Below are 144,179 nucleotides of genomic sequence, written 5' to 3'. Positions count from 1 at the left end.
GGCTTGATGCCTCTTCCCTAGAGCCGCGCCCTCCCGCACACGCCCGGCGATGAAGCGCCGCCTGCCCCAGCAGCAGCCTCAGCCCCTGCCCCGCTCCCCGCAGCTCCTCGGGCCGCCTCCACCCTCCCTATAGCCAATGCCCCGGGCCGGGCCGGGCCGGGCCAGCCGCTGTGCCACGGCGGGCAGGCCGGTGCGGACGGCAGGGAGCGGCGGTGAGCGCGGCGGCTGCAGGACCTGGGGCCAGGCGGGGGGGGGGGCGGCGGTGCCGGCCCGCGGAGGCAGGGACAGGGGCGGTGGGGCAGTGGGGCGGTGGGGAGGGGGCCGCGGGCAGGCGGGGGGCACTTCCCCGGGCTGCAGCCCGGCTGCCTGAGGCCGGCGGGTCGGTGATGGGCGCTCTTTCTTATCCCTGCCGTTCTCCTCTGAAGTGCTGTACAGGAAGTGGTGTGGTCTAAATGCGGGGTGAAAATCAAGGCTCATAACTCACGGCCGTGCTTTGCTCTGTGGTTGTCAATTTGCTTTCAAACTGATACGGTTTGTGTAGTTTTGGCCGCACAGCACTGGAGCATACACACGGTGTGGATTTCTTATTTGCCTTCTGAAACGGCAGATCATACCTTCTGCTAAGGAAGACACCCTCCTTCCTAAGGTTGATACCATGCCACTGTTTTCAGTCCTTTTTCGGGTCAGGTTAATACCACCTTGCTATGAAAACAAAGCACTTTAGAGCCATTGCTGCAACATACCTGTATTGTGCGTTACTAAACCCTAAAAGCAGAGATAGAAGCTGAGTGCTCTGGGACAAAGCAGCAGGTGTGTAGGGTCTAACAGGAGGTATTTGCTTTAATCCTACTTAGTAAGTAAGAGCTGGCAGCTTTCACAGAACCGGTCTTTAGTAATGTATTTTGTACTCGCACAAAAGAACAGAGTGAAAGAAGTTGCTGATCCAAAGTCAGTCTTCCTTTAGTCAGTGTGTCAGTGTTTTGGAGGGCCAGTAACATACTGTATTTCTGGATTTCTATGACAGAAGAGCGGTGTTTGTGCCTGAGAAATCATGTTCAACTTCAGAAGCATCCTGAAGATACTGCAGTTCCTGACATTACTGATTTTTTCCTCTCTTGAGAACTTAATCTTCCTCATCTTTCCTCCACGCCAAAAAAGTTTTGCTGGGGAAATAGTGCTCATTACGGGCTCCGCAAACGGGGTTGGAAGACAGATTGCCTTAAATTTTGCTCCTTTAGGAGCAACCTTGGTCCTTTGGGACATTGATGATGAAGGTAACAAAGAAACATGCAGATTAGCTCAGAAAAATGGAGCTAAACGAGTGTTTGCCTACCACTGTGACTGCAGCAACAGGGAGGAGGTCTATGAACAGGCAGACAAGGTAAGATACAGCTTCTTGCGTCTAATTTTTTGCTTCTTTTTAATAGTATATAGAATCTTGATATTTTTGTCTCTAGAATCTGTGCTATTCACTAAAGGTCAGTAATCACACAGGGCAGTGACTTTCGGTTTTTTGACAAGTAGCTTCTAGATGGAACTTAAACTATGTTCACCAGAAAGTGACTGTCTTTTAATTTGTTCTGTCTAGATGTATCTGTTTCCAGTCTTTCTTGCGAGATTAGATTAAGGGTATAGTAAAAACATGCAGGAGAGGTTAGCTCCATGTAAAGCTTGTTTAAGCTTTAAAATTTCTTTAAGATACCAATTTTTTAAACCCCAAAGAGTGGCAATTTTAAGGGGGATGTCCTTTTCTTTGTCCACTTGTTTAGAAAACTGTAGTTCTGTCAGGGTGATGTGGGGTGTCATGGCTTCAGAAATACCATCAGTACATGGCTAGTCTCCAGTCAAACTGATGAGTCAGCTTCAGTTTAATTTTTGGTCAGTCCAGCTGGAAGGTAAGGTGGAGAGAGAACCCATTTTAAATGAGACGCTTCTCCTGTGCTGACATAAGGCTTTGTAAACTATTATTTTCATTATCAGAGTCCAGAAATCAGACATTAAATTAACATTATTAATTTTTACTGGTCTTTAAACTACATACTGCCTGAAAACATTTCCCAGTATAACCTCACCTGTAATCCAGTTAGCTACTCTGCCATTTTAGCCAAGGATAAATTCTTCTTACGTTAAATTCTCAGTGTATGTATTTAATGTACATGACTGTCAGGCCACATCTTCGACATTTTGTGTCCAAAGGCATACATCAGAGAAATTAGCTAAAATATTTCACAAGACATGAATCTTGATAGATTGGTTTGGAATAGCCTTGAAATGTAACATTCATTTCCCATGAGTTGTCAGGGGCCTCTTTGTTTTGTGGTTGTTGCTTTTAGTTTTAACCAGAACAGATTACTTTTTTTCTGAACATGGCTATGAAAATTTGAAATAAAAGTTTTTGCTCAAGAAATGTTCCCGATGAAAAGTAATTCTAAAGGGTAAGTTGGATTCGGGATCTAAGTTGTCTGGAACCACAGTTCTCATGTTTGCAGTCAGCAAAGGGTTATTTTACCTGTTCTTTACAGGCACAGCCAGCTAACAGTGCACAGAAAAAAACTTTCATTTGGGGCCATTGGTACTAGATGTTAAGAACTACAAGTGGTATTACAGCATTACCTGGGCAAGGATATATTGTACCATAATAGTATTTCTGCAGAGATGAGCAAGTTGTTGAGTGTTCTGGCCTGTTCTGACCCAACACACAGTGTTCAAGGAGCCTGATCTTTGCCCATTACTTGGGCAGTACAGAAGACTGTGTAAGACTGTGAATATGACTCCTGCAGTTTTGTGGTCAATACTTCAAATGTGACACTTGATCTTTACTTGGAGTGATACTATAAATCAAACAGCAATTCTTTTATAATCCCCTTTTTGGAAGGAAAAAACTCACTTTCTAATTTACCAAGGTCAAATCTCTTAAAAAAAAAAAACAAAAAACCAAAAAAACATTTTCAGTTGGCATCAAATCCCTGTTCCCATAAAAGCTTTCTGCTTCTTGCAAAGAAGTGCTCCAAAATTATTAGTTTAGCTAAGTAATTTTTCTGTTGGACTTACCTGTCAATGATGAACATTTTGAAATTATTTGTTTTTTCTTCATGTAACACTCTCAAAATGTGTGTTTTGTGCACTCAAGTTACTCTTGATCTCCAAACACATTAATTGAATCAGCCACAGAGCTCCAGCCTACAGAATTTGCTGTACACGTATCAGCAAAGAGCGGGACCTTTGATCTGATGCCATACAACAGTTCTTACATACTTAACATTTCCGTTAGAGATAAAAACAATTGCAAATATCACTAAACATTTTGATAAGTGAAACACAAGAGGCAAGGATACCTTCTAAAGCTTTCTGCTCATCATTTTTGTTCAGGTTAGAAGAGAAGTTGGGGATGTTACTGTTCTAATCAATAATGGTGGTGTACTGCTTGGGAAAAAGTTCTGTGACATTCCAGATGCAGATTTTGAAAAGACCTTAAGAGTCAACTTCCTCTCTCAAGTCTGGGTAATGTATTTTTTTTCCTCTCCTGTGTGACTGAAAGGTACAGGCAAGTGTTTTAGTGCAAACATCACCATGGTGGTACCTACCTGGGGATGCAGTTTGGAACAGGGATGGGAAGGACCTTGAATGGGGGGAGACACGTATTTTTAATCATCCTGTAACTGGAGACACACCAAATTGGCAGTCTCCCCCCTGTGCCTCAGTGATGTTAACACATGCCTGCCTGGGCACTTAGGTAGATTAAAAAATTATGGCACTGTGTTGTGAAACATGCTCTGTCTGTAAGAGCTGTGGCTAAAGTTGGTGCTGACATGGCAGCTCCTGGTGTTTGCTGGCATCAGAAGGCTTGCTCTAATAGACTTGTAGCATCCGGGGAGGCACACTCGTGGTTTAGCCGTGGACTTGGCAATGTTAAGTTTACAGTTTAACTCGGTGATCTTAAAGGTCTTTTCCAACCTAGATGTTTCTATCTAGGTTGCATGTGTCAGTCTTCAGGTTGTATTTTCATTCCTAGTCACCGTCTGCTTAATCTACAGAGAAGACTAATCTGGGCAGTATGTATTAGCTTTGCTTTGTTTCCATAACTCTGAAGGAATTTGTTATTTGGGGTCTCAGTAGATCTTTAGGACGGTTTTTGTGAGGGAGTGTTACTCTTGCCCCCTCTTGCATTTGTTGTTTATTTGCCTGAGTGAGCAGCCTGCATCAGGGAAAAATGTAGCATTGCACTCCCTCCCTAAATGGCATTTCTCAAAGGAAAATCACTGCAGATAGAAGCTCTCTAATCATTTCCCAGCCCACAGTGCATCATTTATCCAAATACTCAAGGCAGAGAGACTGGGAGAGATGTTCCTCCTGACAGGTCTGAAGAGGTATAGGGCAGGAGGACAGTGACCATGAGACCTCCACTGAAAAAACATTTACTAGGCACACATATTTGGAGTCAAATAGACATTGCAGGACATCTCAGCTATTGAAAAAAATTTCTTACTGCTCGTCTTCTGCCTTTTCTTCCCCTTCATAAAACATTAGCGTCCTCCTTATATAGTTAGCATCACCCACAGCAGTGATCTGAGGTTCCAGTGTTGCCCGGTAGTTTGGTTTGTAGTAGGGCCTACAGACCACTGAACTCCTCTTGATGTGTTGACTTCTAGCTCCCTCTTGTGTACCAAACCTTTGGTAATAGTCTCAAATAGACAAACCATGAGGAAACAGGAAGCAGAGAAAATACACACCTTGATGCTTTTAACACTATGATTTTAATGCCAGAAGATCTTCAGATAGAGATCAGTCAGTCAAGGAAATGCTGTTTCATTTATAATTCTGTAAATATTCTACATATGTTTATATTATACCTACATTTATATCTGTATGTATTTATATTCTATTTGATGCATTCTGTAAATAAAGAGATAGAAGGTCATTTGGGCTTCTTGTATATTGAAGCCCCAGAAAGCAAATCAGGTTGTAAACCCTAATTTGTAATGCAACGTTTTTGGCATGTCCAGTTATAAAGGGGTTTTTTATATGTCTCCTAGACTTGCAAGGCCTTTCTTCCAGCCATGATGACTTGTAACCGTGGACACCTGGTTAGCACAGCCAGTGCAGCAGGACTGTTGGGAGTCTATAGAATGTCAGGTTAGTATCATCAAGTGCTGCTATAAATTAGATGTACATAACAGTTACTTTTATGGAGATCCCAACTGCTTAAGTAGTTTGTACTGACATACAAACACTCGGGAAGAGCCTGCAGATAAGAATGCTGGTGCTGTATTGAAGAGGATGATGGTGGCATGTTGCCTGGGTGGTGCAGGGAGCTCACTACAGGTGTTACTGTCTGACTGCAGCCTACTTCCTCCATAGAGGAAGGACAATACTTGTACGTGTGCCTGGAATGGAACCTTGCATATAGGTTGTCTAGTACTTCCTCACACCAGGTTTTCTGCAGATTGGGAAAACCTGAATTTTTCAGAGTCCTGAGACATACGTGGTTTATACCTGGAACTATAGTTGGAAACCAGTTTTCAGTTCCAGAAGGATTTTGGGGAGAAGTTTCATTAAAATTATTTTTTAAATCAACAGTGGTTTGAGCTATTTAACAGCTCCATAGTTTTAGCTGTTTCACTCAGGAGAGCTGTCTGCTACCGTCCTGAGTACTTTATCAGATGGGTCTGCTGCCCAGTGTATCCCCCAGCTTCTGTGCCATTCTGAACTCATTATCTCATTAGGTCACCTACCCTATAAGAATGTGAACTTAAGTGTAATATGTATCTCACTGTGATTCATGGTGTTACTGTACTGTTTATTTGCCTGTTATCATTCGGTCAGATTCAGTTTTGAAAATAGGTCGTGTCCAGTTTTCATTTTAATTGTAAGGCTCATGAGAGTGGGCCTGCCTATCCATGCATTACAGCTTTTTACACCTTAGCTATGCATTTTCAAACTGTATGAAATTACTCTCTTAGCAAAATTGGATTTTGTTGTGTCTACATTTGAAAAAGCTTTAGGAAACCACATGTACATTCCTGTATTAAAATAAGGTTCTTAATGGCTGCAAAACAGTGGAATAATTTGGGTTGAAAGGAATCTCTGGAGGTCATTTGGTCTATATCTCCAAATAAAAGCAGACCCAACTTAGATCAAATTGCACAGGGCCTTGTGAGGGCAAATTTTCATTATCTTCAAGGATGTTCCATATGTTCATCAAACAATAAGTCAGACAAGATTCAGTCTTCATGGGAAACAATGTCATTGTAGTTGCAGGGCAAATCAGAAGAAGTAATAGGTTGGAGCAGCATTTATAAGGAGGGTATTTAGATTTTACCATCAGAATTAGTTCTTACTGAAATGTGACCTCTGATATTAAAGGGTGAGGATGTTGTGAACTGAAACAATATCTGAGTATCTGGAGATAACATGTTGAATAAGCTCATCTTCTATATCTCTCTATAGTGCACTGAAAAAAGTCCTCTGGAAAGGATTAATCTTACCTTTACACAACTGTAGAACAGTCATGGGAAGAGCCATTAATATTCAGAGCATCACCAAGGTGCACAACATTCATTAGCATCACCAAGATGCACAGCATCCTTAAAATACCAGTTACAAGCTATATAAATAAGTAATACCAGGGCTTAAATAATATTAGAATACATTAAATCGTATATATGACACTTACAGTTTTGCTTTTGACATATTTTGGGTAATTCCTCTTCACATTTCAGATTACGCTGGAAGTAAGCATGCAGTCATTGGAATGATGGAAGCCTTAGCTTCAGAACTGTATCATGCAGGAAAACAAGGCATTAAAATCACAATCATTTGCGCTTCTTTTATCAATACTGAATTAGCTGAAGATTTTCAAAGCCAGTAAGTAAAATTTAGATGTGTACTATTTCATTGTGAAAAATAATCAGTATCCATATTCAGTCCCTAACTATTATAAGCTTGATTTGCTTTTCAGTTCAGTATTTTTGCCCTACTGGCACATACGTCTTTTGACGTAAGAAATCCAAAACTTGCATACAGTTAATAACTGATGTGCTATGATCTCGTAGTTAAGGAATGGTTAGGGATGCACAGCAGTATTTAAGGCAACGTTGTCAGTAGAATGAGAAATGTTGCGGTTCTCTGCCCCCAGGTAATTTTGGCACAGTGATTACAGTTATGGCTGTCAGGAAACCATGATCTGTCATTAACAACTATGCCTTCTATCTATATTAGCAGGTACTATACTGCTTTGAGTGAGAATAGCTGTTGTGGTAGTATCTGGTAGGTGGCTCTATGGTTATAGCAATGGGAGGCACCGAATTTGCCATTGCAGTAGCAATCTTGTTTTTTCAGCTCTCTGCTCCTCCTTTCAACACTCATCATCCTGTAGTAGCAATATTATGTAGAGCACAGCCTTCCTCCTCACTGGAAGCAAGCCTGGTTCTGGCCTATTTAGCTGTCACCTCAGTAGCTCCAGTAGAGTCAGAGAAGGTGTGTGGAGGGCAGAATTATTATGCATAGAACAGCACATAGTATGGCTAGGCTTGGAAGTTTACAACACTACAGTCACTGTGGGCATCAGCTACATTGGGCTCAGAGCAGGGCTTGCACAAAAGTCATTAAAATTCACACAATTCAAAGTGTTTTCCATTTATTTTAGTGATAGCAGGTACAAAGAGATTGGAGACTCCTTTTCAAGACTACTTATAGGGAAGAGGGAATAGTCTTAAATGATTTAGTTAAATTATTTCTGTGTCAGAATGCATTTCAAAAGTGAAGTTTTAGAATTTCATAATGCTTTCTTTCTTTTTTCACCAGAAACCACCCTTTTCTTCCTATTTATGATGCAGAGTATGTAGCCAGCAAGATCATAGATGCAATTCAAAAGGAGAAGTTTTATCTAATCATGCCTCTGAGTTTACGCTTTCTTGCTTTTAAAATGTAAGAATGTGACTTGACTTCTAGCATTGCCTTCCTTCCCTTGCCATGTGCTAGCATATATGCCAGGAAAGTTTAGATTAAACAGTCCTTTAGTTAGTATTCCTGCAGTCAATCCAGTTATATATATCCAGTCAACACAATTATGAAGAAAGAGAGGGTTTAACTTTTAATAATCTAGGTGAATACCATTCCTATGGCCACTTCTATCTGTAATATACGTCTTAAGCTATAGTTGGGTATAGAAATTTTGCTGGGATGGTGCACTGGAAGCAATGCCTAGGCTAGAGCTGTCTGCTTCCAGCAACTACTTCCACTGCTGGTTGGGCTTCCACAAAATGGCTTGGTTTGTCATTCATTTCTCCCATTTATAAGACTGAAGCACCAAATGTGTTATTGCCAGACTTAGAAGGATTGAGCATGTAGAATAAATTTATCACTTCTTTATTAATACATTTTTCTAAAAACCATAAAGCTAACTTGTTATTTGTCTCAACAGTCTCATTCCTAGAAAAATGGTACTACTCATTCAGTCTTTCCTTAAGATTGCCAACAGCTTGGATAAAGCCTTCAGTTGGAAGAAAAAGGATTGAAACTAAAACACTCTGAAGACCTCAAGTGCCATCTAATTGAAAAAAAAAAAAATCAGTAAAAATTCATTTTAATCATGTTTATTCTTTGACAGAAAATGTGCTGCTTGTATGGTTTTTGGCATTGGTCAGCGTCCAATTTAATTCTTCATAACTGTCTTTTAGTCACAAATATTTCACTACAATCCGGTCTCCCATTTCATGACAGCACACTGCTTTTACCTGAGCTCTCAATAAAGGTCAGTAAGACCAGGCAGGGATGTTTGACTTCATTTCATACTCTGAATTCTCAATTTCTGTGCAAAATCTCAAAGCACAGGAAAAACACACCACTCTTCATGCAGAAAGAAGACAAAGCATTTAATATATTTCCCTTTCAGGGTCAGAATAGCGCTGCAGTTCACACAAAACCAACCTGAAGAAGAGTGCTGTGTGTAGGATGATGTGCTCTGGTAGCGTGTGTCCTGAAGAGGAGTGAACTGCACTGAGCACTGATAGAGTGTTTGCAGTGCTGGCATTTACCATGCTCTTCATTAGTCACAGCACACTTTTCTAAACACAGCTCTATGGGATATGTGTGCCTCCATTTTAATCCACGGGTAAAGGCTGATGAAGGATCATTTATCAAAGGCTGTGGCTTAGAAAGAGCGTTTATAAAACTAACAGTGGCAAAAAATTGTGTGCCTACTTGGGAAGGAAAGGTGATGAAGCTCCACAACCAGAGGGAGCAGACAGGAAAAAATCCATTACAGAAATTACTTATGTGATAATTAATTGCCTCTGTAAATTTCATAAACCAGTCCTGAATCAGAAGAGTCAGTTTGTAAACACAGGCTCTGTAGTGAGCATCTGCTGTATGCAGCTGCATGTTGAACATTGATGAAGCCCCGAGGCACCTGACTCCCTTCTCTAACTCTATAGGCTCCTATTTAACTTTGAAGCACCCTGCGGAGGCCAGATAACTGGGTTCAAGCTGTTGTGTCCCAGTGTGGGTCCCTAAGTCAGCAGCTGAATCTGGACCTGCAAGCTGGTCCACACAGTTCTTTTTAGTTTCAGTAACCTTAAATTAGTAAAACTACTTAGAAGATTATTTTCTTAAAAGCATTGGGAGGAATCTGTGCAAGAAATCTTTGGCAATTTTCTGAGTAATTTCTGAAAAACCATTGAAATTTAAAATCACATAATTAGTGTGTAAAGTGACTTATCAACTTTGCAGGGACTCTGTTACTTTCAGACACTGAAACTTCAACCAGGCAGCCTGTTAGCATGAAACAGCTCTGCAGTAAACCATGGAAAAGGCATACAGACAAGAGGAATACCTCATGTATTCTTGTACAATTATGGCCTGGTTTATAGGCAAAATACCTTCTTACATTTGAAGAGAAGTCACACACGTGTCCTTCAGCTGTCTGTAAATGTAATTACAATCTAAAGGGCCTAAAGGAAAAAACTCCCCAAGGACAGGAGATCAAAGATCAGTTAATCAGAAGTATGTGCTTGTTCTTAATCTATAAAAATCAATCTTCATGCAAATTTCCAGAAAATCCTAACACAAAACATTCATAATTTCCTTAATTTAAAAATAAATACATTTCAGACCAGTATAGGGAATCTACAAAGCATAGTTTATAAAACTCCACTGTAAGGGATTAGAGAACCTTGAACAGGCTTCTGTTGCCCCCATTTGTCACCGTATTTTTATTGTACTTAACTAACCCCATACTTACAAGCTCCCTTCCACCTATAAATGCCCATAAGAGTGCATGTTCCAATTCAAAACTTATTTTTTTTAATCCCAGTGTTTTCAAAGTACACATACACTCAGTAAATTCTTTCATGTGCACTGTAGATACTACAGGGGGAAATGTTGGTTGAGAGGAGAAAACTATCTGAAGTTTGGCTCTTTGGAAAGCAAGGTTTATTGATCTATATGTTGAAAAACGGCATAGATGATCTGTAATTGAAATCTGCTTTTCTTCTCTAAACTGAGACAGGAACAAAGTCTAAGTTTACCATCAATATATACAGGGGATGAGAAAATTAAAAGTAACATAAAGGAAATAATGTTTTGTTTTCTAAGCCACATTTCTCCTGCTCCGCAGTAGTAGGTGAATGTGTGCTTTCCTTTTTTGAGGCTTTCAGCTATTTGTGAATTCCTCCACACAAAACCAGTGTTGCAGGAGGAATTCTGTTACCACTGAAGTTGCAGATGGGACTGGAAGGCAGTCTTATTTTCATTTTTCCTCCTGATTCTGTTTGGCTATGCAGTGTCATAGCCAAAGCAGGATAACCATCTGAAGTACACAGCTCGAGTGAAGACAGCCACTGCATGGGAATGGAGGTGTCACATATGTTCTCCTATGGTTTTTGGTTCTTCTTTTACTTGAGAGAGAAATTTTTCCCAACCCAGTCAAATTCATTTTATAGTCCTGTAAGTCATCATTGCAGTTATATTCATATATGCATGAATATATACTCATAATCATGCATATATGCATGTAATAACAACTTAAGAGACACTGAGATGTAACTTGTAGCAGATCATAGAAACAACTGGATTTTCCCATACATTCTGACAGCTTGTTTAATCACCTGAATTGTCATTATCCCATTAAATTATAAAACATTTCCAAAACAATCTCAGGCTTTCTAAAAACACAATCACCCCCCATAAATGTCACCCCGGAAAACTCGGTAGTTTAATGGGCTTGTTTGGATCCCAGTTTTGAAAACAATCTGAGAGAGTAAACGATTAGTACAGTCAAAGGGAAGACCAATGGAAACAGATGGGGAAAGACAGCCTTACACTGAAGACCTCTGTGTACAAGGTTCAAGATGCCAGTGTTTGCAGAAAACCCAGACAAAAGTATCAGGATACCAGGTAAGGACAGTTCATTTCCATCAGATGTTCCCAGCCTGCACAAAGGTTGCAGATGCCTTTGCACACTAACCTCTGAGTAGCATACATAAGTAAGTATTGGAACACGTTACTCACTGTGAGGAAGATCCCTATTAAATTTCACTTAGTGTTAAAGCATGTGCTACAGGCATGTTGCTTATTAGATACTAGGAGTTCTCAGTGTCACCTTCTCCTATTTATTGAATGGTAATAGTGAAACTGGGAAATCTGCAAGATTGCCTAGAGTGCGAGGAACAAAAGAAACTATTTTAGTAGGACACCTTTTATGAAAAGAGACTTCCAAGGTGATAACTCTGAGCTAATTTGAGGCTAGTTTTGTATACTAACAATGAAAAACATATTTTTAAGTAATGCAATATCTGAAGTCTTGTTCATGAGTAACTTGTATTTTTGCCTTAGCCTCTGTGTGGGAAGATGTGTTATTCGCAGTTCCCATGGGTAATGGGACAGTTGTGGAGAAGCAAAATTGGAGATGGAAATCAGGAAATTCTCTGTTCTTCTGTCACTACCTTTGTCATTGACCCAAAGGTTTCATCCCACTCTTCTAATATCCCTATTTGTACCCTGGGAAACACAAAAAATTGTGAAAGTGACATAAAGTATGTATAATTTTTCACTATTTATCACTATTACAAACTAGGGAAAAAGAGGCTTCATGCTTATGCAATTTTTCAAGCTAACTCGAAATAGAATCCTAATCTCTACTTTTACACCTAGAAAAATGTTATTACTTTCTGTATTATCTCATGTTTTTCAATATATAATTACCTAATTTCATGAGGTAGAAAGGCCTGAATCAGTACAAAGATCTCAGTATTGATTAATATTATGGATCTTTTGAGTGCGTTTCTTCAATCAATACAATGCCTCTGTTCAATATTTCAGGATGCCACAGACTGGTAATAAAGAATGACTAGTTTAATTTAAAAAATAATTAATACAGATCTAATTGCCATTTACCACTGCACAGAACCATTGCTGAAGCTAAATAAATGACCAGGTGGCCATCCATTTCATTAACTAATGTCAGCTGACAGCACTGCCTGAGGCAACAGTGTTTTAAATAGTCATGAGGCATTGCTCAATGCTTTCATAAACTCCATGCTTAATGGTGTGCATTGATCAAATGTATTCTGTTGGTGGAAGTGGCGTTCTTGCTTCTTTCTCACAAATGTTATTAACAAATTAACACATTAATATTTCTAATATGCATTTTGGGGTGCTGTTTAAGTCACCAGTCACCTGATTTCTTATTGCTCTCTGGTTTATATGAATCATACCCAGGAGTGCTTTATCTGTTGCACTGTCTAAGGTTGTCTAAGTGGCTTGTGTCTACAGATGGGCACAATGTAGATGTTTACTTCGGGTCAACTTAGTTCCCCAATAGTAGGGCAGCCCTCCTGTCTAATGGAGAGAAGACTCAGAAATCTCAAATTGCATTTTTTTTCACTGCACCACTGAAGCAGTATTTCACTTGAAGCTTTGCGTGGCATCCCACCAAGCCATGGGCTTCATGAGAGACAGAAAGATGTTGTAAGAATGGAAACTGTTGTTTTATTACTCCGTTTCTCAATTGCTTAGTCAAAAATCCCACAAACTTTGAAAATTCATTATTGACAGTTATCTTTTCACTGTTAGCATTTTTAATTACGTATTTATGGCCTCACAAATCTTTGATCTACAGGCAAATCATCAGTTCCATATGAAGAAATTACTAGTAAATGTCTTACATTGTTAAATGATTTACCTTTTATCAAACTCAGCTCCTTCAAGAAGAAACACTTGTAAAGTAGCTGCAATGGTGACCCCAGTTACAAGCAACAGAGACGTTGATACACAAAAGACAAAGCATCCAGGAATAAAATTCAAATATTTTCCTTTATGTAACCCATCATACCTGGTAGTTAAGAACTGTTGTGAAATACTTAGATGTTCTAAGACCCTAAGAGCTCTGGGGCTCTTCAGATGCTGTCAGTTTTACCCATGGCTTAATTCTAGGCATCTCCATATATTGCAATTTATTTTTTGGTTTAATTTTACTCTTCCTTTTCACTGAGCAGTCAGACAAGTTGCATGTGCCTTGCTAAGTACCTAAAACAAATGTTATGAGCATGGTTTTAAATCCCTATGTTTTTCATTTTAGCAGGAAAGACCTAATATAATTTTCAGCAGAATCATAACACACTCTAATGTGCTTCTTGAGTTTTAGACATTACATAATGTACACAGGATTCAACTGTCCTATAAAGAATGATACAAGGGATTTCAGTAGTATTGAAGGAGAGTGCATGTATAATTAAAGCAAATCACTGTCGACAAAAGAGGGGGATAAATATGAATTATATGGTTGTAGCTGCTAGGCTGTGTATATCGGAAAAAGAGTTTCCCCAAACAACTTAAATTCCTTGAAATTTCTCTAGCTAAGTCACACATACTAACCTTTAAGAAGTCAATAATTATTTTCTCACTTTTTTCCCCTATAGTTAGATGAAATACAGATTTCATGCAGATAGAAGCATATATATTCTTCTCTTATGCTTGTACACATAATTCCTTTTCTGCAATAGAATGGGCTGAGTAGAACTGGGTCAAGTGTCAGGAGCCTGTCTGACTGGGGTGATATGCTAGGAGGTTAAAGGAAATCAGGAATTAGATACTGCTTCAGAACAGGAAAGAGTTTGAAAGAAGCCAGGGAGTGTGATAGTCCTGAGAAAAGTCTTTGAAAGCTACTTAAAGCCTGACAGCAAGAAATCAGGCTAGACCTGATGTCTGCTCTGTTATCTGAAGTCTTTCCTTATCTATAGCTTACATTTCCCTGGAAGCTGTAGGAATAGCAGTGCCTTCACTGCTAAAGTGGTAAATCTAAGAGTCCCATATAAATTAAGAGAAAAGCCATGATTTTAACCATGCCTTTGAAATACAGATATGTTTACCACCTGATAAACTGGTGGTGTTTCTCCTATATATATAATTCTTTTATATATATAGTTTCATGACAGCTGATTGCTTCCTATGCCGACTTTACAGTGACTGTCGACTAATTATTTCCTTCAATGTGCATTTTTTAGAATCTCCTTTCCAAAGAAGGCAAATACGTTTACATGAGAGTCAGAAGCCACTGCAATAACTAAAGCAAGAATCAGGAAAATATATGTAATTTATATAAGAAGCAAGTTTGCTATATATCAGCAGAAGCAAGAGACCGAATTCCTATATAAGGGATAACCTCCATAATTAAGGAAGCGTGGTACACTTCTCACAGTGTAAATCTTAGGTGACTTCAGCCATACATAACAGCAACTGATGCATTGCTGGGTTAAATTCTTGTCACACGCACTTTGTAAATGAAAGGCTTGTCTCCATCTTGGAGATAGCATCATATCTAATGATGTTAACTCATTAGTCTTAGTGGTTTGTACTCCACCAAATGCAAAATACCTTTAAAATAGCCCCTTATTATTGCAACATAGATGCATTAAGATGCTTATTAACATAACCTGTTAAAATATCTAAAAGGAAAGTGCAGGAGATTAATATTAGAGGAATCTGATAACTACACTTGCAGCATGGTGTTTCTTTTTACATGCCATCTTTTGGGGAAATACAAGAAGGAAGCATCCAGCATTAACTAGCATTGCATGCAAAACAGAGGGGTGGTACCTATTTAGCTTGTTAGTGCACGAGCCCTCTTTTTGTCCTGGTATTTTTTACATTTCAATGAAACATTTTTTGCTTCTGGTTTGTTTGCTTTCTTATTAGAGAATTACCCTCTGTGTTTTTCATGTGCAACTTGCAAACTATTTCTGAGACTCTTCAACCCCTGGGAATCTTCTCTAAGGCTTTTATATCATCTATGTTTCCTCCAGACAGAAAAAGTGCTGCTGAAGAAGCAGAACTTCAGATGGGATTGAAAGGCAGCTTGCCTTCAACTGTGATACAGATGGAGATACCCTAGTGCTCTACATCACTGACAAAGAGAATAAAAAGAGGGATTTAGGTTAGCTGGAGAAAATGCGGCTTAAGGAATGTTTGCCTACCAGCATGGCTGCAGGAGTAGGGAGGCAGGCCACACAGAAGGGTAGGATTTCTTGCTTAAGTGTTGTTATTCCTTAGAAGAGTAAAATCTTCCAAGTTATGTGTCATTAAAAATTGTGACATTTGGAAAAGGGGATTAAGCAAACAGGAGTGTGACTTTCTAATTCAACAAAGAAGTTGTAAACACTTAAACTGTGTCTGTAATAAATAGTTTACATGTCTTGGAAACTGCTTCACTTTAAACTTTCACATAAACCAGATTAGCTGCTTTAGAAAAAGATCAGAAAATTGAAGATTTCCCCTATGTCTGTCTGAGATGCAAAGTTTTCAAAGAGTACCAAGAAAGAGTAAAAAGCAGGAAAGTTACTTCTGTTTTGTCCTTTATGCTTAGTCAGACGGGTATCAGCAGCAGTGCCTGGTAATACTGTGGTTTGAGGTGGGAGGAAAGAGGTATCAACTCTTGGGTGTGTTTTTGTAGCTTGTCATGCCTTTCCTTCTTTAGATACCTATCTGTAATCCAGAGATAATAATTTATTCTGCCAACATCCACTGACGATGCTCATTTAAATTCAAGTATATTACATAGAATTGCAGCACACTTTGACTGAAGATCTCTGAAACACTTCCTTAGTTATACTAAAATCTATTTGCCCACCTGAATGATCGCACAGCAGTAAGTATGTGATCTGTCTCAGTTAATTTTGGTTACTTGGAAGCAAGGTGGCAGACCCATTTCATTGCCTGACTGGTTTCTGATAGGATGAATCACTTCACAGCAATTTATTTCTACCAGCAAATGAAGAACTCTGAACGGATTTCCTATCCTGAGATGTCCATTTAAATGTTTAAAAATGGGGTAAAGGAATTCCACCCTATATTCTTAGAAATATTAGTCTAAATATTTGGACTTTCACAAAACAGACAAAAAGGATATAGCTTATTTATATCCAAGTTTAAACTGTTATTAAAACCCCACATATATATTATAACTAAAAACCATGCCAAAACATCACAATGATGTTGATATGTTGGATTATTCCTTCTTTCTTCACTTCATAGATTAACAATCATTTTTAACTAATAAATTCAAACTAACTAGGCAAGCTGGAAACAATAGAAGCTGAGAACGCATCAGGCTATTAAAACACCAGATGTCTTTCCTATGATGACTGAATTAGCTACAGGTGTTCAAATTAGTATTTTAGGTAAATGGCCTTTCTCTGGTAAAATATGCTTCACATCATTCATTCTTTGTGGAGATCAATGTCATATGAAAGATTTTTACGCTTTACAGGATATTATCCTCAGAAATGCTATTGAAGATTAGAAATGAGCAGTTCCTGCTTCTAAAATAGCCTTAGTAAGTGTGGTCTTGGCTAAAACAATTGCTTCCCTTTCCTTATTCACATCTTCAGAAAGCCAAACGTAATGAAAAATACTGATGAAGTGGTGAAGTTTGGGTTCAAATTCTGTATTTTTTTATCTTTTTTTTTTTATCATGCAGATTGCTAGGGTACCTTACCCCATTCTATGTTAGTTAAAAATGCTGCTTTTCACTTATGAAAACTAAGCTGCTATGGAACAGAAAATGAAGGTCCTTGTATAGATAAACAACTACCTAAAAGGTAGGGACAGCAAGTAAGAGTGAAGAGTTGATCTCGAGAGTAGAGGGGGGCTGCTTGGGGTACCCCAGCAGATCTCTCCTGAGGGCCATCCTCACTTCATGCATTTGTTACTCATCTGGAATAAAGGGTGAAGTAACAAAATCATCTGACGATATTATGGGCACTTTAATAATTGATTTCACTCCCTCCTCCACTTGGTACCTTTGTGCCTCAGGCATCCACAGTGCAGTTAGCTATAAGCTAAACTAAGGCAAACCAACTGTTCTGGGGGCTTTTCCCCAGATGAAAACTGGTCAACATTTCCAGGTTAGTTCACTGAAGGCATGGCTCCCCAGGTGTGGGGTAGACAGTGCCAGAATACAGGAGAAGTATAGAAGAATGTAGGAGAAACGAGGAACTCAGTGACTCACTGAAAGTCTGAAAGTAATTTAAAAGTGATTAATCTGGCAGGGAAAGCTTCAGAGACCCTGGCTATGGCCTGCCTCCATTTACAGTGCAATGCCACAGCGCTGAACAGCAGAGGGCTCAGATTTGGTGGTGGATGATTGCTATCCCTGCATTGCTCAGACTTCATTGCTGCAGCGATGGCCAAGCTGTACCCATTCTGAGTTTTTTACCTGAAGCACAAAGATCCTAAACTCTGTACTCACTATTTCCACCTACCTACACACTGGAGAGGTTCAAATTAGAAATGTGCAGTTTATTGCCAGTGATCCGTATGTCATAGTGCATTTCGATGACCAAAATTCTTTACTGTTAGGGTGGTGAGGCACTGGAATGGGTTGCCCAGGGAAGCTGTGAATGCTCCATCCCTGGCAGTGTTCAAGGCCAGGTTGGACAGAGCCTTCAGTGGCATGGTTTAATGTGAGGTGTCCCTGCCCATAGCAGGGGGGTTGGAACTCTATCATCTTAAGGTCCTTTCCAACCCTAACTATTCTCTGATTATGTGATTCTAAGTACATGGGCAAAAAGGAGGAACCATATTATTTCCCCTTTGAACCTAGTACCTGGACTTAGACCTAACTTGCTCAGCTTTACACAGGCATAGGTAGGTGCCTGTATACCCAACTGCAGAGCATGCTCTGATACAAAGGTATTGGCTGTAACCCCGCATCACACACACATCTGTACACTAAGGGCATCCTCTCACCTGCTTGCAGCCTGGTACCCTGGTTTTTGTCCCACACACTGTCCCATCTGCCAACACTATCTGCTCCTGAAATCACAGAGGGCAGGAGAAGCCACAGCCCTAGCCTAAACCTAAACCTGCACTAGTTCCCCTGGCAGCTGGAGTAACTGCTGGCCCTCACCCTGAGCCGTGCATCCCAACACCAGCCCAGCAAGGGGTCTCACCTGTGCCAAACACCCACTGTGACATGTGGCCACTGTTTTCTGCCAGGCCAGCAGTGCCATGTGGGCAGCAGAAGGCATGGCCAACCCTCCCTCATCCCCTGCCACCACTGCTGCAGTGTTCACCTCAGCTGCCATGTTAGCCTGGCATTCATCAATAGTGGCCGCTTTGTATTCCTTACAAACACACTGTATATTCATAAATATTTAATTCTATTAAATCAGCATCTTCTACTCAACGAATTTCATCTACTAATGTAACACCATAAAAATGCTTGTATTTCTGTTTTTTCCCTCGTCCTGGGTTCAGCAGTAGCAGTCATTTTTCTCCTTCCTAGTAGCTGGTGCAGTGCTGTGTTTTGACTTCAGTCTGAGAACAACGCTGATAACACCAATGTTAATAGTTGTTGCTGAGTAAGGTTTACCCCAATCAAGGACTTTTTCAGTCTCATGCTCTGCCTGTGAGGAAAGGTACAAGAAGCTGGGTGGAAGCAGAGAGAGGACACCTGACCCAAACTAGCCAAAAGGATATTCCATACCACAGCACGTCATGGCTAGTATTGAAACTGGGGGGAGCTGGCCAGGACAGGCTGATCAGTGCTCAGGTCATATTGGGTATCAATCGGTGGGTGGTGAGCAATTGTATTGTGCATCACTTGCGATTATTGGTTGTATTTTTTCCTTTTCCCCTTTTAATTTCATATTCTCTCCTTGTTATTTCCCTTATCATTATTATTATTGGTTGTAGCAGTAGTGGTTTTATGTTATACCTTAGTTACTGGACTGTTCTTATCTCAATCCATGGTGTTTACATTCTTTCCATTCTCCTCCCCATCCTGCCAGAAGGGGAGAGGGAAGGGAGGAGTGAGTGAACAACTGTGTGGTTCTGAGTTACCGGCTGGGTTTACACCACAACAACCCCTAGCATATAATTCCTAGGACACATCAATTACTTGGAAAGAAGAAAATCCTTAGCGACTGGCCAAAACAAACATACATAGTCCTCAGTTGCAGTACTCATTCCCCGAAAGAAAAAGAAGGATTATCCCAGGAAGGCACTGTAAACGAGGGAGTGCCTTCTAGTGAATAACAACATTTGTATACTGAAAGCAATACCTTTCATCACTATTTCAAAGTCTACATGAAGTTTTCATGATTTAGAGCTGAAAATATTTTTTTGTGCGTGTATCAGAAAAATCAGGTGCACCTTATAAAGCATCTTGGAGTCATTCATATGCTTGGGACACTTTTTGTATTCCTTCTTTAAGGTTTTTGACAACAGCCTTAATCATACCTTAATTAACTGCAAGCCTGGCAATAAGAAATGACTGTGCACACGAGTGAAATTGAGAGGGCAAATTGTTACAAAAGCACAGCACGATATTTAAAAAGAGATGTCCAGAAGACTGCTGGATCCGGAAGATTAGACCTGGGACAGAGTCAAATTTGGAAACCCTTGGTAAAACAAGATAACAGAAGTCAGTGAGCTTGCCCAATGTTTACAGGGGTAAAGAAGGATGAACATAGAAAAATGCAAAAGTTAGGGATCAAGTTCCCTGCACACCAGCAATACTAGCAGTGATGAAGATAGTTAAAAGTACCTAATAGAAACAGTGTTCTCCAGGGCATGAGAAAGAGGCAAATAAATCAGTGGTCTAATTTACATTGAAAAGTCATGTATTTAGGGTCTACTGCAGGAGACCATTACTATTCTGCTCATTCCAACACAGGTTTCCTTTGGCATTACATACAGAGCTGGAGGTTTTTACCTGCTGTAAACATGATGATATCCAGGATGTACAGCAGTGTCAAAAAATAGTGATGCCCCTGTAGTCCACGTCCAACGCTCAGGAAGGCTTAGCTCTTCCTCCTCATGAAGCAAAGCTCCCTGTGGAGAACAGCTACTTAGCAAATATCCTGAGAAACAAAGGGAAAAAGTATGTCCTTGTGCAAACATGCAGTGTAAAAAACATAGGTGCTTTCATGTGCTCACTTGAGGGAGGCAGATATTGTGAGGCAGATGCAGACATCCACAGGCCCTGTCACTCACTGGCTCTGCAAAGCCTGCACAGCATATGGGTGTGTTTTACTGGCATATCCAAACCCGAGTGAACATGTGAATAACCTGGAACTAATGTGTAGCACTCTGGGGCTGAGACACCCACTGCATGGCTGCATATGTTTGTGATAAAATCTTTTTACACTCCCTATAGGCTTCAGTCCTGAAGAATAAATGCTTCTTCCTAATCATGTTTAGATTCAGTTTGAACACCGCATCAAATGACACTGAAATTCTTCAAGCTTTTACTTCAGATTCCGTTGGAAGGCATAAGTATTTCACAGCATGTTACAGTTCCTGATGTGTAACACAGAAGAAGAAAGAAAAAGGGCTTTCCCAAGAACTCCAGCATCCTTTTTAGTTACAGACAGGCAGTATCCCAGGTAATGTTGATACGGTCATGTCAGGCTGTTCCAGCAGAACTGCTCATCAGCCACAAGCTTCAGCTTTAACACATTGTATTTAATGAATGTGCTGAGAACTGTCGATCATAATTGCCAGCATGTATTCCCCACGCAGCTAGGGAAAAGACCAAAGAAAAGGAAACTGAAGGCAGATTAATCTGAAGTACTGCTGAGATCTTGAGCCCTCTTTGTGTATATGAGCGTGCGAATTAAGTCTGCCTTCCCAGAAAAGTGTCCATATCACTGCCGGAAAAACTGAGCACAGAGAGTTGCCTTCAGCTGGCCCAGATTAGGCATGCATTTACAGAAGGAGAACCCTGAATATTTATACATAGCACGAGTTAGTAAACATTTGAACAAGTCAGTTACTGTGGGAAAACGTCCTATAAATTTCACCAGGCTCTGGAATAAGTGCTATTTATTCATTGTTAAAACCTCACACTGTCTGCAGCTGTTCTGACAGATTTTATTGGGGGACAACTCTGTGAGACTGGAGAATCAATACTGAAATCATTTGCTCTAAAATAAGGAAACTTGAATGTGAAACTTCACACTTTTTTTAATGTCCGTTCCTTATTTTATCAGGTGCACTTTTTCATTTTCTACTCAGAAAGATCACGCTTGAAGTTCAAGTGGAAAAACACAAGCATGCTCTTACTTAAGCACTTAAAAATGTGTCTTTCCTCTTCACGGTTTCTTTCCTGTCTCTGCCAAATATCGATTAGCAAATACTGATTGATAAAAACCTGGTAAAAGTGTGCAACCTGTTCGACTATCAAGCTTATGGTCATTTCCAATCTGAGTTACCAAGAAAAACTGTTTGCAAATCTTGTTATGCTTTAGGTGAATAGGATTCCTATAGAAACACATGCTTCGTATATATTTTTCCAGTCCCATGCATGCATATATTTAGTTCAAGAATTTCCATGCGTCTCAAGCAGAATTCTCTGGCAAAATGCCCTCCGAGGGAGGAATCAACAATTCCCGGTTTCCAAAGCCTCTGTTACTGACTGTTCTCTTAACTACAGGGTTCAGCTGAAGTGAGGATTCTTCTTCATCTGCAACCTGAGAAGGTCAGATAGATCATGGAGAACGGTGTCAGAAATGTAAATGCAAGATTGCCAAATTTATCACTAAAGAAGATAGTATCACAGTAATAGCTAAATAGCATATTGCAATAACTATATTAATATGGGGGAATTGAGATATAATTAAGGGCTAATCAGATACTTCTAGTGACAGGAACATATAATATTTTTAGGGCTAGCTAAAAATGTCTCCTGTTTGGCATCTTCAAAAGTGATGCTAATATCTTTCATTCACCCTACAATCTTTCATTGAGTGAAATTACTCAGTTTGTTAAAGATTCACTCAATGAAAGAGAAATGACTGAAAACAAATGGCTCTGAAGATCTTAAATGCCAGTAATTTAGCAATCTCTATAATTGCATCTAACCTCATTTTCTTGGTCATCTACTATTGGTGTCTCCTGTGTAACATTACAAACATAAAATGGAAATGAAAGCTGGAGACCTAAAGAAATACCGTGAAGTGTGACTTAACCACTCTGAGTTTAGATTGGCTTACTGAGGATGAGGAAGGAGAAGGTGATTTCTACAATTCCACGGACTGACAGAAATTCTGTACTTGACATCTCAGTTTTGCACCAAGGAAAGAAACAATGCTCATTTTTAATTACTTTGGGATTTTCAACCACCTAGATAACAGCATTGTTCAGAAAAGGAAGGACTAAGACTAGACAGCTTTAAAATACTGGTACTAGCAACTTAAACTTCTTCTCTTATTATGAGCAGAATTAATGACTTATTTAGGTTTAGTCCTTGTTTAGGTAACATTTTCTGTATGATGCTGAAGATTTTTCAGCATGTTATTCTTAAGGTCTGCTAAAAAAAAAAAAGGTGTGAATATTGTTCTTTATTCTTTTGCAATTACACATTATTTGTGAAACAATATATATAATATATAAATAATATTTATACAAATATGTAGAAAATTGATTTATTTTTTAAATAAAGCAAATAACTCATGCTAACTTGCAGCTCTTCCTTATTAAATGCTAAAAGGAAGTTATTTTAGTATATATTTACTCACTGCATGTAAAACAGTAAAATAAGTACTTTCAAACAAGGTTATTTTTAACTAATCTGTCTGTAAACTCTGGAAACTGTGTACTGTATTTGTCAGTAAATAGTTGAGAATCTCTCCTGTCTGTAATTTCTTGCCTTCTGTTTTGATGATGCATGGGGCTGTGGAGAGTGTATATGCCATGAAAATATTTGAATGCAAAAAAGCAAAAAGCATATAATCAAATAAAGAATCAAATAAGAAAGAGGAAATATGCTATTGTGGAGCAGGCATGATTTCCCTCTTCTCTAAAAACTAGTATTCTCAACTGATATAAACAACTATTTAACGAGTAAACCCCCCTTTTCTCAAAAATAAACTACTGAAGTTTCTCGTCTTAAATCATATTTACATATTTTTTATGAGTATTCTAAAAAACTTCCTTGTTTTTCTGACTACTTGTGATTTCTCAAATTAGAGTGTGATAGAAAAACTGCAAAATGAATTCCTCATGCTATGGCATTCAGCTGCAAATTCCACACCAGTGTGTGCAGATATGCCCGCAGTTACGCACAAGGTCAAATAACACACACAGTAATTTCACATTGAAATACAGAGAATGTTAGTTCCTGTCACAGGGTATTCTAGATGCATAAAAGTAACTGAAGACAATACCAACACAATTCAGTGTCTTAGTCTTTTACTGATCTCTAAAAACTGTAGCAGAGGGTACCTGGAGAAAATTCTCATTGCCAAAGCAAGCTCTTGCCTCTGTGAAGGGCAATGGACATCTGATCAGCTGTACCTGTCTTCTGCTAACATACCTTTCAGCTCCACCATCCCAAATGCAGTCCTCCACCTGAAGAAGCTGGAAAGCCAAGATGGCACACAAACAGAGTGGATTTTTGTAGTATGGGATAGTGGCTCCTTGCCACACCAGGCAACTCCAGGCTTCGTACTGGGACTCGCTGGGAATGGGTAAGAACATACAAGGAATAAGAAAAGTGCCAGGGAAAGATTCTGTGGTGACTCTGGAATTTGCTTGGACTCTAAAAGAAAATAAGCTTCAATCAACAGTGGCTAGCCTTGATACTTTATTATCTAAGATTCCAGAAATGTAATCTCCAGCCTGGCCTTTAGTATTTTGAGTTAGGTTATTTGAATTAAGCTGTGGACTTACCAGTGAAACTGCAGATGTTTCCGCACAAGAGTGCTACAAAATTGTATGTACATTTTTTTCTTAGAGAAAATGTGATAAGTATCAATTAGAACTTGTGTTTCCATGGCACTGTCTGCAATGGTCAAAATGACATATGACCAGTAGAAAAAGTGTCCCTCTACAGAGACAGAGTCCATATTTATTTACATCTGATGGAAAATGAGACATGGAAATGACTGTCCCAGGTCCTTCATGAAACTTTGACAGGAATCACTGTCACAAGACGGACTGCACATACTTCTGTTAAGTGCACACAACTCTATTTATCACTAAAATGCCTTGAAACTTGCGTGTTAAGTATGTTTAGGTTTCTGTTGAATTGTCAAGACGTAGAAGATGGAGGAAGATGAACTCTTTTGAAAAGCAGAAGATGAAAATAAAGGCACTGCCTTCATTTAATGTTATTCCTTTATTAATATTTGTCTTTGTACTTTCCTATCCATATTACAATCACTTTCATTTGTGTTCATTCATGTTTTGGTTAAGTCTGCCTGAGAGCTCTTGTCATGGATAAAGGAAGCTGTAAGCTTTACAAAAAATTTGGCATCTGGTAGAGGGAGTGGAGACTGGAATTCAGTGGTTATGGAGTTTGGGGCTAAGCACAGAGGATAACTAGGGGTTGGTTTGTGGTTTTGTGGGGTTTTGGCCTCAATCATAAAAACTTCAACAAGAGAAAAATGTTGAGTATTCACCCTCATGTGAATGAGTGAATGCAAATGACCTAAGACAGTGTTGCCAACTTCAAATGGAAGAACCAAGTGTGTTTGAAGGAAAGGATTCATTTACTTTCTCAACCCCATTTACATGTTGCTTAATGGAGCCGGTATCAAAGTTGCATCAGGACCAGCTTATAGCATGGGAACTAGGCTCTGAGCAGTTTTCTGCTCAGCTTTGCAGGAGTTCACTATACCTCACTCACTAGCGTGGCATCAGAGAGTCATTCCAAAATACATTAAGCAGCATGACTACTTCTTGACTGTTGCATGCTGCTTGTTCTTTCATCTTCTTCCCAAGGGAACATGATAGGGCAGTGAAGTGTCATCTTTTGATAGAGTTGGTTTGATTATAAAGATTTATGTTGCCTCAGTGTTTTTGATAGAGAAGATCAAATAAATGTCTCACACTTTGAATGAAAGGTCAGGTTTGTAACTGTCCTTATATCCCAGGAAATTAATTTCACAGTCTCAAAGTGGTCTCCGAGAACATTCTGTCTCCTGAACAGACTTTTATGACAGCATTTACCCCTACTGAGGTGAGGATAGAGAGCAAAGCGAATGGTCTGCAGGAACAGATGAGTACAGCTGTCAACACTAAGCTCTGGATGCTTTTTGGCCATCATGGAAAACCCTGCTGCAATGAGAAGGACCAAATCTTGCTTTTGACTTTTCTTGTGGGAAGAGATTGTAGACTGCTGAGGACAGGTCTGATGATACACTCAAAATAAACAGCATGGCTGAGGGCTTTTATTCTAGGTGAATTGTTCTAAGTGGTGAAAAGCCTGGTGATCAAATACAACAGACTCTTGTAGACCAGCCAGGAAGCAAGTGAAGCATGAACAACTGACTAACGTGTCACTGTCTGCCAGCATGGGATGGGGTCTTCTAGCCAATCAAAGCTCATAGAAAGCATTACTCATGGGTAATGCTATGTCCAAACTTAGCACAATCAAGGAATGTAAAAGGACTTCTAAATTATAGATTCAGTTGATCAATTACAGATGTGACCCAACTAGCTCCAAAGTAGACTGCATTTTGCGTTCCTCAGAAAGCCTTTCCTCACATCATGTTTCTTTGCATGGGTTCTGTCTCACACAGCTGTTTTTCATCCTTGGGCTAACTTTGTCCAAGTACAGAGCCAACAAGACAGAAACAGCGGCACAGTTGTATGGAGTAAGTAAGACAGAACAGTGTATCATCTACCTCTTTCTAGTACTTGAGTTTATGCCACCTGATCAGTTTAGCTTGATGATAAAAAAGATCCCAGAGATATTGCTCTTGAACTTCACACGTGAACAGTCCAGTAGTATCTAGCAAGTACTCATCACTGCAAGCCTGCAAGAGAAGTCTCCAAGCAACTTAGTACATTCTCCAGCATCCTTCCCTTTCAGAGGAAACAACTTGTTTTCACAGCTGACCATCTCAAGTGTTGTGGGAGGATATGGGAGAATGTGAACATACTAGTAAGGAGTCTTTCTATTTACGTAAGTGACATTTAGCCACACAAGCTAAACTTCTCTGTAGGTCAATGGCCAGGCCTGAGATCAAGTAATCCCATTTCTTCTATAGAGTAAGTTCTTGCCTGTTGGAACCCAGAGGGGGCTAACATGTCATCCGCACCTGAGCTCTGCAATGTCTGCCATTTCATTTTCTTAAGTTACTTGATCATAATGAAGACTGAAGATTTAGTGACAGAAACAGTTAAATATAATGAGCCTATCAGGATATTTTTTCCAATTCTTTTTCATTCTTTACTTTCTTATTCACAGCACAGAACAAACTACTGTTTGGTTAAAACACAGATTCTGTAGGCTTGCTTTATATTTTGCACATCTTCATTGCAGTGGAATAGCAAAAAGTAATTGTATCTGTTTACTAGTGTGTAGTTGCCTCTGCATAACTACTCAGGAATTTTTTTCATGGGAAAACAACTTGCATCAGTAATAAATTATATATTCCAGAAATACTTTTTTCTGCACTGTTTCAGGTGTCCATCTCCATTCATGTCATTCAATATATCTCTACCTATACTAAACAGAGGCAATACCTGTTTCCTGCAGATGCCTGACACCAGCAATATAGAATAAGAACAGAATTTTCATACACTTCAGAAAAGTTAATACATTGCCTCACAGATTTATAGTTCTTCTTTGAAGAATCAAGAAGCCTACAGACTATGGAGAAAACACCTCCAAGAAAACATCTGACAAGATTAAAAAAATACACTGACAAGAGCTAGCAGGAAAAGCCCTTGTGTCATAACCATTGTACAAAAAAAACCCAGGAGACACAGGAGTAAATGCGAACTGTCACAGACTACGTGGAGCATCTCTAGGAACTGTGCTGAGATCCAAAGTGTTCACCATATCCAAAATGACCACAAAAAGAGGCGTGACTGAGAAAGAGACACAGTGTGCTGCTGATGCAGCTATAATGCATCATAAGGGCTGAAAATGAACTACAGAAGAGCCTCAGGAGATTGAGTGACTAAGTACAAAAATATTTCACAAAGGAAATTACATTTATGTAAACAAATGTAAAATAATAAGTGAAAATACAATCCTAACTTTGCATACAAATCTAATGATGGCACCAAATTAGCTATTACTAGTAGGGAGTAAGATTTTAAAGATATAATAGGGCAACCATCAAATATCTGTGTTGAATAACAATAAAAAAATAAGGAAAAAGCTATGAATTATTAGGAAATAAATACTGAACACGACAAAAAATGTTATGCCACTGAACAAAATCAATCGTGTTCATTACGAATACCAACAGCATGACTGAAAGTGCATAGCAGAAATGAAAAAGGTAGAGAGAAACCTGGCATGGATAATTTTGAACCAGAAAGTGGTATTCCTATAAAGAGGTAGAATAAATAAGGATTAATAAACCCAGTGTGGAGAGAGATGGAAATATCAAGGGTAGGATGAAGAAGGTGAATAAAGAATCTGTTCTAAAACATCTGGGAGACATCAAGTGACACTCGCAACAAAATGCACTGTAGATACAAATGTGTATATCATTACAGATTCTTGTCCATCAGAAGGACAGCTGCAAACTCTTAAAAAATCTTAGAGACCAGATGAGCAGTCTTTATGGTACTTGAACCTACTAGCAATACTTTGATGTTTACAACTGACTGAATATTCTTTATGTCTAATGAGACACCTGAGAAACCACACTGTGTTTCTTGGCTCTTTGTAGATACATACAACTTTGGACAATTTTGTGTTGCAAAAAGCATGTGAATGATAAATAGGATGCCATGTTGTTGAGGTCTGCAAACTTAAAATTCTCTTCCTCAGAAAAACGGAGTGGCCTCAGGGAACCACCCCTGGCCTGGACTGTCCTCAAAACCATGGCCATGCATTGTTTGGGAGAGTGCTGTCTGGTAAAGAACAAGCCCCACTAATAATGCCACAGTATAGATGACCCTTGAAGAGTTGTCAGGCTCTGATGCTGTTTTCTTTCCTCGTACAGATGCAGACACTGACAGATGAAGAGGAAAACCAAGGGTATGATGCATCTTTGCACAGTCCTGGGGGAGCCAGGGAAGGCTGTGGTGACTGATCACTTCCTTCTTGTGATTCATGGGCCACTTGCTGTTGAACTATTTTAAAAACTCACAGTGCAGAGGTGTTTTCTATTCTTGTTTACTCAGCATGTATCTGCAAGTAACCTGGGACAACAACTGCAGGGGCTCCGTAGATATTTCTGCTTTAAATTAGCGCCATATAGACATCTATCAACAGCCAAAGAATGACAGCAGTGATTCTTTGTAAGCACTGTACAGTCCTGAGCTGTGTGAATGATGTCACTGGGTTTGGAATAATTCCTAAATCACATGAAAAATACTCATGGGCTGTAGTAAGTGCAGCTGAACTTTGCCCGCTTTCATTTCAAGCAGGAGAATCATCCTTGTTTTTCACAGGACTTTTCACAGAATCATAGACACACTGACTGGAAGGTATCTCTGGAGGTTTCTAACCCTACTTCCCACTCAACACAACATGGTCAGCCAGGGCTTTGGCTATCTGAGCCTTGAAAATTGGAATGAAATTCTTTTATCTCCCTGGACTCACTCTCCTGTGCTGCACTATCAGTCTAATAAAGAAGTTTTTCCTCATGTCCGTCCTGAATATCCCAGGATATTGGATATTGGGTATTTCACTAATATCCAATCTAAACCTCCCCTGGCACCATTGAAGGCCATTTTGTCTTGTCCTATCACTTGCTACCTGGGAGAAGAGACCAACATCCACCTCCTTGCTCCATCCTCCTTTAAGATAGTTGTAGAGAGTGATAGGGTCCCCCCAAGCCTCCTTTTCTCATGGCTAAATCACCCCTGTTCCCTCAGCTGCTCCCCATGAGACTTTTCTCTGGACTTTTCAGAAGCTTCTCTGGACCGCTCCAGCACCTCTCCTTCCTTGCCCATGCCATACAGGCTTATAAACAGAAACTAAACAGCACACAGATGCACACAAATAAATTTGGAAATTAAGTTAACAGAAGATGAGAGAAACAGGACTAGCAAAGCTCTACCAAAAACGTGACGTAACCATACGTTGTATATCTTATGGTCTTCCACAGTGTCATCAAAATCAGCATCTATGAATTTTCTTGGGAAGGTATGATCAGTCACACACTATTTTAGGCCACATACATACATACCCAGAATGTATGGCAAGAGAAAGTAACATCATACATATTTAACAGTATTATTTCTACTCTAGTATTCCAGTAAGTATTTTATGATGGCTAATACAAAGATGCACACCTATTATAACTGAATAAGAATTTAGTTTTGCATAGAATTCTTCTTTTAACAACAAAGATACTTCAATATCAAAACTCGTATTTTAAATACATAACCTGTTTTTGAAGAAGTTTCAGTGGTTTATGTATAAAAGTTGGCCTAATACCAGTTTATGAAATAATGTTCATTATGGCATGAGGAATAATGGTGATTGTAATTAAGTAAAAGTTTACTTGATTAAGTACATTCAGGAAAGTTCACATAAGGGAAAGGCTTTTGATTCCATCAACGTTTTACTTTTTTGTAAAGCTTAACTGTATAGCAGAGCCAACACATTACAGTGAGATCAAAATCTATTAGACAAAAGATTTTTTGTCCCCAAAATATTTTAGATTTGACATGCAAATACTACTTTTCAGTACTGAAAACTACCTCTCAGTTAACTAAAACATCAATAATTTTTATATCCATTGAATCAAATAAAAACACTGAAAATAGAATAAAGTTGCCATTACTATAATTGTTCTTATAATAGTAAATTTAAATATTTTAGATGGTAGAGACCTCTGCATAACTGTCTGCATTACTTTAATTCAATACTACTTGCAGTTTCAAGGTATAGCTCCTAAGTTTCTTAATATTTTCCATCAAATATATTCATACCATCATTCTAAACAAAGAATGTGTGAAGTGGGGTATTCTCCCAGCATTGTACAAATTGCCAGTCTCTTGATAAGGTATCTGATAGCTCTTCACTGCTAGTACAGTCTGTTCTTACCTGATTCAGAATGACAAAAGCCTCTTATTGAGCTTGTGAGTATATTTGGTTATACTGTATGAGGCTGTGACTACATAATCACTTTGATAGCTTCAGTATATACCAAGTAGCACATGTGTTGAAAGCTAGATTTGCTCTTGCAAACCAGTCAAAGACCAGCATATTGCTTTCAGCAGGGAAAAAAATAGGACTTAAATCTACAATCCGTTCACTAGGAACTGGAAACTTTCCTGAAGAAAAAAAATTGTACACAGAAAATAAGCAACATACTGAAGCCAGAAAAAAAATTGAATACATCCCTGTAATTCAGAAGCCAAGTTTACCGACTATAAATCTGCAGTGAAATGCCTGGAAAACCACATAGCAGTCTTTCAGCCTTGACAGTGCTTTTGCCCCCTTCTAATGCTTCAGCATCAGCAAGCACGGGGCACTGCACAGCTGCTTTGAGTAAAAAATGATATAATTTGCTCACACACAATGTGTTTCACTCAGATTTCTCCCCATCACTGTTGCCATGTCTATCATGCCTGTGTTGGTTTTTTTTTTTTTTTTTTAATAGTTCTTCAGCTCTATATTCTCCACTTCTGTTTAGCTACAAAATGGCCAGAAGCAGAAATTGTGACAATTTAGGCCAAAACTGTCCAAGTTTTTGCTGGATAATCCAGCAGACTCTTGCCCTGCCCTACTGGATGGAAAGGTCTTCTGGTTAATTGAGTTTTCCAAAGTCTGACTGAGCTGTGCATATAGGCTAAAACATTGTGCTCCCTCCAATGCCATTACCTGGGACAATTACACCAGTAGGCCTCGGCCACCCCTCTGACACAACAAAGCCCATCTCTCCTGCATTTACAGCAGAGCACCACATTTTTCCTATACCATGATCTCCCCGGACATGCAAAGGTCTTGTCCTGCCAAGAAGCTGCACTGGAGTTCAAGGGGCAGGACTGGGGCCACAGCACTGCTCTTGGCACCAGTGGGGGATCATCAGCAGGACCTTGTGTGGAGCTTATTACAATATCTGCAACACATTAGTGTGTAAATTAACCTAATGCCACCTTCCACACTGAAATGGAGAATCTTCCTCTGCCAAATCCTTCATATTTTGCTCCTGATTCTTTTAAAATCTAGTGTAATCATAAGACGTTTCTGCTAATTCATTGCTACAGATTGTATTGATACAGGTGGTAGAATAAGAGTTTCCTGTGTAGATTATGTTTTGCTGTGAATTTTGCACTGAAATCAGTGGCCAAATTTCTATACACTCTTTAGTTAGTCATACTTATCTACAGCAACAGAGGGAAGGGCTGTGGAAAGGAAAAGGAATGGAGAAGTGCCTAAAAGGCAGGCATCTTCTGGTGATGGAATTCCACCTTCCCCAAATACTCTGCTTCTTAGACAGGATTTTGCTAGTCAAGTGGCAGAAAAGATCAGACATCAAAAATCTTCAGCTCTTGTAAATCTTGCAGTTTTACCATCAGGCTACACCCCTACAAAGTTCTCATAAAGATAGTGCTGAATGTGTGTTACAGTTACTCATATTCCCCTGACTCTGCTCAGACATTTATATGATTCAAAAGACCTTCCTGGACTGATGAAGTTGCCCAGGAAAACCTGTCTCTTAAAGCTGAAGAATAAGCACTAAATTTAAAAAAGCAATCTAAATTTTAACAGAACTAGGTAAGACCAATGCCTTTTTCTAAAGCATAAGAAGCGCTAGCACACCGATTTTACTGCTATGTTCTTCTTGAGCAAATTTGCCTTACCTTGACATTAGCAAATCTAGATACTGACTTCATTTTAATGATTAAGTTAAAAGGAATCATTCAGGGATATGATAATCAGTCATTTCTACTCTCTTGACCACACTTCAAGAGATAAAAATGCACTTTTCCTACCATATCATAGAACCATAGAATAGTTAGGGTTGGAAAGGACCTGAAGATCATCCAGTTCCAACCCCCCTGACAGAGGCAGGGACATCTCACACACTAAACCATACCACCCAAGGCTCCATCCAACCTGGCCTTGAACACTGCCAGGGATGGAGCATTCACAACCTCCCTGGGCAACCCATTCCAGTGCCTCACCACCCTCAAAGAACTTCCTCCTTATATCCAGTCTAAACTTCCCCTGTTTAAGTTTTAACCCATTACCCCTTGTCCTATCACTACAGTCCCTAGTGAAGAGTCCCTCCCCAGCATCCCTATAGGGCCCCTCCAGATACTGGAAGGCTGCTATGAGGTCTCCACGCAGCCTTCTCTTCTCCAGGCTGAACAGCCCCAACTCTCTCAGCCTACCTTCATACAGGAGGTGCTCCAATCCCCTGATCATCCTCGTGGCCCTCCTCTGGACTTGTTCCAACAGTTCCATGTCCTTTTTGTGTTGAGGACATCATCATAGAACTGTACTGTTGGGTTTGAATGGGACTAGTTTAAAGCGCTGAGATTAACTGTTTTATAAGTTTTCTTTGAGATTCATTTAGATTAACCTACTGTGGTTTTACAAAGGAGAAAGTTGAAGACATGCTTTCCAGCCTGGATAGCTGAACCCAGATCCAAGGGGTTGCATTACTCTGAGCACCACCAGCTTGGCCATGACACTTTCATTAGAGCAAAAGGGACAATATTATCATCGGAAAAATTAAACATCCCTTTGGAGGACTGATAGCTGCAATAAAAATAAAGCCCCATTGCAAGTTCAGTTTCTTTTTCTGAAACTTCTTAGAGAGAAAAAAAAAAAGAAAAAAAAAAAAAAAAAGATAATCTGAGTTTCCAGAACATAAATTTGCTATCTCTTTTTTCCCAGGTTTGTGGGTTGGGTTTTTTTGTTTGTTTGTTTGTGACTGGGGGGGGAGTACTTTTTTCTCTTTTAAGAGCAAGATAATTCTCTTACTTGCTTTGGACTCTTGCCATCTGACTCTCCTCAATTTGCTCTGCTAATTCAACAATACCCAGTAGGTGGCCTCAGTGTATAACGTATTTCTTTTTTTTCAGTGTGCCTCATTTTTTTCATTGCAACAATTTTATTTTAGCTGGAATATCCTGGGTTTTATCACTTTTTCAATGTTTCAGCAAAATGTGCATTTTTAATACCAATTCTTTTAAATATTACTCTTTTTCTGTTGGTGAAAAAAAAAGAAAATTACATTCTAGAGTGCAACTAACGATTTGGAAAAAGAGCATTCAAAATTCACGCAGTTCTGCTCTGGTTTAGAGATACCACCCATATACTTCTGGATTCTCTCTTTACCTGCCATTTTACATTCCTCAGGGCTTAAAGAAACACTGTTTTAGAGAATGTGACATTATTCAGGTCCACAAAAACATACTCGCATGGGCTGACAAACACAGCAGATTGTGAGTCTTCAGCTCTGAATCTTCCAAAGAGCTATTGCTTAGTCTTGTGGTTCTCTCACATCTCCATCTTCATAATTCACCTAACTTTTGAGATACCGTCAGCACCCCCTATGAACAAGGTTGTTTCCTACATTTGTCAACCTGTGGGAATGCACTTTCAGATAAAAATTCAAAGTGACAGCAAAAGTGTGAAAAGCATTCTTAACTGATTGAAGATCTTAATCATCCTATTTCTTGTTGTCAGAAATGCTTTTTAGTTTCTGGGTAAGCAAGACTACCTGTAGCTAGGATCATTGATACAATGTTATGGCAGCTTTTTATATTTTCAAAGACCAGAATAAATTAAATGCAAGTGTTCAAGACATTCAAAGTCACGTGTCTGTCCATTATCACAAAACAGAAAATTCTGAGCTCTGCCAGTTAGTGGAGTCACTTCTGTGACATTTTGTCTTGATTAGCCTCCGTATTCACTGTACCTTGTCAAACATCATGCAATAAATCCTGTAACACAAGATCAGTTGTAATTTTCACTGTGACCTTCTACACTGAAAGAAGTGCCTGTGTATTTGTGACATGTATTTGCCAATGAAGTATATCTACCTATCACAGATCTCCCCAAACTTCTGATGCTATTTTTTTAGATAACTGATATGTAATAGTCTTTGGCAATTGTCAGTAAGCTAGTAAGACAGACAGTCTTACAGTTTCCTTACCATAATGAGGCCTGAAACCAATCTGGCTGGGATCTAGGAAATACGAAGCCTCCAAATATTTCTAGAATTGCCTCACTCACTATAAACTTTTTCAAAAAGGCAGATTGAAATGTCCTATAATAGATGTGACTGTTTGAATCAAGAAGCAGATATTTTTAGATTTGTGTTAACAAGGGCTTCCTAAGGAGAAGTTGGTGCCTAGTCCTATCATACCCTAATACAACTCTCAGCTAAGCTTGGGAATCTTCACTGCCAACAATGTGGCCCCGGTCCTGTCTTCACTTAAGGTTTCATTTACATGGGGCACTAAGAAAAATCTCTAGACAAGACAAATTAACTAGTCAATGTACACAAGTGAGGCTTTATTGCATTTTCATTCAGAAGAAAGGCAGTTCTGTTTTACAGTAGGCTAAGATATGGTGACCTACGTTACAATGACTGAGAGCATCAACGTAGAGGTTTAGTGCAACTTAGCATATGTGCATCAGCTTATTTCAAGACTCCTGAGTGTCCCAGTGCAGGCAAGTCCTAAGAAAACAGCATTACCCAAAATGAAAACTTGGGTTTGCATTTGTCCCCCCCATAACCTGCTCTGCTACCATGGAGACAGACAGCTCTGTCAGAATCCAGTAATCTCATCTTCAAAGAAACAAAAACATTCCTGGTGAAAGAGCCTGCAAAGCTATACTGGCCCTTAATGTGATCTTGTGCCCTTCATTGAAAACCCACTTCATCACAAAAAGAAACAGAACTATTCCATGCCACCCTTGTTTTCCTCACATCCCTTTCTCTAAATGGTAATCAGAGCTTCTAAATTATAAACTGTTCCAGGGGCAGCACAATTAATCGTTCCTGGACAACGCCCTGCATCTCCTCAGCAGTACCGTCACAGCACTCTGCTCTCTTGCATCCCTTCTGCTCCACAGTACAACTCTTTCAACTCTTCTCCACCAAGGCAAGACCCAAAAATACCTTCAGTTCACCCTTGCTCAGGGTACTTAGTTCACACCCTTCTTGTCTCCTCTCCGTACCTCCTGCCAGTTTGGCTGGGGACTGACAGCACCCTCTCCAGATAGCACTGGAGGACTGGCCAAGCGTTGGCTGCCTCTCAGAGCATGCAGTGACTCAATTCTTCCTGCATTCTGCGTTTCCCTCAGTTCAACTTTCTTCACTCTTACAACTCTTCTCAAAAAAGTAAGGAAATGTAACTTCTATGTCCTTCTGCCAAATATTCCTGGTGGGATTACAATCAGGGCAGCTAGAAGACATCCTGGTTACTATGTCTTCTTGTGGCCAGAAATCAGGCTTCTGAGATGTGAATCCTGGGATCTCAACCCATGCTAAAACACAGCTTTCCCTGTGCTTCCCATGAGAATATTTCACCTCACTTGTTTCTTTACCTGTGTAACACAAACATGAAAACACTTATCAAAACTAATGTTCAGAAAGGTGTTGAGAGTTTTAAGATGCTGGTTCTATATTTGGAGACTGCTGTTCTTCATCACTGAAGAAGAAAGAAGAGAGTAGATCTTCTAACTCAGGAACACACTGAAATGAAGAAATTAAAACTGTATTCAAGGGATATTTGTATTTTGGGGATATATACTGAATACTGAACATAATTTAGACGGAACTCCAACTATCTTTAAAGAGAGAAAAAGTGACACATGGAAGTTTTTTTCATCTTAGCTGCAGAGACATTGAAGGCAATGCAAATTTAACCCTCAGACTGGGAAGGACATTCCACTTTCATGAGATTTAAATGCAGTACATTCCACTTTCATGAGATTTAAATAAGTCTCCTCAACACCACAGATGAGCAGACAAAGCTCTAACAAGCAATCTCAGATCTCAGCTCTGTTCCTTCCAGAAGCTGCTGCCAGAAAATCTCTTATTTCTTACATCCCTGGAGCATTTTATACCTATATGGTTACACATGATTTGGACAGCAATCATGATCACAAGCTCCTTGTTAACATACCTGTGCTGTGATAAATTACTGAGCAGTCACTGGTCTGAGCTCATTTTCCACCCAACGCACTGATTTATTCCCATCAATACAGTGATTTAGCTACTGCAATGCATTCTCTGTTTCTGTCAGATCTTGCTACAAATTCACTAGGCTGAACTCTAGAAGAGTCTCACTCTTTCATTCTCAAAGAAAAATAATCAAGCTAATCCCCTCACTACAAAGAGGCATCTCCACATGGAGCATATCAGGTACATCAATTAACCCAGAACTACTGAATCCCAAACTAAACTGGTGTCTATGGTGCATTCAGCAACAGAAAACATAAGAGGGAAAGTGCCAGCTTCTTATACACAACTTTGCCACTTGCAACAGTTCAACAGCAATTAAAGAGGGTGAGCTGGGAAAGTTGCCCTGGGCAAGGACAAGATATCTGGGGGTAAGGTGAGCAGGGAAGTGGAAAGGAGAGGGATGTCCCCAGTACGCTGTCAGGATCTGGCAAAGTTAGACCGAATTTTTGTTTCCCTCACTGGCCCTAACATATTTTAGCTATTTCAAAGTATGACCAACATCCATGTTCTACTATAGAGAGCTGTACTATAGGGAGGAGGGATTAGACTAGAATCACACAGGAACCATGCACTGCATTCAGTGTCACTCTTCTGAAGGCAGGCAATAGTGACTTAAGTTACTCACCGAAGACACCTAAGCTCTGCTTTCTTTGAGGAACTGTAATTTAATTCACATAAATATATTTTGCATGCAATAAATTTTTCTGGAACTGGGGCTCTGACACTGAATCCATCTCATTGCTAAATCTAAGCACATGTTTGCATGAGACAAATTAAACCAAACCCTCCCACACAGTTGTGCACTCAAATTTTAGTCTGGTACTCAGAATTAACCCTGTTAAATTTTACAACCATTTCTTTTATTCTCAGCCACATAACTATTACACAAGGTTGTACTTTCACAGGCCTACCAATGGATACCCACAACCCCCTCTTCCCTCCTACATCAGCAGCCCTGCCAATACTATGAGAGTCCACCACTTAAACATGGTATAAAACTTTGGTGTTGGCCATTCTGTATCCCTTAGAGAATCTCTCTTGATTTCGATTATATAATTGGGGTGGCTCATCTCATCCCTCAGTAACAGCTCTCTCAAGCTCCTCCAGCTAATCTCCTAAACCCTTAATTCAGCATCAGCTAAAGATGGGGACACGGACAGATACCAGCAAACAACTCGTTACTGCCCATGCCAGGTGGCAAAGTTAAGGTCGCAAAGTTAAGGTTGCATTAGCGTGTACCTTGATTCTTCACTCTGGTTTTCATAGATGAGAAAGTTACAGAACTGCAGATCCTGAAAGAGCATGAGAGACATTACTGAGCAAGTCTGAGAATGTGTTAACAGATTCTTCTACAGTGGAACTGGAAAGATTACTGAGCTAATGGCCAAGCTTTTCAAATCGTAAGCTCACCCACTTCCCTCTCACTCTTCCACATGGAACCCTCTCTCTCGTTTGACTACCTCATTCAAAAAAATTAGGACAGTTTATCTCTCATGAGCCTTTAATGCACTGTTGGCCCTGTTTTATTGGTTAAAGAGCTTATGCATGGTGTTCTTGTTTGCTGCAAACTTAGTCATAAGCCTAACAAGCTTGGGTTTTACCTATGCAAACTATTGTGTAGAGTACAAAATGTGTACATTTTTTTCCCATATGAAGAAATATGTTTGCATTTGAAACTGATGTGGAATCTGGGAAAAATTTTGCATCCTGCAAATACTGTAGCCACTTTCAGTTTTGACCTCCAGCTTGTGTTTCTGTGTGGTAAAACTGACAATATAAAACCTGAACAGACACAGAGAAATGGGATAAGTTTTAATGGATACCTTTAACATTCAGCTTGTGAAACTAATGTGCTTGTGCTCAGGACTTGTAAAAGGGTGTCTAATTTTCACATGGAACACCTAGTACTGTGATCTTGTCTTTATAGGAGAAAGCCCTCGAAAGCTGCATTTACACAATCAGTAAGCAAAGAACAATGCTGTGCAGAAAAGACATAAGTTCAAATATTACAGTAATATGGAGCATAGGACATGTCTGGCTATGTTGATAACAAAAAAGGAAAATAAATGTAAAAGAAAAGGAACACGTTTAAATTTAAAATTAACATCTTACTACAAGAACCAACAGAAAGATAACCCCATAAGGGAAGAAAATCTTACCTTTCTAGCACACGTAAGTCTCGGAGACAGTGTGCAACTCCGGTAGATGTGAACACAAACTTAGGACTAGAGGAACACTGGCTTGGAAAAGAGCCCTTCTTTTCTCTTGGAACCCTTATGATTCTATGTTCCTGTGATCCTCCTTTTAACAACAGTATAAAGTTATTTTACAGGTGATTGGATATATGTTTTATTACTAAACTACACTGATCTGTATGAGGTAGATACACATACTACTGATACACAGTTATCTTAGCCTGTATGAGGCAACAAATACATACTGCTTCAAATCTAAGGTGCCCTTTTGACTTCTGCTCATAGCAGCAGGGAGCCCAGAGGAAAGATGGAGAGGAACTTTTTACCGGGAGATGTAGTGACAGAACAAGGGGAAAGGGCTTTAAACCAAAAAAGGGTAGATTAGATACAGAATCATAGAATGGTTAGGGTTGGAAAAGACCTTAAGATCATCTAATTCCAACCCCCCTGCCATGGGCAGGGATGCCTCACCCTAGACCATGTTGCCCAAGGCTCTGTCCAACTTGGACAGGAAGAATAATATAAGGAAGAAGTTCTTTACTATGAGGGTGGTGAGGCACTGGCACGGGATGCCCAGAGAAGTTGTGGCTGCTCTATCCCTGGTAGTGTTCAGGGCCAGGTTGGATGGGCTTTGAGAAACCTGGTTTGGTGGAAGATGTCCCTGCTCGTGGCAGGGAGGGTTGGAACTAGATGATCTGTAAGGTCCCTTCCAACCCAAACCATTCTCTGATTTTATGATACTTTACTCCTGAGCCTTCTCATCTCTGATGTTTTGCATTCATACCCAGTTCTGTCAGGCCTTAAGAGATGGTCTCCAGCAACTGGAACTGTAGTGAGGTTAAGTAAGGCTGAAAACATGATGACAATCTTGCCTGCTGTATTTTACATGCGTTTAATTGCACAAATATGAAAGCGCATGACTTCCTTATTACATTTGTCCCATTTTTCTTGGAAACAAATTAAGGTGTCATTTCATTAGGCGGTAAATATGTTGGTGTGTACTTCTCACTGTGGTTGCTGCAAGTCCTAAACAAATGAAGGAATGCATTATTACACCTATGGAGGAGGTGGAAGAGCACGCTAGATGAAGTTCAAAGGCTACACCGATAAAGAAGAAACAGAAGAAACCAAATGAAAGTGGAAATTCGGTGCAGGGACTTTCTACAAAGGGCACCAGAGATAAGACGCTGAGAACAGACAGACCAGTAATGGCTCTGCTGGAAGGACTGATTAGCATGGGCATTACATCTGAAAACCAGACAACACTGGCTCAGCTGTTCAGGACAGACAACTGCTGGCTCAAGTACTCAAGGAGCCACATGTCCTTCACTTAAGATTTTACACTCATAGGAGGTTTAGCCATAATATTAAAATTACAAACAGAGTAAATTCCTCTATGCTAGTACAAACACATCTTCTTTAAAATCAGATTCTCTTGTGAATCGTATTAACCTATCGAATCTGAAATCTGTGTGCTGCCCTGATCTTCATGCATTCAGTGGTCCCCAGGTGTAGGTATTTTACAGGCAGTTAATGTGACCAGTATGTAAGTCCAAATACAAGGAGATGAGATGAAAACTACACTTTCCAGCATATTTTTTTGGTCTCCAACTTTCAACATGAGAGAAGAATAAAAATTAAAAAAATAGGAATAAGGATAATGATGATAGGATAGGATAGGATGTATCAGTTGGAGGAGCCTACAGTGACCACGTAGTCTAACTGCTCGACCTCTTCAGGGCTGATGAAAAGTTAAAACATGTTATTAAGGGCACTGTGCAAATGCCTGCTAAACGCTGACAGGCTTGGGCTGCCTCTCTATGAAGCCTGTTCCAGTGTTTGACCACCTTCTCAGTCATGAAACACCGAAATGTTGTTCTCTTGCATGTTTTTTGTGTGGCTTTCTGTGGCTCCACTCAGTGTATCTTGTTACAAGATAGGCATGTGTAATTTCCAGCAACACCTAATGACTATCACCTCTTGAGTCACTATATCCAAGCTACAGCACTCAGAAAACTTTTAAATTTTTATTCTGTTTTATTATAGGGCCATCAGAAAATCATGTTCTAGGGAATAATTTGCTAGGGAACATGATAAATGCTTCAGAGGAAAAGTTAAAAAGACACGCTAGTTTCAAAGTGTTTATAGTTGTTTTCCTCGTGGCAAAGTAAGTTTGCCAAACATGAAGGAAGTTGACAAGGAAGTACATGAAATAAACCCCAGTGGGTTTTCTTTCCTATCATACCTGAACAATTGAATGTCGTATAAATATTTGGCAGATGAAGAAACATCTCTTCATTTCTTTGTTTCTCTAAAACAGAGAAAGAAAAAATAAACCAACAACAAACAAAGCCAGTAAGCCCCTGGGTGAATTGTTCTTGAGCACTTTGCCTCTCAGCTGAATTTCGTTCATGCTTATTCCACATGATTTAAGCCTTAAACATCACAGATGTGGAAAACGAGATACAAGCCCCGGCAAAATGGAGCAGCAGGTCTGTTTGTAACACAGCCTGTAACATCGAGCCCTCCCGGCACCATGGATGTGAGGGGTGGAAACCTGCTCACACGGAAGTGCACAGGTGCTTTCCCCACTCATGGAGATGTCATCACAGGGGCACACCTAAGCCCTATCCTCAGAGAAAACATTCTGTGACCCACGTTACTATGTTAGATGCCTGTCACGTTATCAGCTGTCATTGCTCAATCGCCATCCTTCGTGCATTGACGTTCACCTGCCCTCAGGTACGTGAGGGAACTTTGCACCCGAATCCGACGGCCGCCGCCGATGTGCAATCCGCAGGTGCCATTTTGTGGCACACGGGGCCCGACCACCTCACGCAGCCTCCGCTCACCCGAGGGGGCTGCGAGCGGGCGGCGGCGGAGGCCGCCATCCTCATGCCCATAACCATGCCCATAACCAGGCCCAAACCCCTCTGCCCGCAGGCTCCGGCTGCGCTGCCCTGCCGCCCCGCCGTGGCAGCACTACGTTTCCCAGCAGCCCCGGGAGGGGGAACGGCGCCGTGGCGGCCGCGGGGGCTGCTGGGAGAGCCGTTAGCGGGGCCCATGAGGGGGATGGGGCTGGGTTCGCGTTCAGCGGGGCCGCTCGGCACCTGCGGCGGCCGGTAGCGCGCTTTGCCGCAGGACACGGCGGTCGCTCAGTCCCGTTCCTCATTCCCCCCGTGGTTTTCCGGAGCATCAACGGCTGGATGCACCATGGAAGGAAGACGGAAGGAAAGGGAGGGGGGGCTGGTGTAGGTGCAAACCTAAAGGGGGAAAGCCCAACAGCCTAAAAAAAAGCAAGACCGCTTACTGAGCCCCCATTCCTGCTGGGGCCGGTGGCGGTAGTGCCAGTCAGCACGGAGCTTTTCAACTGGCTCCAGGTTTTCGTGGGGGAAGCAGCCTCTTCCTTTTCAGGGCTGCGGCATTTGAGAGGTTGATTTTTAAGAATCATTTGTTTAATTTATGATCTCTGTAATCACTTCACAGACATCCTGGAGAGTAACAGCTGCTAGAGGACTGCAGTGCCTGTGGGCTGTGACTATGTTTATGGGCACTGTTCCTCATACAAAGTTGAGACTGGTGGAGGCACACATCATCGCTGTGTACCACTCCACAGGGACTCTTGCCCAGTTCTTCCTACCCTGAGATGAGCAGATACATCATGCATCTTTTCGTTTCTCTTGGCTCTTTGGTCATCTAGGAAAGACCAAGAACATGAGGTTGGTAGCTGGGCCATCTCTTTGGCAATACCTTCCCAGCCACTGTTTTCTCACCCAGTATTTTGCCAAACATGAAAAGGCAGTCTATCAAATCACAATAAACAAGCAAAACAGAACTGTACCCACAAGTATTTGGGAGTATAAATAAGCAGATAACAGACTATATAAAAATAAGAGCTGAATCTTCAAAGCTTAGTTTTGGTTTTGGTTGCTTCTAACTGAAAACCTGTGGGCAATAGTGCAGAAGTTGGCCTTTGCTCAGGAAGTTAGTACAAACACCGTTTTTCTTCAAGAAGTTTGAGTGGTCTGTTGATGAAAGAGAAAAGGGATGGAGTTCTTTGTTGAGCATGATGGGAAGATCTTTCCCAGCTTCCTTACAGAGCTTCCCTTCTTAATGTATTTTTCCAGCTCCTCCTGGACAGGTTTCCTTTCTTCACAAACTTCACTGAGATTTTTTTATCATACCACTTCGTGTTGCTGTGGTATCACGTGCGTCAGCCCTTTGCCACCTAACAGCGTGATGCTCAGTTTCAGGCCTCAAAAGCCTGATACAGGCATTAAAATCAGACCTGAAGGGTGACAACAGTGACCTTTAAGAATATGAATCTAATATGTAACACGCAAAGATACAACAGTTTATTGTAGGAAAAAACGTATTAACAAATGCAAATCAAATAAAAATGAGCATATTGATGCAACAAAGCCATCAAATTGTAAACATAGTAATTAATGTACATGAAAATGTAGCAGAACTTACATAAAGGTTGGGAAATATGTCTAAAAAAGCTGGACACGATTTTTTTCTTTGCTTTTATATCTGAAATGTCATTTTCCTTATACTCTCTAACTTTCTAACCCACAGAGAACTACACAGGCAAATAGCCATGTTAGTACTCAAGACCTCAAAGTCCTGCATACAAATCATCTCCCTGGTCTGGATCAGAATTTTACATCATTGGCTTGCACTGTATGTAATACTATGTGTACCATGCCACATAAGCGTGTATCATTGAGGCATATCTAGAACCACCTGGTAGAAATCAGGCCTGTACACGCTTACCTGCTTTTGAGGAGTGGTTTAGCTTATTCCTGTATTAGAACACACTTTCCCACCCACTGCTATCATACACACTCAATTAATTAAAACGCTAATTCTTCTTTCTGTTAGCTGTCAGCCTTGTTGCCTCATTTCCCAAACATCACTATGGACCTCAGATCTCTTTTGCTAGTTTTGCTCCCCTGCTGTGTCTCTATTTTTTCCATGTCAGAAACCCTGCAATACTCTTTTCTTAGGAAGATTTTCCAAGTCCTAAATGGCAGGAAGCTGCCTTACTGTTTACTATTCAGTGAGGATTATGAATTACCTTTTTTATTTCCCCCCCCTTCTCCCTTTAAATCCATCCTGACAGCCTGTAGACATCTGTATTGTGAATGATGTTTTAGCCCAAACTCCCCAAGTAACCACTCACGAATGTATTTTCTTCACAGAGAAAGGAGATAAATTTAGTGGGCCACTTCCTCATGCAGTACAGGCAGGTTCTCTTACAAGTAAAACTACTATGAGAAATACATACCATGGGCACATAGGGCAGCATGCAAAAAACAGTGAGCAAAAAGACTAGCAGCAGTCTTTGCGGCTTACTGTGGGAAGGTACTGACTGTGTTCCTTGTGCATCAAAGTTAAAGCTTGTGCATTTGCGCATAAAATCCCAGTGACAGATCAGAGCACCCAGTGCTGCCAGACAAGGCCCTGATTTATAACACCACTTAGACACATACTTCATACGTGAGCATATGCTTTAACACTTCTGTATCACACTAGAATTACTTGCACCCTTTCTTTCATCTCGCTGTTCTGAGTAAAGTGGCTCAGCTCTGGAAACAGATGAAAGCTCAGCCAATGCTGCCTGCCTACCTGAGCGAGCACTCAGCTGCCACTCCCAGCTACTTCGTGCCAAAGCGTATTTGGGATCAACAGACTGAACACTTCTGCACCCAGAGGTGAGCAGAGCGTGCCAATTCCATTCCTACCTCCGGGAGTTCAATAACGTTCCACACTTTGTGACTTCAAAAAGGTGATGTTGCTGCTGCCATCCACTTCTGTACTGCTGCGTGAGGGTAGGTATCAACAAGGCCACATATCTGTGCTGTACCCACATACCCAGTGTGACTCAAAGCTCTGCAGCTCTGAAAGAAATTATAACCAGGCATTTGACATGTCCTCCTGGAGGCGGAAAATGTGTGTTTAGGTCCTTCACCTCGTAACCCTGCTGTGACAGAAACTGGCACATTTTCGTGACTGAAGGGCATACACCCCTTTTACCATTAGCAAACACCAGTTAGTCACAAGAGGTGATGTAGTCACTTACATACACAAGGAACAATTGGACTTCGGCATTAGAGGACTAACATTAACAGGCATTCCTGTCTGAGGAAAGAAGATGATTTCAGACACACCCCTGTCTATAATGCTCCGTGCTGCCAGGGTTAGTAACTTCTGCCCTTGCAGAAGCTCTGATTAAGTTAGCCTCACTTTGCAGGCTTTCACTCCTCTTCCCACACAATCCTCTGTACTGTGTAGGCATACGGTAAATCTGATCACAGAGCTGGCCCAGATAGAAAAATGAACCCCAATTATTTTCTTGCAGGGTTTTACTTATCAGTTCTAAAGAGAATCACCACACTGCAGTGAAATGCTCAGCAAATGAAAGACAGTGTCACGACCTGACACTGACCATCATACTGTAAACACAGCTAAACAGGCTGTGAACTGTGGGGTCTGAGCATTTAATGACTAACTCATGATGATACTTAGTGTTGGCGTGTTCCTCTTCTGTTGAGGATTTGTCCCTTTCTGAATTTGATTTGCAAGGGATAGAAGCACGCTGTTCAGTACACCACTGGTTATATTTGCTGTGTTGTTAGTAAATACCTTGGACAGATGTTAGCACAGCACATCTCACCCCCTCACCCTCACTGAACAGGACTTGACACCAGCGGGTAGTAGTTTGTCACTTGTAGAATTCCTGTGTTTTCAATCTGCTGATAGGGGGAACTAGAATTCAATCAACTCCTGTTAGAGGGTAAATATGAATCAAACAAAATGTGTATGAAATGAAAGTTCAGAATGCAACTCAAGTTTTCTGTGTTCAGGATGCTGATCTGGCATCGTTTGACTGGAATCTCCTTTGCCCCAGTTGTTTTTTCTTCTGCTAGAATAAGCAGAAAAAGTAGATTTTGGAGAATTCTGGCTAAGTGGTGGTTGCCCTACTTCCTTCATAGGCAACATGGAAGACATCTGACTTGTATTAGCAAAGCAGTAGTTTTCAAACTAAGACCCACTTCTCCCTGGGCAGTTGCAACATGACTAAAGACAAATTTGGGTAGGCTGCAACTGAAATGATGTACCTGCAATTGCTAAAGCTGCTGACATTGCCACTGGAAATTTCTAGGAATTCTACAGGTTTCACAGTAGATGCCTAGAATAAAACAGTATATAGGCACCAGTGGTATCACCTGTACTTCCTTTTGTACTTCTTGCCAGTTAAAAGAAAGCAGAAAGATCAGACTACTTACAAGCATGTTACACTATTTTCCTTCCACAGCTAGCGTATGTGGGAGATAAATAATGCTTTGGTATCAAAATATTTATCACATTTTGAGTGCTCCAATAATAAAGAAAAAAAAACAAAAGCTTTTAAGATAATATGGCTCCAACAGTGGTTGTTTATTATTATAAAGTGAGGATGAGTATCCTAGTCACCATGCATTTGCATTTATCCAGCTTAGAGCAACCATTACTCTCTATTTGCTTTATCTTCATTTGTTGACACATTAATAATCAGGCCAAAGGTACTGAAGTCAGGTCAATGTAATAAAGAATCTGTCACAGATCTACATGAAGCATAAATAGCACTTCAGTGTGCTACTGGTTGAGTTGTTCTACTACAGGTGCCAATATCTACCCAATAACAAATGTCAAAGGCTTTCTGGAAATTAAAGTAGACCAAAATACAGTACAGCTTTAGGTAAAAAAAAGCTACAGACTAGCAGTACACTTGGACAGCACAAGTACTGCAGGCAAACAAAAGTGAGAGCACTTACAAAGTTGTTCTTATGACTGAACGACCTTGGCTTCCATTGAAAATATCCGGCTTTATGTCACTTAAAGTGCACAAACAACACTAGTCCCAATTCTGCACTCCTGGGATTTTGCCAGCACTCACAAATCGGCCCAAAATAATGTGTGGCAAAATGGAGACATCCTCTTCTCATATGAATTAGGGTAGTTCCATTTCTGGACTCGAATCAAGAGTAACGATTCCACCTGGGTCTTCTCTGACACAGAACTGTGGAAGACACTAATGTGACTCTTTAAAAAGGGTTTCTTTGCCTTAAGGCTAATTTTAGCCTTTCATCATACAGACGAGAAAACTGAACATATCGGCAAGTTTCATTTTGTCAAGTTTTATTCTGTGAGTTTATTACTTGCAGCAAACTTGTACAAGCTAGAGAAAGAAGCCAGGTCTCCTACCTTCCAAGCTTCAACTCTGATCATAAGGTCAGCTTCAGTGTTAAATGTTATTAATTTCCATGTATTACTACAAAGTACATTCTGTTTACACCTTTTTGCAAATTACACGAATGGCTTGTTCGTTTGTTCAGGTTTGTTTTGTTTTTTTTTACACTTCCTTGTTTTAAGCAAGTCACTGTAAACAATACAACCCACAAAAAGAAAGCAGCAGCCAACACCATATTTCATCACTGTCACTGGGTATCATTAGGCTCCTGAATTTACTGCTTTACTACAGTAATGTAGTAACTCCCACTATTCTAATCCAGCAGTTAATTTTTCTTCTCTGAAGAGCTCTTGTGGGTGCAGCAGTCTTTAGTCAAGCACCTAGACTCTGACCCAAAACTGTGTACCTGAAAGAAAAGACCTTTTGACCTCTTTCAACAATAGAATGTGCAGGGGAAGCAAGAAAAGTATTTAAACAGCACTGCACCTCTCAAAAGCCCCTGTTCTTCTTGACTGTACGGAGCTATTTGTTCCAAGACAAGCAAGTGAGTAAAGCAACCTGCTCCTTTGCCGGTATGTATCACCCAGGATTCTCTCCATCCTTTCTCCTTGGAAGTGTTGTGCACATGGAAGTCTTAAAATTTCTTTGGAATTACTGGATCAAGCATCAGATTTTTGAAGCAACCTAAGGAAGCTTACATTACAAATTGGTGTTTCATATGCATTAATTTATTATGCAGTATACTAAATCTGGTGTTTCATAAGCAAGTCTTTGCTTAATTCATCAGATGACAATAACACTCAAAAAGCTGTGTTCCCATACTTCTACAGACGTACACCAGCCACACAAACATGCCAATCTTCAAAGGAGGCATATTAATCCATGCCAAGAAAACACTTGCAGTCATTATTTTTTTGGTGGTATGTTTTGAGGTTGTTGGAGGTTGAAGAACATGCTCCATCCTTGGCAGTGTTCAAGGCCAGGGTTGGACAGCCTTGGGCGACATGAAAACCATGTGAAGCACCGCTGCCTGTGGCAGTGGGGTTGGAACTAGATGATCTTCTTTCCAACCCTAACTATTCTATGATTCTATGTGCTGATCACTATCAGTGGTGCACCAGCGGCAATATCGCATCAACCAAGACTCCCTGATTCCCATCCATAAGCTGATCCATAGACTGGAGAGTCAAGGAGTGATCAGTAGGACTCACTCACCCTTTAACAGCCCCATATGGTCAGCGTAAGTCTAACAGAGAGCGGAGACTAACAGTTGACTATCGTGGCCTGAATGAAGTCACACCACCCTTGAGTGCTGCCGTACAGGACATGCTAGAACTTCAGTATGAATTAGAGTCAAAGGCAGCCAAGTGGTATGGAACAACTGATATTGCCAATGCATTTTTCTCAATTCCTTTGGCAGCAGAGTGCAGGCCACAGTTAGCTTTTACTTGGAGGGGTGTCCAGTTCACTTGGAACAGACTGCTCCAGGGGTGGAAACACAGGCCTACCATCTGCCATGGACTGATCCAGACTGCACTGGCACAGGGGCAAGCTCCAGAACACCTGGAATACACTGATGCAGTACCGCTGGAGCTGAACTGAAGACCCTTGACTATACTAGTACTCGACTATAGCTACAATGCATTTCACAAGCCCAAGTTTCCTTCACACCCTGGAAAGGGTACCACCCTGGGAGGGCCACGTTCACCCCAGTGAAACCCTTTCCGTGCAGCATGGCTTCACATGGCCAGGTTATCTCATCATACCCAAAGCATACCCTCGGGTGCAGATCTTACACAGAACGCCAAGCACACAAAGCATAGCGGCTTGTTTACACGGGCTTCCCTAAATCCTGTACTTCCTAAAGCTCAGTACTGCCAAACAGGTTCCTCCAGATTTCCTCCGAGGCCGCCGCTTGCCCTATCCTCACTCACTGGCACCGTTCCAGCCGCCACACACGTCTTTCTGAGCCCCTCGCTGCACAGTAAGGATCGTTCCTGCACCAGCCGCGCAATACGCATCTAACCCAGCCACACGAAACCCGCCTGCCCCCAGCGATCATCTCTCCAACAGAGATTCTTCCTCTTCAAAATCAAAAGCACGTTATAAATGCTGCTATCTTTAAAGAGAAAGCGGAGAGAGCTGCCCGAGAACCCCCACCCAACAAGCCGCTCCGTCCTTGAGCCCTTCGCCCTTCCCCCGGCCTTAGCCTCAGCGAGGAGCCAAGGGGGCCGAGCGCCCCGACCGCCGCCCCAGATAGCAGCTCGCCTTCCCACCGCCGGCCACAGCAACGGCAGCAGAACTGCGACTCCCAGCTCGGCTTCCCGGTGCCGGGAGCGCATCGCCCTTTCTCTCCGCCCCGTCCCCGGGCTTCCGGTCAGCCCCACGCCGGGGCGGGCAGGCAACTTAAAGGCTGGCCCGTCCTCCCCACCCGGAACCGCGGTGGTGCCTGTTTCCTACTGCTGCAGCCTCTCACCCGCCGCGGGGCTGCCAGCGCCGCGCCGGTCAGGTGGGGTGCCCTCTGTGTCCTTCAGCTCCACAGGCAGAGGTACACGCGGCCGTCCCGGTGCTGGGGAGGTAGGGAGCGTGGGTCCTGGGCGTGACGGAAGGTGGTGAGTGGGTCACGGCTGCTCAGAGCTGCCCGTGCGGTCTGGGGGTTGTGGTGTCAGTGCAGCTAGCAGAGGAGAGTAGGGCTGCCCAGCGGCTTGCGGGTGGTGAGGAGGGTATCGTGGCACAGGACCAGTATGGTTCTGGGGAGACCCAACCCTGCAGATGCAATGAGTAAATTCATGCTTGCCAAACTCCACTCAGATGATTGCGTGAGCAACCTTTAATCCCTTTGGGTAGCAGAAGTGTTTTGTGGTTCAGGTGCCAGCCTTAATGCTGCCCTTGTGTTTCCTGAGCACTTGAGAGTCTGCAAGAGCCTCTCGGCTGTAAACATTAGCACACCTACCAGCAAGTCTGTGCTGGCAAAGGTACTTGTGCTTGGAAAGAAATCCGTGTGATAAGCTATTGTAAATCCTCTGATGCTTCACTACATATAAAAGCTCTCCATACTTTTGTCTGTTTGGGTGTAGCATATTAAAAAACAATACATGGTATCAGAAGGGATCTGAGATCTTACTTGTGCTGACAGTACCCTTGGTTAATTCACCTGTAAACAGATCCCTGCTTGCTCTAGTTGAGGAGCTAAAATCAGCCTTGGCTAATGTAATTGTCTATGGATACGCTTGGTTACAGTAACTGTATAATTAGCAGTGCTAATGCAGTGAGAATGGAGGGCTCTTGGCCCAGTCAAAGCTGGGCTGGCAAGAGATGTGTCAGTGGGAATTAAGCATCTCATTGAAGGGTGCGGAGTTGGTGATCTAACAGAAAGTCTCCTGTGGTCTGTATGCCTAAACCAATTCTATTTCTCTAAAAGAAAGTCGGTACTTCCCTAAGATTTAATTAGCCTCTGCCCTATGCAAGCCGAATTCATTATTATTTTGCTCAATAAATTGCTAGCCCAAGTTCTAAACTGGGTTTAGGTCAAATTGTGTATTATACTTTGAAGGTAATTGCTGCCCTTAGTTTTCCACAGGGATTAACTACAACATTCTTACCTATTTCAGAGATACCAGTCTGCTTTCAGAGTGTGTTGAGTCAGTGTAATCAAGTTAAATTCAGCAACTACTTATTTATTGCTTCTGTTCTAGGTCCAGCGAAGAACTCTGTTTCCAAAAACTTGCAGGTTTCTTGATGCACATGAAATTTAGTAACACTTCCTGTACAACTCTGGTTTTGTTTATTTCTGTAGCAGCTCTATGTGAGCTTACTGCAGGAAATGTCAGTTGGCTCTAGAAAAATACTCCTTTGCTGATTTCATGTTTCTTCCATTTCTTACTGGTGTTAACTGCCTCTGCACACATTTTGTCCCTTTTAAAAAGGGAACAAATAAAAGAAACCCTTATCCTGTGGCTTCTCTTCAGAAAGAACTTGTTTCCCTACCTACTAAGGTTTGATTAATGTTTTTCTGTTATTGGAATATTTTTGTTATGTCCTAATGTTTCTGAAACAGAAAACTCTGAAATAACTTGCTGTGTTCCAGCAGAGGCCTGTTCCTTTTCAGGTCTTGCCTTGCTTCCTATGTATAAAGCCAGAGACTCATGATAACACCTGTATGTCCACATGCTGAATTTCATGAACTTTGCTCAGAATAGCAGAGATCTAAGTAACTTATCACTTTGGTACTTGTCAAACATGATTACCTATACACATAGATAGCAGTGTTAACTGAGAGATGTGTTCAAACTGGGAATGCAGTGCTAAAGGTTGAAGTGTAAGTCCCAGTGTGCTCTACCTTTAGCTGAGAAGGAAGATATTAATCCATAGTTAAACCACAGTTAGTCAGTAATTAAAACATGCTTTAACCATAGCATTCATACACTGGGAAATAAATAGCATTCTTTCAAGGACTTAAATTCCTGCTTTTTGTAAGCATTACTGTGACGAGTACAGATTGTGAAGTTAATGCATACCTGAGATTCAAGGCCATGACATTTGCTTAATGCAGGGAGGTGAAGAGAAGAAACTCAATAGCTTTGCAGTGTGTCCCTAAACAAAACACTGTTCAGTTTTAAAAGTAGGCTCTCCTTCATAATAGTGGTACTGGTAGTTTGTAAGCAAATAGTGACAGCCAGGTGTGGTTTGGAAGTTTTTAAGCATGTTGTATTCTGAAGCTTCCTATGCTGGCAGTTTGTCAGCAGGGTTGAGACTGTGACTTGGTCTGCATATGATTTCTTAATTACAAAGAGTGCCTACAAAGCAAAAATGTCGTAGTCCTAAAGGAGAATTTTTCCTGACCGGAAGGACTAGCCTGTGAGCTCTAGAGTTGTTTGATCAAGCCGTAAGGTTTGATTTGTAATTGCCATGAATTTCTGCTTAAGATGTTCAGGGTGCAGCTATCACTTTTTTGAGTTCACATCCTGACAGGGCAGAGATAGAAACCCATGACATGAGGAGCAGGGTATTGCTGAAGCAGATGAGGACAGGTATCTCCTGCCTCTGCCAAATGTTAAATGAATTGTGTGCTGTGTTCTGGGGGGCAGTTGAAGCAACCTGGAGATGATACAGGAAGAACAAATGTGTCTGATGTGCCGATGTAAACCTATATAGCTTTTTGAAGCAACACTCAGAAGCAGGCTACAGAAAATATGTAGAACGGATCTGAAAATGCATTTTGAAATACTGATGTTGGCATTTTTTTCTTGTTAAGGCTTAACTTATCTGAAAAACATTTTCTTTTACCAGGTATCTGAAGAAATATTCTCGAGATGAACTTCTTCCTGGAAACACTCAAAGTCATTGGGCTACTTGTCTATTACTTGCTGGAGTCACTAGTGTTCTCAATTGTGCCTAAACGGAAGAAGAGTGTTAGTGGTGAAATAGTACTAATAACAGGAGCAGGAAGTGGCATTGGGAGACTCTTATCCTTAAAGTTTGCCAACCTTGGAGCCACAGTGGTTCTCTGGGACATTAATCAAGAGGGGCTTAAGGAGACAAGTAAACTGGTCAAAGACAATGGAGTGGTGAGAGTGCACTGCTATGTCTGTGATTGTAGCAACAGGCAGGATGTCTACAGAGTAGCTGATCAGGTAAAGTACCATATTTGTGGCTTTGACGCTATTGTAAGATGAGTGCATGCACATATGTATGGTAAGTTTTGGTGACTTCAAAGCAAGAGATTAAAGTGGATTGATTCAGAATGTACTTTACATGCTACCTTTTTCAGTAATACTGTTTTTTTTTAGAATTGACTTGTGTACCTCTGCTTCGTTAAAAATAAAAAGAGCTGGTTCTCTTTTTCAGTAGCTCATTTCAACTGAGCAGCTTCTCATGCATTCAATTACTGAGCAAGATCTTACTGGTGAAGTGCAGAAAATCAGTTTATTGAAGCTAAAGCAGTCTTTCAAGTGCTGGCAGGCTTTTACCAAAAGTAAACCCTGAAGACCATACATTGTAAAAAAGATTAACTGCTTTGGCAATTTTCAGATAGTTCCATGGCTGTGAATAGGTGTTTGCAGGCTCACTTTATCAGAATTAATAAATGTATCCAGAAGACTTACATATTTTGTACTTTCCTTTCTGAAGAGCTTTGTAAATACAGCACGTGGTTAGAAATTTTGGGCAGACAAGTAGAACTGCCAGAAGCTAAAATTGCTAAACAGTTTCCGTGATAACAACCTGTCTTCATTTGCTTAAGATGTTGCTAAACTTAACTGCTGGACTGGGAGACTTCCACAGTGAGTGTTTGCCGGAGGATGAATTCTTAAAAAACCAATAAAGATTCAGCTGTCTTCAGGAACACCTGTTGGCTGCAGTGATGTTCCTCTTTTGGTGCTGCTTAAGAAGCTTTAGCCTTCTGCATTTTTATATCTGCAAAAATGACTAGAACAAACTTCCTGATAAGAGGAGCTTGTGCATGACTTAAAGCTTGCTTGAGGATGATGATGCTGTTGGTTTTGTAATGCTGGTCACCCTTGGTTCCCTGTGCAGCTTCATTATGCTGCCTGAGTTGCACAGCTGCTGTCCCTGCAGAGCAGTTACACGTCTCACCACAGCCCTGCAACTGTGCTCCCTGCTCTGCTGGGAGCAGTGGAGGAGGAGGGAGTATTCCAGTGTGAAGGACACTGGAATGAAGAAGGTAGAAACCTTCAGTTTTCAGGACTCAAGGGCTAGCCCTTCTGTCCCATGGAGGAAAGTAATAGCAGAGCCATTCTAGCCAAACAGAAGAGGGTGTAGCAAAGTATGTAACACAGATTAGGGATGATAAAACCAGAGGTAGACAGGAGCCTAGCACAAGAAATGGTAAGAGGGTCTTGGTGCACGATTCCTCACTTACAATCTTCTGTCAGCAGTTCATTAACAGTTAATCCTCTAATAATCCTCCTGCTGAGCCACGTAGAATAAAAGACCCTACTACTGTTATTTCAGAAATATCAAGCCCTACTGACAACTCATGTAGAATCATACTGACAACTTTCCTATCTTAGTTGACAACAAGACTCTAGTATTAGTGCTTGGTGCCACTGTTCACTTAATGCAGTGCAGTAGACTTTGGATCATAGTGTTCAGTGTTGGACTTTGCAAGATGAGGCAGCATGGTTCCAGGTTTTGTTCCCCCAGCCCTGTGATTCAGCTTCACACAATGGTTTGGAATTTTGCAAGACTATAGTGAACTAAATGCATGCACACGAGGTAGGATATGGTTGAAAACTTTATGCCTAGTAAAACAATCTCAAAACCAATACAAAATGTGTGTGTACCTTAAATATCTGCTTCTGGTACTTCATCAGCCACACAGAGACCTGGAAATAGCTACCCCACTAGGAAGAAAACAAAAAAGCTCTGCACATGGTGGTGTCCTTGTTCCTTTCCTGTACCACCAGGATGAACAACAGCTTTTGGCTGTCAGGAAACTTAATTATAATATCCTTGTTCCAGAAGTACCCCACCCCAAAAGGAATGTGGCCTTCTTTGACCTACTCCTCCCTCCCTTGACTTCAGCTGAACTTTTAAGAATCTAGAGCTTTGAAAGAGGGAGTAACTCTATGGGTATTTTGATCCTGCTACTTTTGAAGAACCAGAAGTCATATGTTGCAAAATGACATCTAGGTTCACATTTACTTCCAGGATCTCCTGCATAGTATCTCTTTTGCTTATCCATTGTCTTTCCTGCTTAGTCAAGATGACAGCTTGCAGCCAGTTTTCCTCTTTTCTCAGAATGCTTTCCTTTGCAGAGGAGCAACAGTAGAAGAATGCTTCCTGGTGGTATTTTGCGCTGCCTATAGAACCCAGTGCTTTCTTCCACCTCTTGTAGGCAGTTTGGAGGGGTTTGTGGTTCTTAGAAAGCTGTTTTGGGATGGTCTTTCGGAACTGTGGTAATTGCTCACTACTAAACTTCAATATAAAAGCATAAACATAAATGAAGAAACAAACAAGAAATAGTGTTTTGTACCTCAAAAAGATGTTTAATAAGATCAGCTGGAACATACTTTCCTGCACTGGACAAATGGGGAGGTTTAGAGGTTTGGCAAGCTCACCTCTCCCAGCAGTTAGGGGAAAGGCTCAGTAAAGGTCTCCTAGACTTTGCCTCAAAGCAGAGTGGGGAAGCCTGGGCTGAGTGTCTTGACACTAAAAGACTAAAGTACTGTGCAAGCTGCCTTCAGCCTTCAAGTTTTATGGCAGCACTTTTTCTGTGCTCAAGTTGCTCTGTGGAAAACATAAGAGGATTCGAATATAATGCAAGGAGCCTCACACGTGAAGGTTTAGATACTGGAGCCCTCATGTATATTTGATGTACCTCATCCTAGTGAATTTGTATGAAGATCTATGTACTGTGCCTCACCGTGTGGCATAAAAATGGCCTTGTGAACAGGATTGCCCGTTGGTTTTAAGATGGTTCAGTATAGCAAAATACTTGTTGTGTTAAACTCTCCGCAGTAGAAACTTGTCTGGAACAGTCACAGCAAGAACCAGAGCTGCTGAAAGCAAAAACCTATGTGGAGCTGTTGGGCTTCATACGTCCAAACTAATTCCAGTTGTGAGCTCAGCTCTAGAAAGACATCGGGTGGGAACATGCAAGAACCTGAGGCATTTGGATCTGTAACAAGCATAAGAAGTTCAAGTTGATACATGCTATATTTCTATTTGTTATGTTTTCATTTGTAAAACTTGAAGGCATATTTTGTATTTATTGCATTATATCTTGAGGCTTCTTGTTTTAGGTTAAAAAAGAAGTTGGCGATGTTAGCATTGTAGTCAACAATGCTGGTGTTGTAACTGGGAAGAGATTTATTGATTCTCCAGATTCACTTGTGGAAAAAACGATGGAAGTGAACATAATGGCACACTTCTGGGTAATACCTGTACTTTGCATATTCATGCTAAGACATTGGTTAAATATGTTTTCAGTGTTAATTTTGCCTTTCAGAATTGAGAGAAATATGCAAGGATAGATCCTTGTAATTTCATTCAGAAATGGTATGAGAAATTACTTTCTATGGAAGTCTGTAAAATAAGAGTGGAAGAGCAGGTCCTTTGGGAACTTCTGCGATATGTAGATAGAAGCAAAACTGCTTCATATTTAGAAATGCTCTTAAGATTGACGTTTACCATTTGCTGAATTCTGAAGCTAGTCTTAATCTCAAAATTAATTGACATGAAGGAGGCTCAGCCTAAAAGCTGCTGCTCTCTGCTGACAGAGAAGTGTTTGGTTCTACTTGTGTTCTTATTTCTTTGTGGTTATAATAGTTTCAGCAAGAAATACCACATGTTCAGACAATGCTCTTAAGTGAGGCTTTTGTCCAAAACGAGTAACTTAATGTGCTTTTCTCTTCCAGGGAAGGCAGGTCATCTATGTGGTGTTCCTATCATAAATAATTGCAAAGGAGATATTAGAGCATAGAATCATAGAATAGTTAGGGTTGGAAAGCACCTTAAGATCATCAAGAATTAAGATCATCTAGAACATGCTTCAGTTTCTTCATAAATACATTTAATCACAAAGATTAAATTAATTTAGTAGAAGGAAAAAGTGAAATTCAGGGTTTTGCCATTTTACAAAATTCACAGTGAACACTTAATTCTCATTTGAAGCATTGCAGTGCTGAGCTGAAAGAAACTTAGCAACTAGCTGAAGCTGTATGTTTAGCTTTCAGGAAGTTACATCTGTCTGTGGTGTTGAGGAGAAAGTAGTACTGGTGGGGCCTGGAAAGTCCCAGCTTAGTAGCTGAAGGTTAGAGTTCAAACAACAAACTCCTTCCCCCTTATTTAAACTGTAGGGAGAATTTCTTTATAAACAACACCTTCAGAATATTATAGCACATATCTTACTTAGTAATGTATTTCATTGCAACTCTCACTTCTGTTGCAGACTTACAAAGCCTTCCTCCCAGCAATGATAGCCTCTAACCATGGACACTTGGTCAGTATTGCAAGTTCAGCGGGACTGACTGGAGTCAATCTTCTTTCAGGTGCTGTATTAAAGCTGTTATTCACCTAGACAATTAGTTTGATTTCAACTCTGCAATCAGTACTCACGAAAATAAATGCTAATTTTGAGTTTCTGTGTCTTTCTGTACAGGTCAAGTAAATGGTCACACTTTCAAACTATCTGACCTTAAGCAGACCATTCCTTTCGAAAGAGTTTTCACTCACAGTGCTGTGAAATAGGGTTTTCTGCCAAGGCAGTTAGAGGATCTAGGAGCCATGTAGAGCTTTGGAAACTGAGAACTTCAGTGGTACTAAAATTAACCTGCAGGTATTTGGTAGGGAAGAGGCTATTTGGTGGTTTGGTTTTGGCAAGCATGTTCCCAAGCTAAGCAGAGCCCTGTACGGGCTTCCCTGATTCAGAGAGCTACTAAAATCCAGGTGTGGTGCAGAGGTGCTATATCTCATTTTGCATTCTCTGTCTCAGCCATTCATTCAAGACAGCCCACACAACGATGGAAAGAAAGTGTTGAGATTAGGGCAAACTCAGAAGGCATTTTGAAAAATGTATGCAAAGGGGGAGGAAAATGAAATAAGGAGACATAGCAGTAAAACAAGTGTAGCTTCAAGGCATTGATAAGACAAATTGAGTTTCAAGTTGAAACCACATTAGAGTCTTGAAAGCTTGAGTTTGATGCAAGAAGCTAGTGCATGAATTCAAAGATAAGGTCTGGTATGAAAAGGTCATTTCATTTGCTGTTGTTCAGTAGAGAGTGGAAAGGTCATTTGCCAGGATGTGATGAGAAACCCTTTGTCTGCCAGTCTAGAAACAACAGTTAACTTAGGAAGGGGAAAGTAAAGGAGTGAGTCACATCAAAGGAAAATTTCATTTGTAACTTAAACCCGAAAACACTTGCTACTCTATTATAAAGTATTTTATTACTGGGCAGTAATTTCCTGCAGGTACTGTGTATATATAATTTCTGTGAAGTGCTGTTGTTGATACTGTTAAAAAACAAACAGCAGTCTGTGGCAAGATAGTTTACTTGCTAGAACATAGTTTTGTCCCAGTTCTCTGTTATGTTACAGCTCCTGTGTGTGTATTCAGTGGCAGGACTCACTGAACCTGTTTAGTAAAGTTTAATTAGTAGATTAAAATGTTTAACTGCAATGTTTTGTTTATTTTACAGATTACTGTGCAAGTAAATTTGCAGCTGTTGGTTTTGCAGAGTCAGTTAATCTAGAGATGAGAAGACTGGGAAAGACTGGTGTTAAAACCACAATTGTGTGCCCTTACTTCATAAACACAGGGATGTTTGATGGCTGTAGCACTAAGTGAGTAAATTTGTGTGAGGCTTTTAATGCAACTTGCGTGATTAGTATCTTGTGTACTCCTATTTCCTTATGAAATTCATGATCTAGGCTTTTCTCTGCTTGTGTTATTTTTAGGGCCTCAGGTGGGTGTTAACAGTGCTTATCCAGTGAGTGGGCAACCCAAATGGCAAAGCCCTTGGTACTTTGATATTCTTGTAAGCTGAAATGTGAAACTTAGTTGGTGTCCTTTCCTCTGCAGAAGCCAAATGCTCCAGCTGTCCTCTCTGTTTTCTAAACCCCCATTCGCCTCCTGGAATCAGTGGCATAGCTTTGCTAGAATGTTTGTATAATGACAGAATTTGAGGAGCTGAATAAAAGCCTGTTGTGTCTTAATATGAGGACTGCTTGTGTTACGAGAGATCATACAAGGAGGAAATAACAGTGGCCACTCACTCTCTAACATAATGAAGGTTCTATTGTTCATAGGATTTGTGGTATTTATTTCTTCTTTTAGTTGACTAGCTGCAAAATCGAGACTTTTTGAGTAAAAAAATTTGCTTTTTGAATCCAAAGCAATTTGTTACAGTAAGAAATGCCTTCTCTTCCAGGTGGCCACATGTGCTTCCCAATCTGGAGCCTGAGTATGTGGCTGAGAAGATAATCACTGCTGTTCGGCGGGACCAAGAAATATTGGTGCTACCACGTGTTCTGTATTTCTTTTTTGCTTTGAAAAAGTAAGTTATGCCTCTCCTTCTTTCCCTCTCTCTCTTTTCTGCCCAGGGATGTTTCAGCTATGTGCTTGACTAAAACTGCCAACCAGGCTTCCACTTGGGCAGTGGAATGAAATTAATGAAAATTCACACCAATGTTTCTGGAGTTCTCTCTTTTTTTTTTTTTCCTCATCTCTAGGGGTTCAGTCTACCCTTGGACCACAGAACGGTGACAGGAATGTCTAACTTTGACCTGCTGACTCCATTTGCTGTAGTTTTACTGTGGGCTGTAGAGACTAGGCCTGCTTCTCAGTAACTGCATTATCTGGTGTCTTGCTCTAGCATTAGGGCACTTCTGACTGGTGCAAGCCAGACTGGGGAATTGATCTACCTAATAACTCAGGCTGCCAAGGGAGTGTAAGGGATATTTTGAGAGGACCAGTGGTAGTATATTCTAGAGAGTATACTATCATTGCTAGTATTTGCCAGGTAAAACTAATTCTGTGATAAAAATGCACAACTCTACTAATGTCTGTTCTGGTTTATTTGTTAATGTTCTTTCTTCTCTTCAACTTCCCTGCCTTACAGCATCCTACCAGTGAAAGCTTCTGTTCTCCTTATGGAGTATTTTGGAACCCTCCATATCATGGATAGCTTCAAAGGTCGAGCAAAGAAGGACTGAACAAGCACAAGATTCAGAGACCAGCAACTCTAAAGTGGACCTTGCTAAAGGTGGTGGTGGGAAAGAACTGTTTCTCTAGGAGCTGTGAACTGAAGGAGCCTCACCTCTCATTAGTAACAGGTTTTAAGAAAATTGCTTTTACTTGGCTCTTAATCAATAGCTTTCACTCAAACTATTCATTTTTAATCCGGTGAACTGTTTTCTTTTCACCTTATTGTGAAAATACATTAACTGAAATTAGTCCTTTCAGTTATGTCTGTTGTAATGCCTTAAACATGATCCTGCATCACAGACTAATACTTGGCACTTCTGTGGGAGAAGGGACTGAGAAACCACATGTATTTGGCAGGGAGCCAGGAAAGCCTCTTGTGGACATGACTTCTCACTGTCATTCACTGAACCGTGAGGAGGGGCAGTACTGCTGGTGCCATTGCCATTCGCTGGTAAGCTGAGAAATTCAAGAGCTTCCTGAAACAACAGATTTGAATTTATACAAATGGAAGCTTTGTGAAATGAAAATATGTGCTGTGTTGGTGCAGAAACAGTGACATATATCAATTTTTGGAGATGGTGATCTTGGGACTCACAGAGGGATTGCTGTTAGGTCTTAACAAGAAGATGGTACATGAAGTGGCAGAGCATCTCAGTTGTGACAGCATCATGTCTGACACCATGAAGTACAATGCAGCTCCTACAAAGGAATTCTTGGTTTCATGACCATTGTTTGAAACTTCAGATAGTCTCTAAAAAATGACTGGGTTCCAAATTTGACTGGGGTGGCTGCATTGGTTTGACAATTGCTGATTCAAAGACAGTACAGAACGTGGTATTTTGTTGCCTGTTGTGTTTCTTTTCCATGTGAGTTCATGTTCTTGTGGTAGCAGAAATCTCACTATCCTGTAATGCTTCAAAGCACAGAGAATGTAATTTTTCTTGTCACTAACTTGATCCTCTGAGTAAAACTGGGAAGGAAAACAACAACTAAAAAGTAACAGCTGAGATACAGGCTCTCTTATTATTTACTTTATGAATTTGGAAATCATACGGCAGAGCAATAGGCAGCTGCTTGGAAACTGGTCTTCATGGTGTTCTGATCTCATCTGAAGAAGGAACCAAGCAGGTTCCTCTTTTCTGGTAACTTTCCTGGGGGAGTTGATGCGCTGAAGACGCCTGTGTGGACTGAGTGCCTCAGTAAGCAGCTGTCCAAAACCATAAGCCTTCTAAAATAAATCTTTTAACAAAATAGCTTCTCTGACTGAGTTTTTCTTTCCTGTGACAATCCGGTTTGGATTCACAGCTATCAGATATTCTAGTGGAATGCAGAACTACTGTGTCTCTGGTGAAATTTAGGAGGATCACTGAAGCTTTAAAAGGTGGGGGAGCATTACAGGCAGTGGCTTTTCTCCACTCACTGTGTAACACTCTTTTTCTGTAGTCCTAGGTATCTCCATCTTAACAGATCTTTTTTCTGCTTGCCAAAGCCACCAAGCTCACAGCCTGATGTTATAAAGATAGCAAATACCTGAGGATAATAGCTTTGTCTGGAGCAGAGAGGTAGAAAACTCCTTCACACCTTCTTCACTTGCCCTCAGCAATATTCACACTAGGAATAAGAATGTTCTCATGCTTGGGACACAGATGTATGAAAAAGGTATGACAAAGGCAAAGGCTGTGTGCCAAGGTGCCTTGCAGTGTTGGGTCTCCTGGTTACTTACTGCTTGATCAAAACAAACCTTGATTATTGGTACAGCTCTGTTGAGAGACCTCACCCTTACCAAAGGTGGTGAATACCTACATCTACTTAAGGAAACATGATTCTGCAGGACTTGTAGTGGGATAGTCTCCCAGTCTCCCTGCCCAGGAGGGAAGAGCTACAGAAAAGACTTGGGAGAGGCAAAGCCCTAAGACAAGGTCTGCCATACTCTGACTCTTCATCCTTTTTGTGTCTTGAGGTCCAGTGGCAGCGTTCCTGGCTGTGGCACAGGAAGAACTAACAGAGCCAGAATATGAGCAGCACCAAAGCACTGTTGGCAGATGCCTCCAATAGCAAAAAGAGGTTTTGTCTGTTGGCACCATAAACTTTATGCCATGAAGGTGCCATGATTTAGGCTGTGAAACCTAGGTGATGGCACAGTCTACCTGGGAAGGAATCAAGTCCATGGGACCTGATGAAGGGAAGGAATGCCATCCAGAGGGACCTTGACACACTTGTGAGGTGGGCTGATGCCAACCTCATGAAGTTTAACCATGCCAAGTGCAAGGTCCTACACCTGGGTCAAAGCAATCCCAGGCACAGCTACAGGTTGGGCAGAGAAGAGATTCAGAGCAGCCCTGCAGAGATGGACTTGGGGGTTCTGGTCGGTAAGAAAATGAACATGAGCTGGCTGCAGTATGCGCTCGCAGCCCAGAAAGCCAACCATATCCTGGGCTGCATCAAAAGGAGCGTGACCAGCAGGTCGAAGGAGGTGATCCTGCCCCTTTATTCTGCTCTCATGAGACCTCACTTGGAGTATTGTGTGCAGTTCTGGTGTCCTCAACATAAAAAGGACATGGAACTGTTGGAACAAGTCCAGAGGAGGGCCACGAGAATGATCAGGGGACTGGAGCACCTCCCATATGAAGATTGGCTGAGAAAGTTGGGGCTGTTCAGCCTGGAGAAGAGAAGGCTGCGTGGAGACCTCATAGCAGCCTTCCAGTATCTGAAGGGGGCCTATAGGGATGCTGGGGAGGGACTCTTCATTAGGGACTGTAGTGATAGGACAAGGGGGAACGGGTTAAGACTTAAACAGGGGAAGTTTAGATTGGATATAAGGAAGAAGTTCTTTACTGTAAGGGTTGTGAGGCACAGGAATGGGTTGTACAGGGAGGTTGTGAATGTTCCATCCCTGGAGGTGTACAAGGCCAGGTTGGACAGAGCTTTGAGTGGCATGGTTTAGAGCGAGGTGTCCCTGCCAATGGCAAGGGGGTTGGAATTAGATGGTCTTAAGGTCCTTTCCAACCCTAACTATTCTATGATTCTATATATCCAAACATACATACACACACATATATACTTCAATTATATGAAGTATAATATTGAAGTTTTGTTTGGAATCTGCCTGTAACATTTACATTTCTACATGTAAACAGTTAGAGCTTCTGTGGTGCCTAATGAAAGTCTCCATTTGTTAAAGCTTCATGCCCACGTACTCCATGAAATCTGTTTTAGAAGGCATACTTTGCTACAATACTGATCTCCAGAATTCATGCATTTTCACACCAATAGAGCTATTGATTTTTAAACTCTAAACCAAATATAACATAAACGAAGAATGACTTGAGGTGAGGAAAGGACTCAGAAGAGGCGGTAGCTAAAATAGACTCTTGCAGAGACTATCTGAGGTTAGAGAGCGCTAAAAAGTTGTGTTTGGTCCTAGTGGGGAACTAACTACCCTTCTTATTCTTTCCCTGTTGCGTAAGCAAGCTAGAAGCTTTGACTTTGTTGGGATGCATTGACAATATCTGTTAATCAGGGGCAGAAACTTTCATCAATCAAATATTCATGGCACTGCGTCACTAATGACTTACTAGCACTTCAAGATCTCTGGAAATTCCTTGGCTTTCATCCTATTACCACTCCCAAGCTGGACTATAAGGAGACTTGGATGGAAAATATTAAAAACCTTTGTATTTTGTCTGTAGAGAAAGGACTGCTATGAACTGATGGATGTTATCTTAGAGCTTTTTAAAGACTACCAAGATGGACTGATTGAGAAGGGAATAAGAAATAAGAAATTTAATAAAAGAAGTAAGATCCCTCTTAACAAAAGCAATGGGAAAATATGATGGGAAAAAAATACTACCTGTAAACTTACATACACATACATTATGTTAACTTTATTTTACAGTTAATAGAATGGTAAATTGTTGACTTCACTAGTCTGATAATTCCAGCACTAAAATGGCTGATAGTTTGAAAATTAATTGAGGAAGATCAATTCATTGGTCTTTGTGATTTGGTCTTTGCCTAAAAACCAGCAAATCACAGACAGTACAATGCTGACAATACTTGTTTAGCTCTGAGAAAGATTTGTGTGTGTGCTGTCATGCAACTAAGCACACAGCAGTGGCTTTCCACTGAGGTTGGAATGGTATTAAGAGTACACAGTATTAATGTAATTTAGAGATTTATGTGTACCCTTGCATTTGTTCTTCTGTAAATATTTGAATATCTGTATTCTGCAAGTGGTGATGTTCTGGAACCTCAAATATAATTAAGTCCAATGTCTGCTATTGCAGACAATGGAATATTGTTTAATATGAAAGATGTGAGATGTTAATGAAAAAATATGTGAAGGAATGCCTCTGAGTAAACATCATATCTGTTTCTCAAACAACATGCTTATAAGACTAATTTGAAGGCTTATTGAGAGACAGTAAGCATGATTATATGAGCAAACGTGGCATGCTGGTTCTTTCCAGTGTTCACAACAAACACTTGGAGATGATCTTCTCCCAATGGCTGCTTGCTTGTCAGCAGGAGTGGTTGGTGCTACACACTACTTTGACTATTGAAGAAGGTACTGACATTGAAAGAAATAGCCAAAAAGACCCATTGAGCGCATTAGTTAGAAATTATTGTGTTAACTAGCATTGATTTGTAACTCACAAACAGCCTCTGTTTGTAAGGACGTTTAGACTCACCTGAAAGCAACAATAGGTTCCCCATGTTTTTCTCCCTAGGAGCTGGTTGTACCTGTGCAGTCCCATAGAGATGTAGAGCCTGGCAAAGTTTTCCATGTTGTTTTTAGTTTTAGTTCTGTCTTTCTCCACTATTATCAGTCCAGAAAACAGTCATTTGAAACAGCAAGATTTCAGAATATTTTTCTAGATCACATTTCCTTTCAGGAACAATCTGGTTGGAAATACTCCATTACTTTCCATGCCACCAATTGGAAAACAGTGAAATGTCCCTGATCAATATTTTTCCAGTTACACTGTACATTAGCTATTCACTGATTGGTTTTCTATTGAAGAAAGCTTTACAGGCCTATCATGAACACGCAGTTGCACAAGGAAGCTTTTATTAAACAAGATCTCAACAGGGATTGTTGAAGTCACGCTAAAATCTGTGCAACCACCTCTAATTGCAGCAAGTCTAGATGTACAAGCAGCAAAATTCTCCCAGCTAGACAGAAGAAGACAGTTTTATTGCTAGTCTGCCTTGACAGCTCACTGTTGCTTGAGGAAACAGAGCCAAGCTATCACTTTTAGCATTGCAGCAGGTGATTCACCAGCAGCTGAGTCATCCCTGTCCAAGGTTAGCAAATCCAAAACCCAGGGAGGAGGGGCAGCTGGGAAAAGGAAACACAACAAATCTTCCTCCACTAATTCATGCCATCTGGGAGTGACAGCCCATAGGCCTGCAGCTTTATTTGCAAAATACTGTTTACAATTTTTATTACGAAGTCCACAGGGAAAAAGACTTAATTTTATTTAACAGCTCATCATCATTACACAAACTGTTGTTCTGGATTCAGCTTCAGAAAACAGGAAGCAGTGCTCATAAGATTGGTTTGTCAGGCTGGTTTTTGCAGACTTTTGTTGTTAAAGGAACAATTAGATGGGAAAATTGGAACTGAACTCACTGTCATGCAACTGGAGTCTTTCGGTGTTAGAGGTCTCTCTGGTGAGCCACAGAGGATATGAGCTGTCGCAGAGTCTTGACTCACCACTTTGGTTGGTGGCAGCCCAGGCTTACACAGGAGGTCTCTTGACCTAAATGTTCAAAACTGAACAGAAGAGCAGCAGTTACAAATGGTTATCTGTGAGCAGATGCCATGTGGTGCCTGGAGCTCACATGTTCCAGTCCTTGCACAATCACTTTGCTAAAGCGTGAAATTGCATAAGCCCAGTCATTAACCCTACAGAAGCTGTTCCTGCTGGGTTAGCAGATTTGATCAGCTCAGAAGATCCAGCAGGTGTGAGACCTGGCAGAAGGTTGAAGATGAGACTGTCCTAGGCAAGGGGATGGGGTAAAGGCAGCAGGGTCGATGCCATTTGGCAATGGTGAGCTGTTAGATAGCTACAATTTAACAAACCTCACAACATTCTGTTTACTGATTTCACATACTACTTAAAAAAAAAAAAAAAAAGCAGTAATATTTAGTTGCTTTCTGTCTCCTGCAACCAACAGTTAAAGACCAAACTTTGCAAGATAGAAGTACACAGTGGATTATTCATTAACCCATACTGAAGGAAAAGCAAATTCACAGACTGTGTAATGCCTTAGAATACTTGGCTACATTCAAAATGTGTCTCAAAAATCACTTTGATCTGTAGTTTCACGGAGAAGGATCATCCACTGTACTTCCACTCTGATCATGCAGCGTGGGTTCAAAACAGTTTCTACTGTCAAGGGTGGGGGTGAAAGGAGTGGACACACTTGTCTTCTCAATGGAAAGGTAAACTTTGGCTTCACCTCAGGACAAGAAAACTGGATTAGAAGTGGGCTCCAGGTTCCCAGATTAGCTCAGTTTCTGTAAAGGAAGCATGAGTGAAGGCAAAATATTCCCGTATCTTGCCTCTCTTTTTCCTCAAACTTTCTCAGACAGAAGGAGTCAGGAATTTAGCATATGGTGCAAGTTCTTAAGAACTTAAGGTATAAAAATATTACAAATGTGGTATGAACAGGTAAAGGTCAGGATTTGAGATGTAACAAGTGGTTGGGCATTTCCATACTATGAGTATGGCCTGAGACATACCCAGAGGGCCAACAATCACAAGGAAGAAACAACTGCCTAAAATTCCAGCTTTCCATTCTGATAGCTTCACCTAAAACTCACAATGCTTGAGCCTGTTATGTATTTATTTTAAGGCAGATTTTACACTGGCAATAAAGCCCCTCTTCTAGAGGATTTTTTTCTTTTAGATAAAAATGTAGTTGCATTATTAAATACTAAAATCTGCAAATACTCTCAAGTATTCTTTTTTTCCATTCTGCTTCCGCTTGCTTGAATTACCCTCACAAATAATACCTATCTTAATAATATCCAAATAGTTTAAACAGGTCTCAGAGAAAGGGGGGGAATGTATGCTTCTAGTTTTGAGAGCTAAAATGTGATTTCTTCTCCAGAGGGAAAACATGCACGTGACCATACACATGCAGCAAACACTGACATATAAATGCCTTCATAGATGTGTGCTGGTTTCCTCTCTGGTGGTGTTGTGGGACTTTTTGTTTGATTTTTAGGGGAATGAGGCCTAGAATTTTGAACAATGAAACCACTGGTAGAAGTTTATCTGGAAAAATACCTGTCTTCATCATAGGATTAGAGCTGGCCTCTCCAGAGGAGCCATTACAGTTGCTGATCCTTGCATCTTTTTTTTTAGCACATCTGGCAGAATGTAGTTTGTGTGAGGAATCTGACAGTTGTTTTTCTGCTTTTGATTAATAAAATCAAAGGTGTCCTTGATAGCAGGGCAAAAATCAGGCAGGACATAAGGAGCAATGAGCTACTGCCAGATGTCTTATCTCAAGACTTAGGTTTTGTAGTACCTGAGGAAGAATGTTCTGAGGATATGATCTGGCTTCTTGGTAACAGAAAAAAAAATACTTTGGCTTCCTACTACTGTCTTTACTGAATCTAAATACCCTTTAACTCTGCTGAGTTGCCAGAGGCTGTGGGCTCTTTATTTCAGCGTCTATATATGAAGCTAATCTTCACCCATGCTGCTTGCTACACCCCCAGATAAGTTGTTAGGAGCAGATGACACACCTGCTAGTAAGCAGGATGTCACACCTGGGTCTCTTTCAAACAGCTTTGATTCTGTTCAGCAGAGAGAGAACATTTCACAAGGTTATCCTCATTTACAGCAACTTGTGACATTCTGAGGTTCATTCAAAAGAAGAATGTCTAAACTCCTTGATGCGAACAGTGTGTTTTCTTACTTGTAACTAGTATTTGAGAGTTTAAGAGTTTCCCATCCGTCTCACAGAAGTAATCTTATTCCTCCCAGTCACCCAGAAGGGTTCAACACTGAAGCTCAGTCTTTACAGTCTGCTAACAGCTTCTCTCACATCTATCAGTGAAATTAATGAGCATTCACATGCACGTAAGTTGCCAGCTCAGATCTTTAGGAGAGATTGTGTGGATGCTTCTCCATCGATCAAGCTAGTTTATGGATGCAATGACTGAAATATCTTCATTGGGTTATATTAGTGGATAACACTTTTAGAAGAAATACAAGAGAAATTAAAATATAGTGAGGTTATTGAAGAAAAACTACTTGGTGATGTTTCATTTATTTTGAAGTGTCCAGATTTAAGAAATCGCTCTTAGGAGTCTTTTTTCCTGTTGTCAGAGTTGCCAAACTTTAAAAATAATCAAATTGAAACAAAATATGCTTCTAATTTAAAGAGAACCAAATCAAAACTCCTTTTTAACTAAAACCATGTGATTAGGAAGGAAACAAATATTGTTTCAGCTTCAGAAACCAGGAAATGATGGCTCAGTCTAAGGAATATGTGTATTAAGAAACATAAAATTAACTTGGCAAGCAAATACCCAAATGCTACTGTTTCAAAATAAAACTATTTTCTATCTCACTTTGCTAACAAAACTCTTATTCCAGAGGCTGAAGTGGTGGCATCTAATATTGGTTTGCCTGATTATTTTGCATAACATCAAGAAAAATTTATTAAACCCTACCTAAGAAAATAGTCAGCATATGCTGGGGAATGAAAGCAGAAGCGATGGGTTAGGGTGGGATCATGGGCAGTGAAACAAGGGGCTTGTAGATGCCTTACTCTAATCAAATCCACACTAAGGACCCACCTTCATAATACGATATGGAACTGTCATTCTGGCAGTCTAGTAAGCTGTGTTTAGCACTCAAGAGAGTGCTGCCTATCCAGAAAAAGCAGGACATACTAGACAATAGCTGTAATGTAAATAAGAGGAATATAAACAAAGTCTTCTCCTATATCTCTTGAAGAAATCTGATCTTTATGCAGTTCAAGAGCTTGAGGTAAGGAGTGGAAAGCTATAACCTCTTTTTTTTTTTTTTCCTTTGACCAAGTGATTTTAAGGTCATTTGGATAAATACTGCAGGAGTCAGTGTTATCTGCGAGCTGCCTGACAAAGACTCCGTGTCAGACAAAATCCAAAGCACATGATCTGTAATGTCTCATCCAAGACCCATTGTGACAGCATATCCCAAATCCCACGCACATCTTTCAGTAGGGAAAGTGATACAGGGAGGCAGAAAAACTTCCATTCTTATGGTGCAATCATCTCTCTTTGGAGAAGTCACACTTAATTATAAAAAGCGCCCAACTTTTGTGGTTCCCAGTCTTGATGGATAGAGAGATGACTTATTGTCCAGAAATGCTGAAATCTGTATTGAATATGGGCTTTTGAAAGAAGAACTCTGCATATGCCAAAGCATTCAGTATCTACAAAAGGGTTTATGCATGTGAATTTAACACAGTGAATGGCTCCTCTTGTTAGAAACTCCAGACATGAACTGTGAGGCTAGAAACAGAGTCCCAGGATGCTTTCTGGTGCTGTGAGAATTTCCTATTCCAGCCCCTTTGGGACACCTTATCACTTATGAAATGGAAAGCAGTGAAGGGGGCATCCAAAATAGCTCACTTTTCTTTTGGCTTCAATATTTTTGAGTTTCAGGGACGGCTGTGTAGCACAATATGAATCCCTTCTTTCAAAATCTGGAGAAGCAGCAGCACTGCAGTATGCACATTGCTGTACTCCTAGGGAGACGCCCTTTTTTGCCTTGAAACTTCCCAGTGTCACTGGATTCATTCCTTCCCCTCCAAAACACAGCATGAATCAGGTAGCTTCGTAAGTACCAAACTATACTGCACTAATAAATTTATTGGGAAAGTAGTTGATTTGGCTCCATCTAGTTCGATGAAAAGCAGTTTATTAAGTGAATTCACTTACCTAAAATTTGCTGAATATGTTCTTGTAATACCACATGTCGAATGTCCTTTTTAAAGCTTGTGCAAGAACATCTGTGGACCTCCTGTGTCAGAAACATCTCATCAAAAGTATTAATCCTTCATTGAGCAGAAAATATTATTTCACTTGGGTTAGTGCAGAATTTAGCAATGTAAAAGTTGGACTGGAAATAAATCACAAGGGAAAACATGCACATAATTCTCTGTAAGTGAATAGCAGCTCTAGACTTGATAAAGGATGCAAAAAACCCCATAAATTTATCCATTAACATTTTAAATTAGCAAATTGCTCTGATTTTAGAAACAGTGTCAGTTTCTTGCTGCTTTACAGAGGCAACAACTGACCTCAGGAGCACGTTCACATATGACCAGCATGCATTTCCAGACCTGTACAAAAATCAAGCAGATCAGTACCCATTTGGGTCAAACTGAGCATGAGGTTTCCCTGACACAAGGAGCAGCTGGCTGTTTGCAAACATCCAGCTTTACAGCAGCCTTTCCAGCAGGCTGATATCCTGCAGCTGCCAACTGGAGGAGTCTTAGAGAGATACTGATGCTCTCTGCCAACTCCTGGCTGGCAATTTTTCTACATCGCAGAAAACCAAAGCACTTTGTGAACTCTTCTTGTCCCACAGCAACTCTAAAATAGCTGAGGTGTTAAAGTATTTATTAACATAATTGATTCTCAGGGCTTTGAACATTAAAATTTAAAGGGCAGAAACCTGATAACTGCTTTTAATGCACAGGTAGGTAAAACCTACCAGTGAGCCTTTTCAGTGCTTTTCTACTCCTCATCCATGTGCGCTTGCAGCACTTGCTTGCAGTGTGATCATATCTGATACTAAAAAGACTGGCACACTGTCAAGAAGACTATTTAAACTGCCCAGCTGGAGATGCTGGGAAACTGTGACTCCTAGGTTTTATCTGCCTGCCACCTCATACAATACAGCAGAGACTAAATAATCTGGGAGGTTCCTGGAGCAAGCGGAAAATAACTTCCTGACACAGCTGGTGAAGGAGCCAACTAGGGAAAGTGCCCCCTGAACCTGTTGTTAGTGAACAGAGAACAACAACTTGTGAGTGATGTGATGGCTGGAGGCTGCCTTGGGCACAGTAATCACAAAATGAGTTTTCAGTTCTCAGAGAAGCAAGGAGGGGGGTCAGCAGAACTGCTACCTTGGACGAAGCTAGTGAAGGGTCTTGAGCACAAGCTGGATGAGGGAGCTGGGGCTGTTTAGGCTGGAGAAAAGGGGTCTCAGGTGAAACCTCGTCACTCACTACAACTACCTGAAAGGAGTTTGTAGCAAAGTGGTGTTTAGGCTTTTCTCCAAAGTAACAAACAATAGAACAAGCGGAAATAGGCTCAAATTGAACCAGAGGAGGTTTAGATTGGATAATAGAAAAAGTTTCCTCACCAAAAGGGTTCTCAAGCACTGACAGGATGCCCAGGGCAGTGGTTGAGTCCCCATCCCAGTAAGCATTTAAAAGACATGTAGATGCAGCACTTGGGAACATGGTTTAGTGGTGGACTTGGCAGTGCTAGGTTAGTGGTTGGACTCAAATCTCACAAGGTCCTTTCCAACCTAAACTATTTGATAATTCTAAGAATCACAGCCCTTGTGTACTCACAGCTTTGAATATGTAAATCTCTTTTTCCAAGCACAGAAAAGACTTGCTTGACCCGTGATAGCAGCTGTGGCTTCAGCATTTGCTCCCTATCTTCTGCTGCTCTCTCAAGACACTCTACATGATCCCATCCAGGCCATGGGTAGGAGTGTGGCTGCAGCTGCACCTTGAGATGCCCAGTATCTAGGTGGGCTGAAAAGCAACATTTTTTCCTATTGCTGCTTTTCTATTTTGTAGCTGGACACATTCCTCAGGCTGAAACGCTGCACCAGCACCAATGTGGGGATCAGAAAGAGGCACCAGCTGGAGGGGCAGGAACAAGGAACCTGGAATGGCAGTTGCTGAAGGGATGCACTGAAAATAAGACCGTCAAGTAACATGGCACAATGAAAATAAGTTTCCTTTTAGTAGACTTTACAGTAATTCTGCAGGGCTAAAGGAGTGAAATGCTTATTCCATAAATCCCCAACAGGGCCAAGTGTGGATAAAGACTTTGTCCATCAGCAGTGCTGGCTCCAAAGTGCAAAAAGTGCAAAGCAGAACATGAAGCACCAGGGACTTTTGATATCAAAGTGGCTGGCATCCACAGACTCTAAATGTCTGAACACAGACACACCCAACAGGCCCTTAGAGATCTACATTTTAAATCTGAGAGTCAAAGTGGTCCTTCCACCCTATATAGATAGGACCAACCCAGGATCTTAAACTGTCATCTTATTTAAGGAACTGCTTTTGTTTACCTGTCAAGTAGAATACTAAACCACAGCATTTCTCAGACCATCAGTAACATCTGTGCAAATCCATCCACCACTAGGAGACCTAGAGGCAAAGAACTGAAGACTGATATTGCAGGATATGGCAAATTCGTAGCACACACCCTGCTTTAGGATCTTTTCTCTATCTTCAATCCATCCTGATCACTTCAACAGTTGTTCACAACTCCAGAACCAAGGACTGCTCAGGGTTCCACATTTTATAGCAAGAAAAATTTTTTAGATTAATGTGACAAAGAAATATTACCAACAGGCTATCTCTGTGCAAACAGATTGCAATCTTTTATCATCAATGAAAAATGCTTAGATTCTTTAGGCTTAGGTGTTTGTAAGCTTGAGATGATTTCTGCTCTTAGTCTAGCCTTGTCTTAGAGCTGTGAATTGCTTTTAATATATTGAGTGTGTCTTTCTAACTTGGACATTATCTTTTTTTCCTCATTATACATCACCTAATTCATATTAAAGTTCTTCTCCCATTCTGACAGACACTAATGCAATTTTGTTGCACGCATATGCAACAAAAATCTGACCCCTGACCCATACAGTTCCTTAACTGTATAGTTTGCAGGTACTTAACATTATCCACCATTCATATTCAACAGCTTTTACTGAAAAGCAGTTAATGTTTTCTCTTCATCCCTTCCAGTAACAGTAAATCTAGAAAAAGGGTTGCTTTCTTAAAAAAGTTTTGCTGATTTGTTACTATTTTAAATTTAGAGATCCATAGCACATGTGAAACGGTGTTTTGCAATGACTGAGAGGGGGTTATTCTTACTTTACAGGGCAATGGACAACATTAATATTCCCTTGCAACATTAATATTCCCTGGCACAAAGGACAGGTTTTGTGCCAGGAAACTGTCACATGAAGTATTAAACAGAACATAAACACGGCATAGTGAAGGTGCTGAAGTACAGGAATTTAAGAGCATCTTTCCAAAAGAAAAGGCTGAATTAGGAAACCTTTAAGAGAAAAAAAACCAAAGTATATTGGAGAACATGTGAATTTAAAATACTGAGTGGTGAGAGATACACATAAAGGACTGTCAGGCAAAGCTGCATGCATTTTTGTTCCACTGAGGATGTTACACACAAACTCTTTGCTAGAAGAGAATGAAATACACAATAGAGAAAAAGCTAAAACAGAAGACGATTATCTGTGGTAATGTCTGCTGTAAAAGGGTAAAAATGTTTTCCAGGTAAAATAAGAGTTTGGCATTGACAGGAAATGTTAGTGACACAGCAGCTTCTAAACATGGCCCATAGCTTGTATCCCTTGATGTGACCCAGAATAAATACGAAAGGAGGCAAAATGTTTTTGAAACTGTTTAAAAATGAAAGCAATGTTAAAGAAAACAGCAGGGATTGAGCAATTTTCATTTTTGTTTCAAGTCTGTGTTCTGCCAAAATCACTTAAATATCAGGAATTATGCAGTACACAGCTGTTTATCAAAGTAAAATAGGTAAGGAGGTAGCCCAAGCGTAGCTGCACTTTTAAAAGAGCAGTAATTCATCAGCAATTAATGTTTGAGTTTAAAAAAAAACAACCTAAGCAACAATAGCAGGTTGTGGAACAGCTCTAGATAAATTTAAATTAGGGCTGGGGCTCCAGACAGAATCTATTCGAACATGGAGGTTGTGACTATGACTAATCCTTTGTGGTATAAAGGACATAGAAGTTAATGCAAATACCACTGTTTACTGAGAAGTGGAAAAACCCTAGATATGGAAAATGATTCTCAAAATTAATTTTAAAAGAATCCTCTTAGGGAAAAATAGATGTGTGCCTAGCTTCATTGACAAAGAAGATTATTAGCTTGGGAAAAAAAAAAAAAGAACCCACAACAAAAGATACCTGTCCAGCTGACAGAAGAGCCATGCCATCCAATTTGTCTGATTTTGTCAGATATTATATAATAAAGAATTGCTCCCATAGACAGCACTGGGAGAAAGCATTTCATACTAAATGGCTCTCATGCCAGTCCTTGTAAGAGATTTGCTAGGGAAGGAACTACTAACAAGAACTAGACCCTCTGCCACATTACTTCAGCATCAGAAAGGCAAGAAACATTTCGTAGCTCTCAGCCCAACTTTAGTGTTATTTTTACCGTTCCTTCAGTGCCACAGCTGTGTACAGGCTAACAACAATGGCAGGCTGCTGCTCAAGGAGCCAACAGCCTGAATTACAGCTAATGTACCTCCATAAAACAAAGGAGACTGCAAAGCTTTTTTGAGAAAGGGCTATCAGAACTTAAGAGATGTTTTCATTAGCTGCCTAATTAGCATTTTATGTACATAGGTAGTTTTGGAGTTTGCTGTTAAAACAGCCTTTTTTATTAAATCACAGGAAATTAGCTGTGTTTTGTGAAAACAAAAAATACATTATGTGAAATGTGTATTTTGGGTTGAAAGGAAAGATAGTGTTGAAAAAAGCAGACCAAAAAAAGATCAGTTGTATAATACATACATGAGCACGGAAGATATTCCAGCCAGACAGAATGGAAATTAGCTTGTGAAAGATTACTAGGCATAAGGCAATTAGGGAGGATAAAGCCATAGACAAAACCTCCAAGATGAACTTTGGACTTCAAGCATGGATGGTGATCAAAGTTAAAACATAGGGCTGAAAGCAGAGTAACTGATAAAGCAAAAAATATTCAAAAAATATTACTGAAATCAGGATTGCACTGTACCTAAGAAAAGAAGTTAAAATAATAATGCAATAGGAAAACGGTGTCCAGGGCAGAACATAGCATCGGTGTGAAGACAAGAGGTTGAGCTTATTGAAAGGGATACTGAAGACAGGCAAGCTGAAAAGGAATTTCAAGTTAGCAGCTCAACTGTCAAAAGGCAGGTAATCATGTGGGATTTGAGGATCATTACACTGAAGGCCTTAAGATTGAAAATCCTCAGAAAGGAATTTTAAGATAGAACTCATTAGGATAGAAACTTAAAGGCTGGAGAGAAACTATTTATTCCAAGTCTGACGCCTTAGTTATTATACACATGCTATCATATGTATAAAACATACTAAGGGTTTATTTTAGTGACCCATTGTATTTAGTCAGTATAATGCAGTACTTCCCTGTTAAGAGTTTTCTTCTATCAAATAGGCTGCAACAAAAATATAAAAAATCTCAAGTAGCATGTTTCTTTTACTTTGCACTATTTTCAATACTTACAGAACTATTTCCTCCAGTTGCCTCAAATTATTTCAACAGAACAGCCTGCGATAGTGTACTATTTTTCTGAACTTTTTTTCACAGTAAGATTACTTTTTTTCAAAGCCCCTCTGAAGATATGACTATAAAGGTGCAAATACTTTCAGCATGAGTTAGGGGCTGCCTCCAAGGGTACTGGAACAGAACATCGTATACTCTACGTTCATCCTGTCTGTTCTGCAGAAGTTTTAGGGAAACCTTCCCTATACACATGGCCTTGGTAACAAGAGTGTGAAAGTTTTATTACGAGACCACTCGGAACTGCAGCACATGCAACTCCCTGCCTTTCAAAGCTTCAGCTATTAAACCTGAAGAAGTTTTTGGGACACTAGAGCTAGATGACTTCTAGCACCTTCAAGAGCACAGACTAATCCCAGTTGTGGCAAAACAAAACTTCAAGCCAAACATACCAAGTACAAACATGCACTGGGAAGTAATGGGAAAGATGAGATGGTAAAAATGTACAGATGGGAGTCTGAACATTCACCTGAGCCTGACAGAGAGCCTGCAGCTGCTGCTTAGTGCTCAGCTGCTATCAAATGACCACAGTGAAAAATACTTTTTCAGGACCATATCCCAAAGCTTCTCAGGCTACACAGAAACCTCCTGTTTTCCAGCAGTGCTTGAAACTGCCCTCCTCTTCTGTTTATAGAGACAGCACCAATCTTCCCTTTCTCCTGCATGATTTCTGTGATCTCTGTGGGAAGAGACTAAAAAAAAGCTCAAAAGAGAGCCAGTAGTAGGTGGAGTGAGTCTGTTTTCATGCAGTCTGTTGTACAACAGCACCATCCAGCTGTCAAAAAAATAAAACAATGCCACTACGCAGATTTGGTTCTTGTACCATAAGCAAAATGACGAATTACACCTATTAAAAGCCACAGGTCTTTTCCCAGCTTCTGAATTAATTATATTGGTCCACTGTGTTATGTTTTCTGGCCTAGTACACAAGAATGTGCTTCAGCAAAACAGAACTCAGCCTAGTTTTTCTGCCCAGTAAGACTGGCAGGCTACAGCTTACCTCAGTGTTTCAGTGAAGTGCGGAATTCAAACTCTCCAGTATGAGGAAAAAAAACTGTATCTTTGGCTCACAATCAAAGACAGTTAACCACACTAGAAAAATTAATGGAAAGAAAAGTCAACAATTTCATACATAAGAGCCTATGTGTTAGCTATCATAACTTACCACTCTTGAGCCTTAACAGTGAAAGCAAGAACATCAATGTTCAGTGAGGGGGAAAAATGATGAAAACTTAGATTTAAGTAATGAATTACTCAAGAATCATTATGACCTGAGGAAGAAAACTTCTTGCTTTCCAAGATTTTTCATAAAGTTGTCTTATTTAACAATAACTATAAGGCATATGCAACAGAAATAAATGAGTAAGGGGCATTCTCTGCAATGGTTAACAGATTGCCCAAACTAAATCTACAAGGTCACTGCTGAAATTGCCCCCAGTTCTTCATTAAAACCAATTCTGTCATAACACCCACAGGGAGCTTACCATGTGTGACCAGTGATGATCAGGAAGTCTAATATTAGAATACTGATCTTGCATTACATGTGCCTTAGCCTGTCCTGTGATCCCACATACTTGCATTGATACTTTAAAGCAGGGAACACATCTCCTTTTCTGACTTTCCAAAGTCCAGTCCTGTCACAGTTTTTTAGAAACACTTTACGAAGTAATATAGTGTGCCTATTATAATCTAAAGATAAGTCTGTCATCCTTTAAAACACAACAAAACCAGTGGAAACTTTCCAAGTAAACACTGACAGGAAAATTTTGTAAATGCAACTATGAGAAAGGGCACTTCGACACTCAAAGAAAACCTGAAAGGAAAACCTAGGATAAATAAGATTAAGGAACTTGAGCTTATGCAAGGAGCAATCAGCATAACCACATCAAGAGGAGATGCTGTTTTTCTTGCACAGAACGAAAATGTACAGTATATTTTAATGTAAGCCCAGAACATAACAGCACAGCAACAGGCAAACAGCAGCACTAGAATAGTAGGTAAAGCCGCAGAAGCAAAGAACATGCCCAAAGATACAGCAGAGGTGCCAAATAACAAACTTGTGCCAAGTAGGAGAGAAGGTGCCCTTAGACAGCAATGCAGCAAAACCAGAAGAGTCCAGAGAGACACAACCCTAAGGAAGAAGGGACAGCCAGCTCCGCAAAAACTACAGATGAACAAGATCATCAAGCAGAGGCATGGAAAATGAGGAAGTATTATGGCTAAGTTTGACTAATGAAAGCAAAGAGCTCTCTCTAAGACAGGTTGAACAGAGAACACAAGACCTTCAAAAGGAGCTGTATTAGAAGTCACTGCAGGACTACATCATTAGATCAGAGACAAAACAAAACTACTACTTAAAATAAAAGCTGGAATGAGAACAGACCAAAATTCTCAAATTGGCAAAAAAGAACTGGCCCCAAATGGACAAAAAAGGAAAAAACGGTATGTAGGAGAGTATTGGAAGAAGGTGACAAGGAGGTGGTGGGCAATAAAGAGTCTTTGAATTTATAATGAAAGTTTGCTCTCCATTACACACACAAAAATATCAGCAAAATTTAATTTTAGGTGCAGAGAAAGTAATTTAAAATAAAGAATCTGACGATCTTGATTGAAAAAAGTCTATTTCCCTTGCCAGGAACTGACCAGGGAACTTGTGACATGGCTTGGAGACTGCACAGCTATGCTCTGAGAACTCAAAAAGCATAGAGTTACACACTCCTTCCAGTAACAGAAAGGGCTTTATCAATCCATTTCAAAACTCAGATGCATAAGGGCAACAACAGACAGAAAGAAGAGGAGCAAAAGCAGATCTCCAATTGTTACTAGTCAGGTCAAATAACAAGGGGGAAGGTGGAAACAGTATAAAAATCCCATTAGCACAGAAACAGGCCTCCAGTGGAAAGAAACAAGACAAGCCAGACATAAGGAGAAACAGGAAGCCATGAAGTCTTTCCAAAACAGTCTAAATAGAGAGACAGCACTTTTACACCATCCTCCATGAGGTCAGCCAGAGTTCTGCCAATTTGATTGCAGTGAGTCCTAAAGGATTTCACATAGAACTTGAGCTCATGACAGCCTTTTTTGTGTTTTACCACAGGGTACAAGCTTTTAAGCCAAGACACCAGAAGGTACTAGAGGTAACAAAACAGTGTTTCCGCTAGACAGCAACTCATTTACACTTAGCAGTTGTTCAGTTTAGCTAAGGAATCAGTCTCACTTAAGATTAAAGTACCTGTTCAAACTGAGCTTTGATAGTCTTGTATGAGTAAGCATTTCCAAATCTAGGGCTTCAGCTGTCCAGAGAGTCTTAGAGAGATGTACTATAGTTAAACCTGCCATGTCACTCAGTGTATGTTTACACCTCTGCAAGTACCTCCCACGTGCCCACCAGTGAAGTATCTATTTACTATCCAGAGATGATACTATTCAGTTCAGACCCAAGGAGTTCAGTTCTATTTTCAACAATCTCTCTAACCTTGTAACAAGCAAATCTGATTTACTGCAACCTTCTGCTCTCACTGATGACTGCAGTGGCAGACTTAATGACAAGCTTGTTGGATTTGGGATTTTAGTTCATGAATGGTCTTATTAAACTGGGAACACAGAATACAACTTGTGAAAATAGAGGTAAGATCACACACAGTAAATACACACTACTAGGAGGAACAGCTGGATACCAGAAACACGTTGCACATACCAGTCTCTTAACCTGCTCCATCATTAGAACTACACAGCAACACTCACCAGCTCTCTCCTTTCAAACAGATTTTCTGTGAGCCCCATTAATTTTATATTTAGTATTTCAGAGCAAGTTAGTTTCTACTTCCAAAGTACCTAGACGTAATTTGTGTCAATACTGTGTCTTCCAGTGGGAGGCCAAGTTCCCAAGACAGGGAGTATGAATAAAACCAAGAAGTTTTATCCTAGAAAGCTCACACATTTCCAAATTTAGGAGCTTATTTTAATCCAAGATATGGCAACTGCAAAGTCCAGTTCATGAAAGGTACACTTGCTGATGATAAGTCTTCATATGTATGGTGAAAAGAGTCAAGCAACCCAAGTTTCTAGTCAGTAGGGCTTCCCCGTTGATTCCAATATTTTCTTTCTCTCTTCTGCTGAAGGCATCTCTGGTTTCACTCCATTTCTTTTCCTTTGCATCATAACGGCATGCTGAAAACAGAAAATGACCATGAGAACACCGATTTCTCAGAAGTCTCTGCCTTGGAGCTCTGAATAAGATCCTTTAATAGAAGTACTCTTTATATATCAAGAGTCTGATACTCTAAGTCTGATTAGCTGATAACTAAATGTGCTAGTATTTAATTGAAGAAATCCAATAGTTTACCTTGCTGCTTCAGAAAATAGTGTAATGGGAATACTGTAACTTTACTATGTCAGACTAACATCTGTAAATACTTTTTTTGTAGTTTGTGCAAGGCTAAACTAGTCAACTCTTTACTACTATGGCATACGAAAACAGAGAACAGTTTAACTGCACATAGTTCCTCATGATGCTTCTCTTCCACAAGAGCGAAGGAAATAAGGACACCACCAAATAAGAATGAACTCTGCCTAAGCTTTATCTTAGGTTCAAGTAAACATGACCCAAAACAATGGAAAAATGAGAACTTCAGATTATTTTCCATTACATCCATTTAAAACAAAATTTATTACTAGAAATATCTGACACAAATTCAGAGGGAAACATTATCAGGTACTGCAAAAACACTTACTCATAATGCAAGAGGGTAAATTTAAGAGAACCAAGTACTTCGTTGTGCATCTGCTTAACTCTTTCAGCAATACGTACTGAGACTACCTAGGCGTGCAAGGTACCATAAAAACAGCAGCAGTCAGCACTTAGTCTGCAGAGTTTAGAAAGCAGTGTGTCAGAAGTAATGTACTTTAAAGCAAGGCAAAGAGTAAAATTCAGAAAATCTACTGTGCTTACCCAGAATTTTCTGCAGTTTCTGTACTTCAAAAAATAAGCAGTACACTTATCCTTATTATAGTTGTTGTCATCCATACATTTATTAGAGGCATCTGTTTCCTTTATTAGGGAAAACATAGTTCAGGGCTGATGGAAGTTAATGTACTCTAAGTCTAACAATTCTAACAAGTCCCAGAACAAAGACAGGAGGCAGCTTCTCAGATGAAATGCTATCAAAGAGAGCAGAGGAACATCTATCACAAAGAATAATCAGTAAGTCCAAGCAATGACTTCATTTGAAGATAACAGACATTAGTGCTCTTTAAATAGTAAGGATAGAGTCCATAGAATAGTTGTTTACAAAGATGCTTGGTATAAACCACAAAACACTTTTAAAAATCAACCAAGCTTGTCTAACCAGGATTTCAGGCTCTGGTTTTAAGGACAGAAAATTGAAAAGATTGTTATCAGCTGTATTATTCCTATTTATGAGGAATTACTTGTTATTTCACACTTACTATAATGTATGATTTTCCCAACTTCAGACTCTTTAAGAAACTTCTAATGCAAAATGCCAATGTGAGAGTGCTACCCATAAAAAAAAAATCCTCTAGAAATTGTATTATTTAACTTTAAAACACACAAACAGAAATCCCAATTTGATCATCTTACCACTATACATGGATTTACATCATGGTCTCTAAGTTGTGCATGCTTGGACATTCTGGACAGACACTTGTACTTGGCTAGAAACAGAAAAGAAACAGGTTAAGTATCCACTTTCAGTAGTAAATCAGGATTAAGTCTGGGCTTCAGCATGTAATAAAGGCCCTCCAATAACATACAGTTTGGCCGTCTTAAAAAAAGATAACAACAAACCACCCCCACCACACTTCTTTTGCAAAATGTTACTTCAAAAGCACTAGCAGCAAGACAACTCAAGCAAGTTTAGCCTGTCACCAAGAGTGCTTATTCCCCAACAAATTCCTGCAGAGAATAGAGCCATGGCAGGTGACTCTTACACCAGCCTCTCGTATCATTGAGTAAGTGACCTTGTTTAGTAGAAACAACTCCACAGAAGCTGTTCACAGCCAACACACTGGAGACACTTCAACAGTGTGTGGGAGCAACGTACAAGTAAACTTGTCCAGATTTGTGGCTACTCCTTTGCTAGATCACATCTGTATCTCCACTGAGCTCTCCCAGGTGTAACAAGTGCCCAACCACCTCCTGCGCTGCTGTGCCAGATCTTACTAAACAGAAAAAGAAATGGTTTCACTGCAAGGAGGGACCAGACCCACTTCTACTGTGTATGACAGCTTGAATCATATTTTTCACCAGTTTAGTAGTTTAATACTGACTCTAGGAACTGTAAGCTTGAGACAGAGTTCAGTGCCAAGAACCTAAACTGATCCAAGATGATGACATCAATATGAACAGCAGACCCTCATTCCCTTTACAACCTCCCATACATTGCCTCAGGCACACATATGGCCGTGCAGGTATTTGCTCTAAACAAACATGAAATCTAACAAAAAACAATGTTGACCAGATGACTGTCTTTGCAGCAAATTAAAGTACAGCTGATCAGGGAAACTGCTGAAGAACATCCTTGCTTGATCTTATTGGGGCTTTCCTAAAAACATTGCTGCTAATTCTAACTTAAACCTGTTTCTGTTCACATAAGAGACTGGTAACTGCAAATCTAAAGTAAAAAGCCAGTTTTGCTTGATACTAGCAAACAAAAAAAGACCAAAACAAAAAAAAAAAACCCACCAAAACAAAAACAAACAAAAAAAAGACACTGCTCACTGGGAAGTTTCATTGACCTTATGTATCATCTTCTTGTGATCTGAGTGATGCAACATCTTCTTTGAAAAGAATGAAATTTTTATTTCATTCCAATTTGTAGGAGAGGTATATCGTGGTATAACACATAAGTCATCTGTATTAATTGATTAGTAGCTACAGGGATGGTGTCACATCCGAAGATTTTGGTGAAATTGAATACAGAAAAGTTGGTAGCACTTGTTTCTTCAATACAGCTATCAACTGTTACATTCTCACACACCGTTCTTATGCAAGAACATCCCTTTTCAATATAATATACTTGGGAGCTTGCATGAATGACAGGGATCATTTTGAAAATGCAAGTGCTGGCTTCAGTATAGAGACAGAGATCTTCATTTTCAGTTATAGCATTTTTACAGATGAACCCTAACTGTTCTCTCGGAGTACAAACCTCTATGCTTATAGTTTGTCAATTCTGGGTCTTAAATTTTGCCCATATGTAGCATCCCATCGGTCTGACTACAATGCCTTGGTGTATGGTCTCTAGAGACAAATACAGGAAATACGTTTAATACTTTGGCATGTTCAATTGTCAATACAAAAGCAGTAATTTCCCTACGAAATGGATTATATGTGAAATTTACTATTTCCCACCATGCTCGATGTTTTCTCAAAATCAGTACTATTTCTAACAATAATTGTTCATACTTCTTGTGGCAAAAGTCCTGTTTCTCCTATCCCTAATAACAGCCACTGCAACAGATTGTAACGAAAGTTGTGACTGAATTCAGTCTAAAGCTAGAGACAGATTTCCTTGCAAACTCCCTATAAAATTAATAATGTGATATCGGTCCTGAGAGGTGTGTTCTGATAACACTGCTGTAAGATCACTTGCCAACTGCTGCGTTTGGGCAATGGTCAGGTGAGACGATCCGAGTGAAATTTCTGGATTTCCTAGCTCTGAGGTGACTGTGCTTAATGTATTTACTAAGACTTCTTGATCAACAGAGTTTAGGATTCCCATTCCTGATCCGAACCATCCCATCAAGTCCATTCTGTGTCTAGTACAGGGTATTCTAGACTGAATCCAGGCTCCCTATCCTACAAGGCTTTGGTTAATAAAAGATTTACATTCCAATTTTATGGTTGAGATATCAGCCTGATATAAGTCTTCCCCTTGATATTGTACAGTATACAGTCATACATAAAGCATTTCAAAAGGGCTCAGTTTCTCTTTCAATACCGGTCTAACCCTTATCCGCAACAAGGCTAGAGGTAATGTTTGACTGCAGTTTAAATTAGCTAACTAATTGTAACTGCCTATCAACTCATACTATCTGACTGATTTGCTGTACAACTTCACACAAAACCAAGTACCTCTATCTGAAACTACAGTCACTGGTACTCCAAATCTGGGGGTTATTTCATTAAGGAGCACCTTGGTCCATTCTCCAGCCTTGTAGCTCCAGGTTGGAAAGGCTTCCGGCCAGCCAGAGAAGGTATCTGTTAGTACTAAAAGGTACCTGTACCTCTCTTTTCTGGGTAGCTCAGAGAAATCAATATGCCACTGTTTTCCAGGGACACTGCCATTCCCAACTTCCTAAATTGGGTTTATTAGTAGTCTGGAGATTATTACAGAGTTTGCATTGTTTTGTTATCTGTGTTACTGTGGTGTACAGGTTACATGCCACTATTCGTCTCTTTATTATATAGGGCAGCTGCTCCCCAGTGTGTCTTACTATGTTCTTCTTGAACTACCTTCCATAATATTTGTTCTGGCACTACTATTTGTTCTTCGGGAAGAACATAAATTTTATTTGTAAGTTGTGCCTTTAAAGCCTAAGCTAGTTTTAAATCTTTTGAATAAGAAATTTCAGAAGTAACACTTCCTATCTTTCCACTTAGTATTATGGCCAGTAGGTTTACTACTTCTTCTGCCGCTCTTTGCCTCTAGATCCACCAGTCGGTTCCCTTTATCCTGATTCGTGTTACCCCTTGGTGTCATCTGCAGTGCATCACTGCCACTCGATTCGGTAACTTTATAGCTTCAAGGAGCCTCAGTATTTCCACAGAGTACTTGATTTTCCTGCGAGACATCAAAAGCCCATGCTCTTTCCACACAGCCCCATGGACATGCACTATTCCAGACATCTATTTTGAGTCTGTCCAAATATTAATGACTCTTCTGTTGGCTAATTCTAGTGCTTTTTTTAGAGCAATCCGTTTGGCTTTTTGCACCGATGTTTCTGCTGGGAGGGCTCAGGCTTCAATGGCTGAGTAGTGGTTACAGCATATCCTGCTTTCCGAATTCCATTTTTAATAAAGCTGCTTCCATTAGTGAACCAGGTTTCCATTTCCAGCAAGTGTTCTTCTTTTAAATCAGGCCAGCTTGATTAAGTGGCTTCAATGCTTTCTAGGTAGCCATAAGTTACTGGCTCCCTGATTGCTGTGGCACTGCTGAGAAAAGAAGCTGGGTTGACAATATTAGTAGTGACCATGTCTACATCATCTTGTTCTACCAATATTGCTTCGTACTTCAGGAACCAAGAGGGAGACAGCCAGTGCCGCCCTTTCTGATCCAGTACTGCAGATTATGTATGTGGTATCAGGCCAGTCATCTTTTTTTCCCCATAGTGAATTTTCAAGCTTCCTAGATGTTTTAGAACAGTTGCCACTTCCCACGAGCATCCAGGCCATCCTTTGCTTACTTCATCTAGCTGCTTTGAGAAGTAAGCTACAGCTGTTTTATAGGGTTCTGTATTGAGCTAGGACCTATGGCTATGCCTTGTCTCTCATGTGAAAATAACCAAAATGGTTGGTGACACCTAGGAGTCTGAGGGCTGGGGCCCTCATGAATTCCTTCAATTCATTAAATGCTCATTTTGCTTCCCCAATTCACTGTAATTCCCTCATTTCTGTTTGCAGCAACTGGTATAGGGATTTTACTAACATACCATAATTGTAGACCCAGAGTCGACACCAACCTGTCATCCTGAGAAACATCCAAAGTTCCTTAGATGTCCTGGGCTGAGGAGTTTGGCAATTTGTTTCATTGCATTTTTGTCCTAATTTCTGCTGCCCCCCTGAGACCTCATAGCCCAGGTAGATGACTTCTTGATTCGTTATTTGTGCCTCTTTCTGAGATATCTTATATCAAGTTCAAGAAAAATTTAACAAGCTTATTGTCCCATTCCCTACAGCTGTTTAAGGTTTTGGTGGCTATCAACAGCTCATCTACATATTGGAGCAAAACTCCTTCACCAGTGGGTGCCATCCAGTCCTCAAGGTCATTTGCCAGTTGGTTTCCAGATAATGTTGGGCTATTTTTGAAGCCTTGGGGTAACACGGTCCACATGAGTTGGGATTTCCAACCTGACTCAAGATTTTCCCATTCAAAAGCAAATAATTTTTGGCTCTCTGGATCCAAGGGCAGGCAGATGAAGGCATCTTTTAAGTCTAAAACAGTAAACCAAACAAGATTCTCTTAGTTAACAAAATATATGGGTTGGCCACTATGGGATGAAGGTCTTCTACTATTTTATTAACAGCTCTTAGGCCTTGTAGTAATGGATAATGGATAGCTTTTCCCATCCAGTTTCCAGATTGGCAAAACGAGGGTGTTATATTTGGATTCACATTCTACTACAAGGCCAAATTTGACAAAAAAAAAAAATCTATCAAAGGTTTAATTCCTTTCCTAGCTTCTAGTTTGAGGGGGGATTGTTTGATTCTCACCAGTTGGGTCCCAGACTTCAGTCTTACCTGGATCAATTTGGCATGCATTGCCTTAACTGGTGTTCCACCAGCCCACACTCCTGGACAGACTTGATCCAAGAGATCTAAGGGGACCTGCTTTGTTACCTGTGGCTGGATTAGAGCTAAACTTAATACTTCCATTAATTGGTCATCTTTAGCTTTCATTTGTGTTTCATCATTTTTAAACTTGATCTCCGCTTCCAACTTTTTTTAAACTGATCTTTCCTAATAAAGATTTTGGGGTGTTCGGCATATATAAAAATATGTGCGTTCCTACCATTTTATATCAGAGAGGTTGCATGCATGGTACCTTCTGTCGCTGGCCTTTCACCCTGATCACATTTAAAGATTCACTATCAATCAAAGCTAACTGTTGATTTAATGCAGAAAACGTAGCTCTGGCATGTACTACAAATTCTACATTTGTGTTTTCTTTCCCCAGCTTCATTACAACCAGGGTATTGTCTGGGGTTTGATCCTCCAGTTCCCCCTATTCTAATTCAGCAAGGTATGGGAGGTCCCCCTCCTCCCTTCTCAATTTGGGACACTGCCTTTTCCAGGGCCTTTCCTGTTTACAAAAAACACACTGATTAGCCCTTACCCTATTACTCCTGTTAGGAACTGAAAAGGATTCTATGTACCTCAAGTTTTTCCATCTCCCTGATAATTTATTTCCCAGGACTGCAATGGCTGCATAGGTGATTGTTCAACCTGACTTCTTCCTGTCATTATTGTCTCAGTTGCAGTGCATCTAACCTTAAATCACTATCATCCCTATCCAGGTCTAGGGATTTAGTGTAGATTGTAAATTTCTTTGCCATGCGGGATCTTCCCTATAACTCCTTGCTATCGCTTTCCAACTTCCTAAGTCTCCCGTAGAGAAATTAACCTTCAGCCTCATGGGCCCCTCAGCTTCCCTAAGGGGAGCTTGCATCACGCCTTCATCTTTCAATATGGGCAGAGCCAATCAAGCTCACAACTTGGCCTGAGTTCTCCTGCTTAGCTGTGAAAAGGATGGTGACAGGGAGTTTTGTTGCCTTCCCCTCTCCTTTCACCTCCCATCCTCTGGGGAAGGGGAAGGAGTTAATACTTTTTCTGCAGTTTCCCTGGGACTAAGAAAACCTTCTAGCATTTCCTCAGGCCCCTCCTCCTTGTATTTCACGCACCTCTGTCCTTCTATAGGATGTATGATGAGCAGCACCACTTCAACATCTCCTTGCTTTTTATTCCCTTTTTCTAGTGTTAACACAAACAGAATTTGGTGCAATGTTTATTGGGTGCAATGTTTATCCCACAGTCTTTCTGCCACTCTGGATGGTCTCAGAGTGTGAAAAACATATCTGCATACATGACTTCATGCCACCTTCCTTCCCTTCATAAGAAAAGCATTAACTGTAACATCATACCACAGTTTAAGGATCCATTTTCTGGCCCTTTTTCTCCCCCTTCCAATTTATGCAATGGCCACCACTGGTTACAATATTTTATCAAGGTCTTTTTGCTCGTGCTTCCTCCTAGGGGATGCCCCATTTCCTTCCCGTGTGTTAAGATACATCCCAGGGGACTTTTAGTAGTAAATGCTGACTTTCCTGGTTTCCCATTTGCACTTGCTTTGTGATAATATCACGTCCCAGTCGTGCTTGTGTTACTTGTGCACTCACTCCATGTTACTTTTGCTTTGTTCACCTCCGTTTCCCTTATGGGAGAACAGAACCGTAGATGGGAACGCCACACTCACTTTGTACCTAACTGTATGTCTCTCACATACATTCACTCATTCCGTACCATGCAGTTGTAGTTGAATAAATAGTTCTTGTTTCAGCAAATGCTGAACTATTTCTAATTGGATTTCATAACCAGGTTGCCCTTCCCTTGTATCAAATTTCCCAAAAAATGCACACTGATTACAGATAACACACAAAAATGGGTGAACACTAAACACAAAGTGATAATCCTACCAATTCTACACAACATCCTCTATGGATTCTTCAACATACATTTAGTCATGTCTTAAAGGCAGACTAGACAGAGTAGCACTTACTATGAGACAGACATTATTCAACAGATACAGGGTACCAAATTCAAAGGCTTAAAATATATACATACATAATAAATTAGGAAGCTGATAACAGTAGCTAGGACTGCACAAATTCCAGCCTCTATCTACATACATGTCAAATGAGGACTATAGCCTGGAATCTGGGCAGGACTTTAACCTGCAATCCACACAAACAACAATGGGGACTCTAACCCCAAACACCTGTGTACCGCTAGCAGATCAGTGCTGCAACACCCAGCATATGACTTATGGGTAGCCCTAAACCACAAACTAAGAATTTCCTTCAAAGTAAGGTAGTGCTTTGAAGTTGTGTACCTGTCTCAGGGTCCTCTCCGTTCCTGTGATGATCCAACGGAAACCAGAAAGTCTCTCCAGAGAATTCTTCAAGGGCACCCTGAGGGTCCCTGGCCCCAGAAGGTCTCACAGCCGAACGGACAGTCTCCTGCCTGGATTGCCAACTTGATTCAAAGAAATCACTCCACAGTACACACTGTAAAGTAAAGCACAAGCCTTTATTGGCACCAGGAACACATGGGGGTTCAAACCTCCGTACACATGTCCAAAGAACAGTCAATCTCAGGGGTTCTTTTAAACCTGCTTTTCATCTTGATGTAATTTTACCTAAAGGATACATTCATACAATTCTGTAAGTTACATACCTTGTGGTTTTCTTATCCTGTTGTGCACTTGGGTTAGGGCTACAACTATAGTCTACGGGCTAGTATTAATCAGGATTCTTACAGCTGTTTACCTTTGAGCTTAGTATTATTAACCGCTAATACCTGTGAGCTACATGCTCGGTTCTTCATTCAAACTGTTATCATATTTTGCCATTAGGGATGTCCCTGTTTATAAGCAACTTACGAAAACTGATGCAAGGCTGCCTACGTACTAGAGTTCTAGCTTATTGTATATCATGCCCTATCAGGAGGGCAGGTAATTACTTGCAGGTTTCTGTTAATTGTGTGCGGTCATACTCTTCCAAAATAGCAAAGTTATGTCAGCTAAGGCCTAATGGCTTGGTCTCAAGATGAAGGTTCTTCTTTCAGTAATAGTAAGGTATTCCAGGTGACTAACCCTTAGATTTTGCACCTTGTGCAAGTATGCTTTCCTGGTGCTTGAAGTATTGGATTTTTTTTTAAATTCTACATGCTCATTTTCTACAAATAGGCCTTTTAAAGAACTGCATCAGGAAACCCATCCACCTCCTTTTGACAGCTATCCAAAGTTTAATCTAATTTTACAAATCAAGCAAACGTTTGTGTTTTTTGTGGGTGCAAGAGGATTTCTGACGTGGCACTTCCAACTCAAATGGAAGCACACACATGTATAACACAGTAGCATCATCTCAGACTTAAAGGGCGAGAACAATTAGTAGAAAACAAAGGCAGCATATCACAGTGGTTTATCTAAGTCAGTAGGACACACACAATGTTTGTAGAGACTGGTTTGCGTATGTGTTGTAACTCTAGTATTAGAGGTGCAAGTACCACCTAAGCAGACGTGCCTCAAGGTGTGCGGTACTAGACTGACTTCAGTCTTACTCTCTGAAAGGCTATTTGTGAGTCATAAGATGTATCATCATCAGTGTTCATTATAGAAGCTGCAATTAACATTTTCAATTTGATTACACTACCAGTCTGCAACCATGCCCAGTTTAAGGCACAATGCACACAATAGATTAAATAGCTACTTAGTGAACAGGCAGTTCAGGTTCTCATGAAGCTGCTTAGTTTGAAGTAGGCAGAAGCTTACACATACTTAGTGCTACCAAAGAAGTCTGACCACTCCTGTGCGTGTTCCTCCCTCCTCCGCCCAGAAGTACTTCAGGGTTTGAAACATTACCAGCTAGAAGGGCAGGCAGGTCACGCTGAAACGCTGCAGTGTGATTGAATGAGCAGTTGGGCAGGAAGCAAGCCTTCCCCTCCAGTCCTTACCCATGCACAGGCTTCCCTTCCTGCTTGCAGACTGCAGGTCTGAACCCAACCACAACCAAAGGCTTGTCTGTGCCACAGTTCTTAATTATGCTTTAACACATTAACAGTTGTAAACTGTACCACAGAGAAATGAATTTGTTGCTAGCACTCTTTAGCCCTAGGGCTTTTTTAGTTCATAAACCATCAGGATATTTTTCTGTAGGCTCCCTCCCATTGAGAAGCGTTTTGAGTTTTTCTAAACGCATATATACATATAAAATTGCTAATTATGCCGCAATACAGCCCAACTCGTTAAACCTTAAACCCCGGACCGAAGACCGTATAAAAACCTTACCGTTTTTATCGCTGTTACAGCGGACGAGCCGGGAGCGGGAAGCCGGTGGCTCCGGGCGCTCGGCACCGCTAAGCCCGCAGATCAGTCTCCAGACGACGGCTGGGGAGAGGGGCAAATCAGGTGTGGGCACGCCGCCACGGCGCCCACCACCCAGCCCCTGCCTCGCCGACTGGGGGTGTCTAGAGGAGCCCGGTGGTCCGTCCCCTCACACCCCGGCCCGGCGCCCCTCCGCCCGTCTCGCGCGGGGATCGACCGTTGCCCCAACGGCCACCGGTGCCTCAACAGCCGAAGCGCGCGCGCAGCCTCCTCTCAGCACCACTTGCCGCCAGAAAGCGGTGCCCGGGCCCCGCCGCCGGGCCCAAGCGAGAAGGCGAGCGAGCCTTCCCCCTCTCCTGACAGGGAAGGTGAAGCGGCGACCAGCGGCAGGCACGGTAAGAAGGCGGACGGGAGGGCAGCGCGGGTCGGCTGTGGCGGCACTCACCTCAGTCCCCGGCCGTGTCCGCAGGAGCCCAGGGCGGGAGGGGGGCACCCCGTCTCCAATTCGAAAGACGTCAGCGACTCGGGCAGCCCGCTTAAGTACGGGCGCAGCCTACCCCGCTCCCGGCCTCGCTGCTCCCCCCGGCCTAGCGCCGCCACCGCCCACGCCCCGGCGGCTCTGAGTGGCAGCGCCTGTCCGCCAATAGTGGAGGCGGCGAGCCCGCCCCGGCCTTGAGCGGCGCCTCCTTCCACCAACGGGGCTGGCGGCGCGGGCCGCAGGCGCCGGCTGCGGGGCGCGGCTGCGGCCCTGACTGACTGGGGGAGGTGTCCAACCCGCGGTGCGTGTGGGCGGCGGGCGGTGTGGGCGCGGCGTGTGCGGCAGGCTGGGCTGCACCGCAGCGCATACACTACAATGGCTGCTGGAAAGACGGGAAAGCAAACAATTTCCAGGCCCGCCGCGTCCAGCCCGAAATATGGGGAAAAAATTACAGAAAAATCGGAGAACACTGTAAAGGGTGGAAACGGGGCGCAGAGGGGATGCTGAGGCTCCCGCGGTGAGTCTGCTGCGGGTTTGGGGGGCAGGCGCCGGGGTTTAGCAGGGAAATATCAGGGTTATTTAAATTATGAAAGGGGAGGAGGAGAAGGAGGGGGGAGAGGAGAGAGGAGCAGCAAGCAGTGAGGAAAAGTTTGTGTTAACCATCCCTCCCTTCCATCTCTCTCCCCCCCCACCCCCGACCCCCCCATCTCCCGCAGCCCCCCACCGCCCCGCGTCGGACTTCCCCGGAGGGAAAGAGCTGGGGGGGGGAAGCTGAGGCGAGCGGTGCTCCCCCCTTCCCCTCCCTCGGAGGGAAAAAAAGAGATGATTTTCAGAAAAAAAAAAAAAAAAAAGCTCTCTCTCAGGAGTTTCCTCCACTCCTCCCCTCCCTCCCTCCCCGCGGCGCTATGTTGGTTCGCGAGCGAGCGGGCGAGGCAGCGGTCTGCCCGGGGGACGGCAGGAGGGCGCGGGGTCCCCGCCGCCGCCGACCCCTGCGGTGGGCCGGGGCTGGGGCCGGAGCCGCGGCAGTGGGGCAGGAGCTGCGCGGCCGCCCCCTCCCCTTCTCGCCTCTCCGGAGCCTGTGCTGTGAATGCAATGACAGCGGCTAGAGCGGCGAGAGGGAGCGGAAGACATTAGAGACCGCGGTGCCGAAAAATGAGGGAAAAAATTAATATAAATTCGCCCCCCGCATCAAACCGGCCGAATTTCGCACAGAAATTTTCCCCGTGGACCCGGCTACCCGTGGGGTGTCCCCCGGACCTGGCGGCTGCGTCTTTGGGGGGATCCGGAGTGACTTTGGGGCACTCGGTTCCCCTTTCCCGTCGTTTTTTTGGACAAAAGTTTTTTTTTTTCGTAATAAAGAAACGAATTTGCCTGCTCTCCCCCTCCGAGTGGCCCAGAAGCTTTTCCCTTCCCCATCGGTGTGTGTTTAGAGAAAAGTGTGGACCCAAGTAAGTGCTGAGTCGTGTTGCATTGGGGAGGGGGGTTTGCTAACTGAAAGCAGGAGAGATCCGGAGAGAGAGAGAGAGAGAGAGAGAGCAGGGACAGCTTGTTGTCAGTATCATAAACAACCAAAATGGAGGGAGAACTGAGGCATATAACAAAATAAAAATCAGAAAAAAAATGCCAAAAAATACCTAAAAATCGGGGCTGCTCCCCCTTTTCTTCCTCAAGGTAACAGAATAAAACCCGTGTCTTCCCGAGACCGTTTTAAGGTTTCAGGGAGCAAGGAGTTAATATTTATTATTTTTTTTTTGTTGATGAATTCTTTGGAAAGGCAAAAGCCTCTTATAACTCGCCACCGACAATGAGAAAACGTGAAAATCCCTTTCAGGACAGAGAGGTAGGGGGAGATGATAGTGCAGAAAGTGCATAACTTGGGGGTAATGTGGAGTGATTCTAGATAAGATAAATGCTATATGTACTGTTTTATAACTTCCTTTTAAAATGCTTTTTTGTATGTTTGGGGGGCTTGGGGAGGTGGAGGCCCCTTTCTTTTCCTCTATTTTCTTTTTGTTTCTTTCTTTATTTCTTTTATCAGCCCCCCCCCCCTTTTTTTTTTCTTTTTTTTTTTTTTCTTTTTTTTTTTGTCCCTCCCCGGGCCGGAATGTAATGTCTTTGTAGTGTCACTTTCCTGATCTAATTAGGATGTGTGAGGCAAAGAGTAAACCTTTCCGGTTTATAAAGTGCATTTTCGTTGCCTTTGAATTTCCAGTTTTCCTGGTGGCTCCCTCCTCTCTTTAAACTGAATTCTTCAGAGTAGTGTGGGGTTGAGGTAATGCTCCATAGGGAAAGCAGAGAGGGCTTAGGCACCCAGGGCACCTCTTCTGCGGGTGGTTGCTGATTTCCCTGGCACGTTTAGTTCACCTGTTTGTCTCCTACAAAGAATGTGTTCTGCAGTCTCCTCGTTTTAATTATGCAAAATAATGATGCCTCATCTCGCCTCACATTGAAGTTAATGCGAAAGTGCTGCTGATGTTGGTTCCACGTGGGATCAGGGACATAGCAGGGCATTTTAAAGAGACAGGTTCTCTTTTCCTAGGGTTATCATCACCTCTGCAGAGATGATGCCTCTAGCAGAGGGATGGTTCGTTGTGTGTTTTTGTAATGGAAAGGTGTCAAATCGGCCCTGGTTTGATAAATTAAGGCAGGATAATAGGAGAAAACGTGCAGACTCGTTTGGATCAAAGCAGTTCTTTTGTGTGTAGCAGGTCTTCAGGGGAGTTCTCTTGGTGTGTCAGTTAAAATGCTGCATTTTGGCGAGCGTTTTTTTTGGAATGGGTGTTGCAGAAATGAAATGGTCTCAGGTTGTTTAATAATAAAAGCTAGCGCTGTTCTGCTGGCTATGAACTCCCAGGGAGGAAACGTGTGTGCATAGGGCAGTTTCACAGACATTTTGCAGAAGTTGTGAAGTGCATTATTTTTACTTTGAATAAGTTCAGTTTTGTTGGGGACACCTGAGTTTGTTGAAAAGTATTGTGGAGCTTGTTCTATACTTAAACTTTCTGAACAGTCCCAAAAGGTTTGGAAAATTGTGAAAGCAACTGTAGGTTTTAATTGGCCAGAGTAGGGGCTTTTTACAAGTACACCTTAGCTGTGTAATTATAACATCACTTGGAAGAGTTGCCTCTGGCTTTGTTTTAAAAAAGAAAAATCATCCTAACTGCGGTCTAGTTTCATGTATATGTGTGCATGTGTGTATGCATGCATGATTTTAGCATGGGTTCTGGCTGAGTTTTTTTGCTTAATTTTTAACTTGTAAATGTTTGACTGTAATGATGTGAAATGCTTTGCTCTTCCCTATGTATTTTAATTTTTATTGAAATGTTCTATTTAAGAAACTTGCATCACCTCTTAACATGGCAATTTGATATCTTTATGTGGAGTTACAGTGTTTCTTTTACACGTGCCTTGTTTTTGCATTCTTTGTATTCAATTCTAGATTAAAAATTGAATACAGGTATGTGGCTCTCAAGAGGGAAGATGGAATACTGAACTTGTAGGGAGGCAATTTCAGCAAATAGTTTATTTTGAACTTGTGAAAGTTGAATATCAATTGTGATAGTTCTCTGTATTAAATAGCATGTGTTTGCAAATTGTCTGTACATTTTCTGCAAGTGTGACCAAAGAAGCTGTTATATAGTAGTTGTTGACTGGGATAGTCTTGTGGTTAGAGATTTTGGAAGAAATTTCAAAGTTTTCCAGTGACTCACAGTTGTGAAAATTAAATCACATTAGCTACTCTTAGGCTAGAAAAAAAGGCTCATTAAGGAAGACAGATTAATCAGTTTGTATAAAGGAATGAAATTGAACATTTTTTCAAAGCTATTTTTTATGGTTTAGAGATCTCTTTTATAGTTTTAAAGAATTCATACTTCAAAGTTCCTTTCCAAATATTTCATACAGTGATCTCTTTATTGACCGAAGTAACATTATCCTGAAATGCATAGAAATTTGATAAATTAATAGCAGCACACCATGTGTCGGTGTTTTTGACATACCAGGATAGATAAGTACCAGTAGATGTGCAGAATTAACTTTATTCATAAACTAGTTAATGGCACTGAGAGCAGTATTTAAGATCTCCTCAAATGCTGTGTCTGTGATCATGAGTATGAAGTGTTTAATGTGCTACTACATTTTTACCTAATTAAGAGCTTCTAAATCATTAATACTGTAATGCTGAAAAATGGCAAGAAGCACAAGTTGTGGAGTATCATTCTTGATGTACGGTTGTGTGTTACAAAGTAAATTCAGGGTATCCAACCATACTATAAAATTCAGGACACAGGGAGGAGGAAGAGGAAAGGGTGTTCTCACAGAATTTGATACTCTCCTGAACTGGGTTTAATTTTAAGGTATAATCCAGATGGGGATAATAATAGCAGAAGGTACATGTTGTTTAGGATTGTTTTTTACAAACTTGCTCTCTTTTTTGTAGAAAACTGAATTATTCTTGCAGGGATGATGTAGTGTTTAATAAAATCAAAAGTAACTTTCAAAGTTTCTTCTAAGAGTTAAGATAATAACCTGTATTATATGTTGCCTTGATTCTGTACATTGTTCAGTATTATTTTTTCAAGATTTTTTAAAATCTAAACATCTGGGGAAGCAAATAAGCTGTTGCTGCCAAAGTTACCCTACTTTTTGTAGGTAAACTGGGGAGTTATAAATGTATATAAATCCCTTTTAGATACTTACCAATCCTATTCAATAATGCTTTAAAGTTAATAACTATGGTATTCTACAACAGTACAGCAAACACAGAAATCTAAACTGACATGCATTCATCTTTTCTTGAATGCTTAGTTCAAGTGTGTCTCTTGGTATGTACTTTTCATTTAGTAATTATTCTGAAAAATGAGTTTCCCAGTATAGAACTTTGAGACTTAAATTAAGAAGCTTTTTAAGAGTTTGTGTAATTCCAAAAGGCACTGCATACAAAGTGCAGGCATTTCCAATGGTTGTCCATCTCCGAAGCTGATCAGTCAAAATGGTGTCTTTATGTCTCCTTTCAGTGTAGTGCAAGTGTTTTAAAATTAAGTGTTAAAGAGAGCACTGCTCACGCTCTAAATAAACCACTGTTTGTAACTGTTCATGGTTATTTTGTTAAAAGAGATGTTTTACTTCAGAGTCTAAAGCATAAGTTTTTAACTTTTGTATCTAGAATCTCTTGCATATTTAAAACCAGTTTTTGTCAGAAAGTACCTTTTGGGAGGGTTCTTGAACAAGTTTATCTGTTTACAGAAGGAAGATAACTCTGGAAAATGTGAAATATGTTAGAGCAATTAGACCATTCTCAAATCAATGTAGAGTTAAAAGGAGCTAGTAGCCACCACCACTAAAGTGAGAGAGCACTTGTTTTCAAGGAGATACTCTCAAAATACCTGCTACTAGTGAGGATTCAGCTTACATTGCTTTTGAAAGAAATGTGCAGTGTCTATCCACTGAACTGTTAAGCATCTTTAACCAATTACCAAACATTTAGGTAGCCTTAAAAAACTATTTAAAAATAATTCATATATAAGAACAAAGTAACATTTTATATTGATCAAAAGGAAAATGTTTACATTTCTGAAGTGTAAGGGATTTTTTTTTCATTTATCTGAAGATCTTCTTAGTATAGGGTTGTGTTTTTTTCCTGCTAATAAAAAAATCCCATATAGATTTAAACTAAATTTATATTAATTTTTAAATTGTATGAACTTGTAATTTGAATGTGAAAAATTAATTAGGTATCAATATAATCACTTATACAGCTGCCTATATTTTATTTTTAATTTTTCAAGGAATATAAGGACCCTTTATCTGAAACTCAGTAGATTGCAGTTACTAATGCATTTTAAATGAACTGTTCTCCACCAGACATCAAATGTGAAAAGTTCTAATTGTAAGCAAGTTATAAAAGCCTAATATTGAACAGAACTGGTCACCATTACTGCAAGTTCAGTTTTACTTTTATTTAGATTGGCTTGTTAAAGTGTTTTTCTGTCTACTTCAGTATCAGTGTTCACCTGTTACTGTCTCATCTTAGAATGATGAATTAGCAGAAATGAATAGAATTAGATGGGGGGCTTAAATTTTTTACAAGATACAACATGTTTTTAAAAACAGTTATGTGATTATAGTTATACAGTATGGGGCCTTCTCATAGGATATATTAAAATTGTTAATATTTAAGTGGACCCTGCATCTCTTGTAAACAGTTACTGTAGGATCATGACATTAAAATTAACCACTGTACATAGCAGGGTTTTGAGAAGACTACATAAGTACATACTTAACAGTAAAAAGTGGGAAAGCTTATATAGTTATTCTCGCGTTGAAGGAATAAATCAGTTCCTATTATAGCCACCTTTGTAATAACTTCTGTCCCTTTCCTAATTCACTGTCTGTTCAGAGCATAGAGATACCTTGTCAAATACATTAAAATACATGGCCAGAGCAATGGGCTATTTTATGCATGTCCAACTATGGTGGTTTTAGTAGACTTACAAGAGGGCACAAAGAAAGCAGAATGTGGCCCAGTGTGCATAATTTTATTTGTTTAAAGGAAATATGAAAAACAGACTAAAAAAAGACCAAAACACCCCACCCCCCCCCCAACAAACAGGTCTGAACTACTATAAAACAAAAAAGTGAGACAGATAAAACAAATGTATGTAGACAACTGTGGTTATAATACACAGAACAGCAACTCAAAGCTCTGAAGTAAAATAGCTCAAATCAGCTTTGAGAAGTCAGATTGGAAATCAGGAAAGTAAAACCTAGAACTGCCATCAGATGCAATTAAGAAATAACTATGTAAAGGAACTTGGAAAAATGCAGAAAGTGTCTGTTACAGAGAACTGAATCGCTATAATCTTCTTTTGCACTTAATGTGCTAAATTCCTCTCTTAATGGAGAATATCCCTAGAAATCAGATTAGAAAGTGTATAAAGGGAATTATTTGTCAAAGTTTTTTTTTTACCAAGGTTAGGATAACTAATAATAATCTAACAATAATCTCTTCCCTATTATGTAAATAATATTTCATTTGATATCATTTCACTGTGCAGATTGCATGTCGACTTACATATGGTACAGGTAATTTACCTGGTAGCCTCATGCTGTGTATCACTAACTTTCACCCTAAAACTTTTCTTTATGGTTGTGGGTTACATTATGCTTTGGAGACTGTCAAATCTGAAGTATTTCTCATGAAACAAGATGTAGATGGTTGATTCTGTCTTCTGCGTGTTTACTGTGAATTCCCAAGTAATCAAAAAACAAGAATGTCAGAAAACTTATCTTCCCTGTTCATTTATTGAGTATGTGCTTGTATACTGCAGGATATCACATTTACTAGTGCATGAATTCTCTAAAAAAGCCCTGCAGATCATCTGATTCTGAATTATTGAGTTCTTATTACACTAAATGTTTGAGCAGCAGAAAGGCGATGTGTATGCAAATCAGGTTTACTATCCCAAGTGTTTCTCACTTCTAATAGAACTATATAAATCATGGTACCTGTATTTCTTTCTCATGGACGTTACATTTATACGTAATACAGATATACACACACCCCTTTTAAGGTAACATCTGGCTGTTTAGGGATGACATTATGTCTTTACAATAGGATTTTTTTTTTCTTGGTTGTCATTTGTTTGTTGTTGTTTTGGTTTTGTTTTGTTTTTTTAAAGAGACCTGTTTGAAGGAAAGGCAGAAAGAGAGATTCTGGCAGCTCACTATTAAATTTCAATCAAGCCTGTATAGTTAGTAATAAAACATTTACAAGTTTGTAAATGTTAAGTTTCTTCAAACTCTTACTGTCACGTGTGGAATTCTCATTTGTACTAATTGTTCATTTACTACAGCTGCCTACATGCAAGCCATAATACTGTATTTACCACATGGAAGTATAGATACAATATATGTAAAAGTAGAAATTGCCTACAGCTGTTCTTAGGTTTTCATAAGATGATACACTGCAAAGGTGTGAATTTGTGGTGCTAGCTACCAGCTACTGGCTCTCTTACCCTCACAAGTACTTCAAGAAGAGTGAGTATTAAACTAAAATAAACCAAATTTAAAATCTTGTCAGGGTTTTATGCTGTGTTTAAAAGCTAAATATGGACATTGTTCAAGCTTATTTTGTTCACTGGAAGGTATTGTGGTCAGTGCATGCAGAACTTGTTTCATCGAAGACACTAGGAAATGGTGAACCACATAGATTAGAGAAGAGCTTAGACATAGCTGGTCACAATAAATGCCAATTAATTGGAATCTGTAGATTTTTTTTTCCTCTGTAACTTGACAGTTTTCTTTAATTCTTTTGAATACTGGGATTGTGTTTAGACTTACCATTTCTAATTATACCCGAGAACAAATATATAGCTTATGGCTGTATTTTAATCAGTTTCAGAAAAAGTAATAAAAATATTATTGCATCTGTCAAAGGATGGTGTTGCTACATGCTATTTTAAATGGTGTTATAAGCAGTTATAAGCATACCAGTACAGTGAAATCAGCTCTGTTCCTAAACAGCAAAGTTGCATTATTTGTTACTTAAAAAGTTAACTGGGAATCATACTATGTTAATGATCCTAATTATTCAGGCTGGTTTTAATATGTGTTGAAATCGCTTTAAAAAGTATATGTGAAATATTTATATCAAGCTCATTTAATTTCTAATTACTTGTAAAATGTAATGTTTTCCCTGTTGTAATTTTAAAGGTTTTTTGTCTTACCTGGACAAGTGTATCCTTTTCTTTTGGATACATTGTTCCTGAGCCCCCCAGTTCTTTCACTTATTTAAACCTCTTTCATTCCCTCAAAACAAATTTGTATTTCATTAAGTGTTAGCCATGATAATTTTTGTACTAGAAAAAAACATGCTGGGGGTACTGTGTAATTAACTTGTGCTGATGATGCTGCAAGTATAGAAATCGGGTGTAGAACAACATGGGAAACTCAAACGTAATGGTATTTAGATGATGAGAATAATCCCAAACTGGCTGAATGTTAAACTAGCCTATGAGGAAAAGATGTCGGGTTTTGCAGGCTTGTAGCATTAATCAAATATGTGATATCACTATTCCTCGTAAGAAATAGTCGAACACGCTCCTAGCATCAATTGTTGTACAAGGCAAACAGAAACCTAGATTACACTTTCAGAAATGATAAGCTATGAAATAGGTTTTGGAGGGAGAGGGAGGGAGAAATGGGTTTACAGGTCTCCTCTGTAATACAGTATAATTTTACTTTTGAGAACTTGACCACTTAAGAATATTTGAGAATGTTAAGTCCATCTTGAGTAATACATTTCAGTTTCTAGTACAGTTTTTATCTGTGCATCACGTAAAACAAACTTCTTACTCTTCAGTATATTTAAATATTTTGACTGAAAAGGAAGTTCATTTAAAGCAGTTTTGAACAACATTGATTACCCATTCATTTGGTTGGAGTAGAAAGGTGTTTTAGTTTGGCAAGGTCGAATATGTATTGTTATTTTCTGTTTTTCTGCAGTTTGTCTAATAAAAATATTGAGCATAAAAGGAGACTGGATCTTTCTTCAAGCCCTGAGTGGAAAGCGAGCTGTGGTCAGGAAGGGGCTCTAATGCCTTAAATCACTGCTCCTCAATTTCAAAATATGTAAATCCTAAGAATTTGTGATTTTGGCTGCACAGTAACATTGCAGCCTCAAAACTGATAATACATTCAGTTAGCTTGAGATGAACTCCACAGTTCTTCATTAAGTAGGTCAAATTCCCCAAAGTTGTGTTTGAGTAAGTACTAGAGTACTGTGCTGAGCGTTCCAGTTATCAGGAATCAAGGACTAGAAAGTCAACCCTGAGCAAACCACAAAGATTTCACAGATGACCTAAATCTCTCCTATTCCTTTCATAGTTTTTGTTGTTAAAATGTGGTTTAAGGTCAAATAACCCATTCTGTTAAGCATCCAGCATTTATCGTAAAGGAGGTAGTTTGATATTTGGTGGTAGTTTTAGCACAAAGGTTTTATGTAGGTAGCTTAACAAAAAACCTTAAAGGCAGACAGAAATTTGCTATCAGATTTCAAGTGCTCTGTAACTGTTACCTGAAGTAGTACTTGAATCGCATTTGTTTCATTGAGATATTGAGATAGTTTAATTATTAATTCTTCCTTTCCCAATATATATAAAAACTCACCACCGCTTTCGCTGCCAATGATTTGAGGATTATCTATCTATGTATCTCCCTCTCCAAATCTTTTGTAACTTAGGCCTTTGTAGGAGGGTAAGAGGTCTAGTGGATGGAGATCATAATGTGTTTGTATCCCTCTTATGAATGAACTATTACTTAGCAATTTCCTTAAGTCATGATTTGTTTTGGTGTTTGGGGGTACATCTGAGAGAGTATGTAGTCAAAAATATGTATACTTCCTGACTGTGCATGGCAGAGATCAGGCCTGAAGAGCCTGAGTATTCTATCTTCTTGCTTTGGGTATTTGTAGACTTGTTATATGATGATAAAAATGGTTTTTTGTTCGTTTGTTTGTGTAGTTTTTTGGGTTTTTTGGTTTGTTTGGTTTTCTTTTTCCCTGCCACTTGTTGCATTCATCAGTTGTTTAGGAATTCCATGTCTTGGTGTTTTTTGAGTAAGTTGCAGTGGCTGGCAAAGTTTTTAAATCACCTGAACTACAGAATTTGCAGATGGAAGACATAGACTTGGTTTTCCTGTCTGGTCTTGACCAGATTATTTGAAACTTTCCTTGGCCTCTTCAACAGTGCTTTGCTATAAATCAGAACAATTTAAATTGAACAAACAGTCAATAAAAATGCATGTCCTGGGTCCCTCTGGCAAAGCTTGTTAAAGTCCAGTTGGACGCTGACAGTTCTTTTCACTGTGACCTTCAGGGTATGCAGCCTCTACTTCATGCTTTCCAAATATCATCATTTCCATCTATCTAATTCTGGGTGGGTCATTAGTAAATGTACAGTAGTAACCGTATAGTCTGCAATGCTAACATTTTAAGCCTGTCTCAGAATGAAATCTGTGTTAAAGTGGAAATGTTTCTCAGGGAGTGAGTGGTACTTCCCCATCTGTTTGTTTCTTGGTGTTTTGTTTTACTGTAACATGTATTTGAGATTGTTTCAGGATGTTAGTATTCATGAAAAGGGTTGATCTTTCAGGTTGTCAAGAATCAAGCTGGTCAGGGTTGGGGTTTTTATAGGTCTAACCAGTAATTTTTTTAACATTATTTGGAAACTGCTGGTCATTGAGGGTACATCATGGAATAGTAGCATCATGTGCCTCTCAGCAGGGGATGCTGCTTAACGATGGAACGACAGTGTCCTAAATGCGGAAGGAGTAGACCTGCAGTGAAGGACTGGTCTTTTTCTGTTGTGCGAACAGCAAACTGCTTTACTCTGACTTTAACAAATAAATCAATTATTTGGAATAAGATCCTTCCTTCACTCACTGACACGTTCATTTTTTCCTCCACTGTCAGAAATGGGCACTTCAGGATGATTTTTACAAGTCTGTCAACTTGAAAGGGCAATCAGTGTAACCACATAAGAAGGCAGTGTTTGAAAAGGACAAAAATCCTTCTATTAAAGATCTTGGAAAAATATTTACATGTCTAGAAAGCAAAGACAAATACCTACTATGCTAATCTGATGATGCTTTATAACTAAGTTAATAATACATAGATATGTGTCGTGGGAGATTCATTTAGCAATGGCTTGGATCTCTCAGGGAATGTGTGTTGTATTAATATATTTATGAAAATAATACATAACCTACCTTTAGAGGAATATAGTTTTCACTAAAGAAAACATCAGAACTTGATCAAAAGAAAACAGAAAAAAAATCTGTTTTGTCCATGTACATCCGTATTTTTTTTTGTGTGTGGTGTAAAGGTTAGGTACCTAGGCATGCGTAGGTATTCAGGACCCTGCCATTATTATTTCTGTGAGCTGTACAAACACCAGATTTTTCTACTACATGCAGATAGTGCATTCTAAAGTGCTTTCTAAGGTTAGTGAGTTTGTTGGTTTTGTGAGTTTGAATTTAGAATTAAAAGTGATACATAGAGAAGTCGTATGGTACTGATGTAGTAGCACAAAGTATTTTAGTCCAGCGTTGGAAGTGTGGGTTATAAAACCTGAATGTAAATATTACATGTAGTTGACTTACTGGTAATGGGGATTGTACCTAGGAAAAAAGTGTTTTGTTTTGTCAGAATTACTGTTTTCTTCTGGTGTATTTGCCTTTAATTGAATTCTGATCAGTGATTTATTTTTTTTCCTTCTTATTTGCATGGAATTGTGCTCATGCTTTTTCCTCCAAACAAATACAAATACCATTGTACTCCCGCTGCGATGATTATGCATAACACCTCTGACTCAGCAGATCAAAAGTTATGTTTATTGGGAAACAGAATTAACATCTTATGCTTTTTTTCCTAAGACCACTTAAAAATAGCTTTGTCCAGAGATTATGCTTTTAACATGCTAATCCATTAAGCCATCATACATCATTCTGTAGGCAGTGTTTTTGTTCCAGGCAGCTACCTCTTGCTAGAGTCCATTTGACAGGTTTCAGGTTATCTCAGAAAAATACTCATAAACTCAAATTCTTGAGGAGAGAGGTTTCTTTAATTGAATGCATAATACGTGCATTATCAAATTGCAGCCTTTTTTCCAAGAATTGTTTTACATGTCAGCATGGTTTGGCCTGCTTTAAGGCATTTTGGTTATTCAAGACAAATTGTTGATTAAAAATGGCATATGCAAAAACCTTTTCTGTGTGTGTGTGGTGTAGCAATTCCTAATTTTGATGTAGAATACTATGTTGTGATAGCCAAATACCTGAGTGGGATGCTACACCGATTGTAGGAAAGATAGAGTAAAGGAGGATGAGAATTTATGCCAGCTGGATTGGAAATTCTGAAGTTCAGCTGCATTAGCAGTTTCAATTGCTAATCTTGCTGCATGTTCCTCTGCCACTTTGTTTTCTAAAGTTGCATTTTCCTCATTCAATGTTTATAATTGCATACTGTCACTCTATAATGTGTCACATGAACATGGGAATCGGCAATACTGACTTGGCAGAAAATTCGCAGAAATGCAAAAAATACAACAGAAAAATATAGTTCTGCCTTACCTTTTGATTTCAGAAATCTTACATGTTAATTGTAAAAACAGTAGATATGTATGTGACAGCCTGAAGTTTGACTGTAGGTTGACTGCCACTGTGAACATCAGTGACTACTTTTTAACACCTACTTTTTAGGTATTAAATACCAGTACAAGGAATCTGCTTGGATTTGCAAGTTGAATTAGGGTGCAAAGTCTGCTGAAACAGCTTAGAAATAGCCATTTTCATTTATTGTTACAAATGCTGATTCAGAATGGTACAGTGTAAGTGAAAACTTTAGTTGTTACTACTTGATACTATTCTGGCTAGTTATGGAGCTGCATTTAATGTTATCTGACAGATTAGAGTATTTAACTTGAAAAAATGCTGCTGCTCAACTGGTGAGTTGGGACATTGCCTACTATGATTTTCTACTGGCAAGAAGTCTGTAAAGACCATTTTAAGGCAGGCTTGGTTGTACTTTCAAGTAACTGATAGAGTTAGGTAAGGTTTAACATACTGCTTTCTTTTTTAGGGATACTAAACACCTTTTGTAATTTTTGGGCCAAGATTTTTGAACTGGATAAGTGTGTTTCATATAATCTAAAAGAACCCTTGGTTTTGGTGGCATTAACTCTATACTTTGAAGTATGATTCTGTGGGCTTTTTGTTACACTGGTAGTCTAAACACCTATGGTCCTAATATGAGCATGATACATTGTGGTGTTGATCACTTCCTTATTCAACTACCTGCAAAGAACAGTGCCATAATAAACTACAGGGAAAATACTGGAAAGAGTGTGATACAGAGCAAAATGAAACATTGTAGGGCCTACACTGAGGGTTCAGTGACAGTCCACACAGTGTTTTTGCTGTAAGGCTGCATGCTGTTTGTATGTGATAGCACTTCCGATGTAGTGCGTGTAGATTATGTTAATAAATAAAGTTATTTTCCACAAGGAGATTTAAGTACCAGTAGACAGAAGCACTGCATAAAAGTAACTGTGCCAGTCTTTCTGTAAATTGTTTTAAAATAGTCTGTTGAAGAAGGTGCTGTTCCAAACAGTCAGGTTTAAAATCCTGATAAGGAATGAATTGTTGTAAAGTGTTTTGTTCCGAAGCTGTATGCTGAATTGTCCTGGCAGATAGAGTTCCTCATTCTTTCAGGGCTGGATTTTCACTGAGCAATTAGATGAAGTTACCTACGTTTGAACTGAATCCTAAAGTTAACCTAGCTGGAGTGAAAACGATAATGCTTAAAACTGGTACATAAATCACTTTTTGGAGCTGGGTTTTTAACTGCATTAGTGAGAAATATGTTCTTTGACTCACCGGTTTAAATTGAAAAAAACCCCACCAAAACAAAGCAAAACCAAAAAACCACCGAGAACAGTTTTGTGTGTGATTAGGATAGGGTATTACTCAATTTATACGTATGACCGGTGCAGAAACAGAGAACGTCTCTAAATTCAGCAAGTGGTGTGTGTTGCTCTAAAGGCAGCAAGTGACTCATGTGACTGTCTTAGCAGCTGGGCAGCAAGATTAGAGAGCTACTATGTACACATTCCCTTACTGAGGGGTCCAAGCTATTGCTAAATGAAGTTGTATTCCTGCCAACAACTGAATAACGGGCATAAGAAAATATAGTAAATGAGTGTGTCATCAGGTTAGTGCAGTAGTTCAGGCAGTTATTAAAGTGAAAGGAAAAAAACCCAAACCAACAGGCAAACAACCAAAACACAAAACTTCTAACTTTTCCAAGATTCATATTTAAAAGTTTTTTGTCCTTTTTTCAAAGACTCCCACTTCATATGAGATTACATGTTAATTGTCCCTTTCAATTTGCAGATTTGCAAAAATCATCCTGAAAGGGTTGTTTCTGACACCACAGGAAAAAAATAACGTGAGTGAAGAATCTTATTGCAGAGAACTCACTTATTTGTAAAAGTACTAAAAATATGCTTGTATCATGAAGTATTTTGATTTGAACTGAAATTGGCAAAGCATATACTTCTTGGTCACTTGCTAATTTGAAGACTTATTCGTGATGTTATCCGTCATGTATTTCCTAATTGTAAGAATTTGTGAAGTTTTTCCAAATTGTCTTTAAGTTTTCCTGGCATACCAGTATGGATTAGTGGAATAGGTATTCTTTTACTTTTTTAATGTTTCCCTAATCTGATTTTTTTTTTCTTTTTTTTTTACTCGGACACTTGCTTTTCTTAAGAAAGTTGCTAAACACTTGTGAGTGCTTTGTCCTATAAAGGACATGTATTGTATATGTATATGTACTTACAGTTGCACATTGATATTTCAACTGTTATTTATGGATTTATATTCAGAAGTGTCATCCTGTCAAACATCTCCTTAGGACTAACCCTCAGAGAACTCAGTTGTGAGGACCAGAGGACATAACGCTTGACAGTTGCAATCAAGTAAATTGATATACAAATCAGGAAGACATAAATATGAAGCTCCTTAGTGCTATGTTTAGTGTCAACTTTCAGACCATAATTATATTTTAAAGATGATAATGTGTTTGCCAAAGCAGAACTTTTAAATGTAAAAGGCCAAGACAGATGAGAGGTCAAGCCTGTGATAAATTCCTTATAGTAAAGAGGATCAGAAGGGTGTGTGTTCCTAGCCATCATCACTGCATCCTGCTGCCCTCAAAAAGATAAATTGGTTTTGATTTTTCTGCTTCAGGTTTTCTGGATTTCTGCTTTCTCTCTTTTCATGCTTAGTAATGACTTGTTTCCCACCTTGTTATTCATTCAAAGTTTGTGCAGTTTTCCTCAACAACGTCTTTTATTTATATCTCTAAGGAAAAAAAAAAAAGGAAACATAAAATAAGGTTGTCTGGAGATACCAGTGCGTGTGAAAACTACCTTCTCAAGGTGGAACATCACCTTAATAATACTTCAAAACACCTTGTTGATCTGGCCCTTTTAGTTTTGCATGTGCTTAGGTTTCTGCATAATCAAATCTCTTATTGTTTAGTATTTTGAAATATTTGATTTATAGGAAATGATGTTCAGTTTGGTTTTTATTTTGATTCATCCTCTCATGAATGTTTCATTACTATTTTTTTAATGTATCATTTCCTAGTCCCAGATTGCTTTTCTACTCTGCTTTCATAATTTTTCAGTCACATATTACTCATCAGTTGCAAAAGAAAAATGTTTGTGTGCTTATTTCTGCACAGTCTGATGTTGCTCTGTGACACAGGAGCAGTAGAAAACAGTGTATTTCTGTATTGATAAGTGGTTTACAAATAAAGCACTAGCAGATTGTGGCCAAGGACATACCTGCAAAATATGTTGATCCTCTAACTACTTGAATGCTTCAGTGGATTTCTGTGTGCTATTCTTAACACATTCCTTGAGATGAACCATCAGAAATGTTCATCTGCCAGCAGAGTTTCAGGTCCTGAGTCTTGCTGCCCTGTTTTAACGTACTGCAGCAGCTTCCTGGGCTCAGACTTCTCTTCAGGGAAGAACTCTGCCGTCATGCAGGTTGTGTTGAGCTGCTTCTCTTTCTTCTGCAACATACTTGTGTTTGTTTAGAGCACCTTCTGCACAGCTGGAAGAATTATGTAAAATAAACAGCTGTCCTGAGGGGATATTTGCGGGAACTTGGACTTTGGCTTGTTTGTTCTTTTCAAAATGACGCCCAAAATTTCTTAGCCACAAATTTGTGCTGCTCCACTGAACCAAAGAGGGAACTATCTTCACATGGATTCTAAGGAGGAAAGCTCTTAAGTGACCTCTATGAAAATAGTACAATCTTTTCTTTAATAAATTTATTTTCCAAGTGGCTGAGGAGATACGTCATACTTACGTGAGGTTGCCACTTGTAGGCAGGCATGGCTTAAGAAAGGAATAGGAAAGATTCTTGTTTGATATAATCCTCCCCTTTTCCTTCATGCCATTCTGTATTAGGATAGGGAACTATGGTGATGTTTACTTCTTAGGGTTGTTAGAAAATCACAGATATTTTGAAGGAAGCTGAGGTGCTGTTTCTGGTGCTGCTTCTGCCCTTCTGATGAGAGTTTCCCAGTGTTGCTGTGGTGGTGTGTGCCACCTGCCCAATATGATTTCCTTTGGCAGGAAGACCTACAGCTAAGAAGACAAGAAATGGCTTAGGGGAAGTTGATGGCTCTTTTTTTTTTTTTTTTTTTTTTTAATAAAGCTCAGCCTGTGCTCTCAGACAGCATTTCTTACGGCTAGAGTTGCAGTCTCGCTGCCTTGCTTGCGCTGGGGAGGCCTGGCAAGTTGGCTGGAAGTTGTAAGTTGATCAGAAGTGACTCTTCAGCTCTTCGGTTTCAGATGTGATCTTGGTATTTGGCTCTCTTAAGGAGTGATGAGCTTCCCAGTGATCTGAGAGAATTTCAGTAGCCTTTGGAAAGAGAAATCTTGGTTCTGCTGTCCTCTTGAGAAAGCAAGCCTTCTGGGGCAAGCTGAAAAGTAAAGCATGAGAAGGATTGGAGCCTAGATAACTGAAGCACTCTTCTCCAGTAACTATAGATACTGTGGTCTTTCACAGGAGAGCAGTAGAGAGGAAGAATGTTTGTTTCTAAGCACTGATGACTGGGTAAGAATAAATAGAACTAAAGGAGGCTTTTGGAGTTGTGTTGCTTTGTTCATGTCTTAGAAAAAAAAAAAAAAGTAGCATCCATTTTTAGGATTCAGTGTACTAGAGGCTGAAAAGAAAAACAGAGCAGGCATCTGCCCTTCCCCAGACAAGCTTACAGTGTTACTTGAAGGAGGAGAACTAAGACACATGGAAAGGAAAGGGGGAAAAGCAGTTAAAGTACTTGTGGTTGCATATATGCACCTTGTTTAATTTTGCATGTTAATATAACAACAGCAGCCGACACTACAGATTTTAAATAAAATAGTAAATTCAGCTGCCCCTCATTTACACAGAGCCAAATTATGTTCCTCTCAGTCATCACAATGGGCACTCCTATGCTATCCTGCTTTTCAGGCCCTGGATCACTGAAGGCAAATACCCAGTGGGATGCTAGTTCTCGGAGCTGTATGTATCCTGCAGATGGGAGTTCACAAGCCAGTTTGCTGGCTGGAAACTTGTACATGGATCTTGACAATGGAACATATTTATACTGAGTTCTGGTATGCTCCCTAGCACGTTTGATGTTTTGCCTCAGGCTCTGGATACTGTGAGAAATCCTGCCCTACAGCCGCAGTCCATACCCTAGCGAAACACCCAGCTGCTCGTACATTGGTTTTGACCCTTGTGATGGAGAGACACTACTTGCCCAACCTTCATCAAGACGCTTGTACTGTTAAGCACCCTGATACCAAACCCTGCAGTGCATACACAGAATAAAATACAGAGTGAGAATAAAGTAAATGGATCTTTTGGGTTTTGTTTTTTTTTCTGAGGATTGTTTTTTTAAGAATCAAGTTCTGAGGCTTTTTTTTTTTTTTTTTGAGAACCTGTTTTGAGATTCATAGGCTGAGTTTTTCAAAACCATTGTCTTCATAATCTGTTTAGAATGCAACTTTCACTGCTTTCCACTGCAGCTGCAGGCACTAAGTATTTCTGCAAATCACTCCTTCTAGACCCATGCCAAGGACCTGGAAAATTAATGGCCTCTTCTGTAGCATTCAATTTAAATGACACAGAGATCTCTAGTAGAATCTGAGTCCTTGAGGACAGTGTTCAATTATCTGACTCAAAAGATTGGTTTCTGAATGACTGTAAAGGGCTTGTGGAATAAGTAATCAAGAAATTGGCCTAATTTGGGTAGAGTTCACAGAAATGACAGCTTTACCACTATCCCCATGTTAATTTCAAGTCTCCATACCAAAGGACAGGGGTTCAAAGCTCTAGGAATATGAAAAACCTGCCAGAAGCTTTTAACACAGAACTTTTTTTTACATTAACCTTTATTTTTTTAAATGGCTGGCCTGTTTTGAATGAAGAAAAAGTGAAGAAACAAAACACTGAAGCAGCCACTAACTTGTAAAATTTCAGCCCAAACAATGGCAGTTTGGCAAAGTCGTGATTTTTCTTATGTAGAGGAGTTTGTCTTACAATGGCAAGTGTTTGGCAGCATGGTGAAATGTGATCCTACTCATTCTTCCAATAGTAAAATATGCTGGATTTGAGTTAGCATTTGTACCTACTGAGAGCAGCATCGGCTCTTGTGCAAGTTAACAGAGGAATTGTCCTGCTTTCAGATCAAGCTGTTAGCGAACTGTTATTGCAGATCTTAAGAGACAAATCAAGGCCTTGACCTGACAAATACTGCTTCCAATCAACCTGATACATGCTAATAAAATTCTATGTTTGCATTTTATACAATAAGAATAATTACATTTGTGTGGATATCAAAGCCTTGTGTTCTGTTTCTGGCAGTGGCAAAACCAAAGGTGTGAAAAGTGCAAGCATATCTGGCTGGCTTTCTCAGAGTATTCTCATGATCTTCAATAATTCGCTTGTCAAAGGCTTCCTGAGCCAGACATAGTGGGTTTGTCCTTTACTGGACTTTTTCTGTAACTACTCACTGTGACCTCTAGAGCCTTTGTAAACTCTTTAAGTGTCTGAATACCCTGTTGCAAGGAGTTCCACAGCAGAAGCATGTGAAGAACAGTACATTTCCTTCTTGAGTTTGTGTCCTTGTCATCTCATTTCACATCTCCAGCTCCTTATTGGAAGAGGCAGTAACTACCAGTCTGTTGGGCTTCACCTGTCAGTCTCTAACCACTTCAGTTATGCCTGCAGTGCCATTCAGTTGCATCTCCTGGATCTACGTGTGTATTCATTCCTTAAGAGAACTCCACTTGCTTTGCAGAGCTTGATTTGATTTTCCAGGATTTGTTGCCTTTTTACCAGTATGTTGTATTTGTTCATGTGTCCTCCTACCACCCCTACTGTTACTCAAGCATAAGCTCACTTGCCTGGTGGAGATGTCAAGCTTACTGTAGGACTTTGGACATTGGGAATTAATTGTTAGGAAAGCCATAAAAAAGGCAGAAATCTGTGGTGTGCCTGTCTCCTGCGTACTATACAAAAGATAGATGTAGAATGACAAAAATACAGGACAAGGCAATGAATATGAAAATAAGTAGTGAAATGGCTTCCATGGAAGGAAGGGCTAAGTAGCCTGGTAAGAGACTACAATAGAGGTTTCATGTCACATATGAGATCAGAAAGGAATCATGAGTGGCATAGATGGGATGAAGAGGAAGCAAAATCATTAGCTGAGAGAAAAGAGAAATAGTGGGATATGGGTTCAGAACAAGCTAAAAGAAAGCAGTTGTTAATAAAATGTAAAATTAAGCTGTGGATCTCCTTGCCATGGGGTAGTGTGAGTAAAAAAGCTTACGTGGGCACAAGAGGGGCCTACCAAATTAGTGTCTAGCTTGGGAAGTCCCTTAATCACAAATGGTGATACTACCGAAAATACTTTATGCTTGCCTCCCTCATGATCTGCTGTTGGCTGGTACAAGAGCAAGGATGCTGGGCTGTAATGGGCTTCTGCTCTGACCTGCTAGGACCATCATTGTGTTCTGATGAGTATGCAAGCACCCAGAACTGGAACAAATCACCCAGAACTGGAACGAATCACCCTGCCTGAGCCAAATGCCTTACTGACACAGAAGCCATGCCTGTCTCTGTAAACCTACATAGATTCACTTGCAAGCTAGTTACATTTTTTTCTTCTAATCACATCCCTGTCTTCTGACATGTAAATTTAAAGCCAGTGTTGGGTTGCTTAGGAACCCCTTTAATTTCCAGCCTAAAGTTACTTTCAATAAGCTTACACTTACTCTTTATGCCAGCCTTGCTGATTGTCTCATTGGCATACTTACGACTTTTTTTTTTTTTTTTTTAACTTCTGGTCCGATGTTTTGTTGTGCTATCCCAAATAAATTTTTGAGAATATGTATTACCAATTTATACATGGTGTTCCAGCAAGATCTTGATAGTCTGCTATAGTGGCATTTCTTTGTCCCTTTCTGCACTGGAAATACAGCTGCTTTTCCTAATCATTATATTTTCTTTCATCTGAAGCGCCTTTTTAGTGATTTTTACTAGCTGCTTACAGGATGGTTATACACAAACATTTTTCTTCTCTGCTGCTTCCAGCTGATGATTGGTCACTTTTCAGCAGAACTCCCTACTTTCTATTACTCTGTCTTTTGCTGTTACTTTTCACCTCTCTTCTTTCACTGCTGTCCTTAAGGTCTGTTTCTGTTTTTCTCACGTGTTTCAGTCTGCACTGTACTTCTGGTACCTCCTAGTCTTGTATTTTCTACACATTTTGGTAGTGCTCATTTAAAAGCATAAAAAAAATGAAAATGTTGAATCAAAAAAGACTGAAGACTAGTCCTGGCAGGAGTCCATAAATAACATCCTTCCACCTTTCAGAAAGAAATCGTTGTCATCTCTTCTTGATCTGCTCTTTTTCCTGCCATACTGTTCTTGAACTAACCCTTCTCAACTCAACAAACTACTGTTCAGGTGGTAATGTATCAGATTTCTTGCCAAGTGAGACTTGAACTCTTGTGCTTCCTTTGTATAAGGAATATTTTGCCATGTTGAAGAAAAGTTGGATGTTTGACATGGTTCAACTTTTAAGAATCATGTTACATTTTATTCGATTTTCTCTTTACCTTCATGTTTTCATTCTTTCTTTGAAAACATGCTCCAAGTAAGAGGGCATGCTGTCATTAGGAATTGTATGTCCAGATTACTTTTCTCTACCTTTCCTCAGTATTGAAATGAGACAAAAAGTGTTTGCTTGGATTTGATGCTGTTTTAAGACTCCTCCATCTCATCACATGGCAGACTTGATTTCTGTTAAATCAGAACATAGTATTTCAGTATGAAAGGTAAGGTTATATACGTACAGGTGATACTTTTCAGATTGACCTTTCAGAACCCCCTGTGTTGGTCTCCATGGTTGGTAGCCAACTCTGATGCAGAGGACTGTAAACTTACCTGTTTTCACTGTGGTAGAAATAGCGAGTTGAAACAATTGGCCAGTGCTTCTGTCTGTTGTGATTGTGGATGTTTGGCTTAGTTCTGACCAGGTTTATTCAAAGAAATCTGTGCACTGCCAGTAATACTGTGCTTAGTCACTTAGTACCTCTCATCACTCCTGCTAAGGTGAGAGCATCTATCTCACTGTGTTGTGATACTCCGTTAGTCTGTTGTGCTCAATCTATTCTGCCAGGCTGGTTCCCCTCACTGCCCTCCTGGGCCTTGGGTCTGCGAGACAGAGGTGCTGCCAAATCTCCTTGTTTAGTAGGGTGCTGAAATTTCTGCTGTTCTGATTCTGAACAGCTGCTCACTCCAGTTAGTGCCAGGACAAAATCTGCAGTTGCAGTTTCTCAGTGATTGGAGGTTGGGCTAGAGCTGTGGGAATTCCAGGCTGCTCACCCCTGTACCTGAGACAGCTCTTCTCTGCCTCCTCTTGTGCTGGCACCAAGGTACTCCAAAATTAGACTGCAGTGGAACAGCATTTTTTTCTGTAGGGTTAATCTGGCTCGTTTATCTCTCTGGTCTGATACTGTGTGGCCAGACAAGCACAGTGCAAGAAGGAAAGGGAGGGAGGGAGGAAGAAGCACTGTACCTAGAACTGTTTCAGTGTGGAGGCAGTCCTAAAATGCCTAAAGGGCTGGACAGGCTGACAGAGGGCTGCCCTGTGTTCTTTTTAACGTGGCAGCTGGACAGATGTGTCCATCTCCACCCCAAAGTGTTCACCAAGGTGCTGTGCTAGAGCTCTTGCCCTCTGCCTCTGAACTGCTCATGGGCACTCGAGCCTGGCACTGCTTTCACTGCACAGCCCAGCCAGGAGGGGAGCTTGTGTCTGGCCAGCTCAGGGTGTTGGCTGGGCACTGCTGCCTCTGCCTATGGACATACCAGAGCTTGCTTGGGTGGAGTTACCTAATTCTGGAGGTGGCTGCTTTGCTTTTGGGATTGGGTCCAGAGATGAGAAAGTAACTGCTGAAGCTGCTTGCCAGGGCAGCTATCAAATCTGATGAGGGATCAGGCCTTGGGGTTAACTGGCAGCAATTATCTGTACCAGAGCTATATCCATGCTGAGTGATTCTTCAGTGTTTTCTTTTGTGTTGGTTTTGTTGGTTCTTTAAAAAGTGATGTCTCAGTGCTGGTTTCTGTGGCATGGTAATTCACGGGAATTATCAACACTTGTCTTTGCAAGTACAGGCTTTTGGGTACAACCAGTGGAGTTTTGGTGACAACTGTGGTAATAATGAGACTGAAATACAGATGCCTGACATTTTCTCATCTTCTGTTCTGGGTTACAGGCTCCTCTGAAAGCACATGTCTTCTTTGGTAAAGAAACAAAATTATTTCAGAAAGGGACATGTTGAAGTTAATCAGGCACTTGTACCAGTTTTGGTAGTATTATGTTGTTTTCTTAGCTATTCCTTCACATAACCCAAACTCTCTTTGACCATTTTATAGCTGGCACTTTAGCAGAGGTTTCTCCCCAGCTCTAGTCATGGCAGCAGCCTGTGGCGGGGCTACAAGAGAAGAGTTTTTTTGGGGAGAGGGATGATAGATTGTCATTGCTACAGGTCAGGAAGGAGTGTGTGGTAGATAACATATAAGAAGTCTGCCTTAATAAGATGAGCTTCCAGCTCTCTCTGCTGGAGAACTGGATGCATACCTTTCTTGACTCCTGCAGATTCTGTGATATGATAGGAGGCAGGAAAGAAACGTAATTTCTGCAGCCGAGTTTCAGTGTGTTACTTTCTCACGTGTTCTTAATGATAGAAAGCTTGGGTGGATGCCATGCTGTCAGACTGTATTGCACATCATTGGCTGATTGTGAATCCGCACTTAGTGTTCACAAGTATTTCTTTTTTTCTTAAAGACTGCTTGTTTGTGCAGTTGGAAACACTGGTATCATGGGCACAGGTCTCCACATCTCCCTTTTCTGCCCTCTGGTACTTAGATTTGGGTAAACAGGGCAGCTGCAGTTTGAAATTTATCGTTGTAACATATCTGGTAGCAGGTTGATTATTTTTTCTCTTTATTGCTAAAACAAGTACCATAGACTACACTAGATCTGCTTCAGGTAAGTCTGCCCATTATTGTGTGCAATTCACCAAGTGCTTTAAAGGATTAGTAGATACTATATTTTAAGAGATTGATTAGTGGTAGGAAGTAAGGCTGCCAGTGAAATTTTTTTCTTCTCGAGTCCAAATGCAAAGATCTCTTACTAAAATTTATCCAGTTGTTTAGCTTTTCTTAACAGAAGGTTCATAGGTCACAGAAACAAGCGTAGTATGAAATTTCAAACCCAGCAGTCACCTGCTTTTAAAGCAAAATAGTAATATTCCCTCATTTTAGAAGGCAGTGCAGTTATTTAGCTACTGCTTTGTGCTGTCAAAATATGCCCCTGTTTGTCTACATTTGTGTGTATTCTGAATGGATTTGATTTTTGTTTTGCTAGTTTTATTTTTAGCAGTAGAAGCCCATACAGGTTCCCAAGCATTTCACCTGCTTTCCTTCCTAAGAAAAGGTAACTATACCAAGGCTGGTAATAATCCTCTCTGTATTCAAAGCTGTTGTACAGTGAGTGCCTTGCAATGTAACTCTAGTACTTTGCCTCTGCTCTGCTCCATTTCCCTTTTTAGGCCTCCTTTTCCTTTTCATGGGGTTCCCCATTTTTTCGGTTTTTTATTATTTTTTTTTTTAACCAGCTCATCACCTGCCAGATTGCTTTCATGGTCCTAATGCCACCTATAACTTGGCTTTGTTTCCCCTTCCTAAATCTTCTTCTTCCTCTATCTCCAAACCTCACCATCATCCTCGTCGCTCCTCCCTCCCCCATCTTTGGTTTTGGAAGAAGTCAGGAGGCGTGGTTAGATGCCAGAAGAGCTCAGTTATTACTTACACAGGGACACTTCATCCTGTCCGACAAGTATGCTGTTTGTAGCCTTGAGGGATATAGCTAAAGGGCACAGAGTTTCCACTCAAAATTTAAGTAGATTATGTATACATATTTGTTGTGACTTGGCAGGTATCCCAGTGCCTGAGGTCTTAAAACATACTTTGCTATACTCGAGGCAAGCTTAACTGAGTGTTTCAGAAGATGCTCTGGAGAGATCAGAGGCTGCTATTTGGGGTTCATAAAGGTGTTATCCTCTCTAAATCTGATAGAGCACAGGAATCCTGGAATTCTAACTGCTGTTCTGTGTAGTCCTGTATTTTGTCCTGATATTAGCTGCTATTAGATGCTTTAAGGGTGGCATAACAAGAGTCAGAGGAGAAGATCCTCTCTTATTTAATTCTCTGGTGGTTTGGGTTTTGTCTGGGGAAAAAAGAGAGTTGGCGTTACTCTTTTCTGAAATCTTATTATAATTATGGATGATCCAGTTATATGTAGAAGTCTTGTCTAGCTAACTGTATGCTACCTTCTGGCAATAAATCTCACAGGCTAATACTTTGCTGGTAAAAAATAAAGTATTGGTGTTTATTAGTTTAAAATCTGCTATGGTGTGGTTTTATTGAATGTCTTTTTCGCAAGAACTGATGAAACCCTCTGAGCACATTATTTTAATGTTTTTACCTTATCCTCTGTTTAAAAAACAAATGTGAAAATGCAGCCCCAAAATTCAGGTGATGCAAAGATGCTGGAGGGAGCTGTGAAGTTAAAACAGCTGTATTTTATGGAATTCTGTTTGGTACGGCAGCTTTCCTTATAAGGTCCAATGACCAATTGTTTTGATTATTTAGAAGGAAAAAATTCCATGAGAACTGTTACTGAAAATGACTAACTTGGCATTAGTGATTTGTCGCTCTCTTACAGCATTTGATGCAATACTGAAGTTAATTAAGATAGCTGAAATATCCAGTTAGCCACTTAGTGCTTCAGACATTCGTATGTGACCTGTTTTTATCACATTTTCTTGTAAATTGCTAATGATATCTGTAAATAAGTACTTCTTCTGTTTGTAGTGGTGTTTTAATGTCCAGGCCTTTGTAAATAATGATCAGCCTGTGTATTTAATAGAAAGCTCCAACACTTGATTCACAGTGACCTATGGGCTTTTGCAGCAAGGAGCTGAAGTGGTTCCTTAACTTTTGCCATTACAGCAGTGAAACCTTTGAAGGAGGAGTGTGGTGCTGCAATTGCTAATGGATGGTGGAGGAGCTGTGAGAGCAGAGTGACTGGGGCTGTATGCTGGGAACTAGAGACGATTTGGTCAGGTTGCAGAAGGGCGTACTTGACAGAGAGGTAGCCTGGATTTAGTTAAGTGGGTTTGCTTCTTTATTTGAGCAAGGATTGCAGGTTGATAAAAATGCACTAGTTGATACGCAGTAGGTATGAGCTGCTTTTGCTCAAAGTTGCAGAGGGGTATGTGAGAGAGAGGGGACCAAGACTATGCAGATCTGAAATGTCCGTCCACCCAAGTTGTTTTCGGCATATTGGTAGCTTAGAGAAGATATGCTTGAAAACAGTTATAAACTTATTCAGAACCATTTGTGTTATCTTTTAGAGTAGTCTTTAAAGGCAGAGGATGAGAAATAATCCTTTGAACGCTTGCTTTTTTGTTGTTTTTTTTTTATTTTCAGGTTCTTGCTTTTATTTTGCTTTTCTAAGTATGAAAACATACGATTCACTCAAGCAGATAATAGGTAGGATTGTTCCTTTGTAAACCTTAAAATGGAGGTAGTGAGAGAGAATGTCTAGGCTGTTGATCACTGGGAAATTAACAAAAATAATGTACTGCGGCTTAGTATGCAGTAGGATGTTACCTTGAACACACTTCAGTTCCTCTTACGGCATCATGTGTCCATTCTGAACTTAATTCTCAAGGTTATATCAAAAAGGACTGCTTATTCTACCAAGTGCAGTAAATGTTTGTTGTGATGGGTTAGTTTCCACTCTAAGGTGTCTTTGGGTTATTTGTTTATAATGTGCTGGAGTTTGCATTTATTCCCTTTTGGCTTGCTGCCCATGTACTTTTATGCAGGGTCATCCTGACTGGAGGTAAACTCTCCATACGTGTTGTAGGTAGTCAAGAGTTGCCTTTTTATGGTGGGGGTTGTAAGCAAGTTTGTTGTAATGTTCGATTAGTTTTGAAGAGTCTGCCAAGGCTCTGGTGGTCTCTGATTCATCTGTGTCTGACCCTACTTAGATACAAATCATTACAGGATGAATAGGTACAGGTCACTGCCCACATAAATGAAAGCAAACCTGGACCTGGCCTTGGGAATGAATCAAAGGATGTAGCAGAAGACAAACACAACGGAATTCTTGATCAGTGCCCTCGTAAGTGTGCTGGGCTGTGGTGTTGCAAGTGATACTGCTGCTGAATCCAGGAGTGATTTGTATTCCCCACCCCCCACCTCCTCTGCGGGATGCTGCACAGTGCCATAGTAGAGGCCCAAGGTAACAGGATAAAAACCCAGCAAATAGAGGTCAGCAGCATCACCTATGGCATAGTGTCCAGCTGGGCCTGGGCCTGCTGCACACACTGTGACTCATCAGACATGAACAATACCCAAGAAACTGCTACAGGATCCTGCAGAGGCTGAAGGAGGAAGCTGATCTGGTGAGTATTGCATGCCCAATTGCACAATAACTTCACAGGAGGTGAAACTTCACAGTTTAAAAACTACTTTTTCTGGAGCAGAGCTCTCTTGCTCAGGTAGCAGCTTTCCCTTTGCCATTCTCAAGCTTAAATCAGACTCTTATTTTATTTATTTGCTCCTCGTCCCCACAGATGCACTGTCAGTCACTCACTGGCCACCTCTGCACTCCATCTGCTGTCCCTGCATACCTACATTTCTCTTACCATCTCACCCAGATTAACAGCCTTTACTGTTGGTATCCTCTATACCAAATTTTGCATGTCAAATCCAGCAAATTCTTTTCAGGTACCCTTGTCTAGTTATCAGTCTGCTGTACTGAAGGATTTCTGAGAAACTTTACTATGTAATTTCTCTTGTACCTTCATGTCTTCTCTTTCCCCTTGTTCTCTCTACCCGCTGTGTAAAAGATCCATCCCATGAGGTGTGTCATGAAGTTATCTTCACTGCCCAAGTCTTTGTAGCTCTGCCCTGTAGACACCTTGCCCTGTTTGGGAGGCCTGGAGATCTCTAGGGGAGAGGTGACCCTGCTGTTGGTGCTGATGACAGGCAGTGAGCGCTCTTCCACCTCCCTGCTTGGGGGAGCCCTGGGGCTGTAGGGAAGGCAGGAAGCAGCCCAGCCCAGCTGGACACAGCATGGAGCATTCCTGTTCCCGCTGAGCTGGAGCCATGGCATGGTTCACGTCTGTGCTCCCTGGAGCTCAGCTCCTTCTGTGGGTGCAAGGGGAGACAGTCTGGAGGCTGCACAGAACCATGTTTTGAGGGATGCATGGATGTAAAGGACAGATGGCATTACATGGGACTGTGCTTCCTCCTGCTGCTGCCTACACCTCTGCCCATGCAACATGTCCTTCATTTTAACAAGTGTTGGTATGCCTTCCAGCCAGTGTCATCTGTCACGTTTGTGCTGTTGACTCAAGGCTTCGTCGTTTCTCCAGTACCTGACACTACAAATAGCAGAGCTCTCGATCACACTTTCTGATGCTTTTGTTTTTCACTTTTTTTTTCTTTTTTTTTTTAATTCTTGCTCCTCTCCCTGAAATGGCATCTTCTCATTGGTCTCACTTTAAAGCTTTACTGGTATATTTCTTTGCTATGCCAAGTCCCAAACTTCTTGTACTTTTCTGCCTCCTCTCTGAGCTGATTCAATCTCCTCTAATTTCCACGTTGTTAATCACAGCCTTCTCCAGCTTTGGTTATGCTGCCCCCCTGCTCCAGACCTTAGTCATGCTCAGCGTGTTTATAAATCTTAATGCAGCCTCAAATATAACGGTGTGCTGTCGCGGAGTTTCACTGGCATGCTCAGTCTTTGCTCAGGGTGAAATACACAAGGAATTTTGAACTGTGTTGCTGTTCTAAAACTTTTATTTAGTGGAGTGGGCTTGTGTGTATCTAACAACTGCTACAGAATTGTCTTAACTTTGCAGTGTATTTTACGGTAATTTGTAGGAGCCATAAAAAGAGTGAAAAGAGTGTGTGGCAGGGAGGTTTGACACAAACATTGCAGGTAAAGGAGGTGTTGGGGTTTTTCCTTTTTCTTTTTTGTTCCTGTCCCCCACCCCCACTCCCCCTTTTATTTTTCTTTTTTCTTTTTTTTTTTTTTTTTTTCCTGTGAGGAAATGCTCCTTTAGCACTCCTGGATAAGGCTTGCTGATAGATAGCCTTGCAGTATATTATCACAGTTTGCCTGCTGTTTTTAAAAATGAAGCCCTTAAGTCTCCTAGGAATTTTCCTAGGGAGTAATATTCTTCAGCATAAGGACAGCCAGTTGCACATGTGTGCAGTTACAAATGTAATGCCTACTGTTTTTTTCTTTTTCCTTTTTTAAAAAAGAAAAACAGATCCCAAAGCAGAACCCTTCATACTCAAATGCCTATCCGACAGTGTATGACCATTTCATGTTTTGAAACAATAGCAACCAACTTACCCCATTACGTATGTCCCAGAAAAAAATCCTACAACGGCATATGTAGTATGTGGAAGTAATTTGGAAGGCATCTTGCAGTTTTGAAGGGAACACGGTGAAAAGAGTTGGGGGAAAGGAATTTGAATGTGGTCACAAAGGAACTCATTAGCAATATTAAAATAGAGATTGTAATGAGTGGGGTGACCAGTAACATCTTTATTTTTTCTGATTTCTCTTAGCACATAAAAAAGCTGCAGCCCATGTGAAGAGGGGAATTATTAGCTAAAAGATAGCCGTCAGATTTCAGAAGATAAACAAAAGGTGGATCTGAACCTTGAAATTGTCAGCTCAGCTCAGCAAGAGGTTGCAAAGGCAGAGTGATGAAAGGAAGGTTTCCTGGAGAACTCCCAGAAGATTGAAATGGATTATACAATTCTGGAAGGGGACAAGAAACAGGCAATGCAAAGGTGCTAAACGTAAACAGTTGTAACAAAACACTGGTCAAGCAGCACTTTTACCTCCAACACCCTGCAAAACACAAAAGATGTTCTGTATTGAGACCACTGTGTCAGTTGAACTAATCAGAAATGTTTCCTGAACAGTATTGAGGGTCATCTGGAGGAGCCACTCCTTGCATGACCTACTTTGTTTTTAAGGTCATTATTTTTTCATTGAAAAAATTTCACCTGTCTGAAAAATTAATTAAACACAACTATTGTAAGACTCTTCACAACTTTTTAAAAGTAAAATAAAGCTAAACTGTACCTTTTTGATTGCAAATGTTTTGCTAGCCTACAGCTACTTTCCTACAGCATGAAAGGAGCTCAAGCATCTTGTTGGAGAGCACTTTAGAGGAATACATTCTCTGTGACTCTTCAAAAGCATCTCCATTTTGTGTCTCCATCTGCCCTTCAGGACTTTTTTTCCCATTATGTGCATGAAACATTGATGCATGCCATACAGTCATAAAACTGTTTTGAATTCCATCTTTTTTGTCACCATCTTCCTTCTACCTTTCTGAAAGCCTGCTCCCACTGGCAGTCTACAGCTATTTAAGGCAGAGTCTTTCATGTGTTTTTTCTCCCATCGCTTACTGTAGGCTTGGAAATCAGGGAAGCAGAACCTACTAAGTTGTTTTGGTGTCTTGTGGAGGGCAAAAATTACCTTGCAGGACACAGGCCTTTCATCACTGAGCACCCATTATTGACACTGGTGAATTCTTACTGTCATAAACTGTCCAACAAGACTGTGAAGGAATATGCCATTGTGTTGATAAAGTCTTAAGCCTGTGTGTTTGGGAGGTAGAGCTGGGGTAGAGTAGGGCTACAGATCCGCATCTCTCAACCTGCTTCTTTGCCAGCAGGGAACCCTATCCCTTCAAACAAACCTTCTCGTGCTCCATCTGCCTTCCGGACTTGATTGCCCTGCCAATGATAAGCTGATTACCTTGTGATTTAGTGGTAAAGTTGTTTGGTGGCTACATCGTTGCAACTTTTCATCAGGCTGACAGGAGCTCCCAGACTGGTTTTCTGTTCCTGCAGCTCCAGGGTAGAATCTGTGTGGACTTCTGGCAGGTTCTGCCTTTGCTGCCTGAAACTGAATCCAGTAGTTGTTGCCAGTCACCTAAATCCAAAAATTGTACTCCAAGTGATTGTTCTGGATACTAACTGCCTGGCTTCATCTCCCTCTGCTATGTTCAGTCATGCATAGCTGCTTTTAATTGTTCCTCAATCTGGCATAAAGTCTCAGAATGCTTACAGATTCAGATGTACATCCCAAAATGTGTTGCATGACTGAAACTGAAGCAGAACACTGTGAATGAACTGCACAATGCACCAAATGAGAGATGGGAACAAATGCAGAGCTGTTTACTTACCTTGTTAACAAGGATGCCCTCATAGCAAAATGGCATGCCAGCACTCCGTGAAGTCACCCTAATCAGAGTAAGCTGTTAAGGTATATGCTAGCATCATAGCATAGACAAAGCTGGTACATGAACAATCAGAAATACATTCAATATTTGTGCTGTGCAGGATCTAAAAGGCTCATTGATTACAGCTTGGAAAAGGGATTTGCTTTGGTATTACCCTAAGTATTCTGCACCTTTAGTTATCCTTTCCTAAGGCTTTTGTGTTTTAGCTCATAAGGTTATTGATATAATCACCCAACATCACCACTGTAGCAGCAGTAGTGGTAGTAAAGGACATCATGACTAAACATGACACTTTTTATTTAAGATAAAATTACAATAATCTAGTATTTTCAGACAGAGCAGCAGTTAGGTGTATTAGAAGATTAGCAGCTGCTTGGGAATTGGGCACTCTTTTTTACGTGTTGCCTTTCTTTGGAGGCTGGGATAAGAGGCAGAGGAGACTGGCAACCAGGATCAGCATTTAACTGGAATACCTCCAATAAATCATATGAGAATCCAAAGTTACAGAACAAGCAATGCTAAACCCTGTCACAGCTTTTGCCCCCAGGCAGTGTTGTTCAGGCAGTGTGATATTCAGGGCAGGACTGGACTTCTGATTTCTTTGGACTACCTCATATTTACCACCTACATCCAGGATGTGGTGTGTGTGCTGGAGACACTACACTTTCTCACAGTCACTTTACTTCTGTCCTTCGTGAGTTGTCTTTTGGGAGTCTTAGGGAGTTAAGAGTTCTTTGGAGGCATCAGCAAGGTGTTCTGGTTCAAAAATCAAAGTGAACTTTATCAAAAAGGCTGTTTAAGGAAACTAAGGAGCCATATTGTAAGAGCGAAGTCTTTGTACAAGTAAATGGCAGATTAAAAGGCGGGATCAAAGGGCAGAAGTAGATAGTCAATTCTCAGTTAACGAGGGTCCCAGTTACGTTCCGCAGATGTCTGTGCAGTTCAACTCATTTGTAAATGGTATCAGTAAGGGGATAAGCATTTGGGTGAACAAGTTTGCTGCAAAGAAGAGAGCCAGCTGTGAAGATGAGCAGAAAGGCATTGAAGTGCTGAGGACGGGGTAAACAAAATGAATGATGAAATTCAGTGTACGTAAATGAGGTTAACTGAGGAGCACTGGGCAGAACAATCCTGATTATATATGAAGATAATGAATTCGAGCTGAGTACTGTTGAGAAGTAAGATTTGGGGATTTGGTTGTGAGATCATGAGCTCATTGGTCACCAAAACACAACCCAAATGTCAGAGGAAAGAAATATAGAATAAAATTGATAATGTGATTTACAAAAGTGCATGGTCCAGTTCCCCCCTGAGTGCTGTGTGCGCTTCTGGAGCCTTCATCTCAGAAAGGATTTATTAGAACTGGAAGAGGTTAGAGAAGGTCAGCAAGGATGCTGAGTTACATGGGGTGGCTTCCATATGAAGAACACTTCTGTGAACTGGGGCTTTGGTTTGGGAAAGGAATGAATTGAGGGCAGTGTCATGAAGATCTGCAGAGGAAGGAAGAGGCAGACTAACCACTACCTTTCAAAACAAGAACGGTCAGTAAAAAACATCACACATTTGTGACCTGTTCTGTACTTTTGGCTGTTACTGGAGATAGAATACTGGCCTGGATGTACCATTTATCTAGCCTAAGCATCTAGTCTCATTTTAGGATGTCTTCAGATCAAAGGAAAATAATACTCCTTGTAAACATTAGTTAACTTCTGATCATATTAGTATATAATCTCATATGTACTTTTATGATGTGTGTGTTTACTTGTACATATTCAGGATTTGTTTTTGATTAAGGTTTGTCATAGAACCATAGAGTGGTTTGGGTTGGAAGGAACCTTCAAATTCGTCTAGTCCAACCCCCTGCAATGAGCAGGGACATCTTCAACTCGATCAGGTTGCCCAGAACCACATCCAGCCTGGCCTTGAATATCTCCAGGGATGGCACATCCACCACCTGTTTCAGTGTTTTACCACCCTCACTGCAAAAATTTCTTCCTCACAAGTACCTTCTTAAGTACCTTTTAAGTACTGAAAGACTGCAGTAAGGTCTCCCCGGAGTCTTCTTCAGGCTGAACAACCCCAACTCTCTCAGCCTTGACATGGTCCTGTATGCAGATTAAACAGTAACCAAACTTTGTTTTCACAGAAGTATCATCACTTTAAAAACGGATGCAGATTATTCCTGGGGGGTGGAGTGGCGTGGTGTGATTCCAAAGCATGTTTTAAAGATCCTAACAGTAATAATAATATTAACGTTATTTGTATGATAGCATCTCCAAAGTTTTTAGAAAAACATCTCTGCAGTGCCATAGTGATTCTTTAAAAGCCCATAAAACCACAATTATTAGATGGGTTAACTCTATTAAATTTAATATATAATAGGAATCCTTTAGAATATTTAGTAACCAAAACTGAGCTGTCAGACTTAAACTGGACCTAAGCAATTTGAAATATGGAAAGCACACAGAGAGACACTGAATAGTATTGTGATTTTATTTTTTTTTTTTCATTTAAATTACAGACTATTAGGTCATGATAAAATAAACATTGGCAAATTCATGTTCTGCTTTTCCAGAAACTTAAGGAGAAAAAGGCAGGCATGGTAGAATATTTCCTCTATATTCTGAAAAAGGTTGTGTAATGTTCTTTCTAGTGTAGCATATTAAAAGAATGAGTTCTTTTCTAAAGTTAAAAATCCAGTTGTCCAAATTTCGTGACTGTGGTATACCTTTTAAGAATTGCGAGTGGTCTTACTCAAAACCATGAAAAAACCCATGTCATACTTCATAGTCAAATCTGTATAAATACCTATTTTCATGGGGGTTACAGTCCCACAGCAACCTAGTGTTTTTTTCCTTCAGATGCTTTGCTTTATTAATGAATAAAAGGTATGTATGTTTAATACGAGTTTGCTCGTGTAATCTGTGTATTTACTGCCCAAAAGAAAATAAGTGGATTTCATCATTTTAATGCATTTATTCCCTTTGCTGCCCGTATTTCACACTAGTTTGAAAGGTCAGGGTTTTTTCCTGCTTTATGCACATTCAGTAGGTTTCTGTGTTTGTGGATGTATTAAAAAAAAAAAAAACACCAAACACCAACAAAGACTTTGTTAAATTTTTGAATTTATGAAATACCTTAATTCTTGTCTCTTTTCTACCTTCTACGTAATAACTTTTGCAGCATAATCATTGTTCTGCACAGTAGATATTAGTAATGCGCTGTCACTAATAGTAGAGTACAGCAGTTGCCTGAGTTTAGTTTCAGTGCTGATGTTGGGCTGTTTCCCTGAGGGGTAAAGTCTTATGTGTTATTATCTCTTAAGTATTTGTTACGTTTATACCTAAGATCACTGGTTAGATATTTTCACTGGTTTGCCCACATCGTTCTATTTCCCTGCAGCAGCTTTCACGGGCAGTTCTCCTGCTGCATGCTTGGAGTTGGTTGTGTCTTCCTGAAGCCTGTGCATGTTCTTGCTGCTGTCCTGCCATGCTCTCTTGGCCAGGCTTCTGTAATATAGGCTAGAGCTTGAATTCATGAAGAATGTCTCGGAGCTTAGCTAGCTGCCTGCTATAAGGAGAAATCCTGAAGTTCAAGATAAGATAAATACAGCCTTGTATATATTTAAAAAACCCAACCAAACTATCTGTTCTTTTGTTGTTCATGTGTGTGTGTGCTCCCCTTACATGAGACACTGCTGTATGGTAGCACCAGCGTCTACGTCTTTGAATGGCTATTTACAGTAGCTGTTGCCTCAAAAAGCAAAAGGCCGCGTGGCTTCACCCACCTCTCAGTGCCATCTTGTTCCCCTCGGGCCTCAGTGTGGACCCCTGTATCTTCTTACAAGCTGTTCCTTCACAAGCTAAAGGCAAGGAGCTGTAGAGCCCTGTCTTAACTCCCAGCTGCTGTCCAGTAGTGTACTTGTTGGCTCTGACCTTCTTGCTGCCTCCCCTATGAAAGGCCATGGTGGCTGACGGCAGGGCTCTAGGGGTTGAGATCGGTCCCTACTGCCGTCTCGCAGTGCTGTGTTTGTAGACAGTTATGCCAGGTGTCTTTACTGCTTGGGGCAGGAACATGTGCGTACATGTTGCTTCCTGTTCAAATCACTTCCAAATTACACAATAAAACAGGCAGGAAATTAAATGAAGTATCACTTTGTGAAAGTGCAGGCTGAGCCCCTTCTAGGATAGGCAGGCTCCCCGGTCAAACCCACCTTCTGGTTAAGTCTCATTCCAGCAATGCCTGTTCTTCCTCCTTGTCCTCCACCATCAAAGCCTTAGCTTGAGCTTCCAGATGTAGGAGACCTCAGGCCATAGAGTTCTCACTTTGTTTCCCCTTTCCTGCTCTGAGATGAGGCTTTCTGCTGCAAAAACCTAGCATTTTTCGACAAAGCCTGTGAGATCTACCGTTCTGAGGTCAGTGCTAGTGTGCAGTAGGCACGTTGATCCTTGATGAGCCAGGAAGAGTGGCTGAACTTTGCAGGGCTGCAGGTCTCAGCGTGCTGTCCTGGAGCTGTCATCACTTATGCCCTCAGCCCCTTCCAACAGCTGTCATAGCAGAGGTGTTTGAAGGAAGGAGGGCTAAATCTACACCTCCACAAACTGAATTGCCCAGTGAGAGACTTGTGTGTAAGCCCATAGCACAGGGAAAGCAGGCAGCTAAATGGTGCTCCTTCAGTTGCATTAATCCAGGGGTAGATCCCTTCACCTCTGGAGCATTGGTGACATTTGCGCAGTTTTAGCAGCCTCAGCTGTGAGGAGCAGACATGATTAAATCTAGCTCAGTTCTGCTGCTCTTTAGCAGAGCCATGGTACATGGCTATGTTGACTCATGCTTGCTGATGCCTCCTTCAGCTCAGCTGCCTCAGCTACCCTTGACTGCTTGGTCAGAGCAGGTTTCCTCTGTCACAGCATTTTTAGTCAGGTGACTAATAATCTCCTGATACAGAAAAGAAGAAAAATGGTTACTTATGCTACAGTAATTGTGGTTCTTCCAGGCACACTCTCCATAGAGGCACCCCAAGCTATTTCTTGTCCTTCTCTCTGAATGAGCCTTTACTGTTAGCAAACCTCAGTGAGAGAAGTTACCAGGCATCCTGAGCTTAATTTGCTCCCTTACCACCCTGAGCAGCAGCAGCTCCTGGCTTCCTTGGGCTGCACGTATTCATCCTCCCTCTTCCCTACCCAGGATGCCAGTCTGTGTTTCAGCTTTCCACTCCTCACACTGTGCTCCCAGCTAGGACATCACCTCTTCCCCACATATTCTTCTCCCATGGCCCTGCTCCCTTTCTTCAGCCACAGCAAACTTTGTCAGCTCCTCCACATCAGCATCAGGTTTGGGAACAGCAGGGCTACGTCAGCTACTGAAGAGGGAGGTTGTCACCTCCCAAAGCAGTATGTTGATGGCAGTGGCATATGTAACAGCTCTTTCCCCACGGCGTGAGTGAAGAGCAGAACTGGGAGCTGCTGTTGCTGCAGAGCATGTTAGGTGGTGTGATGACATGCATGGTGCTGGTCAGGAACCCTTCGCCTCATGCCACTGCCAGTAGCAGTTGGGAGGGTTCACAGGCACAGCCTGGATGGACATTACCCTCTTCAGAGAACTTGCTCCTGCTCATGTGAGTACATGCTCACCTGGGATCTGTGTGGACAGCACTTGTTAAAGAATCACAGTTTCCGTAGGGTAAGTAACTGCTTTTCATTTTGTTTCCTTAAAGAAATATTTAAAACCCAGGATGAGTCTGTAATACTATTAAATTCTTAACCAGTTCCACCGTTATTATGACTAATGTTTCTAGGAATCTTCTTCTGGTTTAAAATGGATTAATACCAGGATTCGAAGCTAGATTCACTATCCTCTATACAAGGCAGAAGGACAGATACAGTGTTCTCCGTGCTGTGTTCTCATTATTGCTCTCTTATTTTGCAAGAAAATAGCCGTGAAACTGGTGTTATCCTTTACTGTGCTTGGACATTTAAGAGAAGTAACAAATGCAAATTAGGAGGAGGATTATTGGTTGCATTCATGTAATGTCTTCATTATCCTTCTAATTTAGATATCAAATAATGTTCTAAAACGTTTTCAAGTGTAGCTGTTTTTCAGATTTTTAAACATGCACTGCGAGTTTTGAAAAAAGTATGTTAATCTTTTTTAATATTAAAACTAGGAGTAAAAGATTTAGCTTAGGGTTTGGGTTTTGTTTTGTTTTCTTTGGCTTCTTGGGTGATAGAAATTCAAATATTGTCTAATCTGGAATTAACAGGGTGCCTGGAGAGTTAGCAAAGTTAGTGCCTCGCAGATACTGGCAGAGGTGATCAGTTCTAGGAATTGTAATCTGACAAATCACAGTGGCTGTATTTTGTTACTAGTTCGCAAAGTGTTTGGGGCATGTGCTGTGACAGTGTTTTCTGCAGTGTGATGCTTCTCTGCTTCACGTGGAAAATAATTTGAGCTTTGTTATTTGTTAAAAGATTGTTCCTAACTCATCTAGTTCAGAAGAAAACGTAAACACTCTAAGCAGTTATGAGAAAAATGGTTCGTCTTTGTTAAGTATTCTGCCTCAGACGTTTGCTAGCTTCAAAAGCTTCTGAGAGGTGCATTCAGCATTATCAGAGACAACTTTTATATTCTGTGCAGGAGAAAATGTCTTTTATCAAATAGCTGATTTATTGTCACAAAGCATAAGAATTATAGTACGCTTTGTGTTAATCTTGTCAAATGTAGCAAATATTTTCATTATTCATACAAACTTACCCCTTTTTGTGTTTATGTTGTTGAGCTCTGCTTAATTATGGTCTAGAAGCTGAGGCCACAGCTAATTGTAGGTATAGCATTGCCCTCATCTGGATCCACTGCACTGTGATTTTGCTGTATTCATAAGGTAATGAATAAAGAGTACCTTCAGCATTTTAACTCCCATCTGGTTGCTTGCTTACTTGCTTCAGTTTCCTCTGATACAAGTCTTTCCATGCCTCTAATGGCCTGTCTTCTGAGGGCATCTGCTTTTTGCTAGAGAGACTTCAGATATGTGTTGAGAACTGAGTACCATAAGCATGTAAGAGGAAACACAGTGTTGAGAGGACATTATATTTTAGGCAGAATTTGGGAGCAGGAGGCATGTGTAGTTCTGAATAGGGAATAGTCTGTAAATACTGGTAGTGGAGGGACTAAGTCCATAAGGACTTAGTTCATTACATTTGTGTGGCTGTCTTAAATATTGTCTACATAGTGTGAGCTACATTAGAAAAATCTGAATAGTGAAGCTCTTCCTTTCTGCTGTGGCAGCGGAAGATGCTGCGATAGGCATTGCAGGGTAACTAATTTATAAGGCTCTTGCTGGGAGAGTGAATGAGGAGTTGGCATTTTTGCCCTGAAAGAAGATGACTTGGGGACCCCCAAAGAGATGAGAGTTGTGTTCCCTTTCTTGCTTCTTAGTGGAAAACAAATCTGTCACTTTTTCTTTGGGTACTGGAGCCCCAAGTAAATGCTCCTCAACTGTCAGAAAGCTTCAGTCGGTTGCTCTGAAGCACTTTTGCCTTTAATAGATGTTCAAGGACGCTGGTTTTCTCACATTCATGCTTGCCATCAGAGGAGGCTGGGGCTGTGTGAAGCTGAACGTGGTATCAAAAGGAAGAATACTTTGATGGAGTGAATGGGAAGTGAGAAGGGAAGATGGTTTGTGTGAGGGAAATGTTACATTCCTCCTGGGTTCCTGCCAAATACCTGCAGCCTGCTATGCCACGTGGGGTATGTGCACACTGCACAGGGCTTCGCCCTTAACTCTCTGGAAGAGTTGGAGGGGATAAACCTTCCCATTACAGTGAGACACTGAACATTTTCCACTTATGCCTGTGTCATCCAGGAGGCCTTCTAGCAAGAAAAGGAAGACATGCTGCAAATTACAAAAGGATGGTGGCAAGGAAAAGGGAGATACAAGGGAAATTCCAGAAAGGCCCTCTGGACTTGCTCAGGCACACCTAGACTTGCCTCCACTGGGATTTACCTGTAGCATGTGCATCATTAAGAGGCTTTATTATTTTTTTAAATTAATTTTATTTTCCTTTGCAGGTCACCTTTTAAGCTGCTATTTCCTGTATAATTAAGCACAATGAAGGCATTAGGTTCTAGTAAAGTTGGGCCTAATCCAGAAATCTTCTCTTATTCAGCCCTTCCTGAGTAAGAAACTCAAGTCTGGGCCCAACATTTTACACATTTTGATGTTATTTCTAAATTATCTGTGGTCTGTGGAAGTTGTTGTTTTGTTTTTAACTTTATCGAAAACTCCTTTGCTTTTGTCTAATTTTATCTCTTTATGTGTTACTGTCCAGCATAGCATTAGTTGAAATGATGTAAGTATACTGCAAATTGAAGTGCATAATTGCTACTGATAATGCAAGAACGATTGATTCCTACAGTTTATAATTAACAGTACATAATTTTCTGTGCATGGGTTGGATCTATCCCTTTTAACTTTTCCTTTCTGATTTTTTCCATCCCTCAGTCTTGCTGCATCCCAGCCTTTCTGAATGTACTGGTTTCGCTGGAGTCTAGTCCGTTCTTCCTTTTGTTTTTCAGACCAGTAAAAATGGGAAGTACTGGATTCTGGTTTCCTCCAAGAAGAGTCAGCGGAACTGGTTAAGACCAAAATCTGAGGACTTTAGTGGGCAAACATCAGGTGTGCATTGAACAGAGGCTGCTTTAATTCTGCTTTAAGTATATACTTGTTTAAAGATAGTATTATATATGAGGTTTTGTGTAATGTGTTTTTTTGCTATATTTGATACTGCATATAATCATTCATCCTGCAGTTGTGAAAGCACCAGTAAGAATCAGGATTTTAAGTGATAATATGTTGAGACACAAGCAGGCAATATTACTCATAAAATTCTTTCAGCTGGTCTTTGGAAAGTGTAATATTTGAGGATCAGTGGTTTTTTAAGTTTTATCTCCATTGCTCAGTCCACAAGAAAAAAAAAAAAAAAAGTGGTTATTTACTATTCAGAGATCAATACTGAAGTTCTTCATCTGTTGAGAAATGGTACTAAGATAATAGTACATGTCTTTTAATAAAACACTGTCATTATCAAAGATTGGATCCACACTATATTTGTTCTAGTGATGCATATTTAAGGACATTTAAGCACAGTTCAAAGTCAGCTTAATTCATTTTGATCATCGAGGAAAAAATCCTGAATTCATCTCGTGAATGTTCTGAATTACTTCTGGTGCAGCAACTAGGTTACCTGAAGTTTTGGAGAAGATTGGCCTGAATATAGAATCATAGAATCAGCTGGGTTGAAAAAGACCTTTAAGATCATCAGGTCCAGCCATGACCCAGGGACTGCCAAGTCCACCACTAAACCATTTCAACTGAAGGCCTCATCTACACAGTTTTCAAACACTTCCAGGGATAGTGATTCCACCACATCCCTGGGAAGCCTGTTCCAATGCCTGATCACCCTTTTGGTAAAGAAATTTTAGCTCATATCCAGTCTAAACCTCCAGCCTAAGGTATGATCTTTGCATTGAGAAAAGGAGGGTGAAGTTGTCAGAGTTGTTAATTTAAGCTGGTATGCTGTTCCACAGCAAGAACTGCTTTTGGCTTCGCATCAGACCCTGCATATCATCCTTCTGCATGCCCTAACATTTTGCATCTCCCAGACTTGATGCATGTTCAGTTTTTCCCCACCTGTCCCCATCAATTCACCCCTATCCTCATGTTCTTAGATATTCCCAACCCTTATGCAGCGCTCCCTGCGCCTCCCTGCCCCTATAGCCCCATCTAGGTTCTGTCTGTTGTGCCCCCTGCAACAGTTCACTTTCTCTGCTGTATCCTACCAGCTGTGCCTGCTTCCCTGGTCACCAGCTAGGCAGAGAAGCCACTTGCTGCTGGACTCTGGACCCAGCATGGTCAAATTAACCATGCTCCCCAGCCACAGACTCTGAAGGTGGTTCTCTTGCCCTTTGCTTGCTAATGCTGCCTGCCTTGTCTCAGTCTATAGATTTGGTAGGGAGGTGAAGGAGATCACAGCCTTTTCTTACCCCACTGAGACTAGGTGTCCTAGCCACGCAGTGAGGGTTATGGCTGCTGCACTGTCAGCTCGATGTAGCAGGTCTTCGATAGGTGCTTGTGTGGTATAGATATACTGTCTGTTAAGTAGATCAGGTTGGATTTTTTTCTCCCCCTGCCCCCAGACTTCATTTGTCAGAAGACATTAGACTAAAACAATATTTCATTCTATTTTCAGGCCAATATGAGTAGAAGACCAGTGTGTTTGTTTACAGGAAAGCAAAATTAATTTTATTACCAGATTCTGATTAAAGGGTACACTGGAAAAAATCTTTCAATCCCCAAATACATCACAACTTTGATGTGAATGAGACCTTCCTTTTGATTCCATTGGCGGGCTCATTGACATTGGACCTGGTCTTCATTTACTTTTATTGCAGAAAATTGTTGCTCCCAAGTCTCCAAACAACTGTTTCATTTTTTTACTTATGAGCTAGATAGTTGGTTATGAGACAGAACATAAAATTAAGCTGATCCTTTGAAGACCTGTGCATGTTCCCATTCATGGGACAGATGTCTTCAGACTTTGTCGCATGAGTGGGAATGAGTCAAAGACAAATCTGAAATCGTAAGAGTCCTTAAAGAAAGATCTTTCAGTCACTGGGTATCTTTAAAAAGGTTAGTGGTTCCATATATAACTGGGGCGAGTAAAGGTGGTCTTACAAAATGTCTCACTTAGAGCTGGTAGTAGGGTTTAACCTGATATTCAAGGACATTAGGTTGGAAGGCAGCAGATTTCCATCTTGGTGTGCCAGTACTTCTCTCCTCTTGTAAAGACAAAGGAAAAGTCATGGGGAGGAGGGAGGAAGAGGCATAGACAACAGTATGCTGTGTATGCATTTCAAGTGGAGATGTCAGTATGAGTATTTCGTAAAATGCGGACATTAAGGAGGTGCATCCCCCTTCTCCCCCTCCCTGCACCTCCAGCCCTCCCATCCTGCCATGCATTGAGGAACACACAGGCTCGCTTTTCTCCAGGACCACGCTGGGGCTCTTGCAAGGACCATTTAGTTCTGCCCCCATTGCTCCTGGGCACTGCTCAGGTCTCAGCAGGGAGAGAGGACAGCTGAGGCTGGGCCCAGGCCACCGTGAGCTCTTCATCCTCCTTCATTGCCAGCAGCGAGGAGCCCACTCTGTTCATTGAGGAGGTGGTGCTACGCTGAGCAGCTGCAGACTGGAGCTCCCTGCCTGGCTCCAGGCTCCGAGCTCCACCTGTCCCAGCAGCTGCTGGCCCATGGTTGGCCACTGAGCCCCCATCCCAGCCACAGCCTCCAGCCTCCATGCTGCCCAGCACAGCCGCCTCTGCTGCAGCAGCTGCCTTGGCTAAGGCTGGAGCGGACAGCAGCTGTGGGCCATGACACCGGGGCTGGGGGGGACGGCATACTTTTGAGGGAGAAAAGCCACTCTTCAGGGCTTTCCAGCCCTGCTAAACACTTGCATTGAGTCTTCCTGTTGTCTTCCTCATTCCCGCTGCCGCAGACCTTGCACTCCACCTTTCCTGCACTGGGTTTTGGTATCTGTAGTAGCAGTTGTGCTCTGATGATGAAAAAATGCTGAAAGCTACCACTGACAAAGGAGGGCTGTTGAGTGCCATGTAATAGCAGGTGCCCAGTTGCTACTATATGTTACCAGATGATGAATTTCAAGCTGTTCACCCACAATTTAGACATGAGTATCATGCACCTCCTTTAGCCAAAAGTGTCTGGTTTAGTTTATGGTTTGCAATGCCCCAACAGAACTAAGAGCCTCCATCCTGAGCTAGCCTAAATCTGAACATTTATAGCCCCTACATCTTCCAGGATAACATGAGGGGAGTGGAGGTCTCCATTACTGCGCTGATAAAACCCTAATCTGTCTATAATCTATCCCTAATCCATAGGATTTCTGTTGTTAATACGTCAGGTCTCTGTTAGTGAAGGGTAAGTTCACAGGAGAATTTCACCTGGCATTAGCAATCAGTGTCAGTGCTTATGTTTCACTAGAGTAGATGCGTAGACGTGCAGTAACCTCAGCGAGGAAGTACACCTGAGAACATGAGCTTTGCCCCCTCAGACTGTCATCATTGGGTACTGCCACTTCTCGCACAGGCTTTCAAACACTTTGAGCCTTACAGATTCTCACTGTGATAAGTGTGTGCATGTGTGTGTGCGTGTGTCTGTGCAAACACCACAGGCGTGCCTTTAATTCCTTTGAAATCCGAAGCTGCCAAAAGCCATCTGGGTAGGTAGGTAGGTAGGCTCTTTGCCTAGTGCCTCCCGTAATCAGACAGGAACTTTGCTGTTCTTCATCAGTGTTTGAGGGGAAGGTTGTGAGGTGTGATTTCAGGGCATATGTGGATCTGTTCATCCTGAGCAATGCATTATAAGAGTTGCAGCAAATAGTGTTAAAAAAAACCAAAAAAACAAACCTGCAGGTATTACATTAGACCAGCTGAACCTAATTTTATTTTTAAGTTTTATTCAGAAGCATCACATAGCAAGTAAACTTCAAAATCTAAGTTTAGTTACAAACTAGTTGTTTCTTATTTTTTTTTCCAGTCCCCTTTTGCTTTCTTTTACGACCACATGAAACTTGAGAAGCCATCTAAAGCTAAATCATTTAGTGGAGTTGGGCAATTCCCAAGTGTCCAACAAGAAGGCCTGGTTTAGGCTGCGATGGCCACTGTCATTCCTGGTGATTTGTCAGAAGTAAGAGATACCCAGAAAGTCCCTTCAGGGAAACGTAAGCGTGGTGAAACCAAACCAAGAAAAAACTTTCCTTGCCAACTGTGTGACAAGGCCTTTAACAGTGTTGAGAAATTAAAGGTTCACTCATACTCTCACACAGGAGAGAGGCCCTACAAGTGCACACAACAAGACTGCACCAAGGCCTTTGTTTCTAAATACAAATTACTAAGGTATTAAACTCTATTTATCTTTCAGATTATATTATCTATTTTATGTTGGCCGTGTTAAGCCGTGTAAAAGTATATACTTGTACGCCTTCAGCTGATTGCAGAGAGGATGTGTTAATTAAAGTAGCCATTGGATTGTTTCTAGAATTCTAAATTACCTAAAGTTTGCAAGCTAATGTCTTTGATTTTGTTTCTTAATTTGTTTTCTGCTTTTGTTTTCTGTTTGTTTGTTTTTATTTTTGTTTTCTTTTGTTTTTAAATGAGCATAGAATTTTCATTTGTATAAGGAATTGTCACAAGAAAAAGAGTATGGACTGAAAATTTTTTGGCTATGGACTTTTACATGAGTACTTTCATACTTGTCTATATGTCACTGTTACAGTAGCTAAAACCCACCAAAACCTAAAAGTGTCGATTTAAGAGAAATGGCTCGCGTTTTGCTATATTTAAATTTGTTGAACTGTCTATGTAGTGTCATGCTTTCAGTTAAAAGGTTCTGTTGCAAAGCAGCCTTTAGTGTAGTATTTAGCTGCCATTAAAAAATGAGCACGTGTGTTTTTTGATCAAAATAATTACTTACAGAATATATCTGTGTTTAAAGGCATATGGCTACTCATTCTCCTGAGAAAACCCACAAGTGTAATTATTGTGAGAAAATGTTTCACCGAAAAGATCACCTAAAGAATCACCTACATACACACAATCCCAACAAAGAGGCCTTTAAGTGTGAAGAATGTGGAAAGAACTACAATACCAAGCTTGGGTTCAAACGTCACCTGGCTTTGCATGCTGCAACAAGCGGTGACCTCACCTGTAAGGTATGTTTGCAGACTTTTGAAAGCACAGGAGTGCTGTTGGAGCACCTAAAAACTCACGCAGGCAAGTCATCGGGTGGAGTGAAGGAGAAAAAACACCAGTGTGAACACTGTGATCGTCGGTTCTACACCCGAAAGGATGTCCGTAGACACATGGTAGTGCACACTGGAAGAAAGGACTTCCTCTGTCAGTACTGTGCACAGAGATTTGGGCGGAAGGATCACCTCACGCGTCACATGAAGAAAAGTCACAACCAAGAACTTTTGAAGGTCAAAACAGAGCCAATGGACCTTCTAGATCCCTTTACCTGCAATGTTTCTGTGCCTATTAAAGATGAGCTGCTTCCAGTGATGTCTTTACCTTCCAGTGAACTGACATCAAAGCCATTTACAAACACTTTGCAATTAAATCTCTACAACACTCAGATTCAATCCATGCAGAGTTCTGCATCTGCACACCAAATGGTTGCCACATCATTACCATTGGGAATGCCTTGTCCAATAGATATGGAGTCTGTCCACCCTCCTCACCAGCTATCGTTGAAATATCCACTCGGTACTACCTCATATGCAATTTCTATGCCTGAAAAAGAACAGCCATTGAAAGGGGAAATCGAAAGTTACTTAATGGAGTTGCAAAGTGGTATGCCTTCTTCATCCCAGGATTCTCAAGCATCTTCATCAAAACTAGGGCTGGATCCACAAGTAGGGCCACTAGATGATGGGTCTGGGGAGGTTTCCCTTTCCAAGGGCTCTGTTCCTATTAGTGAACCTCTAAACACCCCATCATTGGACTTTTCTCAGCTGTTCAACTTCATACCTGTAAATGGCCCTCCTTATAATCCTTCCGTTTCAGTAGGGAACCTCGGAATGAGTTACACGCAAGAGGAGGCACATTCTTCTATGACTCAACTTCCACCACAAACCCAGGATCCACAAGATCCTAGCAATAGTATAGGTCTTGGGTCTCTGCACTCGTTGTCAGCAGCTTTCACAAGCAGTCTAAGCACAACCACCACCCTACCACGATTTCATCAAGCTTTCCAATAGGATGTACAAAGCTGGCTTGTTACTGTCTATTTGTAGAAATGCCTTAGGTGACCATTTTTAACTTAGTGCCTACTATAAGACATTATAAATTCTCTGCTTTTGTACAGTACCGATCTCATGAAGCCAGTAAGAAATTTAAATTAACTTTTTAAAAATGTTTTGAAAGTGTTTATTCTCAGCTGTGTTTACTTTGTTGGGTTTGTTTTTTTTTAAGCAGTCTCGTTGTATTGTTTTCATTTTCACTGCCAATTGACACATTGAAAATGCTCAGTAGAAAGTCATCCCAAGCAAACTCTCAGCGCTCATCCCTTTGTCATAACTTTTTCAACCATACCAGCTATTCCGTTTTATTGATGTCAGTGGTAGAGCTACCACCACTTTTAATATATATTTTACTATTTGCAAAGAATCCAGCTAAAGTATGTATCACAAAGATTCCTGAAGATTTGGGAAAAAAATATGTGTTTCCAGTTCATTTCCAAACAAATCCTCTTCCCATATGGTGTCATGTCTGATCTGCTCTATAATGACAAATCTAAATTTTTTTAAATAAATAGAGAATTCAGATTTTCCTGAAAACTTTGTGTATATATAGAACTCCATATATACACATATACATATATATATATAGCATTTGACTTGTATGGAAGTCATTATAAAAGGTGTTGATAATTTTGCCATTTTCTGGCTTAAATTTTTTTGTCCTGTTACAGATAACAGATGAAAAACAAAATTAGTTTAATTCTCTAAAGTCATGGCTGAACAGAATTTCAACAGAGAATCTCTTCTTGCCTGGATGACAAATGTTTCAAGTTGAATTTGGAACTGTGTTGTTGTGCTTTCATGACTCTGGTATAGGCAAACAGGCAAAATTAATGGCTGATCTTGAAATATAAAAGCGTTGTAATGTTGTAATGCAGAATATTTTGTCGCAGTTTTTAATTCTTGTTGTTTTTTTCTCTTTAGTAGTATAGAAAGAGTACTTCATAGGAATCTTCCAGTAGTGTATTCACATTTGTAGGCATCAGTCTTCTCCCAGCTGCCACCGCCAAAGGGTGGTTCAAGTCCAGCCAGAAAGTGTGTATCTATTTTCAGTTCAAAACTAGTGTGCAGTCAGAGCATGAATGTAAATTTGCAAATACTGGGTTTTGGTTTTGTTTTTCCTTTTACTTTTCCTATTGGAATGATCTTTTCAGTTATGTTACATGGTGTGTTATGTCCTCCTAAGCAACAAGTTAGATGTTAATCACACTTTCTACACCTGGGTACTTGGTTAGGGACTTTTTGCCCATTGCCAAGATTTAAAGACAGGACTCTTAGGAGTGAAGTAAAAGCATATTGCTTACACCACTTTTACCTAATGCAATATATTCTATTCCCCAACCCCTAATAACCAAAAGATTAAAAAAAAAAACAACCCTGTGATGCATGAAAGCAAACTAGATTTGTTGTACTTCAACAGTAACATTCTTTTCCTTGTCATTTTTGTACAAGGAATTAAAAAATAGAGATCAAGTACATTAGTATCTCTCAAACAATAATGAGAATTCGTACAAGGTTTTAAGTGGTTAAACTAAATATACTTCACAGAAACAAAAGTTGCTCCCATTTAAGGAGCTCATGCTCCAGATGTTTTATCGGTAGCTCCTACTTTTTTTTTTTTTGTAATTCTAGGAGCAATATGCAGGTGTAGTTTTACTATTTTATACATATGTGTATTTAAATTTTATTACTGAAAGATAACATTTTTATAAATGTGTTTTTGTTCCAAAGGCATTAAAATAAGGATGTATTAATAAGGAAAATACCTTTTGAAATTCTGCAAACTACTCCTAGATTTTGGGTTTAGGAGCACGTTATCTCAAAGTGGGCTTTTAGCTCTGCTTCATGACTGCTTCCTCTGGTTTCTGTGAAACAGATTGCTCGCTTACATCTTAGTTGAATGATTTGTTCAATATTGCTTCTTTTCTCTTTCACCTTTCTAAAGGAAAGAAAAACACAGATGAACAGAGCACAAGGTAAATGCAACTGAATGTAACTCTGGTTTAAATCGGCAACCATAATGCAGCTAGGAAGAACTCGGGTTTTTTTCCAATCTTTTAAATCAGTCTGAGATGAAGATAAATGAACTTAATTCCTCCAGTGGTTTGGAAAGTTGGGAGTGTTCAGCACCCTGCAGCCAGCCCAGCGGTGTGGCTGTGCAGCCTCAGGCACACAAATTCCCAATCCATTGCGGCTGTTTATCAGGCTCAGTTGCCGATTAGACTTCATTTACAAAAAGAAACCCCATACAGACACATTGCCAACACCTATTTCTCAGCGCGTAGCCAGAATCCTTACTACTTTGTTTCGTGCCTTAGCTCCCTGAAAAGGGATTGACATTTCACTTTGGGGTTAGATGTACATTTCACTTAAGAAACAGGGACCTCAGACAAGATATTGAACCTCATTCAGTCAGGGTTTCAGTGGGTGCCTGCACCAAGCGTGTTTGCCACTGGACTAGGGTGTACGGTAACGTGGAAGCAGACTGACACTGTAAGCAATACTACCACCACCAGAGTGCTTTTGAGTATCACTTAGGCGGAGTCACTATTGGCCACTACTAAACCATCAGTTTTCGAACCCTGTCTTCTCGATTTCAGATGGATTCTTGGTGGGAGGGGGGAGGGCTGGCTGATCATGCACCACTCTTTGTGCAACTTCTAGATTTCTAGTAAGGTTCTTTTGTTTTCTTGTTTTGGGTTTTGTTTCCTTTTTTTTTTTTTTAATATATATATTTTTGTGTACTTGTTGCTTGTGCTTTATTTAGTAGTAAATTGTGGAATAGAGTGATTTATTGTTAATTTGGCAGTAGCGGTTTTTAAAAACCATATACTGACTGAAACATGAGCCAGAGCTGATTGCTTTATTAAGCTAATAATGAATGTTAAGAGTACATATTTTCAGGATCATTTGCCTAGTGAGCTAAACTTGTATTATAGGCCAATATTTTTTAAAATAAAGCTTGGTCAACCTCTATGTTACACATATTACAAGATATAGCACTTTCAAAAAGAAAACCTAAACCTTTTAAGAAAATTTCTTACAGGTTATGCTTTTTATTATAAAACCTTTTATTATAATTTGTTTCAAGTGCCATTAGATTACATATATGTAGGCCTTTGGTATAATGCTTTGTGTACAAAATGGTAGACATTGTAATTTTAAACAGGTACATTTTTACAGTGTTTTCTTATCAATTTGCTATATTGCACAGAACCAGTGTGTCTTTCTTAAGGGTTTTACAATGGTTTTTACTAGGTTTACATGTTTCAAACTACACTGTCTTCTACTGCCATTTTGAATACCAGTCAAACGAAAGGAGTTTGTCCTCACCAAATGCAAACTGTGTCCTCTGGAGTTCTGGATGGTAAACTATGGCAAAAAATGTTTTAACATGCAGTATTTGATACAGATCTTTTTTACCATATCCTGTCATCGCTATGCTGCTGTCTGAAGTTGACTTAGGGCCTTATCCTGCATCCGTAAAGTCAGGGGGAGCAGGATTGCATCCTTCGTTATGTCTGTCTCATACACTGGTTTAGCAGCTCATCCTGTATTCTTCTCAGTCTATAGATACGCCTCTGAAATAAATGTAATTATTTAGCATGTAGTAAACTGCATAGGCTTAGCTGCCCATCCTGCATCCTCCCAGTGTACAGTTAAAGCCACAGCCTATATAGCATTATGCTCAACATACAGATAATGCCACAGTAGTTCAAAATGTGTTTGGATAGTCCCAAAGCTTTTATGCAGTAAGGGTGTCTTACTTTTGTTGGAAGGCAGTGTCTTTTGATAACAGTTATCTAGCCCTGGAAGTGACACAGAACTATTGCTAATCATATGTAAACACTTCAGTATAAGCTTCAGTGGTACAGTTGAACCAGAGTGAATGTTTATCTCCTCAGAAACACTCCTGCAATATTGTTATATTGGATCATGCTGCTAATGTAACTTGGGATACAACTCCTCTCATGGTGCTACAAACCTCCCTGTCTCATTCAGATGTATTTTTACCCATAGAAAAAAGGACTATACTAGACCTATAGTTGTATGATATATTTTTATACTGTGACTTAATTTGTCATTAATGAACTTTGTGCAACACCACAATGTATTCATATGCACTTGCAAAAGTAAAATTTTGGACATGCAAATTTAAACGCTGACAAGCCCAGCTCTTGTTCACAAACACAGGTGACTGCTAGTTAAACTCAAATGTGGGCTTTTTATATGGTGTGGAGTGAAGAACATACTATATATTACTAAAAGCCTTTGAATTTAGACAGTAACTGGGGAAAGTATATTGGGGAACGATGACACACCCAAACCTGACTTGGATTGCTGAAATTATATTTTTAGCTAGTGGAAAAATGGTTTGGACTTTATGTTTTAATGAGAAAAGTTTTGAGTCAAAAATAGAGAAAGAAAAAAAAAAGAACACAGAAAACCCTGCATTCCAGACAGAATTTGTATATGTTTCTTGCATTTAAAATTTGCTATCCTGTGATATGGGAAATTGAGTTGCTTATCATGTATATGTACTTTAAAATGTATTCACAAACTACTGTTGTATTTGTATAAAATATAGACAAAAAGATTGCATATATATTTTTGTGTATAAGCTCTGTAAAATAGCAATCACATTATGAAGCTGCAGCAGAACTTCATTTTAAACATTCACATCCAAAGAAACAGACTATTTATTGTCCACATACCCTGATTATAAAATATACCTTGCTGCTATTAAACAATAGTGCTGCAGCTTCTTGTGGCCTACAGTGTTATGTTTGCTGTACAAAAATATGTGAACTCCACAAAATATATCAATAAAATTACAGAATGGTTTTAGTTAATGAATAACTTATGCCTGGCATTTCAATAGAGAACCTTGGTCTGCACATTTGGGATTACAGAATGCATTCAGTTTTGCTCGGTGTAGTTATTCTGACTGTGCAAAGGTGTAATAGTCTTTCTAATTTACAGATGGTAAAATATCATTTTTTCAGACAATCTTAAAGCAAAAGTATCTGCATTTCATGATTCCACCAAGGAACAAACTGGATGATGCTACTGTGTCTGTGATGAGACACATCTGAACTGAAGGAAGCAAGTCAGCTTGCCATCAAATTGCACTTTGAAACGTTGTGAAACACTGGAAGATGAGTTTGGGGATTTTGTAGTGGGACCAGTTGTCTGAGAGATGTAGGTGAGTGATTCTCCATCATTTCCAGATTAAAGCAAGTCATTTACATTGACTGTTATAGTTCGCAGGATACACTGAAAGAGTGTGGCGTGTGCTAGACCTAGTGTGTGAGTTGTCTCTCTGAGATGCTTTCAGGAGAAACTCTGTTGCTTTGGTCCTATAGAACTCCCATCTGCCCATGACACTGCCAAAGAAGTCTGAATAATGTACTGGGGGAAGAGGTGCTAGGCAGCCAGATGAGCAGAGTAATAAGTGGAATGTGATTGCATGTATGATATCTATGTTGTATCCAAAGACCTCTTGGTGCAGTCCCTCCGGAGCTCACCTTGTTAAATTCAGAGCCATGGGCATCTTCCCTTCTCTCATTCCTGTAACCATCCCTTTCCAAAACTTGCATCCAAAAGTACAGAAAAGTAGTCCTTCAGCATCCTCTATAGCTGGTCTTGCTGCCTTCCAGGAGTGGAAGAGAAAGACTATTCTGTTTTCCCTCTTCACTCTCCTTCTTATCCTTCCCACATACAAGCATTCCCTAGGATAAAGAATGGGAGGGAGGTTTGACAGAGAAATACAGAACTGTGATGCTGCGCTCCTGCTGGACTAGCAAGAACTGAGCAGCTACATGCTCTTGGCTTCCCTGCTTTGCAAATCAAAACAATGTATTAAATCGGATAGAAATTAGGTTTCCCAAAGCAGCAGTTGCCGCAGTTGGCACAGCAAGGGCTGGTGATCACGAACAGGCAGCAAGGTAAGCTCAGTTGCAAAATTTAGTCTGTGCTTAAAAGTTTGAGAAGTGTATTGGAGGATTAGCTGCTGCTTATCATTATGAGCTGAGGCCTTTAGCAAATAAACAGCAGTGCTGTGTTTCGAACAGTGGAGGTAGTGGTGTTGAAAGTGACAGACCCCAGCAGTACTGTGGAGTTTCAAGTTCCTGCTGGGTGCTATATCCCAGGTAATTCAATAGAAGCTTTATCGACTCCTAATAAAGGTGTAACGTCTTGCCTGGTATTATTTTTAAATCATAATATTTATTTGTTGTAATGGTCTGAGTGTCCTCAAGAAATGAACATTTTCAGAGAAATAAGTATTTTTTTAAAAATATAATTAACACTTGTGTTCTTCAGTGTCATCATCATTCCACAGCCTTGTCTCCTTCAAGGACATCTGTGTTGTAAAATCAACAGATGCAAAGCTAGATTGCCTCAGAGGGGACTAAAGAAGCATCAGCTGTCAGCTGAGCACTCACTCTGAAAACAGGACTTTAGTATTGCACACCGTGGCTGGGTGGGAACCTTTTTAACTGATCCATAATAGTTTGTCTTTCACACTGATTTTCACTGTTGCACTGAACTACAGTGTACAAAGAAGAATAATGGTTTAGTGTCACTTTCATATAATCAGGCGGAGCATAGAATAGTTTGGGTTGGAAGGGGTTTTCAATACTCATCTAGTCAAACCCCCTGCAATGAACAGGGACATGTTCAAGTAGATAAGGTTGCCCAGAACCATATCATAGAATAGTTAGGGTTGGAAAGGACCTTAAGATCATCAAGTTCCAGCCCCCCTGCCATGGGCCGGGACACCTCACACTAAACCATGCCACCCAAGGCTCTGACCAACCTGGCCTTGAACACCACCAGGGATGGAGCAGTCACAACCTCCCTGGGCAACCCATTCCAGTGCCTCACCACCCTCACAGGAAAGAATTTCCTCCTTATATCCAACCTAAACTTCCCCCATTTTAAGATTTAACCCATTACCCCTTGTCCTGTCACTACAGTCCCTAATGAAGAGTCCCTCCCCAGCATCCCTATAGGGCCCCTCCAGATACTGGAAGGCTGCTATGACGTCTCCACGCAGCCTTCTCTTCTCCAGGCTGAACAGTCCCAACTTTCTCAGCCTGTCTTCATACGGGAGGTGCTCCATTCCCCTGATCATCCTCGTGGCCCTCCTCTGGACT

At 40.5% G+C, this 144,179-nt stretch overlaps 4 protein-coding genes across 13 annotated transcripts; 3 read left to right on the top strand and 1 right to left on the bottom strand.

Annotated features, from left to right (window-relative positions):
- The first annotated feature begins 408 nt into the window (after positions 1-408).
- LOC133206799 (epidermal retinol dehydrogenase 2-like) lies at positions 409-8,566 on the top strand. Its single transcript, XM_061343079.1, has 6 exons — positions 409-1,381; positions 3,370-3,501; positions 5,034-5,133; positions 6,720-6,864; positions 7,804-7,926; positions 8,423-8,566. The coding sequence occupies exons 1-6, from the start codon at positions 1,052-1,054 to the stop codon at positions 8,514-8,516; spliced, it is 924 nt and encodes a 307-aa protein (XP_061199063.1). The 5' UTR covers positions 409-1,051; the 3' UTR covers positions 8,517-8,566.
- A 40,868-nt stretch (positions 8,567-49,434) lies between these two features.
- Positions 49,435-60,929, top strand: LOC133206792 (epidermal retinol dehydrogenase 2-like). The gene is made up of 7 exons (XM_061343063.1): positions 49,435-49,557; positions 52,299-52,642; positions 55,775-55,906; positions 56,923-57,022; positions 58,169-58,313; positions 58,901-59,026; positions 59,591-60,929. The coding sequence occupies exons 2-7, from the start codon at positions 52,322-52,324 to the stop codon at positions 59,682-59,684; spliced, it is 918 nt and encodes a 305-aa protein (XP_061199047.1). The 5' UTR covers positions 49,435-49,557; positions 52,299-52,321; the 3' UTR covers positions 59,685-60,929.
- A 13,414-nt stretch (positions 60,930-74,343) lies between these two features.
- CHCHD7 (coiled-coil-helix-coiled-coil-helix domain containing 7) lies at positions 74,344-90,712 on the bottom strand. The gene is made up of 6 exons (XM_061343048.1): positions 90,571-90,712; positions 88,134-88,308; positions 84,982-85,459; positions 80,885-80,953; positions 80,234-80,332; positions 74,344-79,452 (listed from the first exon to the last, which is right to left on the bottom strand). Exons 4-6 carry the CDS (start codon positions 80,933-80,935, stop codon positions 79,351-79,353), a joined length of 252 nt encoding a protein of 83 aa, XP_061199032.1. The 5' UTR covers positions 80,936-80,953; positions 84,982-85,459; positions 88,134-88,308; positions 90,571-90,712; the 3' UTR covers positions 74,344-79,350.
- Positions 90,267-143,338, top strand: PLAG1 (PLAG1 zinc finger). Of its 10 annotated transcripts, XM_061343039.1 has the most exons (6): positions 90,886-91,120; positions 117,874-118,274; positions 120,457-120,684; positions 130,725-130,824; positions 134,757-135,115; positions 135,714-143,338. In XM_061343039.1, exons 5-6 carry the CDS (start codon positions 134,874-134,876, stop codon positions 136,975-136,977), a joined length of 1,506 nt encoding a protein of 501 aa, XP_061199023.1. In that variant the 5' UTR covers positions 90,886-91,120; positions 117,874-118,274; positions 120,457-120,684; positions 130,725-130,824; positions 134,757-134,873; the 3' UTR covers positions 136,978-143,338. The 10 variants fall into 10 exon arrangements, with proteins under 10 accessions (XP_061199026.1, XP_061199023.1, XP_061199028.1 ...); XM_061343042.1 differs by lacking the exons at positions 90,886-91,120; positions 117,874-118,274 and adding an exon at positions 90,267-90,520; XM_061343044.1 differs by lacking the exons at positions 117,874-118,274; positions 120,457-120,684 and having other exon boundaries at positions 134,757-134,940; positions 135,046-135,115.
- The last annotated feature ends 841 nt before the right edge of the window (positions 143,339-144,179 follow it).

This window comes from Neopsephotus bourkii, unplaced genomic scaffold (assembly GCF_033783945.1).
Source record: "Neopsephotus bourkii isolate Nb327-2 ecotype Australia unplaced genomic scaffold, CSIRO-AGI_Nbou_v1 NB_1820, whole genome shotgun sequence".
NCBI lineage: Eukaryota > Metazoa > Chordata > Aves > Psittaciformes > Psittacidae > Neopsephotus > Neopsephotus bourkii.
This window is presented reverse-complemented; position numbering and strand designations above follow the sequence as displayed.

Excerpts from the sequence above, each read along its gene's own strand:
- LOC133206799 (XM_061343079.1), top strand. The coding sequence starts at position 1,052 with ATGTTCAACTTCAGAAGCATCCTGAAGATACTGCAGTTCCTGACATTA. Across the intron at positions 3,502-5,033 it reads ACTTCCTCTCTCAAGTCTGG|ACTTGCAAGGCCTTTCTTCC; the intron begins GTAATGTATTTT and ends TATGTCTCCTAG. Across the intron at positions 5,134-6,719 it reads GGGAGTCTATAGAATGTCAG|ATTACGCTGGAAGTAAGCAT; the intron begins GTTAGTATCATC and ends TTCACATTTCAG.
- LOC133206792 (XM_061343063.1), top strand. The coding sequence starts at position 52,322 with ATGAACTTCTTCCTGGAAACACTCAAAGTCATTGGGCTACTTGTCTAT. Across the intron at positions 58,314-58,900 it reads TTTGATGGCTGTAGCACTAA|GTGGCCACATGTGCTTCCCA; the intron begins GTGAGTAAATTT and ends CTTCTCTTCCAG. Across the intron at positions 59,027-59,590 it reads TTCTTTTTTGCTTTGAAAAA|CATCCTACCAGTGAAAGCTT; the intron begins GTAAGTTATGCC and ends CCTGCCTTACAG.
- CHCHD7 (XM_061343048.1), bottom strand. The coding sequence starts at position 80,935 with ATGTCCAAGCATGCACAACTTAGAGACCATGATGTAAATCCATGTATA. Across the intron at positions 80,333-80,884 it reads ATGTAAATCCATGTATAGTG|GAAACAGATGCCTCTAATAA; the intron begins GTAAGATGATCA and ends TCCCTAATAAAG. Across the intron at positions 79,453-80,233 it reads GAAACTGCAGAAAATTCTGG|CATGCCGTTATGATGCAAAG; the intron begins GTAAGCACAGTA and ends TTCTGTTTTCAG.
- PLAG1 (XM_061343042.1), top strand. The coding sequence starts at position 134,874 with ATGGCCACTGTCATTCCTGGTGATTTGTCAGAAGTAAGAGATACCCAG. Across the intron at positions 135,116-135,713 it reads TCTAAATACAAATTACTAAG|GCATATGGCTACTCATTCTC; the intron begins GTATTAAACTCT and ends CTGTGTTTAAAG.